This window comes from Lagenorhynchus albirostris, chromosome 5 (genome assembly GCF_949774975.1).
Source record: "Lagenorhynchus albirostris chromosome 5, mLagAlb1.1, whole genome shotgun sequence".
NCBI lineage: Eukaryota > Metazoa > Chordata > Mammalia > Artiodactyla > Delphinidae > Lagenorhynchus > Lagenorhynchus albirostris.
In genome coordinates, this window is record NC_083099.1 from 36,281,116 (window position 1) to 36,425,294 (window position 144,179).

At 39.9% G+C, this 144,179-nt stretch overlaps 1 protein-coding gene across 1 annotated transcript; it reads right to left on the reverse strand.

The window, feature by feature from the left end:
- Positions 1–2,991: 2,991 nt before the first annotated feature.
- On the reverse strand, positions 2,992–110,713 carry COL6A5 (collagen type VI alpha 5 chain). The gene is given in 39 exon segments (XM_060149189.1): positions 2,992–3,116; positions 4,430–5,119; positions 29,657–29,865; positions 32,878–32,890; positions 35,630–35,707; positions 38,635–39,288; positions 39,834–39,927; positions 42,842–43,329; positions 46,414–46,425; positions 55,716–55,752; positions 55,872–55,907; positions 58,236–58,298; positions 59,859–59,921; positions 61,614–61,649; positions 61,737–61,787; positions 63,226–63,288; positions 64,593–64,655; positions 65,852–65,914; positions 67,547–67,609; positions 68,117–68,152; positions 71,340–71,393; positions 71,825–71,890; positions 72,533–72,595; positions 74,471–74,524; positions 74,615–74,659; positions 74,772–74,798; positions 75,132–75,203; positions 77,334–77,387; positions 79,990–80,082; positions 80,891–81,033; positions 83,534–83,615; positions 83,728–84,068; positions 85,779–86,354; positions 88,979–89,554; positions 91,627–92,181; positions 99,455–100,015; positions 105,063–105,695; positions 109,139–109,729; positions 110,647–110,713. Coding segments are annotated over 39 exon segments (7,590 nt in total).
- Positions 110,714–144,179: the final 33,466 nt, after the last annotated feature.

The following is a 144,179-nucleotide window of genomic DNA, read 5'->3' on the forward strand; positions in this document are numbered from 1 at the left end:
GAAAGTGGCAGGTACTGATGTAGTTCATCCAGGCACAGAGCTCCACGTTTACACGGCAATTTCATAAACATGACCTCATTGGTTCCCCTCCAAAAGTAGGAGACAGGAATTAATATTCTTCCTATGCCGATGGAGAAACTGAAGCTTAGAGAGGTTTAGTGCTGTACTTGGACATGTCCCTGGTCTAGCAACTCCTGATTCAGTGTGCTTTCCCGACTCTGGGAGGAAGGACTTGGGGTAAATCAGAGGCAGAGTGGGTGGATGTAAAAGAGGATGTCTTAGCTCAGATTGCCATAACATATACAATAGACTGGGTGGTTTGAACAGCAGTAATTTATTTTCTCACAGTTCCGGAGGCTGGGAAGTCTGAGATCAGGGAACCAGGCAATTTCGTTCATGGTGAGAGCTCTCCTCCTGGCTCGCAGACAGCCACCTGCTTTTTGTGTTCTCACATGCTGGAGAGTCCTGGTGTCTCTTTCTCTTATAATTACACCACTTCCATCAGACCAGGCCTCCACCCTTATGACTTCACTTAGCCTTAATCACCTCCTTAAAGGCCCTACCTCCAATACAGCCACATGGCGGCGGCGGGGGTGTGTGTGTTAGGGCTTCAACATATGAATTTGGGGCACACAATCTAGTCCATAGCAGGGGATATAATTAACAGTGTAAGCACAGGAAGGAACCTTATAAATCTGCATTTCTCAAACGTGTCTATACATTATAATCAGCTGGATATTTGCTGACAATTCCATAGTTCACCCAACACTCCACATCAATTAAATCACATTCTCTGGGGTTGAGACACAGGCATCCATATTTTTTAGAAGCTGCACAGGTGATTCTAATGTGCATACAAGTTTGGAAAACACTACTATAAATCCTGATTGAATCAGTTCTGTTAGATATTTCAAGGTAGTTTTTGGCTGAAAATGATAAGCTTAGTAGAATCAAAAGGATTATTATATTATATTATTAATATAATATTATTATATTATATTAATATAGTATATACCATATATAACATAAGATACATTGTATATATGTATATATATGAAGTATACATACATATATAGTATTTTACATACATACTGCATACATATATAGTGTTTTATTGCGTAATTATACCAACATTTATCATATGTGCAGTTGGGCATTTTTGTTCCCACTTTAAGGCCACTACAAATAGTTCTGTTATGAACATTCTAGTACCTGACCCTTAGCGAATATATATTTTTTTGTTATATACATTGGGATATATACATTGGGGTAACATTGTTGGGTCATAGGATATGCACATTTTCAGTGTTAGTAGGCACCCAGGAATGTTTATTTTAAAATAACTTCTCCCATGATTTTGATACATAGCAGAGACTGTGAATAGCTGCCCTCGAACTGACTATGCCTGCCTCTTCTCCATCTCCTATTTTCTCTTTAGCTATACGTCCACGGCCACTTCCCCACACAGCCTAATAAGCACACAGAGATCTCAGAACCATAGAAGCCTTGTCCTCTCTGGGTTCCACTGTGCTGGGGCTTGGTCAGGAGCTTAGATCTCAGACAAGGAAAGCCCTGGCCATCAAGGGAGAAAGCAGACCATGAGTCTTCAAATTCTGAAGGCCTGCCGCTCAGTTCCTCTCCTATCCCATCTCCACAAGAATGCAGGGTTCCTCCTGCTCCCCCAGAACCTGTGGTCCTTACTCTTCTCCCTCTTACATTTCTATTCCTTGACCCACCCCAGGCATTTATATCTAGTTCTGGTTTTGTCAAGGCCAGTGGCTCCTTTTTTTGCCCTCCTAGAGTTTTATCTTCTTGCCCCCTTGTTTTGGGGACCCTTGTAGCCCTAGTTAATAAGCCCCTCTATTCTACAATCTCTATTTGTCTCCATGAGTTCTCATCGCTCATCTTCTACCAGGGAAAATCCAAACAAACAAGGGTATTTCAGAGTTGTCAACTCGAATGCACTCAGGTTACATTTTTCATCTTGTCTGACATTTGCTGGAGCTGTAATTTCTTCTGAATGTGCCTCTTCCCTGTCTTTCATCATCAGAAAAGTTGAAAAGAGCATGTATAACCTCTGGATCAAATCAGTGGTGGTCCCAGAACTGTTACTCTGACCGTTCCCTAATTCAAAGAAATGCTGCTGCTGAGAATCTAATTCACCCAAAGGCTCACTTGGTGAGCCCTCTCTTTGGGCTCACCCCAATAGAGATGGAGATGTTCTCCATCTCTATTTCATATACCTCAGGAAGAAGGTTGAAGTGACAGAGAAAAATGATGAAAAATATGTTAACCAAGTCCCTTTCAGGATTCATTGTAGATACACAGATAATGTAACAGGAATCAATTTTATGCATGTTATTGGAATAGTCCAAATGCAGTTTGTGGATGAAATTTGACTGAGGGGCAACTTTTTAATTCCAAAGGGAAATTAGACATTTGTGCCCATGGTTTAGGGCTCCAAACCAGTATTATTTTCATCACTGAATTTTTACTGAGTACTTAGTGTTGGACTTTGCGAAATCAAACTTAAACGAATTCTTCCTGCTAGTCTCCATATGGGTTCTGTTTTTGAAACAGCAAACGTTTTTGTTGCTGCTTTGTGAGTTTTTCTTTTTCATCTTTTTCTTCTGCTCTAAAGCTATTACATCTAACCTTTGATATTATATGCTTTCTGTTTTAACAGTACCCAATATTTGAATGATATTATATAGTTACTAATAAGGCATTAATAGGGGTCTCTTTTTTCATAAAAGCTAAAAAATTGGAAACATGGTTCTTTCGAATATGGATCATATTCTATGTACTATTAACACCAGATCTGTGGTGTTGTTACAAATCAGGAACATTTAAAACACCCCCCCCAACACACACACCCATACACCCCACAACCAAACTTGCATCCTGAAAACTAAAATGCCATTTCTTTCAAATTATTTTCTTAAGGACTGTTTCCAGTGGTAGTATTACCCAAATTGTGAATTTGTCAACTCACAATACAGTGTTTTCTGTGCCACCATTCTCTGGGTTGGGAGAGGTGATGTTAACACATTTGGGTCTCATATCTGCAGGGGGATATTTGTTGATGGCACGTGGAGAGAGAGTGGGTGGTTAGTCTAAATTTTACCCTTCCACATTCTATCACCCAAAGTCAGTTCATCTTTTCCTGTGGTTGGAGGTGTTTCCAAGAGCAAGTTAATTTTATAATGGACTCAGCAAAATATGAACCTTCTGACTTTGCAATACCTTGTTGGCAAAGTCAGTGAGATATTGAGTCAAAAATTTTCATGCTCTGTGTGTCACAGGCTTGCAATATAATTCAAAGATATCTCTTAATCCCTTATGACATCTGGTTCTCTCACTCTAAAAGGAAGATATTTCTAGAAGACAGCATTAACTATTGAAATTGGCTGCCCTATTTATCTTGAGGTTGGAAGAAGGCATCATTTTTTTGCAAGTGACAAGCTTGCCACTAAATATAAATCCTGAGTGCCAAGATGCTGACGGTTCCATGAGCCCTGGGCTTTATGAGTGCCAGAAAATCTGCATCTCTCTGATTCCCCATTAAACTTGCAGGAGCTACAGACAACCATTCAGGGTGGCCTCTGTCACACTCCTAATTCCCGGCACAGGCCCGGACTTGCTTGATGCTACAAGATCTTAGGTTTGCTACTATAATCATGTCTGGAATTACAGCACATGGACAGAGGCTGGGAAGCCTCTCTCAAATGCCTACTGTGAAAAAATTCCCTTAAACCCCTTGCCTGGCTGTCCCTGAGCCAGCTGTCTGAGACAGAGGCTCTAGAAGAGATTTGTCCCCATGGCTCTTAAGAATTCAAGTCAGAAGCAAAGTTGATTTACAGTGACAAGATGAAACAGAAGTCCTTGGAGTGGGTGGAGGGTGGTGGCAGTGGGGTATTATTTATTACAGTGATACCACTGTAATACTTTATTAAAGCTTTAGTAATTGATGTATCATTTAATGGATAAGAGCACAGCTCTGGGGTCAGAATGCATAGGATTGAGTCTAGAATTTGCCAACTATTAACTGTCAGATTTTGAGCAGTTGATTTAATGTCTGTGAACCTCAGTTTTCTCACTTGTAAAATGGGGATAGTACTACTTTCCTTAGAGGGCTGTCCTGAGGATTAAATGATACAATCCTTTAAAAAACTTGGCACATAGTAAACACAGATTAGGGTTAAAAGACACTTTTCACTTTCTGGCAAAGACCCTGACAGTGGGACAGCAGAGCTCAAGGTCACTAGGACCTGGGATTTTCTCTGTGGTTTTCTCATTGCCTCCTACTGACACCTAGACTCCACCACTCTTGACTGAAGTGAGAATCATGTTACTAAGTCAACTGGTGTATTGTGCAAAGAGGTATCTATTGGAAAAGCAACAGAAGAGAAAAACTTTAATGACTTACGTCTGATTGAATGAACAAATGGCTTGACAAATTTGACGATATAGTTCAAATCTGGCTTGTGGGTTCGGCCAAGCTGGACTAAGTGATGATCCAGTGGGTGGCTGGCTAATTCTTCTAATTCCTTGTCATTGTGTAGAGGACCAAAGGAAAACACAAATATGGAGTAGCCCTGACACTTGGCTCTCAGAGATACATTTCTTAAGACTCCCCTGTCTAAAGGGTTGGTTTCACCAGCAGATATAACAAAGATAACTTTGTTTTTCCTCAGGTTGGGGGTTCCTACAAAGACATTGTCAATTGTCCACTGTAGGGCATGGCCAATAAAAACATCTCCATTGAGCTGTTGAAGGGAGTCTTGGAGATGATGTTTCATTTGGTGTATATTGTTATAAGTAACCAAATCAAATTCTAGGTAGATGGGGCTTTCTTCTGTGTTGGGCATATAGCCTGGAGGAGAGTAGGTCAGGACTGCCACTCTGTCTCCCAAGGTGGAGATCAGTGGATCTGGGGCCAAGTGAAAGTAATCAAGCACTGAGGTTATAAAAGCTTTCACTTCCTGAAACTCATCATTTCCTATTCTTTGGGAAGCATCTATGAGAAAAGCCACATCCATGTAATATTCTTGAAGAGAGACATCTCTGAGTTCATAAGTAAGACCTGGTTCTTCTTTTCTGCCATGGCTTTCCTGTCCTGCAATAGAATAACTCAAGTCACTACTTTTAGTAGAAGGGAAACCTTGAAACTCCTAGCCAAGAATGGCAATACACAGCATGAGGTGTTGTCATACTTCATTCTCACACCCATGGCATACGTTACTAATCAATATCAGTACTTGTTCCCAGATGCATTCTCTAAGTACATCTCTACACAGTATGTGGAGAGCCATTACCACTTGACAGGTATTCTCACATGTGAAGAAACCTATTTGCTACCCCATCTTTGATCTTTGTCAAAGGATTGATGGATCCTCCAGCTATTTTCGTATGCAAGGTGAAAAACATACAGCGATTTTTAGTGCACCCCACATGGTTACAAAATTTGGAGTGCATACTGCATGAGATTTCATTATATGTAATGACCCTAAGAGAGAAGTAAATATGTCAAAGTCACATTTATTGATGACATCTTTATATACATGCTTAAAATATGCACCATAGTATGATGTCATGAGAAGTAGTATAAATGCTGACTTTAGAATCCAAATTCTGTGTAAGACATGACATACTTTAAGACCTTGGTACTCAAAGTACCAGTCCTCAAACAGCTTATTGGCCCATGACAAGATAAGAAACTTGCACCATGATATAAGTCAACTACATCACTAAGCACACAAATTATTTCATCTGATTTTATTTTATTTATTTATTTTTTGTATCAAGACCTTCTCAAGGAAGGAAACAATGCCCCAGTTACACTCTGATGCTACCTTCTTATCTTGTTGGAGGCCAGCACTTCAAGTGGCTCTGCTCCAAAGGGTCATGAAGCCATGTCTACAATCATAGGGACGATGGCTGGTTGGTAAGGTCACAACAGGAAATGGCAGCTCAGAAAGACAGGAGGACATGGTCAATGTTCATTTTTTTCTATGAAAGAAGTATGTTTGTGGTCCTAATCAAGCAAGAAGTAGATTCCTAATTGGCAAAAACTTATTACTGTCCAATTGTGCTTGGCCCATTATTCATGCTTTGCATCTATTACTTTATTTAATCCTCACAGCAACCACACTCACAAATGAATTGATTAACCTGTATAAATGCCACAAAAGTTTAATATTGAAATAGAATGCAGAAAAACAACACCACGGATAACATTATTAACAAGGCAAATACTATCAGATGACTTCTGAATGCTCAATGATCTCTGCATTCCTGGGGTCAACTCCACATTATGTTTTCTTACCTATTGTAGGATTTTCTTCTGACAAATACAATTTTTATATATTTAAAGTGTACAACGTTCTTCAAAAAGTATACAAATAAGAAATGCTAGAGAGGGTGTGGAGAAAAAGGAACCCTCCTACATTGTCAGTGGGAATGTAAATGGGTGCAGCCATTATGGAGAACAGTATGGAAGTTCTTTAAAAAACTAAACATAGAAATACCATATGATCCAGTGATCCTACTCCTGGGCATATATCTGGAGAAAACTATAATTTAAAAGGATACATGCACCCCAATGTTCATAGCGGCACTATTTACAGTAACCAAGACATGGAAGCAACCTAAGTGTCCATTGACGGATGGATAAAGAAGATATGTTATATATACACAATAGAACAGTAATCAGCCATGAAAAAAGAATAAAATAATGCCACTTGCAGCAACATGGATGGATCTAGAGATGATCATACTTAGTGAAGTAAGTCAGACAGAGAAAGACAAACATCATATGATATTGCTTATATGTGGAATCTAAAAAAATGATACAAATGAACTTATTTACAAAAGCAGAAATAGACTCACAGACACAGAAAAGAAACTTATGGTTACCAAAGGGGAAAGGGAGGGGGAAGGGATAAATTAGGAGTTTGGGATTAACATATACACACTACTATATGTAAAATAGATAACCAACAAGGCCTACTGTATAGCACAGGGAACTATACTCAATATCTTGTAATAACCTATACTAGAAAAGGATTTTTAAAAGAATATATAGATATACATATATATGTATGTATAACTGAATTACTTTGATGTACACCTGAAGCTAACACAACATTGTGAATCAACTATATTCCAATAAAAAATTTTAAAAATTGAATAAAATAATAACAAAGTGTACAATGTTTTGATATAAGTATACCTTGTATAATGATTGCCACATCAAGCTAATATTGTTGGATTTGATTTGCTAACATTTTGTTTAGAATTTTTGCATTTATGTTCTCGAGGAATGTTGGTCTGTAGGTTCCTTTTCTTGTAATGTATTTGTCTGGTTTTGGCCTCAAAGAATGAGTTTGGAAGCATTCCTTCCTATTTAATATTCTAGAAGAGTTTATGCAGAATTGGTATTATTTCTTCCTTAAATGTTTTGTTGAAGCCACCAGTGAAGTCATCTGGGCTTGGAGTTTTCTTTATGGAAAGTTTTGAACTACAAATTCAATTTCTTTAATAGGTTTAGGAATATTTAGGTTACTTCTCCTTGAGTGAGGCTTGGTAATTCATGCATTGCAACTAATTTTCCTATTTCACCTAAAATGTCTAACTTATAGGCAAAAACTGTTTATAATATTCCCTGATTATCCTTTTAATATCTGTAGAATATTTCTCCTCTCTCATTCCTGATATTGGTAATTTGTGTTTTCTCTTTTTTACTGGTGAGTTTGACTATGGGTTTATCAATTTAATTGATCTTATCAAAAAAACACTTCTGGTTTTATTGATTTTCTCTTTTCTATTTCATTGAGTTCTGCTTTAATTTTATTACTTCCTTTCTTCTCCTTACCTTAGGTTTAACTTGTTCTTCTTTTTCTAATTTCTTAAGATGAAAGTTGAGGTCATTGATTTGAAACCTTTCTTCTTTATCAGTATAGGCATTTAATGCTATGAATGACATCCTAAGTACTGCTTTAGAGGAATCTTACAAATTCTAGTATATTGTGATTTTATTTTCATTCATTTCAAAATACTTGCTAATTTCCCCTTTGGTTTTTTCTTTGACCATGGATTATTTAGAAGTGCTTTATTTAGTTTCCAAATACTTGGGGATTTTTCAAAGATCTTCTTACTATTGATTTCAACTTAATTCTGTTTTGGTCAGAGGATATATTTGGAATGATTTGAAACCTTACAAATTTTGAGAATTGTTTTATGGTCTACAGTATGGTCTGTCTTGGTAAATGTTTCACATGTACTTGAAAAGAATGTGTATTTGCTATTTTGTGTGCAGTGTTCTATTAATATCAATTAGGTCAAATTAACTGATACCGTTGTTCAGGCCTATGATATTCCTGCTGATTTTCTGTCTATTCTTTTGTCAGTTATTGAGAGAGGTATTGAAACCCACTGAGGGTCTTTTTTTTTTTAAGTCTTTATTCTCCTTGAGTTTTATTTTGGATAATTTCTATGGCTATATCTTCAAGGTCACTAGTCTTTTCTTTTACCAAATCTAATTTCCCATTAATCCCATCCAGTGTATTGTTCATCCTAGGCACTGCAGCTTTCATCTCTACAAATTCTATTTAATTTTTTTTTTTTTTACATTTTCCATGTCTCAACTTTTTAACATATGGAGTATAGTTACAATAACTGTTTTAATTTCTTTGTTAATTCTAACATCTTTGTCAGTTCTGATTTGGTTTTCAGTGATTGTGCTTTTTTGATGATGTGTTCTTTCTGCTTTTTATGCCAGACATTATGAAATTTGCCTTGTTGGATATGGGATAGTTTTATATTCTTATAAATATCCATATGATTTGTTTTGGGAGGCAGTCAAGTTACATGAAAATGGTTTGATCTTTTTGGGACTTGCTGTTATGATTTGTTAGGTATGTCCAGAGTGTTACTTAATTTAAGGCTACTTATTCCCCACTACTGAAGCAAGATCTTCCTGAATTTTCTTCCCAGTACTCTATGAATTATGAGTTTTTCCAGTCTCTCTGGCGGTAACAGGCACTATCCCTGGCCCTGTGAGCAATGGGCATTATCCTCTAATCCTTTCAGAAGAATGTTCCCCCATGCTCGGGTCATTTCCTCAATGCTCATGCTATCAGCACTCTGATGAATGATGAAGAGGCATCCTCTTCAGAGCTCTGGGTGTCTCTCTCTGCACAGCTCTTTCCTCTCTGGTGTTCTGTCCTGTGAATTCTTACCACCTTGGTCTTCCTAGACTCTCAGCTCTGTTTCCTCATCTCAAGGAGTGCACTGGGTTCCACCTGAATTCCCCTTCCTGAACCATGGTCTGGAAACTCTCTTTTGGCAGTAAGCAGGAGAAATCACAGGGTTCATCTCATTGGTTTCTCATCTCTCAGGGATCATTTTATTTCCTGAAGTCCAGTGTCCTGACAATTGTTGTTCCATTTCATATATATATATATATATTTTTTTTCTTTCGGTTATTTCAATTGGTAGGTAAATCCAGTTCCTCTTACTTCACCTTGGGCATTTCTAATACATGAGAACTAACCATCTTGTTTGAGATATTCCTATGTTCTCTCCCTTCTTACAAAAGACTAAGAACTGGTCATTAATGTACCAGACTATTCCTTTATTAATACATTCATAGTTATTGAACAGGATGTTACATTTCATGAGCTGTTTGAAATCTATGCACCTCCAATCCTCCATCAAGAACCTAGTTTCAAATTCTTAGAATTTTTGATAAATATCAAGATTCTTAATTGCTAAATATAAAACTGGAAGTGCAGACAAAAGCATAAATATATTTGTCTATGCAATGGGTGTTATATAATATACTTTAGCCCTAAAATACTGCCCAAACCTCTTCTAGAGTTCTTGGCAATAGTGTATCAGGATGTGTGAAGATTAGTTAAATGGACATTTCTTTCCTTTTGAGTTTACAATCCTGGAATTTATTAATCATTACCTGCTCTGCCACCAGGATCTCCATTTTTGTTTTTTAAAAAAGGCCAATCAACACACTTTGTTAAAACATAAGGAAAAGCATTTCATAAATGTTCTGGTAGAAGAGGAAGGGGTAGAAATGAAAACAGAGAAATTACAACTGATATCACAGAGACACAAAACATCATAAGATTCTACAATCAATAGTTACATGTCATACATACTACTATATATAAAATAGATAACTAATAAAGACCTACTATATCACACAGGGAACTCTACTCAATACTCTGAAATGACCTATATGGAAAAAGAATCTAAAAAAAGAGTGGATATATGTATATGTATAACTGATTCACTTTGCTGTACAGAAGAAAGTAACACAACATTGTAAATCAACTATACTCCTATAAAAATTAAAGAAAAAACCCAGTTACATGTCAACAAATTAGACAACATAGAAGAAATGGATAAATTTCTAGAAACATACAATCTTCCAAGACAGAATCAGAAAAAAATACACAGTCTGAACAGAGTGGTCACTAGTAGTAAAATTGAATTAGTAATCAAAAAGCTCCCAGCAAACAAATGTCAGAATTGATTAGGTTCATGGGGGAATTCTACCAAACATACAACAAAGTGCTAATACCTATCCTTCTCAAACTATTCCAAAAAATTGAAGAGGAGGGAACACTCCCAAATTCATTCCAGGAGGCCAAAATTACCCTGATACCAAAGCCAGAAAAAGACACTACAAAAAAAAAGAGAATTACAGGTCAATATCTCTGATGAATATACATGCAAAAATCCTCAACAAAATAGTAGCAAACCTAATTCAACAATATATAAAAAGGATCATACACCATGATCAAGTGGAATTTATGCCAGGAATGCAACAATGGTTCAATATTCACAAATCAATCAGTGTGATACACCACATTAACAAAAGGAAGGACAAAAATCACATGATCACCTCAATAGATGCAGAGAAAGCATTTGACAAAATTCAACATACACTCATGATAAAAACTTTATAGCACAGGGAACTATAAATATTTTGTAATAACCTATATGGGAAAAGAATCTGAAAAAATCTATATATATGTATACAACACACACACACACACACACACATAAGTGAATCAGTTTGATCTACACCTGAAAATAACACATTGTAAATCAACTATACTTCAATTAAAAAAAATAAATTAAAAGCAAACAAAACAAAACAAAGCAAAAAATGTGGATATGCAGGAAACATATCTTAACATAATAAAGGTCATTTATGACAAACCCACAGCTAACATCATATGCAACGATGAAAAGCTGAAAGGTTTTACTCTAAATTCAGGAACAAGACAAGGATACCCACTCTTGCCACTTCTATTTAACATAGTATTGGAAATCCTAGTGACAGTAATCAGACAAGAAAAAGAAAAAAAAGGCATCCAAATTGGAAGGGAAGAAGTAAAATTATCTCAGTTTGTAGATGACAATATACTATATATGGAAAACTCTAAAGTCTCCACCAAAAAACCATTAGAACTAATAAATGAATTCAGTAAAGTTGCATGATAAAAGATTAATACACAGAAATCTGTTGCTTTTCTATACACTAATAATGAACTATCAGAAAGAGAAAGCAAGAAACAATCGTGTTTAAAATCACATCAAAAAGAATAAAATACCTATAAATAAACTTAACCATGGAGGTGAAAGACCTATACATTGAAAACTATAAAACATTGTTGAATAAAGGAAATTAAAGATGATACAAATAAATGCAAAGATAGCCCATGTTCGTGGATTAGAAGAATTAATATTGTTAAAATGTCCACACTATCCAAAGCAATCTATGGATTTAAAGCGATCTCTACCAAAATATCTATGACATTTTTCACAAAACTAGAACAAATAATCCTAAAATTCATGTGAAACCACAAAAGAGCCTGAAGAGCCAAAGCAATATTGAGAAAAAAAGGACAAAGCTGGAGATACCACTATCCCAGACTTCAGACTATACTACAAAGCTACAATAATCAAAACAGCAAGCTACTGGCACAAAAACAGACACATAGATCAATGGAACAGAATAGAAAGCCCAGAAATAAACCCACATACTTATGGTTAATTAATCTACAACAGAGGAGGCAAGAATATACAATGGAGAAAAGAGCCTCTTCAATAAGTGGTACTGGGAAAACTGGACAGCTACATGTAAAGCAATGAAATTAGAAAATTTCCTCATACCATATACTAAAATAAACTCAAAATGGATTAAACACTTCAATGTAAGACAGAAACCACAAAATTCCTACAAGAGAACATAGGCAAAACACTCTTTGACATAAATTGTAGCAATAATTTTTTGGATCTGGCTCCTAAGGCAAAGAAAAAAGAAAGTAAAAATAAAGAAATGGGACCTAATGAAACTTAAAAGCTTTTGCACAGCAAAGGAAACCATTGACAAAACAAAAATACAACTTACTGAATGGGAGAAGATATTTGCAAATGATATGACTGATAAGAGGTTAATATTCAACATATATAAAGGGCTTGTAGAACTTGTTATCAAAAAAACAACCCAATCGAAAAAAGAGCAGAAGACCTGAAGAGACCTTTTTACAAAGAAGACATACAGATGGCCAACAGGCACATGAAAAGATGATCAACTTTGCTAATCATCAGAGAAATACAGATCAAAACCACAGTGAGATATCACTTCACACCTCTCATAATAGCCATCATCAAAAAGTCAAAAATAACAAATGCTGGTGAGGATGTGAAGAAAAGAGAACCCTCCTACATTGTTGGTGGGAATGTAAATTGGTGCAGCCACTATGGAAAACGGTATGGAGGTTCCACACACAAAAGAACTAGAAACTGAACTACCATATTATCCAGCAATCCCACTCCTGGGTATGTATCTGAGGAAAGTGAAGACACTAATTTGAAAAGATACATTAGATTTTGTATGATACATGAGATTTTGTACACACCTCTCCATTTCACACTGCCAACCCAGGCCTGTCTGGTGAGGCCACTGGCCCAATGTTCATAGCAGCATTATTTACAATAGCCAAGATATGAAAGTAACTTAAGTGTCCACCATCTGATGAATGGATAAAGAAGATATTACACACACATACACACACACACACACACACACACACAATGAAATATTACTCAGCCATAAAAAATGAATGAAATTTTGCCATTTGCAACAACATAAATGAACATGGAGGATACCATGCTTAGTGAAATAAGTCATACAAAGACAAATATTGTATGTTTTTACTTTTATGTGGAATCTAAAAAATAAAACAAATAAATGAATGTAATGAAACAAACTCACAGATACAGAGAACAAACCAGTGGTTACCAGTGAAGAGAGGAAAGGGGGGGCAAGATAGAGGTAGGGGATTAAGAGGTACAAACTACTATGTATAAAGTAAATAAGCTACAAGGATAGATTGTACAGCACAGGGAATATAGCAAATATTTTATAATAACTTTAAATGAAATATAGTCTATAAAAATATTGAACCACTCTGTTGTACAACTGAAACTAATATAATATTGTAAATAAACTATACTTCATTAAAATAAGAGGAAGGGTTGACTTACCATGTTAGTAGAATATTTTTTCATACATTTCCCACACCAGAAATAGTACACTTTTTTTTCCAGTTTTCTCTTTATAAATGAGCAAAATCTCAATCCTTTTCCAAAGTACCCAGCAGAACTATTTACTAAAGAGGTATATTTTACCTCTAAAATCTCTAAAAATAGGTTCTCTACCTATTACAGGATTAGCATGAGAATCAAAGAAGTTAAATGCTAAACTTTAAAATTCAGTCAAACACTAAATAATCACCTATGATTATTCTTCTTTGAGTCTAAATTATCTTATTAGGAAAGATTGGGCCTTTAAAAACATTTTCCTTCAAGAAAATCTGGCAGAAGTGTGGATAAATGTTACCCACAGCTCAGAGCAATGCTGTGTATTTTCTGGAAATGTCACCATGCCAAATTCTTATCTCCAACTCTGTGGGAGAATTTTCTCAGAATGGCAGAGGAGGAAGGGCTTGCTCACTTGTTATGACTTGAAGGGAATGAGGGATGCAGCTGGATTTCCAGGAAAGTGCCCCAGGGATTAGCCTAATTTCAGCTGAGATTTAAGCCACAGGGCCAGGTGTGCTCCAGTAACTTTTGGGAGAAGCGGAGGTGGAGAGGGAATTGAGGGAGATTGAGCCATCTGGACTGGGATTGCATATGCTGTGGAGCTATGGTATTTGTGAGAAATCTCAAGATATGCATGAGTTATCTTGTGGTCTGCCTTGGAATTTGTACAGGGGCCAAAATTAGCCATGTGTTCTCTATAGACAAGCTACATGGACAAATGTGGCTACTTTATATGTACATTTCTGTCCACAAGGACTGCAGCAGATATTTTTCAAGTTAACCTCTTTTATAAGACTTCCTATGAGTCTCGCAATGCTTTCTTTTTCAACTTTTCCATTTTCTCAGTATTGAATTGAGCGTCCAGGATGTTTCAGGTCATGTGCTCAGCTCCATGCCTATCTCCTCTCATTTAATATTCCACACAGCACTATAAGGATAAAATTATCATTGTGCCCATTTTACAGATGAGCAAGCTGAGGCTTGGAGGGGGCAAATGACTTGGTCAAGAAAAGACAGCCTGTAAGTGGTAGAGGCAGGATTTGTACCCAGCTCTGTGTAACACCTTCAGAAGAACTGCTCATCAGATTTGAGGGTGGAACAGACACATTAAGGGACACATTAGCCCCCTTGCCAAAGGCCCAGGACCTGGTTTGAAGAACAAGGTTCTCAGTCAATGCTATTCTTAGTGATTGAAGCTACTAAGAAAGTTTTCTTCCAAAAGTAGACAGTTAAATAAAATTTGCAGTATTTTCTTCTCTAGGCATTATGGAACAGTGGTTATGAGCAGAACCTTAGGAGTTTGAGGTGAGTCTATACCATTTGTTAGCTCTGTGATTCTGAGTCTCTCCCATGCCTCTGTTACATTATCTAAAAAATTATAAAATTGTTATAATAAACTATAACCTTATAAGTTTTCTGAGAGAATTAAATAAAAATTTCACAGTGCCTAGCATATCCTAAGCACTCTAAAATTATATTTTTTAAAAGGAAAAAAACTGAGAAAAGTCTCAGATATCTGAAAATCCTACCCATGATACTATATTCTGTAAACCAGAATTTCCAAAAAATGCAAAGTCAGCTGATATTAGTGGAACACAATGGACATGCGTACAAGCTCATTCTGTTGCATTTACACATACTTTAACTGCAGAGGAGTTGGAATGACTTACACACCTCTCCATTTCACACTGCCAACCCAGGCCTGTCTGGTGAGGTCACTGGTCAAGCTCTAGGCTGGGGCACAAGTCTCTTATGGTCTCTTATGTGTCTCTGACTGTGTGTCATTGATTTTATGCCAAAGGGAAATAGAGACATATTTTTCAATCTCTTGTTTTGTTAGATGCGTTCCTCTCTCCACCGCTTGCCTGAACAAGTAGGAGTCACTGTTTAAAATCGACTTCATCATTTTCCCCAAAAACAGAATAAATATCTTTCTTGGCCTAGGCTTTTCTAGGTGGCACTTGGTCCAAACGACTCACTCTTGCCACCTATGTCACACTCTGAAACAACAATCTACAGAAAGGTACCAGCAAAAGTGATGCATGCCTTAGGAGTTATTTATACCCAGACCACATGGATCTTTGTTTTCTTAAAATTTTTATTGAAATGTAGATGATTTACAGTGTTGTGTTAATTTCAGGTGTACAGCAAAGTGATTCAGTTATACATATATATATTCTTTTTTAGATTCTTTTCCATTGTAGGCTATTACAAGATATTGAGTGTAGTTTCTTGTACTATACAGAAAGCCCTTGGTGTATATCTATTTTATATATAGCAGTGTGTATATTTTAATCACAAACTACTAATTTATCCCTCCCACTTTGGTAACCATAAGTTTGTTATCTATGTGTGTGAGTCTGTTTCTGTTTCATAAATATCATTTGTGTTGTATTTTAGAGTCTATATATGTGATATCATATAATATTTGTCTTTCTCAGACTTATTTCACTTAGTATGATAATCTCTAGGTCCATCCATGTTGTTGCACATGGCATTATTTCATTATTTTTTATGGCTGAGCAATATTCCATTGTATATATACATCACATCTTCTTTATCCATTTATCTGTTGATCGACATTTAGGTTGTTTCCATGTCTTGCCTATTGTAAATAGTGGTATTTTGGTTTTGATGGTGTTAGTTTTTGCTCTGGCCTCTGGATGAGTTTATAAGCAATTTATAAGGCCAATCTATTCTGGTCTTATGTCTTCTAAATGAGTTATAAGCAGGAATTTCTAAAAATTAAATTAAAGAGACCTTCAATATGGCAGAGGAGTAAGATGTGGAGATCACCTTTCTCCCCACAAATACATCAAAAATACATCTACATGTGGAACAACTCCTACAAAACACCTACTGAATGCTGGCAGAAGACCTCAGACCTCACAAAAGGCAAGAAACTCCCCACGTACCTGGGTAGGGCAAAAGAAAAAAGAATAAACAGAGACAAAAGAATAGGGATGGGACCTGCACCTTTGGGAGGGAGCTGTGAAGGAGGAAAAGTTGCCACACACTAGGAAGACCCTTCACTGGCAGAGATGGGGGGTGGGCATGGGGGAAGCTTCAGAGCCATGGAGGAGAGCGCAGCAACAGGGGTGCAGGGGGCAAAGCGGAGAGATTCCTGCACAGAGGATTGGTGCCGACCAGCACTCACCAGCCTGAGAGGCTTGTCTGCTCACCCGCCAGGGAAGGTGGGGGCTGGGAGCTGAGGCTCAGGCTTCGGAGGTCCGACCCCAGGAAGAGGATTGGGGTTGGCTGCATGAACACAGCCTGAAGGGGGCTAGTGTGCCACAGCTATCCAGGAGGGAGTCCGGGAAAAAGTCTGGAGCTGCTGGATAGGCAAGAGACCAATGTTTTGGGGTGCGTGAGGAAAGGGACTTCCTGTTCTGTGTGCCCATAGATGGCAGAGCACGACCTAAGTGGGCTCCAGAGCCGGACATGAGCTGCGGCTATCATCTCGAACCCCAGAGATGGGCATGGACTGCTAATGCTGCTGCTGCTGTCACCAAAAATCCTGTATGCAAGCACAGGTCACGCTACCACACACCCTCGGGAGCCTGTGCAGCACACCACTGCCAGGGACCTGTGAGCCAGGGACAATTTCCACAGAAGAACACATGGTGTGCCTCAGGCTGTTGCAATATCATGCCAGCCTCTGCCACTACAGGCTCGCCCCACATTCCAATTATGGCTATGGTGCCCCTCCCTCTCCCTGGCCTGAGTGAGCAAAAGAGACCTAATCAGCCACTGCTTTGACCCCCTCCTGACTAGGTGGGGAACAGACACTTGAGGGTGGCCTACATGCTGAGGTGGGGCCAAAACCAAAGCTGAACCCCAGGAGCTGTGCAAACAAAGAAGAAAAAGGGAAATTTCTCTGTGCAGCCTCAGGAGGAGCAGATTAAATCCCCGCAATCAACTTAATAAACTCTACATCTGTGGAATAACTGAATAGATAACGAATGTTCCCAAAATTGAGACAGTGGACTTAGGGAGCAACTATAGACTTGGGATTTGCTTTCTGTGTCTGATTTGTTTTTGGTTTCATGTTTATCTTAGTTTAGTTTTTAGTGCTTATTATCACTGGTGTGTTTATTTATTGGTTTGGTTGTTCTTTTCCTTTTTTCTTTTCTTCTCTTTTTGTGAGTGTGTGTGTGCATGTTTCTTTGTGAGTTTGTCTGTTTAGATTTGTTTTACCATCAGTTTGGAGGTTCTATCTGGTCGTTGTTTTTTTTTTTCTTTTCTCCCAAGCCGTGTGGCTGGTAGACTCTTGGTGCTCCAGCCGGGTGTCAGGCCTGGGCCTCTGAGGTGGGAGAGTCGAATCCAGGATATTGGTCCACCAGAGCCCTCCTGGCCCCACGTAATATTAATCAGTGAGAGCTCTCCCAGACATCTGTCTCAACACTAAGACCCAGCTCCACCCAACCTCCAGCAAGCTCCAGTGCTAGACACTTCATGAGAAACAACTAGCAAGATAGGAACACAAACCCACCCATTAGCAGAGAGGCTGCCTAAAGTCATACTAAGTTCACCGGATTCGGCCCTGCGGATTCGGCCGATTCGGCCCTGTGCACAAGAAGGACAAGATCCAGCCCCACCCACCAGAGCACAGGTACCAGTCCCCCCCCCCACAACACGGAAGCCTACAAAAGCCACTGAACCAACCTCAATCACTGGGGGCAGACACCAAAAATAACATGAACTATGAACTTGCAGCCTGTGAAAAGGCAACCCCAAACACATTAACTTAAACAAAATGAGAACACATAGAAATATGCAGCAGATGAAGAAGAAGGTAAAAACCTACCAGACCAAACAAATGAAGAGGAAATAGGCAGTCTACCTGAAAAACAATTCAGAATAATGATAGTAAACATGATCCAAAATCTCGGAAATATAATGGAGAAAATACAAGAAACTTTTAACAAGGACTTAGAAGAACTAAAGAGCAAACAAACAATGATGAACAACACAATAAATGAAATTAAACATACTCTAGAAGGAATCAGTAACAGAATAACTGAGGCAAAAGAATGGATAAGTGACCTGGAAGATAGAAGAGTCGAAACAACTGCCGCAGAGCAGAATAAAGAAAGAGAATGAAAAGAATTGAGGACAGTCTCAGAGACCTCTGGGACAACATTAAATGTACCAACATTCGAATTATAGGAATCCCTAGAGAAGAAGAGAAAAAGAAAAGGACCGAGAAAATATTTGAAGAGATTATAGTTGAAAACTTCTCTAATATGAGAAATAGTAATATTAATCAAACTATCAAAAATTAAACTCAAAGAAAAAATACTAAAAGCAGCAAGGGAAAAGCAACAAATAACACACAAAGGAATCCCCATAAGGTTAACAGCTGATCTTTCAGCAGAAATTCTGCAAGACAGAAGGGAGTAGCAGGAAATATTAAAAGTGATGAAAGGGAAGAACCTACAACAAAGATTACTCTACCCAGCAAGGATCTCATTCAGATTTGACAGAGAAATTAAAATCTTTACAGACAAGCAAAAGCCAAAAGAATTCAGCGTCACCAAACCAGCTCTACAACAAATGCTAAAGGAAGTTCTCTAGGTGGGAAACACAAGAGAAGGAAAACACCTACAAAATCAAAAACAAAACAATTAAGAAAATGGTAATAGGAACATACATATCGATAATTACCTTAAATGTAAATGGATTAAATGCCCCAAACAAAAGACATAGACTGGCTGAATGGATACAAAAACAAGGGCTGTATATATGCTGTCTACAAGAGACCCACTTCAGACCCAGAGACACATGCAGATTGAAAGAGAGGGGATGTAAAAAGATATTCCGTGAAAATGGAAATCAAAAGAAAGCTGGAGTAGCAATTCTCATATAACACAAAATAGACTTTAAAATAAAGACTATTACAAGAGACAAAGAAGGACAAAACATAAGGATCAAGGGATCAATACCAGAAGAAGATATAACAATTGTAAATATTTACGCACCCAACATAAGGCAAATGCTAAGAGCCATAAAAAGGGAAATCAACAGTAATGCAAGAATAGCAGGGGACTTTAACACCCCGCTTTCACCAATGGACAGATCATCCAAAATTAAAATAAATAAGGAAACACAAGCTTTAAATGACACAGTAGACCAGGTGGACTTAATTGATACTTAAAGGACATTCCATCCCAAAACAACAGAATACACTTTCCTCTCAAGTGCACATGAAACATTCTCCAGGATAGATCACATCTTGGGTCATAAATAAAGCCTCAGTAAATTTAAGAAAACTGAAATCATATAAAATATCTTTTCTGACAACAACATTATGAGACTAGATATCAAGTATGGGTAAAAAAACTGTAAAAAATACAAACACTTGGTGACTAAACAATATGCTACTAAATAACCAGGTGATCACTGAAGAAATCAAAGAGGGAATAAACAAATACCTAGAGACAAATGACAATGAACACATGATGATCCAAAACCTATGGAATGCAGCAAAAGCAGTTCTAATAGGGAAGTTTCTAGCAATACAATCCTACCTCAAGAAACAAGAAACATCTCAAATAAACAACCTAACTTTATACCTAAGGCAATTAGAGAAAGAAGAAGAAGAAGAACAACAACAACAAAAAAACAAAGTTGGCAGAAGAAAAGATATCATAAAGATCAGATCAGATATAAATGAAAAAGAAATGAAGGAAACAATAGCAAAGGTTAATAAAACTAAAAGCTGGTTCTTTGAGAAGATAAAATTGATAAGCCATTAGCCAGACTCATCAAGAAATAAATGGAGAGGACTCAAATCAACAGAATTAGAAATGAAAATGGAGATGTAACAACTGACACTGCAGAAATACAAAGGATCAGAGAGACTACCACAAGCAACTCTATGCCAATAAAATGGACAACCTGGAAGAAATGGACAAATTCATAGAAAGTACAACCTACAAAAACTGAACCAGGAAGGAATAGAAAATATGAACAGACCAACCACAAGAAATGAAATTGAAACTGTGATTAAGAATCTTCCAACAAACAAAAGCCTAGGACCAGATGGCTTCACAGGTGAATTTTATGAAATATTTAGAGAAGAACTAAGACCTATCCTTCTCAAACTCTTCCAAAATATAGCAGAGGGAGTAACACTCCCAAACTCATTCTACGAGGCCACCATCACCCTAATAACAAACCAGACAAAAATGTCACAAAGAAAGAAAACTACACTGACGAACATAGATGCAAACATCCTCAACAAAATACTACCAAACAGAATCCAAAAGCACACTAAAAGGATCATACACCATGATCAAGTGAGGTTTATTCGAGGAATGCAAGGATTCTTCAATGTATGCAAATCAATCAATGTGATAAACCATATTAACAAATTGAAGGATAAGAACCATATGATAACCTCAGTAGATACAGAAAAGGCTTTTGACAAAATTCAACACCCATTTATGATAAAAACCCTCCAGAAAGTAGGCATAGCGGGAACTTACCTCAACATAATAAAGGCCATATATGACAAACCCACAGCCAACATCATTCTCAATGGTGAACAACTGAAACCATTTCCTCTAAGATCAGGAAGAAGACAAGGGTGCCCACCCTCACCACTATTATTCAAGACAGCTTTGGAAGTTTTAGCCATGGTAATTAGAGAAGAAAAAGAAATAAATGGAATCCAAATTAGAAAAAGAAGTAAAATTGTCAGTGTTTGCAGATGACATGATACTTTACATAGAGAATCCTAAAGATGCTACCAGAAATCTCCTAGAGCTAATCAATGAATTTGGTAAAATAGCAGGATACAAAATTAATACACAGAAATATCTTGTATTTCTATACATTAATGATGAAAAGTCAGAAAGAGAAATTAAGGAAACACTCCCATTTACCATTTCAACAAAAAGAATAAAATGCCTAGGAATAAATCTACCTAAGGAAACAAAAGACCTGTATGCAAAAAATTATGACACTGATGAAAGAAATTAAAGATGATACAAATAGATGGAGAGATATACCATGTTCTTGGATTGGAAGAATCAACATTGTGAAAATGACTCTACTACCCAAAGCAATCTACAGATTCAGTGCAATCCCTATCAAACTACCAATGGCATTTTTCACAGAACTGGAGCAAAAATTTTCACAATTTCTACAGAAACACAAAAGACCCCAAATAGACAAAGCAATCTTGAGAAAGAAAAATGGAGCTGGAGGAATCAGGCTCCCTGACTTCCTATACTACAAAGCTACAGTAATCAAGACTGGCACAAAGACAGAAATATAGATCAATGGAACAGGATAGAAAGCCCAGAGATAAACCCACGCACATATGGTCACCTTATTTTTGATAAAGGAGGCAAGAATATACAATGGAGAAAAGACAGTCTCTTCCATAAGCGGTGCTGGGAAAACTGGATAGCTACATGTCAAAGAAAGAAATTAGAACACTCCATAACACTACACACAAAAATAAACTCAAAATGGATTAAAGACCTAAATATAAGGCCAGACAATATAAAACTCTTAGAGGAAAACGTAGGCAGAACACTCTGTGGCATAATTCACTGCAAGATGCTTTTTGACCCACCTCCCAGAGAAATGGAAATAAAAAAAAAAAAAAACAAATGGGACCTAATGAAACTTAAAAGCTTTTGCAGAGCAAAGGAAACCATAAACAAGATGAAAATACAACCATCAGAAGGGGAGAAAATATTTGCAAATGAAGCAACTGACAAAGGATTAATCTCCAAAATCTATAAGCAGCTCATGCAGCTCAATATCAGAAAAACAAACAACCCAATTCAAAAATGGGTGGAAAACCTAAATGGACATTTCTCCAAAGAAGACATACAGATGGCTAACAGGCACATGAAAAGATGCTTAATATCACTAACCACAAGAGAAATGCAAATCAAAACCACAATGAGGTATCACCTCACACCGGACAGAATGGCCATCATCAAAAAATCTAGAAAGAATAAGTGCTGGAGAGGGTGTGGAGAAAAGGGAACCCTCTTGCACTGTTGGTGGGAATGTAAACTGAGACAGCCAGTATGGAGGTTCCTCAAGAAACTAAAAATAGAGCTATCATATGACCCAGCAATCCCCCTACTGGGCATATACCCTGAGAAAACCATAATTCAAAAAGACGTGTACCACAATGTTCATTGCAGCACTAGTTACAACAAGCAGGACATGGAAGCAACCTAAGTGTCCATCAACAGATGAATGGATAAAGAAGATATGGCACATATATACAATGGAATATTACTCAGCCATAAAAAGAAACGAAATTGAGTTATTTGTAGCGAGGTGGATGGACCTAGAGTCTTTCATACAGAGTGAAGTAGGTCAGAAAGAGAAAAATAAATACCATATGCTAACACATATGTATGGAATCTAAAAAAAAAAAAAAGAAAGAAAAATTGGTCATGAAGAACCTAGGGGCATGACAGGAATAAAGACGCAGACCTACTAGAGAATGGACTTGAAGACACGGGGAGGGGGAAGGGTAAGCTGTGACAAAGTGAGAGAGTGGCATGGATGTATATACACTACCAAATGTAAAATAGATAGCTAGTGGGAAGCAGTCACATAGCACAGGGAGATCAGCTCGGTGCTTTGTGACTAGCTAGAAGGGTGGGATAGGGAGGGTGGGAGGGAGGGAGATGCAAGAGGGAAGAGATATGGGGATATATGTATATGTATAACTGATTCACTTTGTTATAAAGCAGAAAATAACACTCCATTGTAAAGCAATTATACTCCAGTAAAAACGTTAAAAGAAAAAAAAAGATGTGGCACATATATACAGTGGAATATCAGTCATGAAAAGAAATGAAATTGCATTAATTTGTAATGAGGTGGATGGACCTTGAGTCTGTCATAGACAGTGAAGTACGTCAGAAGGAGAAAAACAAATACCATATGCTAACATATGTATATGGAATCTAAAAAAAATAAATGGTTCTGATGAACCGGTGGGCAGGGCAGGAATAAAGACGCAGATGCAGAGAATAGACTTGAGGACACAGGGAGGGTGAAGGGTAACCTGGGACGAAGTGAGAGAGTGGCATGGACATATACACACTACCAAATATAAAATAGCTAGTGGGAAGTAGTTGCATAGCACAGGGAGATCAGCTCGGTGCTTTGTGACCACCTAGAGGGGTGGGATGGGGGGGGTGAGATAGGGAGGGTGGGAGGGAGATGAAAGAGGGGGGGGATATGGGTTTATAAGTATCCGTATAGCTGATTCACTTTGTTATACAGCAGAAACTAACACAACATTTTAAGGCAATTATACTCCAATAAAGATGTGAAAAAAAGAATTAATAAATATTTATGGCTTTATTCATGTATGGTTTATAAAAAAGCATGAGAGAAAAATAATTAAATTAAAATTTAAAAATTGAATTGTGCCACCAAAATTGTTTTTAAAATAGGGTTTCCCTGGTGGCACAGTGGTTGGGCGTCCGCCTGCCGATGCAGGGGACACGGGTTCGTGCCCCGGTCCGGGAGGATCCCACATGCCGCGGAGCGGCTGGGCCCATGAGCCGTGGCAGCTGCTCCTGCACGTCCGGAGCCTGTGCTCCGCAACGGGAGAGGCCACAACAGTGAGAGGCCCACGTACCGCAAACAAACAAACAAAAAAACAACTCCCCCACTGATGACATGATGATCGTCAAATTTGGTGCTGGATATATTTCGTCATTTGAAAATGCAGACAATGCCCTTGCCAGACAACACAGCCTACATTGTTAAGTTAACGTTTTTGTGGAAATGGGCATGGATTTGAATCCTGGCTCTGCCGCTTACAAGCTGTGTGATGTTGCTTGAGGATCTTAACCTTTGCATCAGTGTCCTCATCTGTAATATGTAATAGTCATTATAATAATAATAATAGATTTTCATGGTAAGGATTAAGTTAAATCATGTATATAAAGTGCCTGGTGCATAGTTGCATTAAATAAGTGGTAGCTTCTGTGATTACTATTATTTCTCATGCATTGTTTGATCATCAAGTGAGACAGTGAATACAATGCTGAGATGAATACTGGTCCCCAAAGCATTCCACCTGCACTTTTTTTTTTAACATCTTTATTGAGTATAATTGCTTTACAACGGTCTGTTAGTTTCTGCTTTATAACACAGTGAATCAGTTATACATATACATATGTTCCCATATCTCTTCCCTCTTGAGTCTCCCTCCCTCCAAACCTCCCTATCCCACCCCTCTAGGTGGTCAGAAACCACCGAGCTGATCTCCCTGCACTTTTTATTAAACTGAATACTTTCTTACTTGTATTAAGCTTTCTTTTTTTTACTCAGAGTATACTCTGATTATCAGATTACAAGCTCCTTGAAGACAGGGCCTCTGTCTGAATGTTTTTTTTTTAATCTCTCTAACCCCCCAAAAGACTAGCATGGGGCTTAATTCAGAACAGGAGTTAATTACATATTTGCTGCATGGATATTCATGGGAAAATCCATGTAAATGCTTGGCAGAGTCCTTTCCTATAGGAAGCCCTCAACGAGGGCTGCCACTGTTTTGTCGATTGCCACCACCACCATCACCCAATTATCACTTCAACTATCTATGTTTTATTCCATTAGCAAAAGGTCCCCATGAAAAAAAGTGTTGCTAACACTATAGAACATTGCTTTAGTAATTCCAACAAATGATTGCATGAGACCTACAGAAGCAGCCTCCATGAAGTCAAATCATCCACATCCCCTGAACTCACCAGTTCACATTAGCTCTGCCTCATGCAAAATCTTCAAGGAAGACACCCAAAGTATAATAACTATACAATAAATTCTCAAGCAAAAGTGAATGTCACAACCTCAGTCCACAGCTTAAAATGAACAGGAGACTCAGTTTATCCCCCAAAGAGCATCCAGATGGTTGGGATTTCCTAAAGTATTCATGAAACATGTCATTACAATTCAGACATGATCCCAATTCTATCACTGACTTCTTTAGCATGTGTACAGATATGAAAGTAGGACATTCAGCTGGGGGACTGCTCTATTGGGTGACTGAGAAGCCAGTTCTGCTGCATTTAATTCCAGTACAGATTTAAATGTAGCAGAAGATATATGTCTTCAAGTTCAACACGTGACAGCAAAAATTAGAAGCAAGCTAAGTGTTCAACAACAGATAAATAGTTAAATACATTCATTCATTGAAAGTAACATTATGAGAACACAAAAAAATCAGTATGAAGCTTGCAGCAATATGTAAAATGTATAACATATGTGAAAAGCAGGATATGAAATTGAATAAAACTATGTAAACCTATATGCCTCTGGAAAAACCAAAGACTGTACTCCACACAAATAGCTCAGTCTGCTAAATTGTGTGATTTGTGACTCTGTATTAAAATGTTATATGGTATGATAGTACTTTTACAATTTTTTAAAAATTAGCAGAATCCTAAGGGTGTACTGGGAAATAGTGGACAGGGTGTAGAAATCTTGAGTCCTTATACTGAATTTTTTAGTTCCCTGATCTTGGGGGCTTGAAGTTTCTTCTAAAACAGGGTTTCTTTCACTATTGACAGTCTGATTGGATAATTCTTTGTTGTGAGAGGATGTCCTGTGTGCATTGTAGGATGTTTAGCAGCATCTGTGGCCTCTAGATGCCAGTAGTACCCTCCAGTTATGACAACTAAAAATGTCTCCAGACATTGCAATATTTCTCCTAGGGTAGAGTAGGGTGGAATCATCCCCAGGAGAATTTGCAAAAGCTAATCACTAAATACCTTTCCAGCTCTACTACCTTATGATTGATTCAAAATCAAAATATACACTGGCTTAAAAAAACAAAACTGATTGTAGATCACAATCAAAGTTATCAAAATAAAAATGTAAAACAAAATCCATGCAAATTCCCTTGAGCACAACTCCAGCCTAGTTTGAAGAGAGAAGTGTTGCCTCTTAGTTCTTAATAAAATTCATTGAAAAGAACATCAGCTGAAATTATCCTAAGGCCAGGGAGTGCTTAAAGCTATGAGTGTGCCCTAGGCTGAGTTTGGGTTGGCATTTAACATTCATTAAAAATTATCCTGTCCCTCTTTAATCTTGACAATAGACTAACTGTATCTTAAGTATTAGTTAACATAGCAACTTTGATGAAAGTGCTAGGCTCACCATTGGGTCAACAGTTGCAATTTAATTAGAATTAAACCACCCATTTTTTATTACATAATTCCAAAGAACTATGTGTATTCCATTGGTGAGTAATCAAGAGCAACTGAATTTTCCAAGGAATTTTTATATTGTGGATGTGTGGTCAAAATGCATAATAGTATCTCTGGATAACCCGTACATATTTGGATCTTAAAATGTCTTGTTAGATAGATCTTGGATGAATAGATGGGTGGATGAATGTTCAGTGTTCTTGGATGAGTAAAATAAAATTATAATCCAGTTTACCTGGATCCCTTTGACAATAGGAATTCTTCTGTGATACTAGTTACTCAATTGCTTTTAGCTGAGAACACAGAGCAAATCAGGAAGCACACCAAAGTGGTAGCATGCACAGTAGTTCTTAAACTTCAGCCTGGATCAGATTTTTTGCTTGTTAAAAATCAGATGGTTGAGCCCCACCTCCAGTTTCTGCTTCAGTAGGTTCAGGATCAGTGCATTTCTAACAAGTTCTCAGGTGATGCTGATGCTGCTGGTTTAGGGACACACTTTTTGAGAATCACTGGGATAGTGGATCTGAAAAATGAGGACCTACGAAAATCACCTATGGTGGTTTTAAAGCTTGTGGCTTTTTCCTGGCCACTCACACCCCTAAATATGAAGCAGTAGTACTGAGAAGGGCTTAGGAATCTATGCTTGTGAAGGGCTTCCAGGTGATCCTGATATAAATTGTCTTTGAGCTGCTGTAAGGAGTGGAGAGGGCCAGGAAAGGTGATGCAATTAAGGATGAACTTGGAAACTGGAGTAGGGAGGAAGAAGCAAGGGAGAGGCCTAGGTAGAAAGATAGTGGTTGTGTTTCTTGTGAAAGAGAGTGATACACAACTCATTGCCAGCCCACAGTACTCTGGGAACTCTAAAAATTTCTTAAATGGTTAAGATTCTTGAGTTCTCCAGGACTCTCCATTTAAGGGCACAAAAATCAGTCCTTGGCCATAAGAATCACATTATAAATGAGTAATAAGCATAGCATGTGGAAGCTCTTATGGAAGTTATCAATCTCTTTATTTGTGCTATACATCTGGAACGTGTATCAAAGCTCATCTCTTAGCGACTGGATAAAATATCTGAACTACAATTTACTCTCCTTGAGGATGGCACATTATACAGAAAGTTCTCAGCGGCTTTTGACAACTAGCTAGCAATGATTTTAAAAAGAAAAAAAAAGAAAGAAAGGAATAGTATGAAGTCCCTAGACAACACTGATGATCTGAGACTCAGATTTATTGTAAAGGATAAAAATATACATATATTATCCTTAGATCTGAGACTCTGTTTCCAGGCAATCACAACTCAACATAATCCTCCACAGAACTCCCAACACTTCAATCCACTGCAAGAGAAATTGGGTGTGGTGGGTGTAACAGCAAATTGACATTTTTTTCCTATAGAGCCATGCAACAATTATTTCTGCAGCCAAATTGACCCTTAAACTGGTTATGAGTATCTTGATATCCAGACATCTGAAAAACCAAATGAAAAGTATTTCTATTGCTATTGAACAACGGTCATTAAAGATGGCTGCAAAGATGAGTTTCTCCTTTGTTCCCTTAAATATCCAATTAATTCAGTCTTTCTTGAAAAGTTTCACACTTCTAAATTATTAGAATTTAAAATGCTTACTACTAACAATACTGTCACAAATGACAATTTCGTATTCCAACTCTGCCAAAATAACTTCTCTTTTTCTTTTATTTTTCTTCCAAAACCAAACCATAATAAATTCCTATGCCTTGAGGGCTGTTGTAATTCCCATATCGTTAAAATGAATACCCCAAATTAATTGCATCCATTAAGAAGAACAAATTTTGTATTTTCTTCTTTAAGCTATGTCTATATAATGATGAAAACCTGTTTTAAATAAGAAATCACACACTTGAATGCCTTAATGCCAAGGAACTACATACATCCAGGTTTACTTCATTACTTTTTTTTTACTAAAAAAAGTCTTATTTTTCAACTAATGATTGACTCTTTAATTCTCAAGTCTAGCTTCTATAAAGGAAAGTTTAGCTGCTTTAAAGACAAAATTCAAACATGTATATTTCAGAAATGGGGGGAAATATGGGGACATCAGTGTTGAACCCAAGGAAAAGAACATTTATTTATCCAAGGAAATTACTAAGAATGAATATTATGAGATTGGCCGCCTTTTCTTTCAAACTTGCATATTCTAACATCACACATGATACTTACGACATAATGCTTTAAATGCTGGCATTCTGGCCAAATGAGCATTTTGGGAGACTCTAGATACATAGATGGAATAGCTGAATAGTGTGTTTAGAATGCCCACCCTTTCAAATGAAAATACAGCCAAAATTCTATGATCTGATTTGTTTGAAACTATTAAATCCTGACAAAAAGCATTACTGCTTTGCCATTAAAATGTATAGAGTATAGAGTGGGGTAGTTTATTTTATTTCCAGTTAAAAAACCTTACACCTTCTCATGCAATCACAAATTCTGGGGCACTGGTCAGGCCAACTTTTAAAAGTTCCTCCTTTGCTATGTTATTCTCTGTAGTACCTCCTTCTACATCACACTAACCTAAATTGTGGTTTCTAGAGAAACCTTAAGTTTGGTGAGCATATCAGTGACATTTCTTAGAGCTTATCAGTGATTTCCAGAGTGGTGCCTGTGACCATTTAAATCTTCAGATCAAATAAAAGCTGCAGTTGTAGCCACCATCTTGAACTTGAAGAAAGTTGCTTTTTATACCCACCTTATTTATTTGATTCTCTATTAGTGTTAAAAGATGAGGATCCAGTTATTTCTAAATTACCGCTATAACTTTTCATTTCCTTACCAGCAGTGAGACTTGCAATTTCTTCAGAATTCTGATCTTTTTCATATTTAGTTGTTAATTTCTGTGGTATAAACATTTGGCTTGGAATGTAAGCCAGATGGTCACTTCCACTGTCTTCCAACACAAAAGATGAATCTCTGCCCACACTAAATTCCTGGCCAATGAAGCTGTTCTCTCCTGAAGAAATATCTTGTTGCTCAGGGGTAAATCTAGAAGATAAAAGGGAAAGTTTTAGGTGAACCTATATAACTTTGGGAAATACAACTAAAATATCACAAAAATTTAATATAGTTAATTATTTCTTAGAAGAAAGACAATTGGGTGATAAAAATTTATTTCAATCAAATAATTTATTATACTACAGGGGAATTCTACTAAACATGTAAAGAAGAACTAATACCTATCCTTCTCAAACTATTCCAAAAAATTCAAGAGGATGGAACACTCCCAAATTCATTCTACAAGGCCACCAGTACCCTGAAACCAAAACCAGACAAAGACACTACAAAGAAAGAAAATTACATGTCAATATCTTAGATGAGTACAGATGCAAAAATCCTCAACAAAATATTAGCAGAATGAATCCAAATCCGAATGTATTAGAGGATCATACACTGTGTCAAGTTGGATTTATTCCAGGGACACAAGAATGGTTCAACATACATAAATCAATTAGTGTGATATGCCACATTAAAAAAAGGAAGGACAAAAATTACATGATCATCTCAATATATGCAGAAAAAGCATTTGACAAAATTCAACCTCCATTCATGATAAAAACTCTCATCAAAGTGGGTACAGAAGGAACATATCTCAACATAATTAAAGACCATTTATGGCAAATCCACAGCTAACATATGCAGTGGTGGAAAGCTGAAAGGTTTTCCTCTAAATTTAGGGACAAGATAAGGCTATTTAACCACTTCTATTTAACAGTTTTGGAAGTCCTAGCCACAGCAATCAGATAAGAAAAAGAAATAAAAGGCATTCAAATTGGAAGGGAAGAAATAAAACTGTCCCTCTTTGCAGATGGCATGATACTTTATATAGATACCCTAAAGTCTCTACCCAAAAACTATTAGAACCAATAAATGAATTAAGCAAAGTCACAGGACACAAGATTAATATACAGAAATCTGTTGCTTTCCTCTACACTAATAATGAACTATCAGAAAGAGAGAGTGAAAAACCAATCCCATTTAAAATCTCTTCGTGGGCTTCCCTGGTGGTGCAGTGGTTGAGAATCTGCCTGCCAATGCAGGGGATATGGGTTCGAGCCCTGGTCTGGGAAGATCCCACATGCCATGGAGCAACAGTGTCCATGAGCCACAACTACTGAGCCTGTGCATCTGGAGCCTGTGCTCCGCAACAAGAGAGGCCACAACAGTGAGAGGCCCGCCCACCGCGATAAAGAGTGGCCCCCGCTTGCCACAACTAGAGAAAGCCCTCACACAGAAACGGAGACCCAACACAGCCAAAAATAATAAATAAATAAATTTATTAAAAAACAAATCACTTCGAAAAGAATAAAATACCAAGGAGGTAAAAGACCCATACTCTGAAAACAATAAAACATTGATAAAGGAAATTAAAGATGATACAAAGAAATAGAAAGATATCCTGTGCCCTTAGATTGAAAGAATTAATATTGCTAAAATGACCATACTACCCAAAGGAGATTTAATGCAATTCCTAACAAAATATCCATGAAATTTTTCACAGAACTAGAACAAATAATCCTAAGATTCATATGAAACCACAAAAGACGCTGAATTTCCAAAGCAAGGTTGAAAAAAAGAACAAAGCTGGAGATACCATCCTCCCAGACTTCAGACTATACTACAGAGCTACAGTAATCAAAACAGCAAGGTACTGGCACAAAAACAGATACAGAGATCAATGGAACAGAATAGAGAGCCCAGAAATAAGCCCACACACTTATGGTCACTTAACCTAGCTATGACAAAAGAGGCAAGAATATGCAATGGAGAAAAGACAGTCTCTTCAATAAGTGGTGCTGGGAAAACTGGACAGCTACATGTAAAACAACGAAATTAGAACACTTTCTTACACCATATACACAAATAAACTCAAAATAGATTAAAGACCTAAATGTAAGACCAGAAGCCACAAAATTCCTACAAGAGAATATAGGCAAAACATTCTCTGACATAAATCGCAAGCAATATTTTTTTTTGTCTCTGCCTCCTAAAGCAAAAGAAATAAAAGCAAAAATAAAGAAATGGGACCTATTAAACTTAAAAGCTTTTGCACAGCAAAGGAAACAACTGAAAAAACTAAAAGACAACCTATGGTGTGGGAGAAAATATTTGCAAATGATATGACTGATAAGGGGTTAATATTCAAAAGAGATAAATAGCTCATACAACTCAATATAAAAAAAAACAATTAAAAAATGGGCAAAAGAGCTAAATAGAAATTTCTCCAAAGAAGACATACAAATGGCCAGTAGGCACATGGAAAGATGCTCAGCATTGCTAATTATCAGAGAAATACAAACCAAAACCACAATGAGATAGCTCCTCACACCTGTCAGAATGGCTATCATCAAAAAGTCTACAAATAACAAATGTTGGTGAGGATGAGGATGTGGAGAAAATGGAACCCTGTACACTGTTGGCAGGAATGTAAATTGGTGCAGCAATTATGGAAAACAGTATGGATGTTCCTTAAAAAACTAAAAATAGAGCTACCATATGATCCAGCAATTCGCATCCTGGGCATACATCCGAAGAAACACAAACACTAATTTGAAAAAATATATGAACCCCAATGTTCATAGCAGCACTATTTACAATAGCCAATACATGGAAGCAACCCAAGTGTCCATCAACAGATGATTGGCTTAAGAAGATGTGGTATATATATTAAATAGAATATTACTCAGCCATAAAAAAGAATGAATTATTGCCATTTGAAGCAACAGGGATGGACCTAGAGAATATTACACTTAGTTAAGTAAGTCAGAGAGAGAAAGACAAATACTGTATGATATCACTTATATGTGGAATTAAAAAATAATACAAATGAATGTATATAGCAAAACAGAAACAGACTCACAGATACAGAGAACAGACTAGTGGTTACCAGAGGGGAGAGAGAGCGGGGGGAGGAGCAGGTTAGGGGTAAGGGATTAAGAAATATAAACTACTGTGTATAAAATAGATAAGCAACAAGGATATTTTGTATAGCACAGGGACTTATAGCCATTATCTTGTAATAACTTTTAATTGAGTATAATCTATAAAAGTACTGAATCATTCTGCTGTACTCCTGAAACTCATATAATATTGTAAATCAACTATACTTCATTTTTTTAAAAAAGCATATACTGATACATTTGTGTAAATTCCCATTTATCCTTCCCTTTCTTGCCATCTGCTTATAGCCTATGAAACACTACTTTGGACTAAATCAAGTCTGATTTGTCACAGAGTTTTAGATAAATGACAAGAAACTCATAGGTTACTTGGGACAAGCAAATAATGTGTCTCAGTTTGATATCAATCTCCACAGAAAATGTAGAAAATAGTCATTTAATCTACCATCAACTTCTCTGAGAAGAATAAAACTATATAAAATATATCTCATTGACACCATGCTTCCTGAAATGGTGTCTACGTTTGTATTCTTTGGAGTAAGAATGATAGTTTGAAAATATTGTGTTTTTATATAGGTGACAGTAAAAAACATATTCAATATAAGTTTATTCTTATTCTATTAATGCACCTCTATGCAATTTCAAGTCCATGTTTATGTTTGCATTGATACTGTTGTTTGGCACCTGGTGGTACTACTTTAACTGTTGAGAGTTAATGAGGAAAGGAAATAAAGTCAGACATAATATTATCAACAATACATTCACACCAAGTAAAAGCCAAATGATACAATGACTAGAGTGGGAATGATCGTTTTGCAGTAGTGCAGGTGAAGACAAGTGCTGGGGAATCAAGCACTCACAGAACTGAGTGGGCAAGCTGAGAGCAGAGGTGACTCTGCAGCATGCATCATGTTTTACACATTTTACCAATATGCACCATATTATTAAAAAAATTTTATTGAAACATAGTTAATTTACAATGTTCTGTTAGCTTCAGGTATACAGTAAAGCGATTCATTTATACATACATATATATGTGTATATATACACATATATATGTATATTTTTCAGATTCTTTTCCATTATAGGTTATTACAAGATATTGAGTATAGTTCTCTGTGTAGTCCTTGTAGTTTACCTATTTTATATATAGTAGTATGTATATGTTAATCCCAAACTCCTAATTTATCCCCCTCCCCTGAACCTTTCCCCTTTGGTAACTGTAAGTTTATTTTCTAAGTCTGTGAGTCTATTTCTTTTTTGTAAATAAGTTCATTTGTATCATTTTTTTAGATTACACATATAAGCAATATCATATGATATTTGTCTTTCTCTGTCTGACTTACTTCACTTAGTATGATAATCTCTAGGTCCATCCATGTTGCTGCAAATGGCATTATTTCATTTTTTATGACTGAGTAATATTCCAGTGTGTGTGTGTGTGTGTGTGTGTGTGTGTGTGTGTATTATATCTTCTTTATCCATTCATCTGTTGATGGACATTTAGGCTCTTTATATGCTTGTTTATAAAATTTCTTTTTTTAGTTTTTAGGAATTCTCTTTTGGCTAAGCAGAATCATCTAATACATTAAATTACTGTTTTAAATTTGTGCCTTACTGAGTTTCCTTGGGTTTGATGTACGAATTTATTTTTGATAGTTGCATAGGAACAATACACGTATGGTATTTGCAGCTAGATTTGTGTTTGTACATGTTAAAATATTATATTAAAATGTAGTCCTGTAAGAATCAATTTTCCTTTAAATAAGAGTATTGTTTATTCCATGTTGGGAAACACTGCTTCACAGGACATCAGTGCCATATTGTCCTTCAGAAGGTGTGAGCTGCTGGACGCTTCCTTGTTAAACTACTAAGTATAAATGAAACCTGATATGAGAGGAACATGTATTTGCATGAATTCTGAGGAACATTTCATCTTGCCATTTTGGATATATGGGATTTATGGGAAAGACTGCATCTATTTTGAGAAGCTCTTTGCTTAATTGCAATCTGATGGGACAGGGCCATTATGGGCTAACTCTGGGCTTTCACAGGCTGTAGTCAGGGATCCAAGCTTGGTGAAATATAGAGAAAAGCACAGAGCAACCAAATGGGCCATTCTCGTTCTGTTTGAGGTTCAAGTCCATTCAGATTAATTATTTATATTTTCACTCAAGATAAAATTTTAAAGAAAATTATTTACATGTGCAATGATATTGTAGGGTCTTTCATGCTGTTTTGGGAATGAAACAATGAATCACATGGAATCCCATACTTCAGTAAGACAAGACATTGGGATAAACTGTAATAAGTGCCTCAGCAGAGGTGTAAAAAGTTATTAAAAAAGGAAAAAATGTGGATTTTGACTGAGTGTAAAGATGGGCTTTGAAGAGGAGACAGGTTTAATCAGGGCCATGAACAATGGGTAGGGTTTCACTGGAAGAAACAGGATCCCAGGCAGTGTGACCAGAGCTCCAGGAGGGTGAACTCCTGGACCTCTGATCACACAAGGCAGACAAGAGTCCAGTGTAGCCGGAACTCAGAGCTTATGATGGGGAGAGATGAGAAGTAAAGTTGAGGTGGGTTGAGACTGAATTCTGGGGTAAATTTCAATATGGAAATTTCTGAGGAAACCATGAATTTTAAAGCAAAATTGTAATAAGCTCATGAGGATGTTATAAAAACATCAATCCTGAAAGCATGCTTGTGTGCAACTTCTGCTACAGAAAATGGAATACATGAAGAGCCTTTCCTTCAGGGACCTTATCTGCCATCAGGCAGTTACACACTCCTCAGTCAATCCATAGTCACTTGTAAATATCAGAGCTTTCTAACTCACAGGAGATTGATACTTTGATTATCCTCTTCCTTTGAATTGATGAGTCTGCAGATGTTCTCAAGCATCAGTGGTGGGTACTGATTGAATCCTCCTATTGAGAGAGGAAAATTATAGTTAGATTTTTAAACTAGAAATTGTATTTGCTAGGGAAAGAGAACTCCAATAGGAATCTTCTTGAAGCAATAAATGTCACTAAAGTATTTCAGCACAATTTGGCTTGGGTGAGAACAGAAAATAGTAGCAACTAGAAATAGCATTCAGAATTTGATTTTAACATTTTGCAGCCAAAAAATTACTGGGATCATGGAAACAGACCTCCTCAAATTGTTCATTTAAGGGTTAATTGTGATGCAGAGACACGATTTCCATATGTTCAGGCTAACATAATTTTATTCTGATCCTATAATACTTTTTCACTCAGACTTATGCTAATAGAAAAAGTAATATTTTAATACATGATGCTATTTCTGTGCTTCTGCACCAATTAACACTGATTTCCTAGGAGGAAAATAATCACAGGAAAGATTTTAGCTAACTGACCTAAATAATATGTTCCTTTACCTCTTTCTATTGTTGTTCTATAAACTGTGGAATACTGAGAAATATATAATTTTCCCCTTATTCAGGAAAATAAATAGGTTTTAGTGAAAGGAAATCTTTGACCATTGAATGATCGAAGACTCTGTGAAAATATCTCACAGAATGTTTATGGTTTTATAATAATCATATTTCTCTTGTTCTAAGATGAGCATTTTTTTCTATTTCTCTGAAATGAGACTATGTCTTCTAATCAATTGCAGTTGACAGTTGCTATTGGTGAGGAAGGAATCGTGATGCCATTGTTATCGCCTGTACGTGTGGGAACAACAAACGTGCCAGCACCAAAACTTGTAGAATTGGGGTCAGCAGTTTAGAAAAAATTTCCGGAAGTATTAGTAAAGGAGACTTTTAACCTCTACAAACCAAGTGGTTATGGGAAGACAGTGAATTGGATGTGTTTAACAACATTGCTCAGATGGAAATCAAAAGTAAGCTAGCTCTAATAATTGCAAAGCCTAATTTAAGAGCCTAGCAAGACCAGTTTTGTGTTATTTCATAGAGTCTTTTTAAAGTACTGCTCTATTGGAGTTCATTGACATATACACACTACTATACATAAAATGGATAACTAATAAGGACCTACGGTATAGCACAGGGAACCCTTCTCAATACTCTGTGATGACCTGTATGGGAAAAGAATCTTAAAAAGAGTGGATTTATTATATGTATGGCTGATTCACTTTGCTGTGCAGCAGGAGCTGGCACAGCATTTTAAATCAACTATACTCCAACAATTAAATTAAAAAAAGATTTTCTAAAAAAATCCATCATCGATCTTGATGGTATAAAGAAAAATATTGCATGGGAAAAGATGGATATCAATGACTCTGAGTCAAGAAAGAACTCACAAAAGTCAAATTTTGACTAGAAGAAGTTTTAGGAATGCCTTAACCAAGTGTATTTCACATATATTCCCTTTTTATGTACGCACAAGAGTGACATATCATAGTCTGTCTAAAAGAACTCTTTTGAAGGCTATAAAATAAAAAAACTCTAACAGGAATGTCAGTATCAACATTTAACTGGAAGCACTTTTTCTTTCATTTTTCATAATACAATGGTGCATTATACAATGGAAGGCATTTAGAGTTAAAGAAATAACATGATATTCCCAAAGGGGTAATTACTGGATTCTTCAGTTGAATATGAGTCACAGGAGAAAGGGGAAACTCCTTCTGCAATGAAGAGTGAACTTCCAAGTGAACTTGGAAGAGTGAACTTCCAAGACGTTGTCACTATGGTGGTATTGAAGATTCCTTGGTGGAATCTTCCTGGGGTGGAAGACTCCTACGGTGGTGGGATTGGTTCCAACAGAACCTAACTCTACACTTGTCAGATTCCCAGAAAGAAAAGGTTCAGCTCTGATTCCATGGGATCCTCTAGAGCAGGATTTCTCAACCTCAATGCTATTGACATTTTGGGCTGGATTGTTCTTTGCTGTGGGGGGCGCCCTGTGCATTGTAGGATATTTAGCAGCATCCTTGGTCTCTACCCACTAAATACCAGTAGTATCCTCTCTCTTAGTTCTGACAACCAAAATTGTCTCCAGACATTTCCAAATGTCATCTGGGGGGCAAAATCATCCCCAGTTGAGAACCACCTCTATAGAAAGAGCATTTCTCACACCACTTGCGGTGAAGGACAAGGTATTTTTATTTCTAGCCTTTTGCAGACTGATACTTTTGGTTTATATCTTGTTCAATGAGACAATGTCCACTGTTTATACACTTGTATAATGTGGCAATGTCACATTGCTTTAAAAGTTTCTAGATGCTTATTCTCAGTTTCTGTATTTCTTTCTACTCATCAGTTTATGAACTAACATGGTCCAATGGGTAACACTTTGTAGTGCATTGGCCTAGAACCTTTCTACTCAAAGTGTGATCTGTGGACCAGAAGCATTGACATCACTGAAGAACCTGTTAGAAATGCAGAATATTAGGCTCCATCCTACAGATACTGAATCAGAACCTCCATTTTAACAAGATTCCTGTGTGGTCTGTATGCTCAGACTCTTTGGGAGTAGCACTCTCACACAGGTCTCCAGGGTACTCCAAGGTTGGAAATAAACCAGATGTAGCAGGGAAAACTTTTATTTAAATGCTCAACCTGGAGACCACCTAAGAGCTGCTAGAACTTCTTTACGTTGAGCAAGTGAAGTTCAGGAGATCTCCAGTCACTCTGTTCCTTCTAGTGCTGAGATTTTGGCTAAGAGACATTATATCATGAAAATGGTCTCACTGCATTATGACCAAAGCATAAACAGGGTATAACCAAGATGTGTCCTATTCCTGTCCCCTTTTCACCATCTAATTCACATATTTTGGTTAGCTATAGATACAGAGGTATGTTAGGTTATCAATACTACTAACAAACACTAATTTATTAAAACAAAGAGAAAACAAAATAGTGACTTACGTCTAACTGAGTACACAAATGGCTTTAAAAACTTCACAGCGTAATCCAGGTTTGGTTTATGAATTCTCCCAAGCTGTATCAGATGGTGATCAAGTGGGTGGCTGGCTAGCTCCTCCATGTCCTCCTTATGTGTAGAGCCCAGAGAAATCACAAATATGACATAGCCTTGACACTTGGCCCTCAGAGCCATCTTCTTTAAGAATTCCTTTCTCTCATGATTTCCTCCAGCAGAGACTACAAAGATGACTCTATGTTTTCTCAGTTTGGGTGTTCCTGGGAAGAGATACTCCACAGCCCACAGTAGGGCACGGCCAATGGTGGATTCTCCATTTAGCTGTTGGAGGTAAGTCTGGATGTGCCTCTTCATTAGAGCTTGATTGTCATAAGTTGTAAACTCAAACTCTGTTTTTACCACATCTTTCTTCCTCCCATCCCAAGGAGAGTAGCTCAACAAGGCAATCCTATCACCAGAGTCTGAGGTTACAGGGTCTGAGGCAATATCAAAGTTGTCAAGCATTGAGCTTACCAAGGCTTTGACATCCTTAAACTCATCACTTGCTATATTCCTAGAATTGTCTAAGAGGAAGGCGACATCCATGTATGAATTTTCAGGTAAGAAAATCTCTTTCTTGCAAGTATTTGGAAAGCATTTATCTGAAAACACATAGAGACTTATCATTGGTTCAATGTTGGCACAAGAAGACACTGTTGTTTGAGATCTTCAAGTGAAAAGGGACTGATTACCAAAAATTAATCATCTGATCAATACCTCTTCAATCTCACATCATTTAAATTAATAAGGAATTTTCAACATCCCCATAATTTCTGTGGCCACTAGCAGACGATTTGGGAATGTCTTTGTTGAAAGCAGATGTAAGTAAGATGTATACTTAAAGTGTATAAGACATGTCCAAACTCTTTTAGAAAATATTTTAAGTATTTTAGAAGCTTTTGATACAAACTATCAAATTGTCCCCAGGAAAAGCCGAATCAATTGGGATAATCTTCTAAACCAATTTTCACATTCTATGGAAACTTCAAACATTACAGAGATTGAAACTCTGACATATGGTGTTGAAAGATCGGAAAACTTAGAATCTACAATCAAAAATATAATTTTTTGATAAAGGTAGATTTAATAACTCACCCAGAAGGCATTTAAGTGTTTCAGCACAATAAATTCTTCTCATTAGTCTTACCATAGCAAAGAGTACAGTGCCGAAGTCTTTCTAATGGTTCATATTCCCCATTTGGAGGAACAGGAAGCACCTGAAATGTTCCCGTGTTGTCAAACTGCATCGAAAAAGAAGTATATGCTTACTTGCTCATTTTCTTTAGTCATCATCAGCAATACACTGTGCACACACTTTAAGAGTTTGAAAAACACCTAACTAATCACCATCACCTTGCATTGTAGCCCATTGCTCTATTCAGTGCAACTTTATGCATACACACACACACATACACACACACACTATCCCCCCTTGATCCTAAACATAACCCAAGGAAGCATATAGAACAGGTATGAGCAACCCAATTTTATGATGAGGAAACTACCACAAGTTAACCACAAGATTCACCCACTGGGGTAGATATTAATATCTCATTCTTATCTCCAAACCTGTAATTCTGCACTGAATTTTCACACACCTCTGATTATGCACCAGCTGTTTATGTACTATACATCAGTTTCTGGGGTTGGGTCTTGCAGAAATTTTACATTCACAAGTTTCCTTTAGCCTCTTTAAGTAGTGATTCCAACTATTTCCAACCAATCACACTATCTAGAAGAAGGTATATCTTTCAGATGTCAAGTGGATTTCTCCAATCACAAATTCCAATCAAAAGTTTATTCCATATTACTCAGCCATAAAATAAGTGAAATAATGCCATTTGCAGCAACATGGATGGGCCTAGAGATTATCATACTAAGTGAAGTCAGAAAGAGAAAGACAGATACCATGTGACATCACTAGTGGAATCTAAAATATGACACAAATGAACATATCTACAAAACAGAAATAGACTCCCAGACATAGAGAACAGACTTGTGATTGCCAAGGGGGTGGGAGGGGAGGGACGGATTGGGAATTTGGGATTAGAAGGTGCAAACTATTATATATAGAATGGATAAACAACAAGGTCCTACTGTATAGCAAAGGGAACTATATTCAATATCCTGTGGTAAATCATAATGGAAAAGTATATAAAAGAGAATGTATATGTATGCCTATATATATATATATATGTGTGTGTGTGTATACATATATATATATATATATATAACTGAATCACGTTTTGTACAGCAGAAATTAACACAGCATGTAAATCAACTATACTTCAAATTTTAAAAGTTCTATTCCAAAAGGATGTAGACAGAGGACACTAAGTCTATTCAAAATTCTTGGTAGTACACTGCCTGATTTTGTCTGTTTCTTGATTATATTTTTGCTTTGATACTCACTGAGATGGGCAATATATAGCATTCATTCATTCAGACTCAATAACTATATATTGGGCATTTACTCTGTATGAGGCACCATGCAATACAGACAATTTAATTACAATAATAGAAATCTATAATTCCCAGGTGATGAGGGGATCTCTCAATCAACAGAGATGCTCATGCTTTTGTTCTTTCTCCCTTGTGAAATTAAAAGGTAGAAAAACCACCCCCTCTGGTTTTCTGTAAAGTGCTGACTGAGCATTTGGTAATATTTATTATCATCCCAGCCTTATAGTTAGAAAGTAGCTACTACATTCCTACTCTCTAGTTTTTATGAAACTGGATACTTTGGGTGTCATTTTGTGTTTGACCTTGTTGGTCCCCCATGTAAAGATTAACTGCAACCTTGGTAATCAAGGAAGTTTATTCACAGGGGTCAACCACATGCTCTTCATTCATCCATGCATTCATTCAACAAATATTTATTGAATGCCTACAATGTTAAATAGGTAATATTCTAGGTGCTGGGGATACAGAAATGAACAAAGCAGATAAAAACTCTATCCTACATTCTAGTGGGGAGACATATACCATAACAAAACCAATAAATAAATTATCTATGTTGGGAAGTAATTATTTTTATAGAAACTACTTCAAATTCCTACAATCCTTTCTGTCAGGATCTATTCTCCCTATGACTCCTATTTCCAAAATATTCATGGATATCTTACGATTATTGACTCTCTTCATGTTATAGAGGGCTTTTCTTTTTATAGTAGACATGTGTATTTGTGTAAATATAGACCTTTATAGGGCTTCCCTGGTGGCGCAGTGGTTGAGAGTCCGCCTGCCAATGCAGGAGACACGGGTTCGTGCCCCGGTCCAGGAAGATCCCACATGCCACGGAGCGGCTGGGCCCATAAGCCATGGCCGCTGAACCTGTGCGTCCAGAGCCTGTGTTCCGCAACGGGAGAAGCCACAACAGTGAGAGGCCGCGTACCACAAAAAAAAAAAAAAAAAAAAAAAAAAAAAAGACCTTTATAACCTCTTGGATGATATAATGATTCCACCCAGGTCCAGGAGCATGTATTTCATGGATAATGAGTAGATTTTAAAATAGTTGAACAGTAGATGGAGAAGTTCTTCAGTTTGCAGGGAGAAAGAGGGAAGCACAGATCCCATGAGAATCTGTGAATCCAAAAGTGATGGAACCTCTCTTGGGAAAAAGGTTCATACCCATCAAAGTTTTACACCTTAAGGGTTCAAATACCCCATAAACTTCACCCATTACAGGTTAAGTCCAGCTGTTCAATGAGATTCAGCTAGCAGATGACAGATTTGAGAAACACCAGGTTGGCAGAGGGCTGGTAAAGCATTATATTGATAGCCCTATTTCAAATCTTGATTTAGCCACTTAATAGCTGTACAAAATTGAAGAAGTCACTCAAACTCTCTGGGCCTCAGTTTCCTGATTTTTAAATGGAGATAACGTGCATTTACTTCAGAGGGTTGGCAAATGCCTGAGTGTTTATGTAAAGCTCTAGGGACAGTGCCTGGTGCCCAGCAGGACCTGAACAAAGGTGGCTGCTATCATTGGCTACTGTGCTTATTAAAAATTGGATTTCAGACCCTGGCAACAATACAGCTGTGAAAATTGCAAAGGAGGTCAAGAGGCCACATCTGTCCCCATACTCCCCAGTATTCCTGTCCTGCCAGTACTAATATCTTAAAAATAAATACGTTGACCAGGGAAGTACTTACCTCAAAAGCCTCCTCAAGGGAAACTCTTTCATTAAAAGCAAAGACTGCAGGGCTGATATCCAAGGCACTAAACTCCATAGTGGCCGTGATGATGGATGACCTACTGGCAGATTGTCCATTGCTAAAAAACACAGCGACTCTCTGCACATTGGCTCCTGCTAACATCCGCTTGAAGATGTTCCGAGCCACAAACTTCATTGAGTTACCAATGTCTCGGACTTCTCCGGAGTTTTGATATTTAATTTGGGAAAGAAGCTGGAGGAGTTGCTTCTTACTATGGTAGTCAGACCCACGGATGAGGTAGTTGGTGTCTAAGTCGAAGGAAACCACGACAACTCTTGCTCCCACAGGGCAATTATTTTCCCTGATGTGAAGGTCATTGACAATAGAAATGATGATGTCCCTCGTTTCATTAAATCTCTGCTCTGTGATATCATAGGACTGGTCCAGGGCAAATACTAGCTCTGTTGGATACACTGGACACTTTTCTACAAAGATGAGAAGCAAAAGTATTAAGTTATTTCACTGGGTCAAAAGCCTTTCCCATTCCCTTTACTCCAGTGAGATAGGTTGACACTGAGGTCTGGGAAAATGCAAGTGTCACCCTAGAACCAGAGGTACCCACATGTAAAGGGAGGAAAAGACTCTCCTTTGTTAGCCTGAAGGTGTTACCTAAATACAGAGCAGTGATATTTTGCTATATAATGCTCAGACTTCACTGCCCACCATCATTCTACTATTTAAAAAGAAATTGGAAGGAGTATTTGAGCTGATGGAACTTGCTGTATCTTGATTGTGGTGGTGATTACATGAATCTATGCATGTGTAAAAACCGAACAAAAGAGTGAATTTTACTGTATGGAAAATTTTTAAAGGAAACTATGGCTTATCAGAAAATCTGAAGGTAAGGTAACCCTCTTGCACTGTTGGTGGGAATGTAAATTGATACAGCCACTATGGAGAACTGTATGGAGGTTCCTTAAAAAACTAAAAATAGAATTACTATATGACCCAGCAATCCCACTACTGGGAATATATCCAGAGAAAACCATAATTCAAAAAGAATCATGTAACACAATGTTCACTGCAGCTCTATTTACAATAGCCAGGACATGCAAGCAACCTAAATGCCCATCGACAGATGAATGGATAAAGAAGATGTGGTACATATATACACTGGAATATTACTCAGCCATAAAAAGGAACGAAATTGGGTCGTTTGTAGAGACATGGATGGATCTGGAGACTGTGATACAGAGTGAAGTAAGTCAGAAAGAGAAAAACAAATATTGTATATTAACGCATATATGTGGAACCTAGAAAAATGGTAGAGATGACCAGTTTGAAGGGCAGAAATAGAGACACAGATGTAGAGAACAAACATATGGACACCAAGTGGGGAAAGTGGTGGTGGGGGGTGGTGGTGGTGTGATGAATTGGGGGATTGGGATTGACATGTATATACTAATATGTATAAAATGGATAACTAATAAGAACCTGCTGTATAAAAAATATAAAATTCAAAAAAAAATCTGAAAGTTTATTCTCTTCAAAAATCTTCAGAAATGGGGCTTCCCTGGTGGTGCAGTGGTTGAGAGTCCGCCTGCTGATGCAGGGGTCACAGGTTCATGCACCGGTCCAGGAAGATCCCACATGCCATGGAGCGGATGGGCCCGTGAGCCATGGCCGTTGAGCCTGCGCGTCCAGAGCCTGTGCTCTGCAACGGGAGAGGCCACAAGAGTGAGAGGCCCACGTACCGCAAAAAAAAAAAAATCTTCAGAAATGATCTACTAATAATGATAAGTCAGCTGGAAGATTTTCATCCACTTATGTGCAAACATTTATTGAGTATCCACCATGTGAAATGCAGGGTAACATGTGCTGTGAGATACATATGAAGATGAACAAATCCAAGTTTGCCCTCGAGGAACTTGTCTGGGGAAGATCACGATATTGAAAGGTAGAGAGTGATTATTATTCTTCACAGGGATTCAGAGGACAAAGAGGCTGTTTCCAGAGAGAGAGGATTTCAGGGGCTTTGGGATGACAGCGAGGGTGGCAGGAGGAAGGGGGCAGCACAGTGGACCATGGCAGGCTTTCAACAAGCTACTATAAAGATGGGACTGTCTGTAATCTCCAACTCAATCTTAATAGTTTTATGATGACTGCACTTTGGGAATTTCATAGGTAATCTGCCCTATGTATCAAACCAAACTTTTCAAAGTCCTTGTTAAAGTCTGAACACAGGAAGAGAAAATGAAATTATTTAAAAATTAAGCACCCCCTCATCTACATCTACTCTCCCCAACCTAGCTAACTATCAAAATGCATAAAACTCAAAATATAGCATCTCCCCACCATTGTTACCAGTAACAGAAATAGAAGAGGAAGTGTTGATTTTGAGATGTATTTTGAATCAAGACATTTTGCTGTGAAGAAATTTTTAAAATATGCAAGCCAATAATGAAAAAGAAAATGAGAAAAATGGACTATGCCTTATTTCTTAGCCCTATACTAAAAATGATTAATGAAGTGGTAGATAGCATCTTCAGACCTATCATCACAGATTTTCCTAGAAGGCAGCACCAGTTTCCATTTATTTTTAATCTCTCCCTTTCTTAGTGCCCAGTAGGGTACCTGATAAATTTAATTCAAACCCCTGAAGTTTTACTGAGTGCTTAGATTTACTAAGATTTTTTTTTTTTGGAATAAAGTGAATGGTGCCAAACTTTGGGATGAGCTCAAAGATCCGGTGGATCTATGTCAGCAGGCCTCTAGGAGACCAGGAGCTCTTGGAGTTGACTTAACCGGCTCAGGGGTGACATCATCCGAGGGGTCTAAGGCACCACAGAACACCGACTGTAGTCTAGGCCCCAAGAAGACCATCCTCCATGCTCTGGGTCAGGCTGATGAGTGGTGGGCACATGGAGGTGAAAGCTGTGAATGGAGGTCAGAGAGAGGAAAGGAAACATCACCCGTCCAAGGAGCCAGTGTCCACGGACTCAGCAGCAGATGGAACAACAGAATGGGTCAGGCAGCGAGCAGCCCTGCACTGAATTGCCCAGCAACACAGGACCTACCCTGTGAAGAAAATTAGTTGGAAACTGGCAGGACCTGGAAAGAACAGCAGTGTGAAAGATCTGGGAGCTGGCGGTCAGCATTTTATAGTTAAGTCCAAACATGACACTTAAAATTATAGTCATAATAAGTGTCTGCACAGAAGGAAGAGTCTCTTTTCCCATGGGGATGAGAGTTTCTTTTTTTTTCCTTTGTGAAGTGTTTATTCAAATATTTTGCCCATTTACTTTTATTTTTTTTTATTTATTGAAGTATAGTTGATTTACAGTGTTGTGTTAGTTACAACAAAGTGATTCAGTTAGACATACATATATATATCTATTTTTTCCCAATTCTTTTCCCTTATAGGTTGTTATAAACTATTGAGTATAGTTCCTTGTGCTATACAGTAGGTCCTTGTTGGTTATCTATTTTATATATAGTAGTGTGTATATGGTCTTGTCAGAATGCAAGAATTATTTCAGCAAGCTGCATAATATGGTAAGAATACTCACCTTTCCAACAAGCTATAAAGAGGAGAGAGAGAGAAAGAGTCTGTTACACTTTTGGAATGCTGACTGAAAATAATCCAAAAAATAAAATTTCAACAAAGTTTAATATTCTGTTTAACTCTAATCGCAAATGGGGCTAGTTTCTAGTAACAGGAAGCCAAGGTTAAAGGATGGAGGAGGGTGGACACAGAAGTTTATTATTTTGTGGATCTTCCTGACCTTTCCTCCTTGTGAGCTGTGGCCAGCAGACATTAGCAGAATTCTGGTTGAAATTTGAATCACTGATCACTTGTTTTAGAAACAGAACAGATGAGCCTCTGATTAAAAGGTAAGATAGCTAAAATTCAATTTGTTTTGTCTCTATTTTACAGCCTTCTGAGAGCCATTCAACAAGGCAGGACTAAAATACGGGGTCTTATTTTCTTCCCTGATGAGCACCTTGGGAACCTCTATTTTTCTGCAGAGCTGTGGAGATTTCCAAATGAACTTCGTCTCTGCTAAAAAAAATACAGCTCCTGTGTTTGTGTGATCTTGTATCCAGACTGAGGGAATCCCCTGCTTTCTCCCGAGCATCTGGTTTCTCCAAGTGATTTACCTGGTAAGCATGAGATGTAACAGGGGGAACTATTGGCAAATCTTGAAGAAAGCACAGGCCTGACAATTTCCATGTTCATTTTACTCAATTCCTAGGAAGCAAATGAATCACTCCGAGACAATAAAAGATTTTACTAGCCCTGTCAACAAACTGGTCATCCATCCTGCTGGCTCACAGTCCACAAACACCCTCACATCAACCCTAGGAACATTTTTGTTTGTCTTCATCCTACAGTTGCTGAGATGCTGACTGCCAACAGAGAGCACACAGAACTCAGCCTCCTCTGCATCTCAAGGCCTGAAATAGATCTCTCTTCCTGACTGAGAAGTCCCATTTGTTAACTTCCAGCCCAGCTGTGAGGCCAGAAGAACAAACTCTAGAATTAGGTGCATTTGTCTGAGTTTCAGTCTGGGGAAACTACTTGACCTCTTTTAGGGTGTTTCTTTTTTTTAATTTAGTTTTTCCTGAAAATTCTCTTTTTTATGTCTCTCCTTCTAAGACTCCAATTACTTGGGCCCTCCTGTTTTATTCCCAACCTCCCTTTCTCTCTCCTTTCTCCCCAGCTTCCTAGATCTCTTACTTTATTCTGGGGGAAGTTCCCACCCACCATCCCAGGGCCCTCATGCCAGTGCGGCTGGAGCTGCTGTAGGGCTGAAGAACAAACATGGTGCAGCAGGAGTCCAACCTTGCAGGGCATCTGAATTAGCTCCAAAGGCCTGTCACCCAAACCCCTATCTCAGTTCTGCATTCTAGAGTTCCATGCTCTCTGATCAGCAACCTGTCTGGTTATAGACTCTGCCCACTCCACAACAACCCCTTAATTTCTTGGCTAATTCCTTTCATGCAGTGTTGGAAAATGCCCTCACACCCCAAATCCTCCAACATAGGTATTCACCTCCCTGCCCCTTCCACCCCTTGGGTCTTCCCTGATTTAGATCACACACTCCTCTCCCTACAATAGCTCTCCTCTTGTCCTCTCCCTGTGCCCCAGGCTGGTTCTCACCTCCTCCCTGTGCTGGAGAGCCTTTCAGCTCTCAAGTGACATCTTTGACGTGGGTTCCCCCACTCAACATTGGAGTTTTCTCCACTGGCTGCTTCTTGCCTCTTTCCAAGTTGCCCACACTTGGTGGGACTTCCTCATCTCTGCAGTGCCATTTTTTCTGGTGTTGGGCCCACTCTTTTTGCTAATGCATCTCCCTGGGTTCATCTCTTGGAATTCCATTTCTGTCTCTCTAGTTTCACATCCTTTGGAAGCTCATTCATCCCTGCAGCTCTAAGGACGTTAGTAACTCCAGCTTCCATTCTGCCTGTAGATCATTTCACTTTAGGGTCTACACAGCATTCCTCTGCCTCTAAAATGTTTAAACTCATCACTTCTTCCTACCAATAGATTTTCTTCACAATTCTTCCTCTGCCTTCTCATCCTCAGTGGTACCAAACCTCTCCCGCTGTGGCCTTAGAGTTTTTATTTATTTATTTAATTTTAATTTAATTTTAATTTTTTTTTTATACAGCAGGTTGTTAGTTATCTATTTTATACATATTAGTGTATACATGTCAATCCCAATCTCCCAATTCATCCCACCACCACCTCCTCCCCCCGGCTTTCCTCCCTTTGTGTCCATATGTTTGTTCTCTACATCTGTGTCTCCATTTCTGCCTTGCAAACCGGTTCTTCTGTACCATTTTACCAGATTCCACATATATGCATTAATATACAATATTTGTTTTTCTCTTTCTGACTTACTTCACTCCATATGACAGCCTCTGGGTACAACCATGTCTCTACAAATGACCCAATTTCATTCCTGTTTATGGCTGAGTAATATTCCATTGTATATATGTACTATATCTTCTTTAGCCAATCATCTGTCAGTGGACATTTAGGTTGCTTCCATGACCTGGTTATTGTAAATAGTGCTGAAATGAACATTGGGGTGCATGCATCTTTTTGAATTATGGTTTTCTCAGGGTATATGCCCAGTTGTGGGATTGCTGGGTCATATGGTAATTCTATTTTTAGTATTTTAAGGAGCCTCCATACTGTTCTCCATAGTGGCTGTATCAATTTACATTCCCACCAAGAGTGCAAGACGGTCCCATTTATTCCACACCCTCTCCAGCATTTATAGTTTTTAGAGTTTGCCATGACGACCATTCTGACTGGTGTGAGGTGATAACTCATTGTGGTTTTGATTTGCATTTCTCTAATAATTAGTTATGTTGAGCATCTTTTCATGTGCTTCTCGGCCATCTGTATGTCTTCTTTGGAGAAATGTCCATTTAGGTCTTCTGCCCATTTTTGGATTGGGTTGTTTGTTTTTTTAATATTGAGCTACATGAGCTGTTTATATAATTTGGAGATTAACCTTTTGTCCATTGATTCATTTGCAAATATTTTCTCCCATTCTGAGGGTTTTCTTTTCATCTCATTTATAGTTTCCTTTATTGTGCAAGAGCTTTTAAATTTCATTAGGTCCCATTTGTTTATTTTTGTTTTCATTTCCATTACTCTAGGAGGTGGGTCAGAAAAGACCTTGCTGTGATTTATGTCAAAGAGTGTTCTTCCTGTGTTTTTCTCTAAGAGTTTTATAGTGTATGGCCTTACATTTAGTTCTTTAGTCCATTTTGAGTATATTTTTGTGTATCGTGTTAGGAAGAGTTCTAATTTCATTCTTTTACATGTAGCTGTTCAGTTTTCCCAGCAGCACTTATTGAAGAGACTGTTTTTTCTCCATTGTTTATCCTTGCCTCCTTTGTCACAGGTTAATTGACCACAGGTGCGTGGGTGTATCTCTGGGCTTTCTATCCTGTTCCATTGATCTATATGTCTGTCTTTGTGCCAGTATCATACTGTCTGATTACTGTAGCTTTGTAGTATAGTCTGAAGTCTGGGAGCCTGATTCCTCCAGCTCCATTTTTTCCCCTCAGGGACTGTGTTGGCTATTTGGGGTCTTTTGTGTCTCCATACAAATTTTAAGATTTTTTTGTTCTATCTCTGTAAAAAAATGTCACTGGTAACTTGAGAGGGATTGCATTGACTCTGTAGATGGCTTTGGGTAGTACAGTCGTTTTCACAATATTGATTCTTCCAATCCAAGAACATGGTATATCTCTCCATCTGTTTGTGTTATCTTTGATTTCTTTCGTCAGTGTCTTATGGTTTTCTGAGTACAGGTCTTTTACCTCCTTCAGGAGGTTTATTCCTAGGTATTTTATTCTTTTTGTTGTGATGGTGAATGGGATTGTTTCCTTAACTTCTTTTTCTGATATTTCATTGTTAGTGTATAGGAATGCAAGAGATTTCTGTGCATTAATTTTGTATCCTGCAACTTTATCAAATTCATTGATTAGCTCTAGTAGTTTTCTGGTGGCATCTTTAAGATTATCTATGTATAGCATCATGTCATCTGTAAACAGTGACAGTTTTACTTCTTCTTTTCCGATATGTATTCCTGTTTCTTCTCTGATGGCGGTGGCTAGGACTTCCAAAACTATGTTGAATAATAGTGGCGAGAGTGTACATCCTTGTCTTGTTCCTGGTCTTAGAGGAAATGCTTTCCGTGTTTCACCATTGAGAATGATGTTTGCTGTGGGTTTGTCGGATATGGCCTTTATCATGTTGAGGTAGGTTCCCTCTATACCCACTTTCTGGAGAGTTTTTATCATAAATCGGTGTTGAATTTTGTCAAAAGCTTTTTCTGCATCTACTGAGATTATCATATGGTTCTTATCCTTCAGTTTGTCAATATGGTATATCACATTGATTGATTTGTGTATATTGAAGAATCCTTGCATCCCTGGATAAATCCCACTTGATCATGGTGTATGATCCTTTTAATGTGTTGTTGGATTCTGTTTGCTAGCATTTTGCTGAGGACTTTTGCATCTATATTCATCAGTGACATTGGTCTGTAATTTTCTTTTTCTGTAGTATCTTTGTCTGGTTTTGGTATCAGGCTGATGGTGGCCTCATAGAATGAGTTTGGGAGTGTTTCTTCCTCTGCAATTATTTGGAAGAGTTCAAGACGGATGGGTGTTAGCTCTTCTCTAAATGTTTGATAGAATTCACTCGGGAAGCCATCTGGTACTGGACTTTTGTTTGTTGGAAGATTTTTAATCACAGTTTCAATTTCATTACTTGTGATTGGTCTGTTCATATTTTCTATTTCTTCCTAGCTCAGTCTTAGAAGGTTATACCTTTCTAAGAATTTGTCCGTTTCTTCCTGGTTGTCCATTTTATTGGCATAGATTTGCTTGTAGTAGTCTCTTAGGGTGCTGTGTATTTCTGTGGTGTCTGTTGTAACTTCTCCTTTTTCATTTCTATTTTTATTGATTTGAGTCCTCTCCCTCTTTTTCTCAATGAGTCTGGCTAATTGTTTAACAATTTAGTTTATCTTCTCAAAGAACCAGATTTCAGTTTTATTGATCATTGCTACTATTTTCTTTGTTTCTATTTCATTTATTTCTGCTCTGATCTTTATGATTTCTTTCCTTCTGCTAACTTTGGGTTTTGTTTGTTCTTCTTTCTCTTGTCCCTTTAGGTGTAAGGTTAGATTATTTATTTATGATTTTTCTTGTTTCTTGAGGTAGGCTTGTATTGCTATAAACTTTCCTCTTAGAACTGCTTTTGTTGCATCCCATAGGTTTTGGATCACTGTGTTTTGTTGTAATTTGTCTCTAGGTGTTTTTTGATTTCCTCTTTGATTTCTTCAATGATCTCTTGGCTATTTAGTAACTCATTGTTTAGCCTCCATGGGTTTCTGTTTTTTACGGTTTTTTCCCCTGTAATTCATTTCGAATCTCATAGCGTTGTGGTTGGAAAAGATGTTTGATATGATTTCAATTTTCTTAAATTTACCAAGGCTAATTTGTGACCAAAGATGTGATTTATCCTGGAGAATGTTCCATGTGCACTGGAGAAGAAAGTGTGATCTGCTGTTTTTGGATGGAATGTCCTATAAATATCAATTAAATACACCTGGTCTATTGTGTCATTTAAAGCTTGTGTTTCCTTATTAATTTTCTCTCTGTATGATATGTCCATTGGTATAAGTGAGGTGTTAAAGTCCTCCACTGTTATTGTGTTACTGTCGATTTCCTGTTTTATAGCTGTTAGCATTTGCCTTATGTATTGAGGTGCTCCTATGTTGGGTGCATATATATTTATAATTGTTATATCTTCTTCTTGGATTGAACCCTTGATCATTGTGTAGTGTCCTTCCTTGTCTCTTGTAACATTCTTTATTTTAAAGTCTATTTTATCTGATATGAGTATTGTTACTCCAGCTTTCTTTTGATTTCCATTTGCATGGAATATCTTTTTCCATCCCCTCACTTTCAGTCTGTATGTGTTCCTTGGACTGAAGTGGGTCTCTTGTAGACAACATATATATATATATATAAAATATATATATTATATATATATATACCTTGTTTTTGTATCCATTCACTAAGCCCGTGTCTTTTGGTTGGAGCATTTAATCCGTTAACATTTGAGGTAATTATTAATATGTATGTTCCTATTGCCATTTTCTTAATTGTTTTGGGTTTGCTTTTGTAGGTCCTTTACTTCTCTTGTGTTTCTCACTTAGAGAAGTTCCTTTAGCATTTGTTGTAGAGCTGGTTTGGTGGTGCTGAATTCTTTTAGCTTTTGCTTGTCTGTAAAGCTTTTGATTTCTCCATTGTATCTGAATGAGATCCTTGCTGGGTAGAGTAATCTTGGTTGTAGGTTTTTCCCTTTCATCACTCTAAATATATCATGCCACTCCTCCCTGGCTTGTAGAGTTTCTGCTGAGCAATCAGCTGTTAACCTTATGGGGGTTCCCTTGTATGTTACTTGTTGTTTTTCCCTTGTTGCTTTTGATAATTTTTCTTTGTCTTTAATTTTTGTAAATTTGATTACTATGTGTCTCGGTGTGTTTCTCCTTGGGTTTATCCTGTCTGGGACTCTCTGTGCTTCTTGGACTTGGGCAGCTATTTCCTTTCCCATGTTAGGGAAGTTTTCAACTATAATCTCTTCAAATATTTTCTGAGATCCTTTCTCTCTCTTCTTCTTCTTCTGGGACTGGTATAATGCAAATATTGGTCTGTTTAATGTTGTCCCAGAGGTCTCTTAGGGTGTCTTCATTTATTTCCATTCTTTTTTTCTTTATTCTGTTCCATGGCAGTGAATTCCACCATTCTGTCTTTTTCCAGGTCAGTTATCCGTTCTTCTGCCTCAGTTATTCTGCTATTGATTCCTTCTAGTGTATTTTTCATTTCAGTTATTGTATTGTTCATCTCTGTTTGTTTGTTCTTTAATTCTTCTAGGTCTTTGTTAAACATTTCTTGCATCTTCTCAATCTTTGCCTCCATTCTTTTTCCAAGGTCCTGGATCATCTTCACTATCAATATTCTGAATTCTTTTTCTGGAAGGTTTCCTATCTCCACTTCATTTAATTGTTTTTCTGGGGTTTTATCTTGTTCCTTCATCTGGTACATAGCCCTCTGCCTTTTCATTTTGTCTGTCTTTCTGTGAATGTGGTTTTTGTTCCACAGGCTTCAGGATTGTAGTTCTTGTTTCTATAGTCTTCCCTCTGGTAGATGAGGCTATCTAAGAGGCTTGTGCAAGCTTCCTGATGGGACAGACTGGTGGTGGGTAGAGCTGGGTGTTGCTCAGGTGGGCAGAGCTCAGTAAAACTTTAATCTACTTGTCTGGTGATAGGTGGGGGTGAGTGCCCTCCCTATTCGTTGTTTGGCCTGATGTGACCCAGCACTTGAGGCTACAGGCTCTTTAGTGGTGCTAATCATGGACTCCAGGAGCGCTCATGCCAAGGAGTACATCCCAGAACTTCTGCTGCCAGTGTCCATTTCCCTGCGGTGAGCTACAGCCACCCGCCACCTCTGCAGGAGACCCTCCAACACTAGCAGGTAGGTCTCATTCAGTCTCCTATGAGGTCACTGCTCCTTCTCCCTGGGTCCTGATACACACACTACTTTGTGTTTGCCCTCCAAGAGTGGAATCTCTGTTTCCTCCAGTCCTGTTTAAGTTCTGCAATCAAGTCCTGCTAGCCTTCAAAGTCTAATTCTCTGGGAATTCCTCCTCCTGTTGCCAGACCCCCAGGCTGGGAAGCCTGATATGGGTCTCAGAACCTTCAATCCAGTGGGTGGACTTCTGTGGTATAATTGTTCTCCATTTTGTGAGTCACCCACTCACCAGTTATGAGATTTGATTTTATTGTGATTGCACCCCCTCCTACCATCTCATTGTAGTTTCTCCTTTGTCTTTGGATGTGATGTATCTTTTTTAGTGAGTTCCAGTATCTTCCTATCAATGATTGTTCAGCAGTTACTTGTGATTCTGGTGCTCTTGCAAGAGGGAATCCTTACAGTTGTTTTAAACTTGTTTTTGTTGTTGGTCTTTCCTGGTCATACACTTGCAATGACTACATTTTTATCCAGTCTCTTTTAATAAGTCTTTCTGATTTTCCCATTTTCCATTCTTCTGATTGTGATTGTATAGGCATGATTATAAATTGAAACATGAAGAAAGACAAATCACCTAGAATTCTACCACCTAACACAATACATGGTTACATTTTCCCAATTCCTTTTCTAGTATTTGTTTCTATGTATATATATTTACCTATATGTAAAAATGAAGAGTCAATTTAATTTTCTAGTTTTTAATGACAATATTTTTCATATTTGTGTGAGTCTTCATAAAAATCATATCTGCTTAATATTTTATCAGAGCATGATAGACTATAACCCAATTATTCTATAAGTATAAACAGTCTACTTATATAGTCATTTTTCTCTAATGAATAATATTTCAGCAACCTCTGTACCTATAATTATTTTTCCTTTATTTCCTTAGCATAAATTTCCAGAAATGAGATCACTGGGTTTCTTTCTACCTCATATTCTCCTTGATCATAACGAAAGACAACCTCTCTCTTTGTTGACCCTGCTTTATTCCTTTGCTGAAACTACTATTTTTTTTAAAAAACATATTTTATTGAAGCATAGTTGATTTACATTGTTAATTTCTCCTGTACAGATAAGTGATTCAGTTATTCATATATATACATATACACATTATTTTCCATTATGGTTTATCTCAGGATAGTGAATATGCTTCCCTGTGCTACACAGTAGGACCTTGTTGTTTACCCTTTCTATATGTAATGGTTTGCACCTGCTAATCCCAAACTCCCAATCAATCCCTCCCCACCCCCCACCTCCTTGGCAACCACAAGTCTGTTCTCTATGTCTCTGAGTCTGTGAAACTATTCTCTTGCTGCTTCCCATCACTTCCTATAACCAGATTCAATGACTTCCATTCAAGCAGCCTTCATTAATTAAGTAGCCAACCAACCCCAGATCCCCATGTCCATCCCTTTAACACCATGCCCTCCAGGCCTTTGTACATAATTGTTATACTAGTGTGAGCTGAGTCACACACCTTTTGAGTTGGTCACTGATTGTTTCCCACAGGCATGTTTTCTCTCCCTCTAGGAAGCACACCTCTGAGCTAAGGCATGTGCCTTTTCCTTCCTCCTTTGTTGTGAGCTGTTCCCACAGCAGGCACTCACAGCAAGCCTGCTGCCAAGGACATATGGTTTCTCCACCAGTGAGTTCAGCCTACTGATTCCACATCCCCACACTGCCTTCATCCTAAGTGCCCTCACTAATCAATGATGCTCTACAACACACAGATACTCACGACTATGGTCCTGCATGAACTGGATTAGATCACATTGCTGTACATGAAAAAGGAGAGAGAAAATAAGAAACATGAACACAATGAATTCCAAGTGGCCATATTCATTTCCCAGTGAACAAGTTGCATTTTTGTGTGTGTGAATAAGGTGATACATACAGAATATACCCGCTGCCCTGCCATGCCTTTAGGGCCCTAGGAAAACAAAAACAGAGCAAGTTATTGGTATGTGAATTGGAGTCTTCAGTGCTCTTCCCCCACACACTGAGAGTATAAACCTTTCTGTTTCAGTGTTTGATCAATTAAGCTAATGTCTACCTAGAATGAACTGAATGACTTTTCTAGGACGACAAGAAGGAAAGAAACAAAAGTACTTTTTAAAGATACTTGCACTGCAGATAGAATATTTAGAAGGCATTTCTCATAATAATACTTAAAATTATAAACAGCAGGCTTCCCAAAGAGTAGCATGAAGGAGAGACATTTACTGAAGTATATTTAAAACACTGGCAGCAGCACACAGCCTCAACATATGTGAAAAAAAAAAAGACAATTACATAGCCAAATGGACATTACACAGAAGGAGAGCATACACACTAAGCTCATAAATGCTGAAGGTGATGGAGGAAAGGAATACAGATAATTGGGTGAGATGAGTCAGGGAAGGCGCTAAACACAGTCAGCTGCCTTTCTTGACAGTGTGAGCTTTTCTCATTTTCCTTTTAATTCCTTTTTATCAGGATCAGCCTTCTTCTTGGCAGTTGGTTCTTAATGTGTTTGCACATATGAATCCCTTTGGGCAGCTTTTAAGTATTATTATGAGAAATGCCTTCTAAATGTTCTATCTGCAGTACAAGTATCTTTAAAAAGTACTTTGTTTCTTTCCTTCTTGTCGTCCTAGAAAAACCATTCAGTTCAGTCTAGGTAGACATTAGCTTAATTGATCAAACACTGAAAGCTAGGATGTTTGCTGGCTTCAGAAAATGCTGTCACATGCTCATGATTGCTGTATGATTTCACTGACCCCTCAGAAGCTCATCCATGAATGTCAGTGTAAGAACCTCTGTTCTAAATGACAACTGGGCATCTGTCCATCCATCCATCTATCCATCTATCCATCCATCCATTCATCCATCCATTGAATAGTTAAGTGTCTGCTGAATGCTGATGTGGCCCACTGTGTGCTGCTGGTATTAACCAGAACTGTCATGGCATCCATGATTCTACCCACTGGGGACATATTTTCTTCCTGACCCAAATCAAGAAATATGCATCTCACTAAAAGATTCAGAGTCCTATTTTTCCATTTACAAGAGACAGCAGAAAACAGAAAAAAATGCACAGCCATTTAAACAGAGAGAGGAAGAGTTTCCAGCTAATGAATAGAGTAGGCAGCCCACATCCTACAGAAGATCAGAACTGTGGAGAGTAGGTTCCAAAAGACTGAGTTTAAGAATAACTTAGAGCAACTCCTTAAGGAGAGACTGAGGACCACAGGCATGAGACAGAGAAACCATGGTATACCAGACCAGCATGGCCAAACACAAGAGCAGGAGGATATGGGACCTCCAGGGAGAGCTCCAGAATCTGGAAAGGAGGCAAATCCAGACCAGTCCAGATTGACTCAGAGACCAGATTCTCACCCACATGACTAAGAATAGTCACCAGTTCCTTAATTCAAAAGAAAGAAAAGATTGTACCAGAGTATCCTTTACAGTGAGTTGATTATCATTCTACTACAGATTCAGTTTTCTGCAAAACATCCACGTTTTTGTTTTCTTTATAAAGTTGCAAGTTAAAGAACCCCTCCAGGTAGTCAGAAAACAATCACAATACACAAAACAAGAGAAGCAGTTTCTCCTGTCCTTACACAATGCTTCCTGCACCTCACACACAAAACACAGATGCTGGCAACATTTAGTTCTTATTTGACTGTTCTCTTTAGGGGAGAGAGACATGTTAATGTCATCACAATAACACATAAGGCACTAAAATAGAGATATGGATATCTTGTCAGTGGGAGATGTGCCTGGCTCTGTCCAGGAATGCTTCTAGAGGTGCCATTTCTTTTGTAATTGAATCACAGTGGAAAGTTGCAATTTTATTTCCAAATCTCCCCAGCGTCTATATCGTGAGGTCAGGAAGGCAAAAATAGTGGTTTGGGAAATCCTATCAACCTGTCAGGACACCTTAATGAAGCTTATGCATTCTCATCCCTATTTTTTTCCTTCAGTAAAAATTAACAGTCACAGCTCATATTTGCATTGAACTTTATAGTTTATGAAGAGCATTCACATTTGATTATCTGATCCTCACAGCTACCTTTTGAGGTGTTTCCAACAGGACATGTCATTCCCATTTTAGAAGGAAATTGAGAGACCCAGGGACTAGTCCAAGTGCACCCAGGTAGCAAGAAGCAGAGTCTGGACTTGAACCAGTGATTCTGACTTTCAATTCTGTGCTCATTCCAGTGGGCACCCTAGGAAGCAGCACATGACCCTTAGTTCTCATGAGTGTACTTACTCTCCGTCCAGGAGGGCCTTGAGGTCCTTGAGAGCCTTCCTCACCTTTCAAACCTACAGTGAGCTGCAGGTAGAAATATACATGAGTTTCCACATCCTCTATCCATGGAGACTACCTCAGCCTTAATGTGACTTTATAATTTAAAAAAAATTTTTAGCAAAAGCAACTATTAATTCAAGTTAAGCAAATTCCTTATGTGTAATATAAATAGCCATTCTTTTTTCCCACAGAACTCACAGAAAAATTAATTTTTCCAATAGTTCATTGTTAGTGTATAGGAACACAACTGACTTTTATAAATTGATTTTGTATCTTAAAACTTTACTGAATTTGTTTATTACTTCTAACAGTTTTTAATGAAGTCTTTAAGATTTTCTATCTATAAGATCATATCATCTGCAAACAGACACTTTTACTTCTTCCTTTCCAATTTGGATGACCTTTATTTCTTTTTCTTGCCTAATTGCTCTAGCTAGGACTTCCAGTATTATGTTGAAAAGGAGTAGTGAGAGTGGACACCTATGTCTTGTTCCTGGTCTTCGCAGGAAAGCTTTCAGCCTTTCATTGTTGAGTGTGATGTTAGTTGTGGATTTTTCAAATATGGCCTTTATTATGTTGAGGTAATTTCCTTCTATACCCAATTTGTTAAGAGTTTTTATATTGAAAGGATGTTGAATTTTGTCAAATGTTTTTTCAGCATTTATTGAGATGATCATATGATTTTTATCTTTCATCCTAAATAGTAATTCTTAATTATTGGTAAACATCCATTTCCCTCTTAGCCTCTTCATTTAGTGATATCCTTTGCTCTGGCACTGGCTCTGCATTTAAATCTAAATTAGTCATAAGCTAGAACTGGCACTTTAAACAATTGAATACACTAGAGCACACGGAGATCTAATAAAAAGCTGCCATCTGCAAAGAATCAAATAAGAAAAATAATTCCCCACATATATAAGGACATGGGTTGGCTGTATCATTCCCATAACTCAAGGTGATGGATATAGATACTAATGAAATTTGTCCAGTCAGATGTAAAATATCTGTTGAATTGCATCTCTTTCATGCTGGTAATGACCTTCGATATTACACTGAAACTTTAAAATGAAAGGATGCTTGTCTTGGCATTTTGGTTTTTTAATAAGTATAACACTGCACTTTGCTATTTAGAACATCTCAACAGCCTTCCTTAAAATGAATACACCAGGTGACCTTGGCTCTGGGGACTGGAACTGTCAGAAAACGCTCCAGGACACAGTAGGAAGATGTCAGCTTCATTTCCACTCACAGGGTTAATATTCTGGGCTTTAATATGTGCCCTAGAAAAGACTGGAAGACACTGACACTTTTTAGAATAGCCTGTTATCAATCTGTAAATACTTAAAATAGTTCAGATTCATGGAAACATAGAATTTTAGAGCTGAAAGTAGCTTTTGTGTCATTAAGTTTAACTCCCATGTTATAGAAATAGAGACCTTGAAAAGATGTGTTGAAGATCACACAGCTAGGAAGTGGCATTTCAGATGACCCTGGGTTGGACTGACAATCCACATTAATAATTACAACATAAAAGCCAGAATCTTCCAAAGAAACATTTTATTTCTGGAATTATAGGTCACTTACTGTTAGTCCCCTAAATCCTTTGGGTCCAGGCCCCCCAGGAATTCCAGGATCACCAACAACACCCTAAAGATTCAGATATAAGAAATCAAGATATTAAAATACTTGCTATGAAAGAATAAAAATAATTCTCTCCAAACCAAAATCTAATTGATCTTATAACTATATCATATATTAAATATTAAATGTCATTTCTTCTTGTCATTTAGAACTAAGCCATTGATACACCTAGATATTCTCCAAATTATTTTAATTTTTTGAGAATACAAATATTTATGCATCAATATCAATACAATGGCTATCCAATCAGTTACTAAAAATACCTAAAGAAAAATGCTTGAAAATCAAGGAAAACATATGGGGTATTGACTACATAAAGTACTAACTAATGAATTACTTCCTAAATTCATGAATCATTCCTCAAAAAGTTGAAGGTAAAAAGAAATTTATTCTGACTTTGGTGGAAAACTAATTTAACACTTATCAATATGCTAATTTACCATTTATCTGTAAATTGAAATATGCTAATTTTCTCTCTTTATCAGCAAATTAGAAAATTGGTCCTTTACAATGAGAACTCCTATCCTAACAGTTATTTATATAATCCCTTCTTGAACCCTTCTCCACCTAAGGAAAGAATCTCTTTTGGTAATTCATCAATTAAAAGCACTCTTAAGGGAATCAAAAATTGGCTATTTTCCTATACTGTAGTTGATTCAATTTACTTACATTCTATTTTTTAATCCATATTTTCTATTTTAATTTGAGCATCAATGATTGGAAGATATACAAGATACTTTTATGTAATTAATTTTTATTGATGTATAATTGATTTACAGTGTTGTGTTAGTTTCAAGTGCACAGCAAAATGACTCAGTTATACACATACACATATATAATATATATATATTATTTTTCAGATTCTTTTCTTTTATAGTTTTTTACAAAATATTGAGTGTAGTTCCCTGTGCTATATATACAGTAGGTCCTTGTTGTTTATCTATTTTATACATAGTAGTGTATGTATGTTAATCTCGAACTCCTAATTTATCCCTCCCCCCTTCCCCTTTGGTAATCATAAGTTTGTTTTCTATGTCTGTGGGTCTATTTCTATTTTGTAAATAAGTTCATTTTTAAGGATTTTTTTTTTAGATAAATCTTATTACAGAATTCCAGTGTATAAAACAGATATAACCTGAGCTACTCTGGTTGAAATGGAAGGAATGTCTTGTCATAGAGCTTGGAGGTGAATTTCAGGCTGGTAGGCAATGAGGAATTCTAGAAGATGTTTGACCAAGAGAGTAACATAACTAAGTTATACTTTGGGAAAAATCAAGAGAGTAGTGTTTGGGATTAACTGAAGCAGGTTAAAGTTGCAAGTAGGAGACTAATGAGAATATGGTAATCTTTCAGGTAAGAGGAAGTGAAAGCCACAATAATGAAGGGCAAAGTACAATAGCAGAAGGCAAGAGTTTTGCATGAGATCACCAGGGTAGAGAAATCAAGAAAAGGACTAAGGACTAAACTTGAGAGGGTACCTAGAGGTAGGGTTTCAAGACAAGGGACATCAGGCAGTGAAGGACAAATTTTCCAATTTAAAGGGTCATAGGAGTTAAGTATGGTCCTTTCTTCATGAAGCTCAGGCAAACCGATTGTCTTGCTTTTTTTTTCCTGTTTCATTCAGATCCACAGACTTATCTTAATTCTCAAGTAGAAGGTCAAGATCATGGTAAATTTGACAAGTTATATGCACAGTACCTTTTGACCCATATCTCCAAGGAATCCTCTTTGGCCCTACGATTTTCAGCAGAGAACATAAATAAATCAACACACCATTTAATTGATTCACCAATTAAAGAAATAATTGTTTTCCATATTTACCTTTACTCCTTTTCGTCCCATAGGACCATAGCCCGGAATGCCATAATTACCCTGTGAATATATCAGTTCATTTCAATTTCTCAAGAGTGGAAATTAATTGTAACCTATACTGGGGAGATTATGGTGTCAGGATAAAAGCATCGGGGACTTCCAGGTGGAGGGGGCCTGATGAACTTGAACTCTGGGAATATTCATGCCGTTTAGTTTTCCACACTTCCTGGTATATGCCCTGGTATTTCTTTGCTCAGCTCCACTGTGCAGACATGACAGGAGGCAGAGGGATGGTCATTTAAGACTAGTGGAGCCAGTGGCAGTTACTTGCCTGGAAAATTAGGAGCTGGTCCAAAGAACACTGGGTGAGGAATTTCCCAAAAAGGAATTGTAAATGGACAATAAACATAATGAAAGATGTTATCCTCACTAGTAACCAAAGAAATGCAATTTGAAACAGTAATGAGACATCATTTTTGGTCAGTAAAATTGGTAAAGATGAAATAAAAGAAAGTGACAATACCCATTGTTGGTGTATATGCCCTGAAGTGAGCACTCTTCCTGCACAACACAAGGGTACATACGTCCTTGGAATTTTCCTAAGGACACTTTGCAATAGAGTTCAAAGCCTTAATTAAACATGTACATATTCCTTGAACCAGCTATGCTACTTCTAGAAATTTCTATGTAGAAATTAATTATGGTTTTATCCAAAAACTTAGTTACATACAAGAATATTCATTGCTGTGCTATTTTAAGACAGTGAAAAACTGAAAGCAAACTAAATATCCAGTAATAAGAAGTTGGTCAAGTGAACTAAGGTATATACATTCAGTAGAATATTTTGAAGCTATTGAAAGTAACTTTGAGGGAAAAATGTAATGACATGGAAGTATGCCCATGATACATTGTTAATAGGGAAAAATAATTTTTTTTCTATCTCCAGGATATTAATAATAAATATTTCAAAATGGTGGGATTATGGGTAATTTTTCTTTCCCATTTCCCATGTTTTATGCTTAGTCAATTTTCTACAATATCTATGCCTAATATTTGTAATAAACATTATTTTTGAAAAGAAATTAATTTTTTTCCTATTTTTTTCTTATATTGACTGTTTTATGAACTGAGACTCTGGTACAGCCAGAGCAACTAGAACAGATACCCTGTTTCTTGATCCTACTACCCTCTTGTCACTCTGGAGTTTTACAAGAAGTCACCTGAGTTTCAACTGACATGGCCATATAAGTTGTTAAAATACTGAGCTCATCCATTATTCTCTCTGCATTCTCCTTTCCCTCTTGCTGTTCTCCCTTTGTTTTAGCAGACAGACTAGCTATAGAATGAGTGCTTCAGGGAGCAGGAGGAATGTCCCTACATCTTCCTAGGAGGTCCCAAAATACCTTCAGGACCCCAGGTGCTTAAGCTAATGGTGTCAGCCCCCTTCTCTTTACTGAGCCCTTGGAGCTGCTAAAGGGTAAGTCCTAAAACCTCATACTTGCTTTCCTTGCCGTCCAGCTTGCCCCAGTGGCCCTGGATCTCCAGGAATTCCAGGTTCTCCCTAGTGAGACAAGGACAGCTTCAGATCAGTAAAAATCAAACCTGGCTCCCACCATAGGATGTTCTGTCCACTAGTTGGGGACACTCAGGGTTCTCAGTGCGGGTTCAATGCTCAGCAAGCTAGGGAGTGTAGGAAACAAATAACGATCTTCCCAAAGGCAAGCAGGAAATACCAGCACAGCCCAAAGCTGGGCTCAGCACTGCTTTCCCAGTGCTATAGAAGGACTAAAGGAGAAGAGAAAGAGTGGAAAATTTACTCCAGGGAAAGTGGATTCATTTGCTGATTTATTCACCCATCCAACAGTTATTTATTGTCCTGGAAAAGGAACAGTTGAACATGACCGATGTGGTCCTGCCCTCACCAAGAATACTCTGGTTAGAATGAGAGAAAATCAGGCAATTCTACACTGTGTGATAAAGTTCAGGGTGCTGTGGCAGTGGAGAGAAGGGGACTCTTAAGTCAGATTTGGTGGGGCAGGCAGGCTGGCTGCCTGAAGGAAGGGAGCAGGGATGCTGAGGCTTAAAGGATAAGTTGTGTGAGCTGGAAGAAGGACCGAGGGAGGAGTGAGAATGGAGGAGGAAGGCACAGTGAGAAGCCTGGGCAGGCACACAGGAGGGAGATGAGCTAGGAAGCCTTAGAATTAAACAGGGTCAAAGGGTCTTCTAAGCTACTGGAAAATTTGGAGATTTTCTTAAGGGTCATCCGAAGGTAAGACCAGTGATATAATCTGTGGGACTCAAATGAAATCATGGGCCCTTAACTCAAAAGCAAACTTTCCAGACTGTGATAGCAGAGCTTGAGGCCAAGTAGGGGAGCCTTCTAAGCGAGGGCCCCTGTGTGACTGAACGGGTCCCAGGCCCACGAAGCTGGCCCTGGGGGAGGGAGCTGCTGAAAGGTTTTGAGCAGGGCAGTGAGATTCTGAACAGGCCAACAGTCTGTCTCTAACGATCTCCAATAAGGACATTTCTGAGAAGGTAGTCTGAGTTAGACCTAGAACTGCATGCATGAACAGATCTGAGTTCTGACATTCCCCATGCCCCTGGCCAACTCTACCACCAAGTGCCTTGACGCATTCACGAAACCAGCGAGTTGAGTTTATCAGAGTTGTTTCATGATAGGTGAATAAACCTTGTCTCTCCCAGTGAAATGGGGCAGTTTCAGAGAGTAAGGAAAAGAATATTGGCAGAAAGCTGGTGAGTGGTTGATTGTGCCTGGATCATGTGAAGAATTAACATGAAAATCAAGGGAAAAAAATGGAGCTACTCTTTCCTCAGTATCTGAAATCTGTAAGAGATAACACTTACCTTTTTCCCCAAAAGTCCAGGCCTTCCAACACTCCCTTTATCTCCCACTGGCCCAGGAGCACCCTGAAAGAATATAGGAAACACAGATGTTGGTGCTACAGCAATTTGTACAAAACCTGTTAGATTAGTTTTGCTTTTCTTCGTGTCATTTGTAGCAACTTCTTGATGCCTCCTTAACAGGAAACCCAGCCTGAAACCAGGTGACTCAGGCTACAGTCCTGGTTAGAGGACCCCAAGTCTTCATTGGCAGGGACATCGCTAGTCCAAATGGGGACTTAGTGAGAAATAAAAAAGGCACTCTTGACACAACACGTTATTTCGTTAGAACAAGACATTGTGCGGTCATTGTCACTTTTGTGCTCTGTGTCATCCACACATATAAAATGGGATGTCAAATGTGTTTCAGTTTCCCGATCTGCAAAGGGGCAAAACGGTCTTTCACAAATATGCTGGGAAGATAACTGAGCAAACATGGGTATCGCTTGCCTTCTAAACTCTCACTATCTGAGCTGAAAAACTGAATAGATTCAGAACATTTTTTTTTTTTTTTTTTTTTTTGTGGTACGCAGGCCTCTCACTGTTGTGGTCTCTCCCGTTGCGGAGCACAGGCTCTGGACGTGCAGGCTCAGAGGCCATGGCTCACGGGCCCAGCCGCTCCATGGCATGTGGAATCTTCCTGGACCGGGGCACAAACCTGTGTCCCCTGCATCGGCAGGCGGACTCTCAACCACTGCACCACCAGGGAAACCCAAGATTCAGAACATTTTTAATATGAATCTCTCACCATCCAAACTCTCATTACTTACTGTCAGAAACTTGGGAATCAAGTAGTTTCAGAGGGTGAATTCAAAGCTGAACTTAAGAATCAAATAAATTTGGGTAGCGAGGGATCTTTTCAGAGTCCATTTCAAATATCTATAGTCAATGGAGATAGGCATGGCACCGATAATTTTTAAAAGTTAGAAAAAGCAGAATAATGTATCAGGTTTTGAAATATTCATGAGTCAGCAAGATGTGCATTCTTCTAAAGGCTTCCTTCAGGCGGATAAAGTGGGTTTGTGCTTTCCAAGTCAAACTCCCGGGAAGGAGAAAGGCGAATGTACAAGGAATCTGAGCTGTGCTAAAGATATGTCCCAAGTTAATCCCCAAATGAAATACTCCATACTAGATAATGTAAAAAAAACTCTATGTGAAGACGTCTTTGAAGCAAGAGGAAAATGAAGGTTGGAGACCATTGAGGTACCATCTGAGTCACGCACCTGAGGTCCTTTGTGCCCCTCGTTTCCCTTCTCTCCTTTCCTGCCGTGAAGTCCATTTGACCCCTTTGATGGTAACAATACAATGAAGTAAATGAAAACTGACTTTCTTTTTGGGCCTCTCACTGTTGTGGCCTCTCCTGTTGCGGAGCACAGGCTCCAGGCGCACAGGCTCAGTGGCCATGGCTCACAGGCCCAGCCGCTCCACAGCATGTGGGATCTTCCCAGACCAGGGCATGAACCCATGTCCCCTGCATCGGCAGGTGGACTCTCAACCACTGCGCCACCAGGGAAGCCCAAAAACTGACTTTCTTCATTAGTGCTTTTGAAACACCTGCACGGAAAAGCATCTATCCAGCCCTTCAAGCAGCTTTAACACTGAGATTAAGCATGTCGCAGAAGAGGAGTTGAAAGGAGACCCAGACTCAGTGGAGCAGCTCTTATGAAGGAATATCCTGCCTGAGTGTAAGACCTCATCCCTCTGTGGCAGGGAGAAATGGAAAAGAGACTAAAAGGAGAAATAAAGCCCATAGAAGAAGGAAGTGAGACATAAACAATAGGCAGATGGATTCCTTTGATGGGGCAGGTTGCCTGGGCCAAAGTGCATCAATGTGTAAAAGAGAAAGCAAGTTAGCACAGAAGGACATTTTAGCAGCAGATCCCTATCAGAGGAATTAAAGCATATATTTTTTTTGTCATATTTCCCATCAAATGCATGGTTCTCATATGGTTCTCTCACACAGAAAGAAAAGCTGGAGGTGCTGGTATTGTTTCTCATCACCAAAGCAGCAGCTGTAAGATGTCCTGGTTGCCCAGTGCAAATGGTGGTTACAGCCCCTGGGCTGGCCTTGTTTCACAGCCTGAGCATCAAAGGGACCCTGGAGGGGCTGAGGTAATGTCACCCCTCTCTCGACAAAGTCTGGGGATGAATTTAGGTTGGTCCCATGGTTACTCATTCTAGAGGACACCAGAACCACTCAAGAGAATTCCAAATTCAGACTTAGTATGAAGAATCTAGAACTTTCTAGAAGAAAAATGAACTCCTGGAAAGGTCTTAGGATGGACACCTCTATGTAGGCAGATCCTTCTAGACAAGTTCAGGCTTAAAGTAGACTCCATCAGGTGACTATGTACCCATGTGTTGCAAACCATTCTCTAGGATGACCCTGGCGTATTTCTGACATGGAAAAGAAACAGAGATGTCCTAATTCCAGTGCCCATCTCACTAATGATATGACCAAGAAAAAATGCAGATGACTCACATAGAGCCCTATCGGTGATATTCCAGAGCACTGTCACCCCCTATAGAGTCAGCTTTGGAAGAGGTGAGTAATAGTTGCCAATTCCTAACTTTCCTTCATTGGAGTCTGCGTGCAGAACCTCACTTAAGAAAAATCAATTTGTTGATCTGGATACTGATTACTAACATAGTATTAAGGTCTCAATAATTCACTATGACTAAAAGGCAGACATGATGCCAGGTATACACAAGAGCAAGCCTTTCTTCTATCAGTGAGCTGCAAATTTTGACAGAGCAAAATCACCCACCCTCAATGGGAAATGTAGAATCCCAGAGAAATGTACCATGGAGGAGGGCGGGGGCAGCTTCAAATTGTCTCAGTTTATTTATTTTTATACAGAACTACATCTTCCCATCAGAATAACAACATTATCAGTATTACAAATATTCCAACATACCTGTGAGCCTTGTAATCCTTCGGCTCCTGATGCACCTTTAAGTCCAGGGTTCCCTGGTTCCCCCTGATGGATGAGTTTTCAGTGTTAAGATTCTCTTCACATGGTTTCCATATACGTTTTCTCTTCATAGTACCTAGTGCTTCAGGGCTTCAGGGCATGGTACCCAGGAACTATAGTGAGAACTAACTTGTCTCACTCTTGGCTCATGCCCTACTTGGCCTAGGATTGTACTCTTCCAAACTGTCTGAGAATTGAACTCCAGGTAATTTCTTACTCTAAGACAGAATTTCACTGTCTTGCAGTCAATGCCCAGGGTATATGAATAGCACAGCCTTCAGGGCTGCACAGGTCCCCTGTCTCTGAAGTGTCTGTGAAGGAGGCTTGCCTTAGGTCAGGCCTGTCCTGTGTCTGGCAGTCTAACTGATCCCCTAGTCAGTGGGGCTCATGTCCAGTGCTCAGCCCTTCCTACAGCAGCCGCATCAAACGCTAACTCATTGGCAGTACCATCTGCCTGTGGGACATCTCCTTGGCCTCACCTCCCACAGAGGACGTGGGGGAAAGGATACTCACCGAGGCACCCTGGACCCCCCTCTGGCCTTCTCTTTCCTGTATCAGAAAAGACAAACTGTTAGTGTGTGAGTGTCTGGATGGAGACTCCTTAGAGGCAACCCGACCTGTCTTGTCCCTGACAGACAGAGTAACGAGCAGCTCGCAGAAATGGTTTCCCCGAATCGCTCTCCAAAGACAAGTTTACACACTGGGCATTTAATTACCAACTAACATTTGGAGGATGGATCGCAAACCAATCCAAAAGTCATTACAGACCTAGCTCCAGTCTGACAACCCTGACAATTATCCGGGAGGCTGTTTGGAGAATGAAATCATCCTGAAGCACCTGTCTGATACCTCCCCTCTCCAGCAAATCCTACAACGTACTGTCTGCTGATCAGAGGTTTCCTGCGTGAGAACAAGCTGTGCCATATCCGTCTCTCTCTGTCCTGGGTCCCTGATCGTATCTTAGGGGGGAATACAAACTCGTTATACACAGTGCTTCCCATGAGCCCGCTGGGGTTAGACTCCATGGAATTCTCCAAGGAGGAAATGGCTGATGGGGTCAGGTCAGCTCTGTGCTGGTCCAAATGCCACCAGAAAAGCTGGTCTGAAGCTAAAATCTGGCAGCACCTCTCCAGAAGCTACCTCAAATTGCCAGTGCAGGCTCTCCACCTAGTGGCTGTCTCTGCTTTCCAGAGGGTAGCCAAGCGGGAAGAAAATCCAAGCCCCAGATCCTAACTTTCTCCCTAAATAGCAATGATGAGTCTACTCTCACCCCTTACCTCCCACCTCTGCCTCATTGAGAGAGCCGCAGAACATCTCATCCATTGATCTACTTTGTGTGGTGATAAACAACTATGATTATTTTATGTACAAAACAAATACTTAAAACGTTTTCCTACGTTCACTTGGAAAGGTAGCCATGGAAATGATTTCAGAGCAGCTGTTTTCTTTCAACTGCCCAGCTTCTGAACCTCCTTAGAATAAAACACCTGACCAAATATCACCTCCACCAGTTTGGCTGATGATTAGAATTCTTCCACGGAGGTTCTACCCCTCGATTCAGGTACTCTTTGCTTTTAAAATGCAAATACCCTTTGGGAGAAGTTACCCATTGTAACTTGTCAGCCGTTTGTACATTGATGTGACTCACAGAACTCTTGACAGATGAAAGAAGAGCAGAAACAGTACAGTTTGAAGCCACTGTTTCCATGATGTCATAATTCTGTCTACATTAAAAAGCAAGGACAAAATAGCATTCCTATTTTAGTAGCACAATGGTTAGGGACGTGTCGTCAGAAGTCAGACAGTCTTGAGCTCACCCCTGCCCTGTAAAGCCTGGGTGGCACAGAGCAATTGCACAATAGGTCTGAGCCTGGCTGATTAGGAGTGAGACTCCCTGGGTTCAAACCCCAGCTCTACCATTTACCTATCCTGATCCTGGGCAACTTGTCCAAGGTTTCTTGCTTTTTCTCATCTGTAAAATGGATATAATAATAGTATCTACCTGATATATTTGTTATGAGGATTAAACAAAGTAGTATTTGAAAGTGATTTGATTGGGACCTGGCACAAAATACGTGCTCTAGAAGTATAAATACTATTATTTATATGTATTCCTTGTGCCTGACAGGCCAAAGGCAATGGGCCTGGAACATGGTTTCAAATGCTCTGGTTCTTAGAACATGGATCCGTTGCTTTGTCAATAGCTGGGGCAACAATTAATTTACACAGGTTGAAATTCTGTCATGTGGGAGGAGATGTCTTAGGTTTGCTTCTGTTTTTAGAATTTGTCATCCATTTAAGATCCTCTGACCATCATAGAGAATTCTAGCCTTCACTGGAAAGGTGAAGGAGGGGGTAGAAAAGCCATTGTTTTATATCCATCCATATTGATTTGTTTAATTACAAAGGAGGAGATGGGCAGGAAAGTGGGTGAGGATGGGGGAGGGAGGCTGAGAGCCTCCTGTGCATGGGGTGACTTAAAGTCATTGGCTGGTTTGTCCAAGTAATAATCCCCTACCCCACCCCACTCTTTTTTAAAAAGTGCCTGATGGATGATGACAGCTATAAAGCTATTTCAAACTAAAAGTATTTTCTCTTAAACCAACAAAACTACATATTTATCTTTAAAATTTATAGCATTTAGTTCATCTTGCTGCTCTCCTGCTTCCTCTGATTAATTTTAATTCTCTTGTATGGAGAGGTGGGCAAAGTCCCAAAGAATTTCACCAGAAGCACTGGGAGGCCTAAGCCATCCAACTGCAGACCTTTCCCTTAAGAACTATGAGTCAAGATAAACAAAGGCAAGAGGAACTAAAACATTCATCCACTATCTCTCCCAGAGGGGGAGGCAATCAGCCACAGCTTTCAAAGTGGTGAGAAGATTCCAAGTTTGTGACAGAAAAGAAAGCCATGTATTTTCAGTGTCCTCGTGAACAAAACTCAGGGCCAAATCTACATTTGGACATTATTCTCTTTTGATGATCTCGGTGCTGAGTGCATGATGAAAGGGTTTCTAACCATCGTAAATATCCTCTCTAACTTTGGTAGTCCACAAAGGGAAAAGTGATTTCTTTGTTGTTCCTTAAAAAGAAGCAGAAATCCAACATTTCTGTTTCAGGCTTGATATCACATGGGATGCTGTAAAATTACCACAGCATCTTCAGGTTGCCACTGGTTTGACCCTAATCGCCAATGTTTTGGTTTATTCAGGAAGAATTTGTCTGTAATTCTTCTTTCCCTTTGGCGACATATGAGGAGGAAGAGAGCACATTTACCTATTTCTTAATATTCTACAGAAGCTCAAATATGCTAAGCTACTGGAGGAAGGTTTTTATGTGAAAACCACTGGCTCTCTTCAAAGATATTTAAAAGTCTCTGGAAGGTGGAAAGGGAAAGGCAGACTGTCACAGCGGTTCTCAACCAGGGGCAATTTGCCTCACCACCGCATCCCCATTACCCCCGACTGACATTTGGCAAGATCTGCAGGCATTTTTGGACCTCACAACTGGGGAGGAGTGGGTGCTACTGACATCTAGTGGGTAGAGACCAGGGATGCTGCAAAACATCCTATAATGCACAGGCTAGCCCGTCACAACAAAGAATTACCTGGCCCCAAAAGACAACACTGTCAGTGTATCTGCCCTGGATCAGCTAACTGCAGCGACACGTATTCTGAATGCCTCTTGGCATCTCCAGGTGCTAAGGAGGGGAAATAAACGTCCACGGAAATACTTACACTGCTCCCTCTGGAACCAGGACTGCCTTGTGTCCCCTTCGGGCCAGTTCTACCCTAGAAACACAATTGTTCCCCCAAGATCATAAGGCAAAAGATTCTGAGTAAATGACAAAGACATCAGCATAAAAATCTCAAGCACTATTAAAACAGAACAAATGTGTCATGCCAGAATGTTTCTGCATATTAACCCTATTGGGTATATATCCATTAAAGAGGAAAATGGTATAGCAACACGCACTGCTAATGACCAATTTTCCCATATAATAATATCACCTGCTAGAAACTTAATAACTTTGCCCATTGAGGTGTAACCTACTACAGGCATACCTTATTTTAAGAAAATAAGGCTCTCTTAAATGGGAAATTAGGGGTGATTGTTCAGTTAGAAAAACTGTTATGTATTTTACTAAATAATTAGACTTTAGGAAAGCCTCAGCTCGATAACAGAATTAATCAACTCATATATGTAAAATAGATCCAATTACTTGTCTTCCTTGGTTTCCTTTGGAGCCCTTTTGTCCTTTGATGTTATTGCTTTGTCCTGGATTACCCTAGGGGAAGATTTAAATAAAAAGTACTTTAGAATCAAGAAATATCAGCTTTTTTTTTCTCTCAAAATGGTACAATATTAAGAACTAAACTAATTTGGGTTAAGTAACGAGAGGTGTGAGAAAATTCTCCATATTTGAAACTCACGAATTAAAAAAAGAAAAAAGAAACAATATTTCTCCAAGTCTGAAGGAGGCTTAGTGATAAATGAAGAATTAAAAGAGTGCTTGCTGAAGCTATGGCAATTTTCCTTTCTCTGTACTGGCAGCTTCACTGATGCACTCATCCAAACATGCTTATGCCAGTCTCTCAAAGGTGTAGTAAGATTCCCCTATAATCGAATCTTCAAATAGGGAATCAATAATGTTAGAAACCCAATAAGCAAAATTATGGAAATTTCATTCCCAAAGGAACTTGAAAGTCTCAAGATACATAAGGATGAATTAGATGGAATTTTAGTTCCCATCTCTGAATTTTTGACATAATCAGCCCAAATCAGATGCAGGTTTTCCCCAAACCAATAAGCCTCAGTCAACACCTACCACCCCCTCCCAAGACATGCCTTTGCCTACAGGTTAGCAGGAGACACAAGAAGTGTGGAGTAAACTACACAATTAAGAGCCACTTGGGCCCCAGTAACTTACAGGATCCCCTGGGAAGCCCTTCTCCCCATATCCCCCAGGAGGGCCTCTGGAACCTGGGCTGCCCTGAAAAAAATAAAATGAGCTTCTGAGTTAGCTTGTAGGAGAGTGTTAAAATGTCAAGCATAGTGGTGTTTGGAGGGGAGAAAATCAATCAGACAAAATGATCCACGTTCCTCTATCCCAGCCAGAGTCCCTTTGACCTCTCAAGCAGCACAAGGTCCAGTTTTAAGCCTATAGTCAGGATTATTTATAAAAAGGCTGGGAAAAGGGAAAACTTCTCATGGTCTAGCAGAGTACTGCCCAGCAGAACTTTCTGCAGAGATGGAAATGTTCTCCATCTGCACTGTCCAATATGGTAACCACTGGCCATAGTTGGCTGTTGAGCACACGAAATGTGGCTAATACAACTGAGAGCAGAATTTTTCATTTTAGTTAATTTGAATTTAAGTAGTCACATATTGCTAGTGGGTATCGTATTGGACATCTCAGCCAGTCTAGCAACTTCTGACATCTGTAATTAAATTGTCCACTGGAAACCACCACTGGGATGTTCCATTGTCATCTCAAACTCAACTGTTCCCAACTAAACTTGCCCAAGCTGGGATCCTTGCAGGCATTTTGACTGGCTTCTCATTCCCTGCTTCTTTGGTTACCTGGAGATCTGATATCCCGGAGTCAGAACTAGGGTGAGACAAACAAGGTACCTAGGGTGCAAAATTTAGGCAGGTACTCACACTTTGCTTCACTCTGAGAATGAGTGCTTCCTTAAATTTTGCACACTAGGTCCTCACTCCAGCCTGGACCCTGTTACAACCTTCATGGGTCTTGTGTCTCTTGCTTTACTTGAAGGCTTCATCACTTCTCACCTTGATTATTACAGATCTGCCTCTCATATTTGCCTTGCATCTATGTCATCCCCAATGCATCCTCCACACTACTGTCACGGAATATTTCTAAAATGCAAATTCGATTGTGACCCCCCTACTTACAATTTTTCTAAGGCTCCCCATTCCTTAATGGCTAAAATCCAGACTCCTCCTCCATGGCTCACCAGTACCTTCACCAGCTCTTCCCACCCACTCTTGAACCTCACCTCCCTCCACCTGTACCCTAAAGCTCACACCAAGCAGAACAACTTGCAGGGCCCCCAAGCCTCCAGGTCTTTGCTTATGCTGTTCCCTCTGTCTGGACTGCCGTTTCTCCACGTCTTACTAATTCCTATTCATCTTCAGCTCAGGGATCATTTTCTCTGGGAAGGTTTCCTGTACTCACTCCCCACCCTGCAGAGTTAGGTGCCCTTCTCTGGGCTCCCACCTAGTTACCTATAACATGACCCCCAACCACATACTGTGTCATCATTAGCTATTGATATGTCTGTCTCTCCAACTACACTAGGGGATCCTTGAAGACAAGGACAGTGTGGTTCATCTCTGAGTCGTTAGCACATAACTCAGTGCCTGACACATGCCAGGTATCCAGAAGTATTTGATAAATAAGTGAATCAGAACATAAAAGGAGAGCCGCTTGGAACCAAGGAGGCACACATTAATGAGTGTCAAAATGAATTGAAAATAAAAAAATTTTTCTCTGTGATTTGCTACACAAAGGCCACCAAAATAATTTTGTCTCTTTCTCTTGCTTTTTATTTTTTTCTGATACAATAAAGAGAAGAAGTAAGCTGCTAACAGGCAAATGCATTCATTTGCAGACTTCTGAAAAACATGCTCATAGAACATCCTTGCAAGTCTTGAATCTTTCTAGCTGGAAATTCTTGAAAACTGCATAGTTACCCACTTGCCCCAAATGGGGATGTAGCATCTATTCGGTGGTAATAGGCTTCATTACTGTCAACTTTATTCCTCATAACCTGTGACACACAACAATGAAGACTATCTCTAACACCAAATTCTCCTTCTTTGATGTACTGAAAAGTGTTACCTGGGACCCTGGATCACCCTTTTCTCCCTTTTTCCCAGGAAGTCCATGAAAGCCCTAAAAGAAGACAAGGCAAACAAAATTCCCATTAAAGAAATACATCAACCTCATGACGATTTTATGGTACTTAAGGAAAAATGGCTTTACCTCTTCCCCATAGAGTCCGTCAATCCCATCGTCTCCATGTTCTCCCTGAAAGACAAAGATGGGCAGCAATCAGGTCAAGGGAGATCTCTGCCACGTGCTTATCAGTAAACTAAGCCCATTAGGAAGTGAAATTTGACTGAAGAAGTAACTACAGTACCTTATATCCAGCAAATCCTTTGGCTCCCTGTAAAAGATTAAATATCTCTCACTGGCATGTCAAGGAGAATGTGGATTCACAGTCTATTGGGGCAGGAAGGGGCTGCCTCCGTTAAGAGAGTGATTTTGTATTTCTTTAGTAGCTTCTGGGTTTCCAACCACAAAGAGGTTACAGGTGGAATTTAATAATGCTCAAAATTTCTTGGGATGACTAAATAGACTTACTCTGCAGAAGAGGAAACTAACATGCAATTGGAGAAAGGGAAAGTGGGAGGGGGGATGGAAGAGAGATCACAGAAGAGGGAGGGGATGGAGGAGAGACGGAGAGGATGCCATAGAGAATTTAAAATACAATATTTACCTTTTGACCCCGCTCCCCTGGACATCCTTCAATCCCTCTATTTCCTTGGGGTCCAGTGTCTCCTTGTCTTCCCTAAGAAAAGGTACCCAAACAGGTATCCAAAGTGACTCTTTTGCCAGAAGCTGCCAGCAGTTTACTTTTCAAGAGTGAAGCCAGAGCAGCTGGACACTCTGAGCTCTAGACAAAGCAAACTCTCCTGCAAATTCATTAATTAACTCTGGTTTTCCCTTCTATTCAAGCATTTTCCCTTCAGGGCTTTCTTACAGATCCAAGATCACACAAAGGTGTGGGATGGGCTCGGTTGTTTCCCTGCCCTTATCAGAAAGCACAGCCAAAGGTTTAAAGTCACTTCACTTTGCAGCCCCATTCCCAATGCTCCACTGATACATCTTGGCCCTAACATCTTGCCCAGGCCCTAACACTGGCCTGAAAAACTCAAAATTGCTCATGGCAGAGAAGCAAGTTTGTGTCAGGGGACCAGAATTGAGCAGAAGCAGTTGATAGGAAATGACATTGCCCCAAGCCAGCGCTCACGGGAAGGACCACAAGGTTAAAGATCCCCAAAGTTAGAGCATCCACACAGGGAAGAGCACTCAAGGTCAATGACATGTGCCTCTCCCGTTAGTCTGCCTTCTCCCAGGAAATATTTAAATACAGGTAAGGGCTAGAATAAAATGAGTCTCAAGAGAAGAACAATATTGTGTTTCCTGAGAGCAGGAACCCCCAACTGTCTCTTCTCCCGTTGTGTCCCTGGTGCCTGGCTCAGATCTGGGTGCATAGAAGGTGCTAATGGTTGGCTGTGTGGATAAATACTCATCTAGCAATTAACTTAGTTCTTGCTTTCCTGGTAGGTGAGGGGAGAGGTGATTTTCCTTTTGCTGCTTTGCTTTCTTTATTCTGAGGATTGTTCCCAGTAAAAGCAGGAGGCCTCACCAATGGCCACAATTGCTGAGAGACAGCTGTGGGCTCACAGTCAGGCATTGGGTGACACTTCCCCTCACTCAAACCCTAGCTGGCTCAGTAGGCTCCATGACCCCTCTGCAGGTACAGGGTGGGTAAATTACAGTCTTAGAGGAATTTATAAGTGTTTACAGATGAGGAAACCGAGGGTCAAGAAGTTACATATCTTGTTAAGGTTTCACGTCTAGATCAGCCCTTGACTGTCTGATTTGGGACAGTCAATAAATAAAATACATTTATTTACATTTATTTATTTATTTATTTTCAGATCTCAAAAATGATTTTATTATTCTTTTTCTTGAATTTTAGAATTTTATTTATTTTTTTATACAGCAGGTTCTTTTTAGTTATCCATTTTATACATATTAGTGTATATATGTCAATCCTAATCTGGGAGCCTATATATATATATATATATATATATATTTTTTTTTTTTTTTGGTACGTGGGCCTCTCACTGTTGTGGCCTCTCCCATTGCGGAGCACAGGCTCCGGACGCTCAGGCTCAGGGGCCATGGCTCATAGGCCCAGCCTCTCGGCGGCGGCATGTGGGATCCTCCTGCTCCGGGGCACGAACCCGTGTCCCCTGCATTGGCAGGCGGACTCTCAACCACTGTGCAACCAGGGAAGCCCTGGGAGCCTATACTTTTAATCACAACTTGCTGTGCAGATAAGGATTCTAAGGGGATGGAGATGCAGGCTGGATGTCTCCTAAGCTTTTCTTATCCCAATGGAGCCACCTAAGTGGTTTCAGTTCCTCCAAATCCATTTTTATAATTTGGTGAACCAAGTGACAGTTCTGGTTTGGGGGTCAAAGATTGAGATTCGAAAACCACATGTGGCTTGGGACCACAACACCATGTTTAGGGGGTGCTTTGCCGGCTTCTATTTCCATGTCCGAAGCACTGGACTGCAGGTCCAGAGAGAGCCCCTCGCAAATAATCCAGCTTCACCCTGCGCAGGGGCAGGAAAGAGGATGCCTAGCTCCCTGCCACCCACAAAACTGTGCAAGGCAAAATGTAGGTGAGCCTGCTCCCTCCTTCTCCCAAAAAGTAGGTTTAGCAAGTGCCTCATGATTAAGACAAGGAAAAGGAAAAAAAAAGAAAAGCAACACATTCCCCCTCCCCCCAAACTACAAAAAATATATAAACAAAACCCCATTATCCCTTCTGGAAAATAAAGCTTCTTTTATGAAAAAAGGAAGTCAGTAAGTATGGTGGGCAGTGGGTCACAAAAACTTACAGGGTCTCCCTCCTCTCCCCTGTGTCCTCTGCTGCCTTTCAGACCTGGAAGACCCTGGGAGGAAAGAGAGAAAATTCAATCTTAGTCATCTTCCATCAACTCAAACTTGTTACATTAGGCATTTTAGGCAAGACCCTCCCTCCAACCTGGTTGTGGTTTTTGCAGGTGTGGCTGTGAGTGTGAAGAGAGTCAGACAAGTTCTAGGGCTGGCTTTTGTCCTTGTTATTGGCTCTGAAGCCCTCTGCAAAGGTGGCCTCCTGATGCCTACAGGAGGCTGAGTTTGGAACCCAGTGTAGCTCAGGGCTTCAGGGTCAGCCCTGTGCCAGGGGGGGTTGCATGGAGGACAGTGGTGGCCACCAGGACCCTTTCAGCAGGCAAATTGATAACATTTCCAAAGAGATCATTTTACTTTCTTCTGCTTTTTTGAGAGCTTAAAAAAGAATAAGCCCTTCAACAACAAGGTTATGCATATTTAAGTTGCTATCATCTCTCCCTCTGCGTTTAACTGCCTCGTGGTTTATTTTTGGCAAGGATTTCCTTTAAGGTTTGCTTTCCTCACCCTCTAAACAGGTCCGCACTGTCTGCTCAGTATACTGGGGAGTTTTGCTCTTGGAATAGAATTCTAGTACCAAGCAACATAATAAGAGACGAAACTGTGCTAAACAAAACACTGTAACTTAGTAAAAAATCAAGGGGAGGGATAAATTAGGAGTTTGGGATTAACATATACACACTACTGTGTATAAAACAGGTAAACAACAAGGACCTAAAGGGAGGTCCTTGATCAATTATCCTTTCACAAGGATGGACAATGCAGCACTGAGGAGCAAGAACTGTGTTTGAGTTCTTAAAATAAAATAGCCCAGACTCCTTTTCATTGTGATATCTAAAATGCATTTGAAAAGTGCATAAAAGTAAATAAAATATAAAGGTACAGCTTAATTATTATGAAGTGAACATCTGTGTCATCACCGCCCAGGCCAAGAAATAGGACATGGCTGGTACCCAGACACAGCAGCTACCCCAATCACAAAGAACTCCTCACTCCTCCCCCGGGAACACACTCCTGCTTTTATGATAATATTTCCTGGACTTAAAAAAAAATACTTCACTACTTAATCATTCATCCCTAGACACTATGGGTTAGTTTTGCCTCTTTTCAAACTTTTTATAAATGAAATCATACCATACGTACTTTTCTGTGTTTTGCTTTTTTTGGCCATTATTGTGTTTGTAAAATTTATCCCTGTTGTTATGTGTAGCTGTAGTTCATTCATTTTCACTACCTTAGAGCATTCTACTGAATTAAAATACCACGATATATTTATCTATGCTATTGCTGTGTAATTGATCTTTCATAATCTTTTTTTAATTGCTGATGAAGCACAACTTTCCCCACCATTTCTAACACCTCTTGACACCTTTCAAACTGTCTAATGTGCAAAAGTGTAAACTGCAAAGCCAAGGAGCAACAACACCAAGGATACATAAGAGAAAAGGGAGTCATTCTTTTTTTTTTTTTTTTTTTTTTTTTTGCGGTACGCGGGCCTCTCACTGCTGTGGCCTCTCCCGCCGCGGAGCACAGGCTCCGGACGCGCAGGCTCAGCAGCGATGGCTCATGGGCCCAGCCACTCCGCGGCATGTGGGATCTTCCCGGACCGGGGCACGAACCCGCGTCCCCTGCATCTGCAGGCGGACCCTCAACCACTGCGCCACCAGGGAAGCCCAAGGGAGTCATTCTTAATAGTAGCATCAAAAGTGAGCCTTCTGAACCCTCCTACACTGTTGATGGGAATGTAAATTGGTGCAGCCACTATGGAAAACTGCATGGAGGTTCCTCAAAAAACTAAAAATAGAATTGCCATATGATTCTGCAATCCCACTCCTGGGCATATATTTGAAAATATTCTAATTCAAAAAGACACATGCACCCCAATGTTCACAGCAGTACTATTCACAATAACCAAGACATGGAAGCAACCTAAAAGCCCATCAACAGAGGAGTGGATAAAGAATATGTGGTATATTTATACAATGGAGTATTACTCAGCCATAAAAAAATGAAATAATGCCATTTGCAGCAACATGGACGGACCCAGAGATTATCAGACCAAGTGAAGTAACTCAAAGACAACTATCATATGATATCACTTATACATGGAATCTAAGAAATGATACATATGAACTTATTTACAAAACAGAAATAGACTCAGACATAGAAAACAAACTTATACTACCAAAGGGGAAGGAGGGAAGGGATAAATTAAGAGTTTGGGATTAGCTTATACACACTACTATGTATAACATAGAGAAACAACAAGGTCCTACTATATAGTACAGGGAACTATATTCAATATCCCATGAAAAACCATAATAGAAAAGAATATGAAAAAGAATGTGTATATATGTATAACTGAATCGCTTTGCTGTATTGTAGAAATTAACACAACATTGTAAATTAATACTTCAATAAAATATATATTTTTAAAAATGTGAGCCCTTCTGATCTGGCTCCTACACCATAGAAGTCATGCAAATGGCCCAAAGTAATTACATCAGTATCAAGCAAAGGTTGCAAACCCAACTACTCAATCTCAGCTCCACCTACACCAAATCAAAGCCCATTAGGTAAAAGCATGTCACAACTCAATGGCACCTTTAAGGCTTGTGGTCCTCGGATCCCTTGAGGTCCTGGAGTCTGTGAACATTTGCAAAACGTACAGCAGCAAGTCCTCTCTGCAATGTTTCCCTGGGAAAAAGAAAAAATGAGTGAGCAACTATGGTGAGGAACTTCATCACATAAGAACTGAATTGACATAAATCATAATTCACCACCTACAGCCTGTCCTCTCTCATTGGGTGAGGGGCTGCGGAGAGTAAGAGGTGCTTTTTGACTTAACCCTGAAGAAAGAGCACCAGATCAGCAACTGCACTGGCGACATACCTTTTCCAAGGAAATGACCTCTATTTATAGAAGAGGCACTCACTACACAGATGGCCACAGGCCAAGTGTGCACAGACTGGTTGGTTCCTAGTTAACAGCTTTTGTTTCCTTGGATTTCTGCAGCATAAACTGTTGGGGGCTTTTGATTTGATTAGGGGTTGGTTGGATTTTAGCTTCCTCTGCATTCATTTGGCAAGATGACAAGGGATGAAAGGGCATGGCGAAGCAAAGAACAATGCTCTGGGCTTTCACAATTTTTCATATGCTAAAGACCATGTAACTGAATTTAGGGCAAACAAGGGAATCTTTGGGAATACTCATCAGGATTCCAATTCCAATTCCAATGTTCCCAGGGCATTTTTTTTTTTTTTTTTGCGGTACGCGGGCTTCTCACTGTTGTGGCCTCTCCCATTGTGGAGCACAGGCTCCGGACGCGCAGGCTCAGCGGCCATGGCTCACGGGCCCAGCCGCTCCGCGGCATGTGGGATCTTCCCGGATCGGGGCACGAACCCGTGTCCCCTGCATCAGCAGGCAGACTCTCAACCACTGCGCCACCAGGGAAGCCCCCCAGGGCATTTTGAATAATGTTTTTTTTTTTTCTTCAGCAACTCACCAGATACTGTGATAACATATTGCCCAATTCTTTCATTCCAATGGTCAGGTGAGTCCTGTAATCAAATCCTTTTCCAAATTCAAAGCTGGAAAACTCATCATGAGAGGTTGAGTTTAGGGAAACCACCAGCAAAGCGTCAAGTCCTAGGCAGTAAATACAACAGATATAAAACCCCAGGAATTGTACACAAAAAAGAAGGAAAGCCCATCTTATTTCCATTCAGTGAACATGAATGAAAGAATCAAAAAGGGGTGAAAAATAAGAGAAAGGAGTGTTCTTGATACTGAAGAACCCAACAGCGCTTTGCCTGCATCTTCAGTACACACATGAGGCAATGGTTCCTGACCTCAGCATGAAATCTAAGAAATCTTACAGAAAAACATTAGCAGAAAACTGTGTTTGATTCCTCACCACCAATCTTAATGCAGTTCTGGGGCATTTGAAAGCAATTTTTTAAGAAAGGATATTGTTCATCTTCACAATTCTTCTGAATTTTTTTTTAACATGGTAGTTAGTAACTTTTTTAAATTTATTTTTTGCACCATTTTTAAAAATTGAAGTATAGTTAGTTTACAATGTTGTGTTAGTTTCAGGGGCACAGCAGAATCATTCAGTCATATATATATATATATATATAACAGAATATATATATTTTTTCCATTATAGGTTATTATAAGATATTGAATATAGTTCAATATCTGTGCTATACAGTAAGTCCTTGTTGTTCATCTATTTTATACATAGTTGTATGTATGTGTTAATATCAAACTCCTAATTTATCTCCCCCACCACTATCCCCTTTGATAACTATAAGTTTGTTTTCTATGTCTGTGAGTCTATTTGTGTTTTGTAAATAAGTACATTTGTACCATTTTTTTAGATTCCGCATAAAAGTGATATCATATGATATTTGTATTTCTCTGTCTGATCTCCTTCACTTAGTATGATAATCTCTAGGTCCATCCATGTTGCTGCAAATGGCATTATTTCATTCTTTTTTGTGGCTGAGTACTATTCCACTGCATATATATACCACATCTTCTTTATCCATTCATCTGTTGATGGACATTTAGGTTGTTTCCATGTCTTGGCTATTGTAAATAGTGCTGCTATGAACTATGAATTTTTCTGAATATAAATTAATTACATTAATTTGTAAATTAATTACAAAATTTGTAAATAGAATGTAAATAGCTCTCAAATCATCTCCACTGCCAAACACCCTGGCAGCTGGGTGGCCCTGGAAGCTTGAGGAACGCCCAGGTGATTCCAGTCTCAACTGAACTCCTGGCCATACCCAGGAATTCATTTATTCATTTATTCACCCATTCACTCACTCATTAATTCATTCGCTGGTCCATTTACTCTTTCTCTCCTTTCATTAAACAAATATTTGCTTATTAGAAGCCTATTATGTATTAATCATTGTACCAGGGAGAGGGTCAGGATGCTACAAAAGTCTGAAGAAGAAGCTCCTAACTCGGTTTTGGAAGGTCACACAAGGTTTCTGTGAAGAACTGATGTCTAGACTGATCCTAAAGGATGAATGGAAGTTGGTCAAGGGAAAGAACCAGAGAAGGGAGGTAGTGAGAAGAACTTGGGGGAAGCTGAGAGTGGGAAGAGTCCCAGGCAGAAGGAAAGAGGACATGCAAGGGTGGGGAGGGTGAGGTTGAAAAGGACATTGGAGGGAGAATGGAAAAAGTTCTGATGATGGAACAGAGTGTGAGCAGCCAGGTAAAGCTGAGTGGGAAGTGGGGCCAGATCCTGTAAGGCCTCACAGGCCATATGAAGGAATTTGATATTCTAAGAACAGTGGGAATGTATAGTAGGGATTCAAGAAGGGAAGGTGACACAACCAGGACATTTATGGCCCCTGGGAGTTTCCATGGAAGCTGAACACTGGAAGCCACGAGGGCTACACCAAGGAAGCCTCCAATAACATGCCCCACCTGCCGGTCACCTGCCTGCCTCCTGTCTCTGTATGTGACTCTCCACTTCTGCACTTAGCTCCCAGCTGTTCTGAAACTATGACATGGACAGCGGAGGTATAGTGAGAAGTGCTTTTCAAAATCCATGTTGCAATCTTTCCCATGGAAAATCAGACACAGTAGGAAGTGTCTTAGGTTCCCTAGAAGCAGAATCTGAGACAGGAATCTGTATGTAAGTGGCTTACAGAGGGAGAGAGAGAAGCAGGAAAGGGAAGGGGAGGTTGTGAGCAAGGATGTGTCTCAGTAAAGTCCTCACCTGGGTCTGATTCCTGAGGGTCCCTGGAGTGTAGGCTATACCAGAGTTGACCCACTTCAGGCAAGAGTGTTGGGTTTCTGTATCCCTCTGCAATAATTACCCCTGCTCTCATCCCTCAGGTGGGATGTGTAACCCCAACCCCCATTCCAAGCATCAGGTCACTGTTGGGTTCAGTCAAGGGCACACATCTATAGAAGGTCACAGGTATAAGAACTTGGCTGTAGTGTTTGCAGCATTTGGGGGATAAGTGGGCAGCTGGTCAAGGGGGTCTGGGCAGGACACCAGCAGCAGTTGCTTCAGGTGGCCAGGCAAATCCCAAGTTCCAGAGCTCCCTAGTAGGTACAGACTTGTTCAGCAGATTCCATGCTTCATCATTTACTTTTTCAATTTCAACTTTACCTGCTTCTCTGAGCCTGTCCGATGTATCTTCAAGCATTATTTTGCTTTCACTCCCAAGACCATCTGAAAAGATGAGTAATACCTAGAGAAAGAGGAAAGCATAGAATGGGATGACATGAGAACAAAACATATAACTGGGAGGGAGAAACCAATACAAGAGCATGGAGATGGGAGCTAGAATGTGACACGGATACCTGTCCTCGGGATGCAGACGTATCGTTAAACGTGTCCCACATGGACTGCACGAACTGTGCATTCAGGTGAGTTGGCCCGTTGACGGTGACTTGCAGTAGGCTGTCAAATATTGTTTCCTGGTAGATTTGGAACTTGGTGGGGAAATTCTGGTCACTGTTCACCTTAAAGGCCATGCTCACCTGTACCTCTGTGCCTGCCCCGCAGCTCACACCCCTGAGGGAGGTAATGTCCTCTAAGATGCCTGGGAGGTATGATTCCAGCTGGGGGTGGCCATGGAATAATGGCTGCCCCATCAGGTGAGTGGAAATGTCGAAGCTGACCACTATGTCCAGAAAGCAGTCTGGAGACCAAGGGAAATAAGGCCAAATTAATGAGCAGACAGGAGCAAGGAAGGGCAGATGGGGCAGGAAAAGGGGAAGCAGTCATGGTCTAGGGCTGGAGGGTCTCTAGGACCCAAAAGTGTCCAAAAAGGAAAATACTGGCTGCTCAGTCAACATGTAGCACAGGTTCACCCTCACCCTCCCCGCCCTTGCATGTCCCATTCAAATGTTACATGTTTCAGTAACTGTTTGAAGTCTAATCATGGTTTAGTCTTATTCTCAGTGGCTGGCCTCGTGTGTGTGCGCACATGTGCATGCATATTTTCTTCTTTTAATGATGACATATTATGACTTATATAATTATAACATATTAAATATATGAATTGTCCTTAGAGTTTATTTAATCCAGAGGCCACCAACTCAGATGGTGGCAAAGGCCAGGAGGGTAATATCAACGAGTCAAGTGGGCAGGGAATGAGAAAATGAACGCAGAGCAATGACACATCTGTCCACCATTCAGTTCCAGCTGAGAGTAGCCATGTGGGAAATGGGGCTTAATGTGGTTACGTTGTCTGATTTTTCAAAAAGAAACCTGAAATCTGCATTTTAATGCAATATCTCCAGTTTATAAAAGTTATCAATTAATTAAGAAGCTATCAACACCAAATAGGACAACCCCAATTCAGCTACAAGTTGTCACTTGGTCACCCCTGACCCTGTCCAGTTGCTCATTTTACACACGAGGAGATGGTCATGCATGGCGGTTGCTGCTGCTGAACCAGAGTGGGAACCCTGGCGTTCTGATTCCAGTCCCGGGCTCCTCCACCACTGTCATCTGCCCCCAGTGAGCACCCCAATAGAGAGCTTGGAAAAACCAATGTGTTTTGTAAAAGAAGTCACTTCCATCATAACGAGTCTAGAAACAGAAGCTCTCTGCGGAATTTCTGCCTGTTGTGCAAATTCCGCAAAATATTATCCTTCAATGTTGCTCTGTCCTCCCAACTCCCAGCCCCAAGTGTACAGAACCTGAGTCCCACACAGCAACTCGCACCTGGAGCTGAAGAATGACATCCTCATCAGGTGAGCCGTGGCTCTGCGTTCATTTTCTTCACTCCCTGCCCACTTGACTCACTTCCATGACCCACCTGGCCTTTGTAGCCATCAGCATTGGTGAACTCTGGAAATTAAATGATCCCCAAGGACAATTCAAATCTTTACTATGTTATGATTATATGAATGCCATCATTAAAAGAAGAAAATGTACAGATGTGTGCTGACACATCTGACACAGATGGACAACACACACACACACACACACGCACACTGAATCCCTTACAAGATGGTTTAACAAAGCTAGAATAGGAAAATGTCCAGTCAGCAAATGTTTATTTTACTTACTTCCTATGGGATGCAGGGCATTGCTCTAGGACTTCCAGAAGCAGAGAGGGTAGAAATAGGAGGCTGAGTTCCAGGTGTTAGAGGAGCATAACCACTGGATTACATTGGGGGGCAGGGCTGACCAGGGGACACAACCCAGGGCCTCCTCCAGCCTCTGCACCCTTTCCCCTGTCTCTGAGGGAGGCTGACTGATCTCAATTTCTGGAAAAAGAGGAGATGTCTATTCTCACTGCACACGTGTTCTGCTGGACTCACCCACAGACACCTTGGGAAATGGACAACTGGGAAGCTGCAATCAAATAATAACAAAGAAAGAGCAAGGGTGCACTCACTGGTTTTCCCGCAACTCTGGCAGATTTCACGGACCATTCTTTTTTTCACATCCACATTCTTTAGTTTATCAAAGTCTTTAAAAGTGATGATTTTTTCAGAATTGCCCGTTATCGACAAGAGCTCTTCCTTATAAACATTTCCTATGCCCAAAGCCAGAATGCAAATGCCATCTTCTCTCAGGGTCTTCACTGCCTCTGTCACATCATAGCGGGGACCCCCAGAAGTGATAACCACCAAAGTCTGAGGGACACCAGCCTTCCTTCTCCCACCAGAGGATTGCTCAAACATAACGTTCACTTGTTTCAGCGCCAAGTCCATTCGCGGAAGCCCGTTGCTCTTCTTCATAGTTTGAATTCGAGACTTCCACTGTGTTTTAGTCAGAGAGTTTTGCAACTCAATAATTTATTGGTAGCGGCTCCCAAATTGTGCTATCCCAATTTTCATCCTTTGAGACTGAATGTCAAAATTATCAATTAAGTCTGACAAGAAAGTTGTCATGGTAACAAAGTCTGAATCAGATACCATGTCAGAGCCATCACAAAAGAAAATCACATCGGCTTCTTGAATGTTACAGACTGCAGTTGAAAAAATAAATCAGTTACTGTCCTTGTGAGTCATTCTAAATTTTCCCTTTGCTAAAATATTTAAATTGCTTTACTAAATCCTCACATTCATGGCAAATTGAGATAAGGTAACAGATGAGAGAACCACGATTGGCCCTCAAAGAGAAGAAAAAGTAGTGGGGAGGAGAAAGCTAATAGATTTTGTTTCAAATTTTAATTATTTACATGATTCATTTGAAAGGACACTGAACACTACTCTGAGAAAGAAAGTAAGACATTTGACTAGGTTGAATATATTCATTAAAAGGTCATTACGAAGGCTTGAAATCTCTTCAACATACCCATACTGGAATGTTCACCCAAGCCAAGTACCACTGTACTATTATTAGTAATCCTGTTACTATTAATGTTACCATTTTACATCTGTGTTGAAAGTTATCATTTAAAAAACCTGTTTAGCATACAATAATGGTTAATATTCATGACCACCTTGTGAGTAATTATTCTGTTTGTTAGGTAGAGAAATGGAATTCAGAGGTTAAGTAAGTTGCCTCAGAATACGCAATTACTATGCAGAGGAGCTGGTACCTAGGTCCCTTTTATCCTTAAATCCAGCACTTTTTTATATTACAAATTGTTTTAATAATATCATAACCCAAATATTAAAATTTCATGGACAAGTGTTAATAAACAGGGTACAGGGTCATTTCCCTGAAGTCCAGTGTGAAATGGTCCATAACCAAGGGATGATGCTCGGTTCCCTTCAAATGCAAAGGCTGGGATGGGGCAGCACTAAAGTGATCACTGAAGGTAACTGAGACGACAGAGCATGCATCACTGACTTCTACTGCCTGTTCTTCTTTCCCCCCTTTCTTTCACAGCTGTGCCTCCCTAATAAACTTCTTGCATCCCAAACTCCATCTCAGCATCTACCTCCAAAAAGACAGGTGTGGGAGATGAGAAGAAAGCAGGCCCCATATTCCTAGGAAAAGACTGTAGTCCTAGTAATGTACTAGATTTGGTGAGGACCCAGTGATAAACAAAAGCCCAAGCCTGCCCAAGGAGTTCGTAGTCTTGTGATGGGTACAGATAATGAAACAGCAAGTATGAGTTAAGTGCTACCACCAGGAGAAATAGAAGGTGCAGGAGTTGAGGGACACGGTGGGGACACTGCTGGGTGCTGGGTCAGGAAACTGGCAAACAAAGGCTGGATGTGACAGACAAGCTAGGTGCAGCCAAGGGAAGTGGCAGGCTTGTGGTGGGTGGAATGATGCGTGCAAAGAGGGAGGAATTTCAGGATGATGGGAAAGACTATGAAATGGGGGGCAAGAGATGAGGTGGGAGATGTCAGCAGAGGCTAAGTGGATCTCAGAAGTTTAGAAACTGTAACCTGTGAGCAGATCAGTGATACAGCCCAGTGTGTATCAGAAAGATCACTTCGTGTTAAGGATGGTCTGGAAGGCAGCAGGACAGATGGCAAGGGTGGGAGTCTAGGGAAGGACCAGACAGGTGCAAGAATTGAGCTGGCCCCACTCCCTTGGGAAAAGTCATGTTTTCTTAAATACCATTATTCAGTATCTGAAACCAAGAAGCTGAATTTATTGCTTACTTAAGTAAAGTAGAGCTGTGGAGGTCAGAAGTAGTTTCACCCAGCCTAGCAAATGCTGGTCCGACACAGGATATGGGGGGAGGTTTTGTTTGGGGTTGGACTATTTCATAGAGATGAGAGTGAGTTAACGTCAGTCATAGAAACATGATTTGTGTTGGATACAAAAGTAGGTTTCAAACTGGTAGAGAGGAAGGAAGGGAGGAGGAAAGGAAAAAGAGAAGGAAGTCAGAAGAAGGGAGGGAAGAGGAAAGAAGAAAGGAAGTTAGCTGGTTGACTGATGCATCTGCCATGTCGGGCGGCCTGGGCTAATATCTGGCCAGGATTCCAGCCTTCCAAGGAGGCACAGAGATCTCCTAGATGACTTGTCAATATCTGCTGCTTTGAGGTCAGGTGGCAAACCCTTTCCTCCCTCAGATGTGATGCCTCCAGCCCCTCCTGCCCTGGGGTATCTCATGGATAAGCTTTGACCCCTTCCCTCCTGGTTCCTAGCAGCCAGTCTCTATTACCCCATTCCTGGCCTTTATCCAGAAAAGTTCACTATACCACTTGGACTTCCAATGGCCCTACAGGATGTTGACAATCCCATTTAGAGGCCCATGGAACTTTGAAGACAAAAGTCTATCTGTTTAAACCATGAAACTCTCCACTTGAGTTTGACCTGAAACTGATACCGAGTAGTTGCACTTGGGGCCATTAAGCAAACAGGCAGCACAGGCAGCCGTGAAATGAGGAAAGGTGAATATTACCCTAAGAAGAGTCCTTTCTGCCAAGAAAAAGGAAACAGGGAGGCCAGATAGCAAGGACTGCTTCTGAAACCTTCTTGTATAATGTCTTCAATATGGTGACAAAGGACCTTTAGACTCTTGCTTAATCAATAATGCATTTCTTTCAGAGATGAGAAAACTGGTAGCCTGAGCAGAGAAATGTTCATCCTGTGACACCCAGGTAATGGGAAGCCAAGTTATCATATATTTTTTGTGTAAACTTGTATTGCTATCCCTGTAGAAACTTTAACAGCCCAACTTACCCTCTTGTGCATTGGTACACATACTATCTTGCAGAGGCAGGTAAATATCTTTCAGTTTGTTGAAATTACTGATGTGGATAGTATAGTTTTTATTCCCCGCCATAGTCTCCAGTTCTTCTTTGTCGGCCTTTCCTACACCCACTGCATAGATGATGATGCCTTTGGCTCTTAATTTTGAAGCCGCGTCACTGAGCTGATCTCGGTCATGGGATACCCCATCTGTGATGATGATCAGCATCTGCTTCACGTTTTGCTTGAGACGGCTGCCATGTTCCTCCATGAACAGGTTGTTTGCATGCTGCAGAGCCCTGGCAGTGAAGGTATTCCCTTTCGTGTCCCTGGGCCTCCTCAGATGCTCGATGATGGCTGCTCTGTTTGAGTACGTATTGAGGTAGAAGAGAACCTCAGGATGATCTGAGTATCTGAGCGCTCCAAACTGAACTCTGTCCGGGCCAACATCCGATTTCTTCACCAAATGGATAGTGACATTGATCATGCTTTCTTGGTCTTGGGGCAGGATGCTGCCTGAATGGTCCAGCACAAACACAACGTCTAACTGTCTAATCCTTTTACAATCTGAAAGGAGAAGAGAGTAGGCATCACAAACTTCCTGCAGTGTGCTCTGCACAGACAGACTAGAAGGGAAGCAAACTACGTTTGCCATGTCCCTCCCACCTGCCAGATACTGCAGTTCACTTAGTTACTGTTGCCATTTTAAAGAGAAAGAAGCTGAGGGCTTAGAGATGTAGAACTTGCCCACATCATGATTCCAAGGACACTGGCACCCTTATCTATGTAACTCTGTGATCAGATTGGTGCTCCTCACGCCTCCCGACTCTATTCTGCTAAATTTCATCAGGTCGTGCAACACCTTTTGCTAAGCAGGCTTTCAACTGGAAGGGAATGTCAGAAGGTAATTCAATGTAGTTCAGTGGTGAGACACGACCAATGTTTGCCAGACTGGCCTGTAGTTTTGAGAGGGTCAGGGGCTCAGTGGATAAACTGGGAGTTTCATCCTACTCCTTCAGACTCCAGCTGTCTCCTCATCTTCTAGTAGATAAACTTTCCTGTGTGCACCATGCCTCTTTGAATTTACATGTATTCCTTCCCCTGACTTCTCAAATTGGAACCCAGAAAAGCCCATGTAGGGGGAGAGCTAAGTCTCCTGTCACCTCACCCCAGCCCCAAGCCCTCTTCCACATTAGAAGCCAAGCAACCACTCTGGCTCAGTCTCCAAAGTGTGAGCTTGTTTCCACTCTTTTCCTTCCCTAAGTAACTTAAGCACATGTTTCCTAAAGGTTCACCCTCCACCTGCCTATCTTACCTCCAATCCTTATTTCTGGCAATGAGCCCTCAAAATTTCAAGTCTCATCCACTGTGGATGAGCCCAGGCTACATCAGAAAAACAACCCAGTGTGATTTGGTGACTAGTCATAACTTGATAAATATTTATGAATTGATCTAATGTATAAATCAGCTAAAAGTTCACCTCATGCTATAGAGAAGGTCTCCACAAACATTACATTTCTCAAAATGAAGAAAGGCCGGAAAGAGCCCTTTGGATTTCAAAGGTGGGGCTGTGGCCTTAAGGTAAGCCTTTCTTAGAATGTGTCTACAATCCCAAGGGTTTGGGAATCACTGCCATTCTTGGAGGAAGAAAAAAAATTCCAGTTAAGCTGTTCCAAGAGAAATCTTAGAGCTACTGCCTAAAGCTCAGAGTTTACACTAGGACACCTTATTTGTTAACTTTCTGAAATTTTGAAACACATAATCCTGAAGAACGAAGTCCAGAGGAGGCCTCTGTTGCCAGAGGAACAATATACAATTACTAATGCTTTGGTTTGTTCCCTTAGTTGTATCCAAAACACAGATAACAACAGCACATGGTAGATTTAAAAGCACAGGTGCTGTTAACCTTACATGTGGATTTATAGCAAGTTCTTACTCGAGTCATTAAAATTGATGGGCTCAAACGGAAGGTTGTTCAATTCAATTTGAAAAGGATTACAGTTTGTCAGATAAAAGTGATGACCCCAAGCAATTGTTTTAAAAAGAAGTAGCAAATTAAAATTTTACAAAGGGATAGACACACAAACAGCTGATGCATGATACTTAGCTGATAGAGGGTAAGAGAATAATGTGAAGTAATGAAAATATACACTATAACTTTAAAATACAGAGGGTTTTTGTTAGGGGGATACTGTGCTTAGGATATTGGTTTTAATTTAACTAAGAGGAAGATGAATTTGTATCTCTATTTACTGCTTAACAATGGTTATAGGTAGCCAAGAAACAATTTGGGGAATCATTTGGGATTAAAAATTGGCTCTGGAAAATCTAGTATGCAGGTATTAAAGAGTTGGGAATTTAATGTAAAATTCTGAGACCTTCTTAGAATATATTTAAAGTCATCAAAATCAGAGTACATTTTGCCAAATTAGCTGACAAAACTGTTATTCTAGAATATATCTTGGTATTTTGTATATATGTTCCTGAGGTCATGGGTATATTAACATAGCATAGATAAGATCAAAATTTAATATCAAAGTCCAGTTGGAGGCCAAGCCCAGTGTCCAAGTCACTGTTCACCCCACTATAAAGTCAACAGCTCACACCCTTGAGTCCTGAAGGATAACAGGGTCACTTACCATGAAGAGCACACACGCAGAAGATGAGTTTACTCTCTATTGCCTTTAGATCATCGAAGTTCTCAACTTGGAAGACCAGGCTGCCGTCCCCACTGATCTCCTCCAGCTGAGATCTATTGGCCCCATACACCCCCACAGAGAAGATGACCACACCTTTGTCCCGAAGAGCTTTTGCAGGGTCTATCACATCATCTTGGGCTTCTCCATCAGTGATGAGGATGAGAAACTTTTTGACCATTGAACGGCCCCCCTTGGGCTCAGTGAAGTATGGATCCACAAAGGTTAGTGCACTTCCAGTCAAAGTGTTTTTGTTGATGGGAGACATTCTGTTTATTGCATCAGAAATTTCTTTTTGTGTATAGTATTTATCAAGATGGAATTCTTCCCTATTACGATCACTGAATTGAATGACACCAACTCGGGTTTTGTCTGGGCCAATCTGAACCTTAGCTAACAGGTTTTTCATGAAGGTTTTCATTTTCCCAAAATTTTCATATCCTATACTGCCAGAACCATCCACCAGAAACATGATATCGACCTTCATGTATTCACATCCTGCATGTAATCAAAAAGACCAGAAATAAACCAGGTTGGAATTGTCCTCAGAATGTATAAAAGACAGTAAAGCAGAAATAAATCCTTTAATCAGAAAATATCTAAAATTAACTCAAGCAACTTCCATTGCATTTGAAAATTTTATCTGCTTCTTTTGTAGAAGCCTGCTGACTAGAACCCTAAATCAGAAATTCATTGAAGATTACCTAAGAAGTTTTAGAGAAGAAATACAACTTCAAAAGTATATATTTATTCACTCACTTATGCATATATACATTATGCATTTATTCATTCATAATTCTTGAAGTTTATGAAACAGAAAGCATCAGGCCATACATTAAGGATGCAATGGTGATCAAAAAAGGACAGAGAAAAGTAAGCAATTTTTGTCACTAATATGACTAATATTCCAGGGTTTTATGTATATTCTTGAAACACAAATTTCCAGGTAATCCTTATATAGCATTATTTTCTGGGATAATTTAAAGTGATTTGAGGGGGGACCTTCAAGATGGCAGAGGAGTAAGATGTGGAGATCACCTTCCTCCCCACAAATACATCAAAAATATATCTACATGTGGAACAACTCCTATTGAATGCTGACAAAAGAAAAAAACAGAGACAAAAGAATAGGGACGGGACCTGCACCTCTGGGAGGGAGCTGTGAAGGAGGAAAAGTTCCCACACACTAGGAAGCCCCTTCACTGGCAGAGACGGGGGGTGGAAGGGGGAAGCTTTGGAGCCATGGAGGAGAGCGCAGCAACAGGGGTGCAGAGGACAAAGAGGAGAGATCCCCTCAAAGAGGATCAGTGCTGACCAGCACTCACCAGCCTGAGAGGGCTGTCTGCTGACCCACCGGGATGGGTGGGGGCTGAGAGCTGAGGTTTCAGCTTCGGAGGTCAGATCCCAGGGAGAGGACTGGGGTTAGCTGCCTGAACACAGCCTGAAGGGGGCTAGTGTGCCACAGTTAGCTGGGAGGGAGTCTGGGAAAATGTCTGGACCTGCCTAACAGGCAAGAGATAATTGTTTTGGGGTGCACGAGGAGAGGGGATTCCTTCCCTGTCTGCCCACAGAAGGCAGAGCACCACCTAAATGAGCTCCAGAGATGGGTGCGAGCTGTAGATATCAACTCGGACCACAGAGATGGGCATGAAATGCTAATGCTGCTGCTGCAGCCACCAAGAAGCCTGTGTGCGACCACAGGTCACTATCCACACCCCCCCAGGAGCCTGTGCAGCCTGCCACTGCCAGGGTCCCGTGACCCAGGGACAACTTCCCTGGGAGAACACATGGTGCACCTCAGGCTGTTTCAATATCATGGCAGCCTCTGCCACTGCAGCCTCGCCCTGCGTTCCAATTATAACTACCGTACCGCCCCCTACCCCCAGCCTGAATCAGCCAGAGACATATAATCAGCTGCTGCTTTAACCCTGTCCTGTCTGGGTGGGAACAGATTCCTGAGGGTGACCTACATGTAGAGGTGGGGCCAAAACCAAAGCTGAACCCCAGGAGCTGTGCAAACAAAGAAGACAAAGGGAAATCTGTCCATTCAGCATCAGGAGCAGTGGATTAAATCCCCACAATCAACTTAATGTACGCTGCATCTGTGGAATATCTGAATAGACAATGAATCATCCCAAAAATGAGGCGGTGGACTTTGGGAGCAAATGTAGACTTGGGTTTGCTGTCTGCAACTGACTGGTTTCAGATTTTTATGTTTATCTTATTATAGTCTTCAGCACTTGTTATCATCGGTAGATTGGTTTATTGGTTTTATTTCTCTCTTCTTTTTATTATTTTTTTTATTTGAATAATTTTTAAAATTATTTAAAAAATTTTTTTCTTTTACTTTTTCTCCCTTTTCTTCTGAGCCACGTGGCTTACAAGATCTTGGTGCTCCTGCCTGGTGTCAGGCATGGACCACTGTGGCGGGAGAGTTGAGTGCAGGACATTGGACGACCAGAGGCCTCCAGGCCCCACATAATATCAATATGCGAGAGCTCTCCCAGATATCGCCATCTCAATGGTAAGACCCAGTTCCACCCAATGGTCAGCAAGCTCCAGTGCTCGATGCCCTGTGCCAAACAACTAGCAAGACAGGAAAACAACTCCACCCATTAGCAGAGAGTCTGCCTAAAATCATACTAAGTTCACAGACACCTAAAAACACACCACTGCATGCAGCCATGACCACCAGAAAGACGGGATCCAGCCCCACCCACCAGAAGACTGGCACCAGTCCCCTCCACCAGGGAGCCTACACAAGCCACTGAACCAACCTCACCCACTGGGGACAGACACCAAAAACAATGGGAACTATGAACCTGCAGCTTGTGAAAAGGAGACCCCAAACACAGTAAGTTAGACAAAATGAGAAGACAGACAAATATGCAGCAGATGAAGGAGCAAGGTAAAAACCCACCAGACCTAACAAATGAAGAGGAAATAGGCAGTCTACCTGAAAAAGAATTCAGAGTGATGATGGTAAAGACGATCCAACATCTTAGAATTACAAGGGAGAAAATACAAGAAACATTTAAGAAGGACCTAGAAGAACTAAAGAGCAAACAAACAATGATGAATAATATAATAAATGAAAGTAAAAATTCTCTACAAGGAACCAAGAGCAGAATAACTGAGGCAGAAGAATGGATAAGTGACCTGGAAGATAAAATAGTGGAAATAACTACTGCAGAGCAGAATAAAGTAAAAAGAATGAAAAGAATTGAGGACAGTCTCAGAGATCTCTGGGACAACATTAAATGTACTAACATTTGAATTACAGTGGTCTCAGAAGAAGAGGAGGAAAAGAAAGGGTCTGAGAAGATAACTTGAAGAGATTATACTTGAAAACTTCACTAATATGGGAGGCTTCCCTGGTGGTGCAGTGGTTGAGAGTCCACCTGCTGATGCAGGGGGCATGGGTTCGTGCCCCGGTCTGGGAAGATCCCACATGCCATGAACCGACTAGGCCCGTGAGCCATGGCCACTGAGCCTGCGTGTCTGGAGCCTGTGCTGCACAACGGGACAGGCCACAACAGTGAGAGGCCCGCGTACCGCAAAAAAAAAAAAAAAAAAAAAAAACTTCACTAATATGGAAAAGGAAATAATCAAGTTCAGGAAGCACAAAGAGTTCCATACAGGATAAATCCAAGGAGAAACATGCCAAGACACATGTTAAGCAAGTTATCAAAAATTAAATACAAAGAAAAAATATTAAAAGCAGCAAGGGAAAAGCAACAAATAACATACAAGGGAATCCCCATAAGGTTAACAGCTAATCTTTCAGCAGAAACTCTGCAAGCCAGAAGGGAGTAGCAGGACATATTTTAAGTGATGAGAACAAAAACTACAACCAAGATTGCTCTACCCAGCAAGGATCTCATTCAGATTCGAATGGAGAAAATAAAACCTTTAGAGACAAGCAAAAGTTAAGAGAATTCAGTACCACCAAACCCTCTTGCACTGTTGGTGGGAATGTAAATTGATACAGCCACTATGGAGAACAGTATGGAGGTTCCTTCAAAAACTAAAAATAGAACTACCATACGACCCAGCAATCCCACTACAGGGCATATACCCTGAGCAAACCATAATCCAAAAACAGTCATATACCACAGTGTTCATTGAAGCTCTATTTACAATAGTCAGGACATGGAAGCAACCTAAGTGTCCATCAACAGATGAATGGATAAAGAAGATATGGCACATATATACAATGGAATATTACTCAGCCATAAAAAGAAACAAAATTGAGTTATTTGTAGTGTGGTGGATGGACCTAGAGTCTGTCATACAGAGTGAAGTAAGTCAGAAAGAGAAAGACAAATATCGTATGCTAACACATATATATGGAATTTAAGAAAAAAAAAGTTTCTGACTAACCTAGGGGCAGGACAGGAATAAACATGCAGACGTTTAGAATGGACTTGAGGATGCTGGGAGGGGGAAGGGTAAGCTGGGAAGAAGTGAAAGAGTAGCATTGACATATATATATTACCAAATGTAAAATAGATAGTTAATGGGAATTAGCTGCCTAGCACAGGGAGATCAGCTCAGTGCTTTTTGACCAGTTGAAGGGGTGGGATAAGGAGTGTGGGAGGGAGATGCAAGAGGGAGGGGATATGGGGATATGTATATATATAGCTGATTCACTTTGTTATACAGCAGAAACTAACCCAACATTGTAAAGCAATTATACTCCAATAAAGATGTTAAAAAAATAAAGTGATTTGATAAACTCTACAAATCAATATTAGAAATTTAGGTGAAAAGTTTTTACTAGAGATAATAAGTACATTAGTAAGCACATATCCATTCAACATGGACTGTTCCTTTATTTATACATAAAATTTGTAGATACCCTACTGACTGAAAGTGGACATTTATATGCATATATATGTATCTGTACATATATACACGCATAGAAGACCAATTTCTATAAGCCATAAAAAAGTGTTATTAATTCATGGTGCAGGAGTTGTGTGTGTATATATATACATATATATGTACCATAGTATATATTTATATTACATATTCTATATATGGTGTAAATATATTTTCTTTAGCATGTATCTCCTTAGTCTTAACGCTTTTGTCTATCTGTTATCACTGCCATTCTTTTACCAGCCCCTCCCTCAATACTCACAGAATCTATCCCATAGTATTTGAAAATGTATCATCATTTTCAAATGATGATCCATTTGAAAATGATGATACAGTATCAGCCATAGAAGAATTAAAAGATGCTATCTGTTTTCTAATAACTTGTATAAGGCTCACCAGAGGGTATTAAAACCATCATTTGAGATCCATGCTGCCCTGGAGCCATTTTGAAAGTTGTAAATAGGGAAGTTCCTGAAGACGTTTGTGGCCTTGGCAAAGCCCCAGCTCTGCGAAGTGTGGAAGGTTCTCTTCCATGAACACATGTCAAAAGAGGAGACTTTTACCTGTGGTTCAGTATTCACAAGATCTACCTCCTCATCTCAATTTGTCATGGAAGCCACTCTGGCCCTCTACCATCTCCCACTCTTCCACGTCAATAAAAGAGTTTCAACTAGGCAGATGGTTGCCCAGGTAAAGACTATATTTCCCAGGCTTCCTTGAAGCTAGATGTGGCCCTGTGACTAGGTTCTTGCTAGTAGATATTAGCAGGACTGATTTGGCCACTTCTGGGACTTAACAATAAAACAATTGAGCATGGTGGGTTCCCCTGGCCCTATCTCCCTTTCCACAAATGCAGGGTAATGAACCAGCCTCTTTGCTAGACCTGGACTGCTTACCCTGGACTATTACACAAAAGAGAAACAATATTCTATGTTGTGTAGTTTAGGGTCTTTTTGCTAGAACCACTTAACCTGCTCCTGAACAAATACACAGTGTCATTCCATCCACATGTGCTCTGAGACCAGTCAGTGGTTTCCAGGCCCTCCAGCATAGGGTCCTTAGTTTTCCTGCCTCTCTATTCACCATATTATGGCTCATTTCCTTGTCCACAGTTTGCCTCCTCCCTCAGGTGCGCCAGGGTTTTGGCACCTGAACTGCAACTACCTGATCAACAAAAAAAAGTACTGTCTTTCTTCAGATTGGTCCATGACTTTCTCCCTTGAGAAGACCTGAAGTACAATCTATTTTAGGTTTCCTGAAACCCTTTTACTTTCCTTGGCCTCAACTCCAGGAAACGTCAGGGAATCTGTACTCTTACACTCATTCTAAGACATCCTGAAAACCCTACTCTACTACTGTCCATAACAGGAAGAAAAAAATCAATAAAGCTGTGATTTAGGATTTTGCTGTTAATGCTACTTATTTGCTAGTTTATTTTTATTTGGATTTTAGTGACTCAGAAAAAATTCTAACACATTTTCACTTTTGTAAGTTCAAGTAAGTTAGAATTCTTTTCCTTTCCACATCAGTGAACACCTTGACCAACTTTTAAAATAGCCACGTTTTATGTAGTGCTTACCATGGGCTAAGCCCTCTTTTAAGTGCCCTGCATGTATTAGTACCTTTAGGCTTCACAATATGCCTACACATATGGGACAAAGGCAGGTAGACAGTAAGTAACCCATTCAAGGTCCACAGCCAATAATTGATAAATCTGGGTTGTGAACTTTGATGCTTTGACTCCATCATCCTTTATCTTTATCAGTAAGTAACATGACTCTTGGCAGACGATATTTTCAGGTGCTAATACTCGCAGTCAACACACAACATCTTCAATTAGTAAGTGGCTATTATTAGTTTTTAAAATTTTATTGAAGTATAGTTGATTAAAAATGTCATGTTAGTTTCAGGTGTACAGCACAGTGATTCAGATATATATATATATATATATATATATATATATATATATATATATATATATATACTTTTTCAGATTCTTTTCCCTTATAGGTTATTACAAAATATTGAGTAAAAGTCCCCTGTGCTATACAGTAGTAGGTTCTTGTTGTTTATTTTATATATAGTAGTGTGTATGTGTTAAAACTAACCTCCTAAATTATCCCTCCTCCCCTTTTCCCCTTGGTAACCATAAGTTTGTTTTCTATGTCTGTGGGTCTATTTCTGTTTTGTAAATAAGTTCATTTGTATCTTTTTTTTAGATAAGTGGCTATTACTAATAAGAGAAATAACAATCAGGTGCAGGAATTTGCACATTGTTCTTCCTTACTTCTGTTACTTAATTTTTGGTCAGAACAAAAATGCAAATACGTGTTTCTGTTATAAATAAAAATAAGTAAGGGTTACATATGTCCTAGGTGTGCATTCATAATAGAGAAATAATGGTTGGTGTTTATTATGCTAAACCTATACAGATACTCTGATGTAGGTATTATCCTCATTTTCCAGACGAGGAAGTGCAAGGTTCAAGCAGTGAAGTGAGTTGAACCCTAATCTACTTAAAGCCAGTGCCCATTTTCTTTCCACTGTCCTCATCTGCCTGAATTAGTGTGTACACACACACAAACACACACATACACAAATATAAAGTTTCTTATCCTCCATAGCAGTGGGCTTTGTCAAAGCAACGACATTCTTAGCAACCTTCACACTTATGGCTTTCGAGATGGCCTTAGGGCAGCTGTCCATATAGGGATTCTCCAACCTTGGAAATTGGCTTAAAATGAGGGGCTGAATCCCTCCACAGTTATAAAGGAAGTTAGCAAAATGTGAGCCAGACAACTGGTCACGTCATTCCTTGTTTCGGCCTATTAGTCTGCCTGAATCAACCAACGAAGTACAGAGAATAAAGCCTTTTACTTTTGCTTACCTTTCTCAGTGCAGATGCTGCGAACAACTTCATTTTTGATTCTTTTTAAAGAATCAAAGTTCTGCCCAAAGTGAACCCTTTCCTCTGCCCCAGCAATTTGTTGCAGTTGTGTTCTGTTAGCCTCACCAATGCCGACCATGTGGATGGTGATGTGTTCAGCCCTTAGTCTCTCAGCAGGTTCCAGGACACCATCCATGAACTTCCCATCAGTCAACACAATGAGATAACAGGGTACCTCATTCATCCTCTGCTTCCTTCCCTTCCTTATTAGTGGCAGAATGAAATCCAGGGCTGCCCCAGTAAGAGTTCTGCCTCCAAGTTGCTTGATGTTAGAAACAGCCTTTCTTAATGCCACAGCATTAGGATAGTCATTGATATCAAATTCCACTTCCTTCTTGTGGGAATACTGCACAGCTCCAACTCGGACTTTGTCTGGGCCGATGCTAAACATCTCTATCACTGCCAACATAAATTCCTTGATTTGCTCAAAGTGTTTATTCTGAATGCTGCTTGAGCCATCAATGAGGAAATAGAGATCTGCTTCTTTTGTATCTACACAGCCTGAAGAAAAATGGAAAGCAGAAATTGCATTCTCTGTTAACTATAGAGAAACTGGAGAGAACATTGCAGGAGGGTTTGGAGAGGAGGATGAGGCTGCGAAGGTTCTAAAGAATGAGAGCACTTCAGGTTTGCACGGAGCCTGGACACTTCGCTGCGCACATTCATACCCATTTTCTCCTTTGAAATTTACCACAACCTTCTGAGGAAATTGAAACTGAATGAGGCCTAGTGGTTTTTCTGAGGTCACACAGCCAGTGAATTAAAGAGTAAGGACAAGATTCCCAAGTCTCCAGGCTTTTAGTTAAAATTGTTTTTCTTGTATTGACACCTAGCTTTTTAGTTTATGCCTTATCATTTCCTGAGAAATGACCTTCTGTTCTTACTTCCCCAATAACCTCTTCTGTCCAGGACAACTAGAATAATGTATTTAAAACTAGAACCAGATCATATTACTCTTCTGCTTAAATGATTTATCATTGTATTTAGAATTTAAAAATGAAAAATCAGCCGATCTTTCCCCCTTCTTTTCTCTCTGACCCTATTTCCAGCAATTCTTCATCTTCCTCACTGTGTTCCAGTGACACTGGGCTTCTACTGTACTCTAAATGTGCCCCAGGGCTTTTGCACCTACCTCTTTCCTGGAATATTTTTCCCCCGAAATCTTGATGGCTGGTTCCTTCCCACCTCCTGGTCATGCCAATTCAAATGTCGGCTCTTTAGAAGGGCTTCCCTTCCAGCTAAAGCACATCGATCATTGTCTATTCTATTAACCTATTTTCCTTATGATGCCCATTACTTTCTGAAATTACCTATTCATTTGTTCATGAGCACAGCCTGTCTCCTGTCACAGAATGTCAGCTCCATGAGGGTGAGACTTTGCCTAGTTTTCTGCTTCTGCCCGGTAGGCCTGGTATATCACAGGATTTCAACAGAAAATTGTAAATAAAGGAGCTCTAAATGTTCCTTCCTTTGTTGAGCAGCTTCTCTGAAAAACTGCTTTAACTTTCCTAATAGTCTATTTACAACACTATTTAACCATTTTTGAAATTGGGTAGAAGGAAAAGCATACCTTTAAAATTTATTTATGTGTACAATTACCTGGTTGAGTATGTGAAAAGGTATTTAAAATACAACACAATTTAGTCATTTCAGAAATATTTTCTTTCTTGATAGCTTGTTGGCAATATATGGCTATTGACACTACTTCAGGCTATGAGGAGTTGGTCCTTAAGAAATCAGAAATACTGGAAATAAGCTTGACCCTGAGAATTAAACTATAAAATCTACATATAAAGTATTAGGGCAGGGACTACCCTGGTGGCACAGTGGTTAAGAATCTGCCTGTCAATGCAGGGGACACAGGTTCGAGCCCTGGTCCGGGAAGATCCCACATGCCACTAAGCAGCTAAGCCCGTGTGCCACAACTACTGAGCCTGCACTCTAGAGCTCACGAGCCACAATTACTGAAGCCTGTGCACCTAGAGCCTGTGCTCTGCAGCAAGAGAAGCCACTGCAATGAGAAGCCCATGCACCACAACGAAGAGTAGCCCCCGCTTCCTGCAACTAGAGAAACCCCGAAGAGCCAACACAGCCAAAAATAAATAAATAAATTTATTTTTTAAAAAAGTATTAGGGCAAAGGTAAGCAGTTATCTGTAAAAGACAGGGGTGATGCCAGGCCACAAAAACTTGACAGCAACCAGAATGAATTGACTTATATATGTAATAAAGAAGAATTGTGGTCAGTAATGTGGAAGAGAAAAATTCGAGTCCGGGGGTAACAATGGCAATACCCATCCAACTCTGTCTGGGGCTGTGAGTCACATATTGCTATTAAAATGTGAACTTAAACTGATTAAAATTAAATAAAATTTAGAAGTCAGCTTCTCAGTTGCAAAAGCCACATTTCAGGTGCTTAAAAGTCCCATGTGGCTAGTGGCTATTATACTGGACAGTGTAATTACAGAATATATCCATCTAAAAAGTTCAAGTGGACAGGGTTGAAGAGAAATGTGTCTCCTGGCACAAGGTCTCACCTGCAGTTATACAGAGAGATAGACAGAGATGTAGATCCATATATTTGATTTTAAAATAGTCGTTCTAAATACCACTAGACATTTCAGTCATAAAACTAACTCCCTTGCTCTGATTCCACATCATCCAGCAGTATTTTAATTACATTTTAGCTTCTAACTTGTCTATATATCTACAGGGAGAGACTATGTTGCTCAGAGGACATGAATGTCTAGGTCGCTGGGCACTAATAGTTCCATTGCAGAGATAATCGTCAATCTTTTTTTATACATAGCCTCTTGGTTTGGTTAACGTGAGTCTTTCCTTGCTTTAATGAAGTTCTATTTAATAAATTGAATACCTAGTGGTGCCGAAGGTGGTGGATACAGCAGGGACTAAGTCAGTAGAGACTGGTTCTCTGTGTCTGACTGTTCTGAAACTACAAAGCTGGCCACCCCACTGTAGACCATGGCAAATTCACTGAGGCAGTGGTTCTCAGATATTGCTAGAGTGAGTTTGCTGGGGAGCTTTCTAAAATCCAGGTGGCCTAGGCCCTACTCGCAGAGACGGAGTCATTGGGTTGGGCCACTGTATTATTAGCAAGCTCCTCAGGAAGTCCTGATAAATTTACAGCAGACACTTTTGGTGCTCCGCCTGTATCCCCTCAAATACTTTACCATTTTTGTGTAACCAGTTCCCAGCACTTTCATTCCAATAGCTAGCACCTGTGTCTGTGGGTGGGTGGGCTGCTCTCGGGTTGTTGAAACCCTTTTTGCTTGGTATTAAACCAGAGGTGTCTGGAAATGTACATTCCCTTCTGTGTGCTGGAATATAAATTCTCCAGTTACATTGACCCCTGTCTAGGACAAATCTAAGGTTTAACCCACACTGTCTCTCAAATGGTCCTGTGGAATTGACCCTCCATGGGACTTACCATGGGGCTTATCATCCTGTCCTTCCTGGCCCCATATCCTCCCTTCTCTACCAATCTCCAGTTTTTTCTGGGTATATTTTTAATATTTTAATATATCAGTTTCACATGAATCCTTATCTGACACCTATATCTGAGGAACTCAATCTAAGTCAGGTACCAGTATTAGAGAGCCACTGAATTAATAAGAAGGCACTTACTGAGGCCTTATGGAAGATAAGGATGGCCCTTGTCCTAGCCTTGGTCCCATATCTTCCCATTTAGAAATTCTATAATGACAATAATAGTTTTTTGTCACATAATTTCAAACTCTCTGAGACAGACCGTGCTACACATCCCTCCTATGCCCTAAAATTTGCTACTAGACCAAGGCAGCTGCCACTCTGAGAGACTCCTCTCTGTATCACTCAGGAGGTAATAGGGGACTGGTTTCTTGCTGCTGCCTTGTAATGTATATATGCAAGAGGAAATCAAGGGCTGGCCCAGGATTGCATCCTTAAACTTTCAATTGACTAATCTGAATTTAAAATTAGCCTTTAACATCATTGGAGGATTCTTTTCCATGTGAGTGCTGTCAAATTTGAGTTCCTATTGTTTGGAAGCATTTTATCTGCAGGGAAATGTCAGCAGATATCTCAGAATTAGATAAACTCGAAGTCACATCAAGTATCTTCTGGCAGTATGTCCTGGTATCTTTGAAAAGAACTTGGTAAAACTATAGCAGATTCGGTTGTGTATAAAGATATAAGTACAATGATGATCCCTGCAAAACTTTTATAAGAGCAAAACATTGCCAATGACCTCTATATCCAACAATTTAGGATATGTTAAACAAATTATGTTATATCCATAGGACGGAATATTATTCCCAACCTAAAAAGAATATTGCCAAAAATATTTAAGGAGATGGACAAAAGTTCATGTTATAAGGTTGATAGAAAAGTGAATAAGGCATATCATACAGGTTATCCCCAATATCCATTCTCTTTTCTACACTAATTTTCTACCCCAATATTTGCCTAGGTACTTGGCTGCCCCAAGTAAAGACTACATTTTCTAGTTCTCATTTTTACAATGAAGAGTGACATGTGACTAAGTTCTGGCCAATAGGATGTAAGCAAAGATGGTGAGTGTAATTCCTGGGAATATCCTTGAAGAAAAAGAGGGGGAAATCTGCCTTTTCCTTCTCTTTTATAATTCTTGTTGCTGGATGTGAATGTAATGCCAGCAGCAGTTATCTTGGATTATAATGCTGGGAACAGAGACCACAAAGAGCAGAAAAATAACTTAGAAAGAGACAGGGTCCCTGACACGGTGTTGTACTACCCAGCTCCTTATACCTACCTTAGGACTTATTTGTTAAACAGAAAAAAAAAATAGTTTTATCCTATTGAAATCATTGTTATTTTTTCTTTTTTTAGCCACACTCAGAAGTAATTGTAACTGATACAAGTTACCCAACAGTGTGCTCCTGCATGGTCTAATATGACAGCCATCAGCATGTAGCTATTAAAATAAAAATTAAATTAAATTAAAATTAAAACACAGTTCTTCAGTTCCATTAGCCTCATTCCAAGTGCTCAATAGCCAAGATTGGCTAGTGGTCGCCTTATCAAACAGTGAAGATAAAGAACATTTCTATCATTACAGAAAATTCTGTTTGACAGCACTGATACACATAATGTTACATCGTTTTTTAAGACATGTGTATGCATGTGTTTGTGTGTACATGAGTGTAGAGACAGAGAATAGACTAAAAGATAAGAGAAATAAATGATAAGAATGGCTTTATCTGAAAGATAAGATCACAGGTGATTTTATTTTCTTTATGTTCATCAACACTATCAAATTATTTTATAATTAACATTTTGTATATTTTATTCAGGTATGATTTACATGCTTAAAACATTCATCCACTGCAATCATTCAATGATTTTTAGGAAATTCATAAAGTTGTGCAACCATCACCAAAATCTAGTTTTAGAACATTTTCATAACTCCTAAAGTTCCCTTACCCAATTACAACAAGTCCTCACTCCTGCCCCAGCCCTAGACAACTGCTCATATTATTTTTATACTATGAAAAGGATTTTTAAAGACATACCAGTTTTATCAAGTTCCATTTGTTCAGCATGAGTTGAAATTTGGGACCATATTTCATTCTGGAGCTTTTTCAAGAACTTCTTACTGTAGATTTCCAAGTCTGCATAGGACTTCATCATGGAGATGGTCTGTCCCGGAGGGTAAGATGCTATTTCTTCTAACTGGGTCTTGTTGGCCCCTTGGATGCCCATGGCAAACACAGTTACATCCTCCAGGCGGAGATTCAGTGCAGCCTCACGCACCTTGTCATCTGATGGTCTGTCAGTGACCAGGACTGCAATCTGGGGCACTCCCTGTGCCCTTCTGCTGCCACTTGATGCTGAGAAGCCTTCTCTCCTCATCTTCTCAATGGCAGCACCAGCACTGGATTTCCCAGCCCGCAGAGAAAGCTTCTGGATTTGCTTCTGAAATTCAGATTGGGTTGTGCTTGAGCTCAGAGGAGAAAAAGTCTGAACTCTGTCACTGTAACTCATAAGACCAAGCCGCAGGCATTTGTCTTTCACATCCATGGAGGAGGTGATATTCTTCAGGAAGTTCTGCAGGTTCCTTAGATTCTGTTTTGTCCCAACAGACTCATCCACCAGGAACATGAGGTCGGCAAGCGAATCTTTCTGACAGGCCCTGGGGAAGGGGACTATGGAGGGAGAAAAAGTAGGAATGTTAGTACACACCTCTGGCCCAGAATGAGAAAGGCACTCTACAGATTGTCAGAAGGCATTAGTGAAAATAGAGGCAGTCATGATGGATGCAGTTACCATTTTTTTTAGTGAACAAAGGATAAAAATTCTCAGCAAAATTTACATTGGCCATTGACTTCAGAGGATTTGCAATGCTCTTCCCTCTGTCTGAAGAATGTTTATTATGATTTTCCCACCACATCTCATCAGCATGTTCTTCATGAGCACCATCACCACCAGTATGACTACCACCACCACTACTACCACCAACAGCAACCACCTCCACCACCACCACTATCACCACCACTACCACCTCTACCTCCACCTCCACTACTACTTCTACCTGTACCACCTCTACCACCACCTCTGCCACCACCATGGTCTTCATGACCACCATCACCACCAGTATGACTACCACCATCACCTCCACCACCACCACCACCTCTACCACCACTATCCCTCATCTTCAGCAACTCCACCACCTGAACTTCCAACACTATCACCACCACCACCTCCAAGTCCACCACTACCAGTATGAACCACCACCACAATCACCACCACCACTTTCAAATGCTGAAATATAGGCATAAATTAGTCGAAATATACCTGACTTCAGGGAGCTCACATTCTATGGGGAGGACAGATAAATAAATTATGCTATTTCAGACCATAATAAATGCTAACAAGGAAATAAAATAGGTGACTCAATTGAGTTACCCTATGTTGGGGATGTGGGATGAGAACTAATTGATCTGAGACATAAAAAGTCAGGGAAGACCTCTCTGAAAGGATTACATTTGGGTTGAGAAAGATGAAGAGAAAGATTGAACTACACATTGTGTGAAAGGAAGAAGAATTCTGGCAGAGAGAAAAGCGAGAAATAGAAACAAGCAAAAGCCCAGAGTAGCCGGAGCCAATGAGTGAGGGGAACAATGATGGATGAGGTCAGAGGGAAGTAGGGCCCAATCATATGGGGCTCAGATGATCTTATTTAAATCTTTTAAATATCACCCTAGCTCCTGAGGGGAGATAATGAATTCATTAAAAAACAATTGCCCTAGTCCAGGAAAGAGATAATGGTTCTTGGACAAGAATAAAGCAGGTAAGACAGAAGAACAAGAGTAGTTTTGATACATGAATCATGAATCAGAGACAGAACAGAGAGGACTTGATGATAAATTAGATATGAGTATTGGGAGACAAAAAGGAAGTGGTGAAAACTCCTGGGTTTTTGGCCTGAACAACTGAGTGGATACTAGTGGTATCTTTTTCCAAGATAGGGGAGATAGTGGGAAGAACAGGTTGGAGGGAGAAGTCAAGAGCTCCATTTCAGACACGCTAAGTTTGGGATACTATTGAAGATGCCAGGTAAGCAGTTGGTTGTATAAATCTGGAATCTACAGGAGAGTATACCACATGCACAGAATGCCCACTCCAGGAACAGGTGGAGGAGCCAAAACTGTGCGGGGTGTAGCCAAGAGATAAGCTCAATCTTGCCAAGAACTATCCACAGGATTGTGAGCTCTAGAAGCCAGAAGGCATGTCTTACTTATTTCTATCTCTCCAGTACCTGGTACCTGGTGGGAGCTCAGAAATATTTGTGGAATTATAATAATTCTCATAAATCTACCAATGTACTCTGAACCTCACATAGTTGGCTAAAACAAACTTACAGCATGGCCCACTCAGCTCAGTATTTATTTGCAAAGAGCTATTACTATTAATGACAGTAAACTGCCAAAATCCATACAAGTCATCTCACCCATATTGTAAGGTAGATATTAATATCCTCACTTTATAGGTAAGGAAACTGAAGCTCAGAGGTTAAGTAATTTACTCAAGGTCTTTAGCAGCCAAGCCAGGGTTTGAACCCAGACTCCAAAGCCCTTACTCTTAACCTCTAAAGGCAAGGACAGGGTCTTGACAAACAAAACCTTGTTGTACTGTATACTACTGTGAAATAAATTAGGAGGAGTGAGAGAAACACAGATCAGTACACAAAGCCTTCTAAGAAGGTGGTAAAGTCCTATAGTCTTGGAGAGCTCAGGCTACCTACAGGGTTGTAAGATTTCCAAGGTCCCCAGAGTGAAGGGTCACAGGAAAGTTTTTTTCTCTGGGAAGAGAAGCACATGTGCTGTAAGAACTTGCTATTTCCCCCAAGGCAGGAAGAGTGAGGGATGGGAAGAGTGGAGGTAAAAGTACTCCCTGATGCTTCAGGGGCAGCACTAACTGTGACAGAGCCTTCTAGATACTTACCCAAACCCATTTCCTCTTCTTGCTCATAGGCCTAGACCTGATTTCTCAGCCTCACCTGCCATTAGGTGTGGCCATGGGACTAAGATCTGGCTAATGAAATGTGAGCAGAAGTAGTGTGTGTCTCTTCCAAGCTTAGCCCATAAAACCACATCTTGAGTGATGTTCCATCTTTTTTCCCTTCCACCAGCTCTATACCAATTCCCAAGGTACCTTGAAAGTAATATTTGAAGATGAAAGAGCCACCACCAACTTAATTATCTAAATAGAAGGAAGACAACTTGAACACTGGCCCTATAGCATTACAAGGGAAATAAATAAACTTCTTATGATTCAGGAAGTCTATTTGTTATTAAGGCCTAGGCTGGTCTGACTGCAAAATCAACCCATAGTGATAGCCAAGGAATTGGTGAATGATAGAGCAGGAAAAAATTTCAAGATCATTCCAACTCTCATATCTTACAAAGGAGGATGCTGATGCCAGGCTCAGAGAGATGAAATCACTTCCTCAAGTTCACAGTCAGCTAGTGGTATTGTCTGGACCTCTTGACCTGTGGTCAGGGCACTTTGTACCAAATGAGGTGGCTTCCTCAAGTCTTAGAACAAGATAGCACCCACTCAGAATAGCCCCTCATCAACAATAGAGCACAGAGGCAGCCAGGAAGATCTGTTTTGCTGGGGGCTCTTTCTACATCACTCTGGAGACAATGGCTGGGGCCCCTCATCTGTGCAGCACACTTACTGGGCACCTCCCATGACTGTGTACTGGCCTGTTTCGTCTGTTCATCAACAGTGCATGTGTAGCTTCCTGTTTCACTTTACCCTTTCTTTACTAATGCTTTCTAGGATTACCTCCCACATAAACTACTTGTACTCTAGGGTCTTCTGTTTCAGGTCTTCATGGAGAACCTGCTTAAGACATAAATAAAGCATTTTTCAAATGAGAAGCTGTAAGTCATGGGGGTAAAAGTAGCCCTCCTTTCAGTCTAGGGGATCAAGACTGAAAGTTGATGAGAAGGAGGTCTTCTGCATTTCCACATGAAATACTGAGATTTCTGGTGAGTGGCACCATAGAGATAGTAGGAGATGGCTCTTTGGACCAGATTACATGGGGATGGGACACCTCTTCAACCAAGGGATTCCTTACCTACTGTATGAGAGTGGGCTGCTACCTCCTTGTACTGAGCCGCATCCTTGAGAATCTGTGTCATGTTTTGGGAGAAAATGCTGAGATCTTGGACCGTCTGGAGGCTGTAGTGGAACTGGCCTGTGGCCATGGCCTTCAGAGTCTCCTCAGGTGTCCCCTGCAACCCCACTGAGATGATCCTCACCCCGTCACTGCGCAGCGCCTTGGAGGCCTCTTCCACGGCATCCTCGGACTCAGCTGAAGCCAAGACCACCAGGATCGGAGGAAACTGTCTCCTGTCCCTCCCGTTTGAGAAGTAGGTCGTGTGCACCTCCCGGAGAGCATTCCCAATCCGCAGGGAACCGCCCAGGAACCTGAAGTTCTTCTTGATGTGGTTCAACATGGGGGCTCTGCTCTTGAAGGTGCTGAGCTGGAATTCTCTGTGGAGCACGTTGCTGTACTGGGCCAGGCCCACACGGTACTTGTGGGCCTCTATGGGGAGGCTGCTGATCATCTTGTTGATGAACGTCTTCACAGATGGGAAGGATTTAATTCCCAGGTAGTTGGAGCTATCCACCAGAAACACCACATCGGCATACTCAGGGCCTGGCCCTATCAAAATAAAATGGCAACAAAAGCTTTGGGTCAAGAGGGACAGTTTTTGTACCTGCCTATCAGTCAGTCATCAGCTGCAGACTTCTCCCAAGAACTGGAGAGAAGGAGTGGAGGGTTACGGGTAAGGTGGCTCTGGGAAAGCCAAGGGAAAATGTCCTGAGAAAGTGGGGTACAGCCATGAGCTATTACCATTGCAGGCAATATTCACAGCAGCTGGGAGTGGGGGAGTGTGTACCTGCCTCATAAACAGAGTCTGGACAAGGGGAGGCACCAGGAGCATTGACTTTAGCAGTCATGGTCAGCCACCTCCATCCACCCAGTTAGTGATCTACTGGTAAATGTTTAACTAAGCAGGACATTTCTTTCAAAATGACCCTGAAATTCACTAGGAAGTCCTAGGGTAGCACAGTGCAGGGTTAAAAATACTTTTTGAATGATGTTTTCAGTAATTACAGAAAAACCTAGCTTTCATATTCCATATATGCATGTATGGAATATGAAAGCTTTTATATTATTTATTTTATATATATATATGTATATAAAATTTCCTCTGTGGTGTTCCTTTTATCGTTTTCTTTCATTTATTAAAGCCAAGGTGCAAACTGACCCACAAAACATATGGGTTGACTCTATTCATACAGACATGGAACATCAGGACTTCAGCAAATCAATGAATAATTAAAGTTTTTCTAGCCAGTTGTAGCATAATTCATGCATTTTGCCCATGGCTTTCCATCATCTTTGAGAGCTTACATTTACTTGATAGAATATATTGCCAACTACAAATAAATGCTGTCTGCTTTGATTTTTTAATAAAGAAATAAATTCCTTGTTTCTATTTATTAAAATAAAGATTTGTTGAGACATAAAATATTTATTTTCCTAATAATAATAAGCATAAAATGTACTGGTACCTGGGCTCTGATATGTCAGTGTTTCAGTCCAAAGGATGAGAACAAATACAATTAACAGGATCTTCATTTTGTTAGTGACGTTTTCTTGCTTTTACTCTGTAAAAAATGTTATTTACAATATAAAAAATCTCATTGTCTAACAAGAAATAACTACTGGGAAAGTTGGTTTAGAGCACAATACACTGTAAACACTGTATTTGTCAATAATGCCAGTAGTGTTTAAAACATTCATCAAGAGTTTGAGTATTTGTTGACAACAGATAGTGCTAATGTTTGCTGAGTCCTTGCCATGGCTCAGATACTTTTCTCAGTGCTTTTTAAGCATTATCTTATTTAACCCTCACAACCATCTTACTGGGAGGTACAACTACTATACCCACGTGACAGATAAGGAAACAGGCACAGGTGACTTGGTAAGTGATGGATCCATCATCCTAACCCAGACAAGATGATCACAGAGCCCAAGCTCTTAACCACTGTGCCATGAGGTTTATACAAAATATTTGGACTCAGAACCTATGTAGTCACTACTTTTAACCATCTATTTTCATGTCAACAATGACTATTTGATATGTTCACAACTTGGCTCAAAAATCCAACAGCTACCCATGTTTCTTTCTTCATTAAACCCTTGTAAGAACTGCTCCCTCATTTCTGGTTATACTCAGTTTTATAAATTACTTTAACTTCAGTATTTCTCTCCATGAGCACACAATCAGAAATCTTCATGGGAATTTACAATCTTACAGAAATTCCACCAAGTCAAAGTTGTTCTCTATTAATAGGGAAATAGATAAAATAACCAATACTCAAAAATAGAGATACCTTCAATGAGATACCAAAGGTATAAGGACTGGATTTTATTCTAGAGGTGACCTTTCCAGCGGTTACTTTGAAATTTCTAATCATGTGGGAAGACTGAGGGAATCACTGGAAACTAGATTTGGAAGTCATCCTATAGATCATTTAGACTAAACCCTACTTTGCTAAGGAAGAAATCGAGGATCCTCAGTAGTTATTGGCTGAATCATGTTAGCGATGACTTTCAGATCTATACTCATCATATTCTAATATATCATATATTTTACTTATTTATTAATTTTATTATTGAGATATAATTCACATTCTACAAAATTTACCCTTTAAAGTGGACAATTCAATGTGTTTTAGTATATTAATAGTATTTGCATCCCAGCAGCAGTGATTTTAGGAAGTTCATTCTACCACAAGGACACTGGTACTAGTTACTGCCATTTTAGATTCCTCCCTCTAACCTATTAGTGCCAGGGGACTTACCCATTCACCAGACAGTCAACACCCGGCCCAGGCACAGAGGCCCTGCAGCCAGCCACCTGTGACCGGCCTCTATCCACCAGCAGGCCGGCACCAGCCTCTGGACACCATAGGCTCCACAAGTAGCCACTGGGGACCCAGCCCTGCCCAAAAGCATGAGGCAGAGCCTGGCAACCAACTGGCATGGAGTCCAGCTCTTCTTACCAGTGTGGCCAGTAGTAAGCCCCACCACAACAGAAGGACACATGCAGCCCACATAGGGGGCACACATAGAACACATAGCTCTGGTGACCAGAAGGAAGTGTGCTGCTGGGCCCCATAAGACATCTCCTACATAAGACCACTCCTCCAATAACAAAAATGTAACTTACCTACCTAATATATAGAAATAAAGACACAGAATTAAACAAAATAAATGACAGAAAAATATGTTCCAAATGAAGGAACAAGATAAAACCCCAGAAGAAGAACTAAGTGAAGAGACATAAGCAGTCTACTTGATAGAGTTCAAGGTAATGATCATAAAGATGCTCAATGAACTCACAGAAAGAATGAATGAACACAGCAAGAATTTTAACAAAGAATTAGAAAATGTACAGAAGAACCAAAGAGAAGAATAAAATAACTGAAATAAAAAATACACTAAAAGGAATCAACAGTAGATATGATCTTCCAGAGAAACAGATCAGCAAATTGGAAGACAGTGGTGGAAATCACACAAGCTGAAAAGAAAGAAGAAAAAAGAATTTTTAAAAAATGAGGCTAGTTTTAGGGATCTCTGTGACAACATCACACATACTAATATTTGTATCATAAAAGTTCCAAAGGAAAAGAGAGGGAGAAAGGAACAGATAAATTATTTGAATAAATAATAGCTGAAAACTTCCCTAACCTAGGAAAGGAAACAGACAAACAGATCTTGGAAGCACAGAGAGTGTAAAACTAGATGAACCCAAAGAGATCCACACAAAGACAAATTGTAATTGAAATTGCAAAAATTAAAGATAAAGAGAGAATATTAAAAGAAGCAAGGAAAAACCAGTTAGTTACATACAAGGGAACTCCCATAGACTCTCAGCTGACTTTTCAGCAGAAACTATGCAAACCACAAGGGAGTGGCACAATATATTTAAAGTGATGAAAGAAAAAACCTACAACCAAGAACACTCTACCTGGCAAGGCTATAATTAAGATTTGAATGACAGATCAAGAGTTTTGCAGATAAGTGAAAGCTAAAACAGTTCAGCACCTCTAAAACTGCTTTACAAGAAGTGTTAAAGAGACACCTCGAAGTATCAATAGAAAAGAAAACACCACAACTAGAAACATAAAAATTACAAAAGGAAAAAAAATCTCATTGTAAAGGCAAATATACAGTAAAGGTAATAGATCAACCAATTATGAAGCTAGTAGGAAGGTTAAAAGACAAAAGTAATACATTTATCTATATCCACAATAAGTAGGTAAGGGATACACACAAAAAAAGATGTAAAATATGATGTCAAAACATTTAATGTGGGGGTTTCTGGGAAGATGGCGGAAGAGTAAGATGCGGAGATCACCTTCCTCCCCACAGATACACCAGAAACACATCTACACATGGAACAACTACAGAACACCTACTGAATGCTGGCAGAAGCCCTCAGACCTCCCAAAAGGCAAGAACCCCCCCCACCACCACCACGTACCTGGGTACAGCAAAAGAAAAAAGAATAAACACAGACAAAAGGATAGGGACGGGACCTGCACCAGTGGGAGGGAGCTGTGAAGGAGGAAAGGTTTCCACACACTAGGAAACCCCTTCGCGGGCGGCGACTGCGGGTGGCGGAGGGGGAAGCTTCGGAGCTGTGGAGGAGAGCACAGCAACAGGGGTGCGGAGGGCAAAGCAGAGAGATTCCCACACAGAGGATCAGGGCCGACCGGCACTCACCAGTCGGAGAGGCTTGTCTGCTCACCCGCCGGGGCGGGTGGGGCTGCGAGCTGAGGCTCGGGTTTCGGTCGGAGCGCAGGGAGACGACTGGGGTTGGCAGCGTGAACACAGCCTGCAGGGGGTTAGTGTGCCACGGCTAGCCGGGAGGGAGTCCAGGGAAAAGTCTGGAGCTGCAGAAGAGGCAAGCGACTTTTTCTTCCCTCTTTGTTTCCTGGTGCGTGAGGAGAGGGGATTAAGAGCACTGCTTAAAGGAGCTCCAGAGACGGGCGCGAGCCGCGGCTAAAAGCGCAAACCCCAGAGATGGGCATGAGACGCTAAGGCTGCTGCTGCCGCCACCAAGAAGCCTGAGTGTGAGCACAGGTCACTATCCACACCCCCTTCTGGGGAGCCTGTGCAGCCCGCCACTGCCAGGTTCCCAGGATCCAGGGACAACTCTCCCGGGAGAACGCACGGCGCACCTCAGGCTGGTACAACGTCATGCCGGCCTCTGCCGCTGCAGGCTCGCCCCGCACTCCGTGCCCCTCCCTCCCCCCGTCCTGAGTGAGCCAGAGCCCCCGAATCAGCGGCTCCTTTAACCCCGTCCTGTCTGAGCGAAGAACAGACGCCCTTCTGCGACCTACACACAGAGGTGGGGCCAAATCCAAAGCTGAGCCCCTGTGAGCTGTGAGAACAAAGAAGAGAAAGGGAAATTTCTCCCAGCAGCCTCAAAAGCAGTGGATTAAATCTCCACAATCAACTAGATGTGCCCTGCATCTGTGGAATACATGAATAGACAACGAATCATCCCAAATTAAGGAGGTGGACGTTGAGAGCAAGATTTATGATTTTTTTCCCCTTTTCTTCTTTTTGTGAGTGTGTATGTGTATGCTTCTGTGTGAGATTTTGTCTGTAGAGCTTTGCTTCTACCATTTGTCCGAGGGTTCTATCAGTCCGTTTTTTTCCCTTAATAATTACTTTTTATTTTAATAACTTTATTTTATTTTACTTTATCTTCGTTCTTTATTTCCTTCCTTCTCTCCTTTAGACAACAAATCATCCCAAATTGAGGAGGTGGACTTTGAGAGCAAGATTTATGATTTTTTCTCCTTTTCCTCTTTTTGTGAGTGTGTATGTGTATGCTTCTGTGTGAGATTTTGTCTGTATAGCTTTGCTTCCACCATTTGTCCTAGGGTTCTACCCGTCCATTTTTTTTTCTCTTAATAATTATTTTTTTTAATTTTAATAACTTTATTATATTTTTCTTACTTTATTTTATTTTACTTTATCTACTTTCTTTCCTTTTTTCCTTCCTTCCCTCCTTCCTTCCTCCCTCCCTCCCTCCCTTCTTTCTTTCTTTCTTTCTTTTTACTTCTACTAATACTTTCTTTCTACTTTTTCTCCCTTTTCACTGAGCCGTGTGGATGAAACGCTCTTTGTGCTGCAGCCAGGAGTCAGTGCTGTGCCTCTGATGTGGGAGAGCCAACGTCAGGACACTGGTCCACAAGAGACCTCCCAGCTCCACATAATATCAAATGTCGAAAATCTCCCAGAGATCTCCATCTCAACACCAACACCCAGCTTCACTCAATGACCAGCAAGCTACAGTGCTGGACACCTTATGCCAAACAACTAGCAAGACAGGAAAACAACACCACCCCCTAGCAGAGAGGCTGCCTAAAATCATAAAAAGGCCACAGACACCCCAAAAAACACCACCAGACGTGGAACTGCCCAACAAAAAGACAAGATCCAGCCTCATCCACCAGAACACAGGCACTAGTCCCCTCTACCAGGAAGCCTACACAACACACTGAACCAACTTTAGCCACTGGGGACAGACACCTAAAACAACAGGAACTACGAACCTGCAGCCTACAAAAAGGAGACCCCAAACATAGTAAGATAAGCAAAATGAGAAGACAGAAAAACACACAGCAGATGAAGGAGCAAGATAAAAACCCACCAGACCTAACAAATGAAGAGGAAATAGGCATTCAACCTGAAAAAGAATTTAGAATAATGATAGTAAAGATGATCCAAAATCTTGGAAATAGAATAGAGAAAATGAAAGAAACATTTAACAAGGGCCTAGAAGAACTAAAGATGAAACAAGCAATGAAGAACAACACAATAAATGAAATTAAAAATACTCTAGATGGGATCAATAGCAGAATAACTGAGGCAGAAGAACGGATAAGTGACCTGGAAGATAAAATAGTGGAAATAACTACTGCAGAGCAGAATAAAGAAAAAAGAATGAAAAGAACAGAGGACAGTCTCAGTGACCTCTGGGACAACACTAAATGCACCAACGTTCAAATTATAGGGGTCCCAGAAGAAGAATAGAAAAAGAAATAGACTGAGAAAATATTTGAAGAGACTATAGTTGAAAACGTCCCTAATATGGGAAAGGAAATAGTTAATCAAGTGCAGGAAGCACAGGGAGTCCCATACAGGATAAATCCAAGGAGAAACATGCCTAGACACATATTAATCAAACTATCAAAAATTAAATACAAAGGAAGCATATTAAAAGCAGCAAGGGAAAAACAACAAATAACACACAAGGGAATCCCCATAAGGTTAACAGCTGATCTTTCAGCAGAAACTCTGCAAGCCAGAAGGGACTGGCAGGACATATTTAAAGTGATGAAGGAGAAAAACCTGCAACCAAGACTACTCTACCCAGCAAGGATCTCATTCAGATTTGATGGAGAAATTAAAAACTTTACAGACAAGCAAAAGCTGAGAGAGTTCACACCAACAAACCAGCTTTACAACATATGCTAAAGGATCTTCTCTAGGCAAGAAACACAAGAGAAGGAAAAGACCTACAATAACAAACCCAAAACAATTAAGAAAATGGCTATAGGAACATACATATCGATAATTACCTAAAATGTAAATGGATTAAATGCTCCCACCAAAAGACACAGACTGGCTGAATGGATACAAAAACAAGACCCATATATATGCTGTCTACAAGAGACCCACTTCAGACCTAGAGACACATACAGACTGAAAGTAAGTGGATGGAAAAAGATACTCCACGCAAATGCAAAACAAAAGAAAGCTGGAGTAGCAATTCTCATATCAGAAAAAGTAGACTTTAAAATAAAGACTATTAGAAGAGACAAAGAAGGACACTACATAATGATCAAGGGATCAATCCAAGAAGAAGATATAACAATTGTAAATATTTACGCACCCAACATACGAGCACCTCAATAAGTAAGGCAAATACTAACAGCCATAAAAGGGGAAATCGACAGTAGCACATTCATAGTAGGGGAATTTAACACCCCACTTTCACCAATGGACAGTTCACCCAAAATGAAAATACATAAGGAAACACAAGATTTAATTGATACATTAAACAAGATGGACTTAATTGATATTTATAGGACACTCCATCCAAAAACAACAGAATACACATTTTTCTCAAGTGCTCATGGAACATTCTCCAGGATAGATCATATCTTGGATCACAAATCAAGCCTTGGTAAATTTAGAAAATTGAAATTGTATCAAGTATCTTTTCCGACCACAATGCCATAAGACTAGATATCAATTACAGGAAGAGACCTGTAAAAATTACAAACACATGGAGGCTAAACAATACACTACTTAATAACGAAGTGATCACTGAAGAAATCAAAGATGGAATAAAAAAATACCTAGAAACAAATGACAATGGAGACACGCCGACCCAAAACCTATGGGATTCAGCAAAAGCAGTTCTGAGAGGGAAGTTTATAGCAATACAATCCTACCTTAGGAAACAGGAAATATCTCGAATAAACAACCTAACTTTGCACCTCAAGTAATTAGAGAAAGAAGAACCAAAAAACCCCAAAGTTAGCAGAAGGAAAGACATCATAAAGATCAGATCAGAAATAAATGAAAAAGAAATGAAGGAAACGATAGCAAAGATCAATAAAACTAAAAGCTGGTTCTTTGAGAAGATAAACAAAATTGATAAACCATTAGGCAGACTCATCAAGAAAAAAAGGGAGAAGACTCAAATCAATAGAATTAGAAATGAAAAAGGAGAAGTAACACTTGACACTGAAGAAACACAAAAGATCATGAGAAATTACTACAAGCAACTCTATGCCAAGAAAATGGACAACCTGGAAGAAATGGACAAATTCTTAGAAATGCACAACCTGCCAAGACTGAATCAGGAAGAAATAGAAAATATGAACAGACCAATCACAAGCACTGAAATTTAAACTGTGATTAAAAATCTTCCAACAAAAAAAAGCCCAGGACCAGATGGCTTCACAGGCGAATTCTGTCAAACATTGAGAGAAGAGCTAACACCTATCCTTCTCAAACGCTTCAAAATATAGAAGAGGGAGGAACACTCACAAACTAATTCTACGAGGCCACCATCACCCTGAATCCGAAACCAGACAAAGATGTCAAAAAGAAAGAAATCTACAGACCAATATCAATGATGAACATAGATGCAAAATTCCTCAACAAAATACTAGCAAACAGGATCCAACAGCACATTAAGAGGATCATACACCATGATCAAGTAGGGTTTATTCCAGGAATGCAAGGATTCTTCAATAAACGCAAATCAATCAATGTGATACACCATATTAACAAATTGAAGGAGAAAAACCATATAATCATCTCAATAGATGCAGAGAAAGCTTTCAACAAAATTCAACACCCATTTATGATAAAAACCCTGCAGAAAGTAGGCATAGAGGAAAACTTCCTCAACATAATAAAGGCCATATATGACAAACCCACAGCCAACTTCGTTCTCAATGGTGAAAACCTGAAATCATTTACACTAGAATTAGGAACAGGACAAGTTTGCCCATTTTCACCACTCTTATTCAACATAGCTTTGGAAGTTTTAGCCACAGTAATCAGAGAAGAAAAGGAAATAAAAGGAATGCAAATCAGAAAAGAAGAAGTAAAGCTGTCACTGTTTGCAGATGACATGATACTATACATAGAGAATCCTAAAGATGCTACCAGAAAACTACCAGAGCTAATCAATGAATTCAGGAAAGTAGTGGGATACAAAATTAATGCACAGAAATCTCATGCATTCCTATACGCTAATGATGAAAAATCTGAAAGTGAAATCAAGAAAACACTCCCATTTATCATTGCAACAAAAAGAATAAAATATCTAGGAATAAATTTTCCTAAAGAGACAAAAGACCTGTATGCAGAAAATTATAAGACACTGATGAAAGAAACTAAAGATGATACAAACAGATGGAGAGATATACCATGTTGTTAGGTTGGAAGATTCAGCATTGTGAAAATGACTCTACTACCCAAAGCAATCTACAGATTCAATGCAAGCCCTATCAAACTACCACTGGCATTTTTCACTGAACTAGAACAAAAAATTTCACAATTTGTGTGGAAACACAAAAGACCCCGCATAGCCAAAGCAATCTTGAGAATGAGAAATGGAGCTGGAGGAATCAGGCTCCCTAGACTTCAGACTCTACAAAGCTATAGTAATCAAGACAGTATGGTACAGGCACAAAAACAGAAATATAGATCAATGGAACAGGATAGAAAGTCTAGAGATAAACCCACACACATATGGTCACCTTTTCTTTGATAAAGGAGTCAGGAATGTACAGTGGATAAAGGACAGCCTCTTGAATAAGTGGTGCTGGGGAAACTGGACAGGTACATGTAAAAGTATGAGATTAGATCACTCCCTAACACCATACACAAAAATAAGCTCAAAATGGATTAAAGACCTAAATGTAAGGCTAGAAACTATCAAACTCTTAGGGGAAAACATAGGCAGAACACTCTATGACATAAATCACAGCAAGATCCTTTTTGACCCACCTCCTAGAGAAATGGAAATAAAAACAAAAATAAATAAATGGGACCTAATGAAACTGCAACACTTTTGAACTGCAAAGGAAACCATAATCAAGACCAAAAGACAACACTCAGAATGGGAGAAAATATTTGCAAATGAAGCAACTGACAGAGGATTAATCTCCAAAATTTACAAGCAGTTCATGCAGCTCAATAACAAAAAAACAAACAACCCAATCCAAAAATGGGCAGAAGACCTAAATAGACATTTCTCCAAAGAAGATATACAGACTGCCAACAAACACATGAAAGAATGCTCAACATCATTAATCATTAGAGAAATGCATATCAAAACTACAATGAGATATCATGTCACACCAGTCAGAATGGCCATCATCAAAAAATCTAGAAACAATAAATGCTGGAGAGGGTGTGGAGAAAAGGGAACCCTCTTGCACTGCTGGTGGGAATGTGAATTGGTACAGCCACTATGGAGAACAGTATGGATGTTCCTTAAGAAACTACAAATAGCACTACCATATGACCCAGCAATCCCACTACTGGGCATATACTCTGAGAAAACCAAAATTCAAAAAGATTCATGTACCAAAATGTTCATTGCAGCTCTATTTACAATAGCCCAGAGATGGAAACAACCTAAGTGTCCATCATCTGATGAATGGATAAAGAAGATGTGGCACATATATACAATGGGATATTACTCAGCCATAAAAAGAAACAAAATTGAGCTATTTGTAATGAGGTGGATAGACCTAAAGTCTGTCATACAGAGTGAAGTAAGTCAGAAAGAGAAAGACAAATACCGTATGCTAACACATATATATGGAATTTAAGGAAAAAAATGTCATGAAGAACCTAGGGGTAAGACAGGAATAAAGACACAGACCTACTAGAGAATGGACTTGAGGATATGGGGAGGGGGAAGGGTAAGCTGTGACAAAACGAGAGAGAGGCATGGACATATATACACTGCCAAACGTAAGGTAGATAGCTAGTGGGAAGCAGCCGCATAGCACAGGGAGATCAGCTCAGTGATTTGTGACCACCTAGAGGGGTGGGATAGGGAGTGTGGGAGGGCTGGAGACAAAAGAGGGAAGAGCTATGGGGACATATGTATATGTATAACTGATTCACTTTGTTATAAAGCAGAAACTAACACACCCTTGTAAAGCAATTATACTCCAATAAAGATGTTTAAAAAAAAAAGAAAGAACTGTTGAATTAATTACTTAGAAGCGCCATCATTCCAACCATTTCCATTCAACTGCCTAACAAACCTCACACAGAAGCAAATCCAGGCACTTCTAAGAGCAAAAGCCACATTTTGAGTGTACTGAAATGGATAAATAATGCTGTATGCAAGAGAATCAAACTCTACCAGTTTGAGCAGCTATGTGGCAAAGCTACATTGTCAGATTGGACCATTCCAGACAAATACCCTGGAGCCTGCTCTGGCAGCAGAGGCCATGCAGTGTGGACAGTCCTGGTTCCACCTTTATAATAAGCAGAGGCTTTCCAAATTCCCTGGGCTTAGCCCAGGGAGGAAGTAGATGGTGCGGGGGGCAGGAGATCAGGCATCAGTACTCGGATCAGTATATATTTTAATACAGGCCAGGCAAATCAGGTGAGCAGTGAGGGGCCAGAGCTTCAGTTCAGTGCCACAAACATTTACTGAGTTACCATGCTGTGTAAAGCTCACTGCAGGCAACATGGGGAAATAAAAATTAAGGTGTAACCCTTGCCTAAAACAGAAGTAGAATCTTTGTCAGGCAAAATGCAACTCATGATTTAGAACCTAACTCAGCAAAGTCTTCCTTCCTCTGCAATCTTATTGGACTTTGTTTATATCATTTGTCTATATTTATCTATACATGTCTATGCATATGTATACACATAGGTGTATGTACATCCATGCACATTTCTGATAGATTATTTATTTATATATTCATTCAACAAACATCTCTTGAGTGCCAACTATGTTCTTGGCACTGTTGCAGGCAATCTGGCTTCAGTAGTGGACAAAACAGACAAAAGTCTTCACTCTTGTGAAACTTCCATTCTTGTTACTGACATGTCTGCCTCCCTCTCTAAGTAAACTTCTTTAAGCCGGGACTGTAGTGTGTTGGATACATCTTTACATGCCTAGTGGTTGGTACAGAGTGAGGACTCAGTAAGACCTAGAGATGATCATACTAAGTGAATTAAGCCAGACAGGGAAAGAGAAGTATCATATGATATCGCTTATATGTGGAGTCTAAAAACAATTGTACAATGAATTCATTTATAAAATAGAAATAGAGTTACAGATGTAGAAATCAAACTTATGGTTACCAAGGGGCAAAAGGGGGGAGGGATAAATTGGGAGATTGAGATTGACATATACACACTACTATACATAAAATAGATAACTAATAATAACCTAGTGTATAGCACAGGGAACTCTGCTCAATACTCTGTAATGACCTATATGGGAAAAGAATCTAAAACAGAGTGGATATATGTATATGTATAACTGATTCACCTTGTTGTACAGTGGAAACTAATACACGATTGTAAATCAAATATACTCCAATAAAAATTAATTTAAAAAATTATACAAATGAAATTATATGCAAAACAGAAATAGACCCACAGACATAAAAAGTAAACTCCTAGGGATAAACTAGGAGTTTTGTATTAACATATACACACTACTATATATAAAATAAATAACCAGCAAGGACCTACCATATAGCACAGTGAACTATACTCAATATTTTGTAATAACCTATAAAGGAAAAAAATCTGAAATATATATATAACTTTGTATAACTGAATCACTTTGCTGTACACCTGAAACTAACAGAACATTGTAAATCAACTATACTTCAATAAATAAATAAATAAACAAAACCAAAAAAAGGAGAGAAGGAAGTGAAGGAAGGTCTGCAAATACTTATCAAATGAAGTAAAATGAGGTATCATCTCCAATTAGGGATACACAAAGTACTTGGAAATAGAGCAGAATTTAGGAAAAGCTGCAAGAAAAAGGTGACATTTGGATTAGACTTGAAGGATGCTTGTAACAGCAAAAGGCAAAGGTGATATGAGGAGGCAGTTCTGGTGTGTATGGTGCAGTGACTGCAAAGGATCTGGACAGCAGCAAGCAGCAGTGTGTCCTGGAGGCTGCAGCTTCTGCTCTGGCTGTGGCACAGGATAGGAATGAGGTGTGGAAAACAAGAGATGTCAAGATGGTCGAGGGCTTTACATGCTCTGAGGAGCATTTGGGAATGAGACTGTTCCACTGGCAGTTGTGAGCTAATGATGGTTTTTGGCTGAAGGAATAGGGGCAATGAGAAGCCCTAGTGATGCTGAGGAAGGGCTGGTTCTTTGTGTCAAGTGAAGCTTTACTAGAGAGCCCCTTCATGTACTTTGCAACACCAAGAGGTCACATTATACACAAAGAGGAGAGATCAAGGACCCAACACAGTGAGGAGCCCATGGCTAGGGGACACAGTGCATCAGCACAAGGAAACAGATTCTCAAGTTTTCTTATTTGGGGAATGTCTGATATTCCATTATAAGGACACCTTCATCAGAACAAATCAGATTAAGACTGAAGGCAGGAATTCTTATGCCACCATCTCCTAAAACCAAGATAAATAAGGTGTATCAGAAACATGGACAGCAACTTAATTAGCAAATCTACCAGCTATCACTCGCCCAGTCAGTACCCAGCACTGCCATGTACAGATCATGGAACTGTTACAGATTCATAGGCACAAAGAGTAAAATGCATAAAGCTTTCCCTCCAAGAGCATACAGTCTGCTTGGGGAGCCAGGGTAGTCGTGTGAAAAGATAAAATACAGTGAATATTTCTTGAAAAAATAAATAAGCATGGTACTTCGGAATAAATTATGAAGAATTCAGTTAGAATGAAGTTTAAAGAATAAGATATAACACTTTATGAAGAAATAGCAAAAGGAAACATACAAAAACACTTGATATACTCTAAGGGGATCTACAACTTTGATCAGGGGTGGTGAAAAGAATATTGAGGAATCGGAACTTATAATCCAAATCGTGAGTTCCTTCCTGAGACTTGATTCCTAATTTATAAAACAAGAGGTCTGGACTTCACTATAAAATGTCCTTATTTTGTGAATTAGAACCTAGTTCTTCTGGGATTGATTGCAGGCTCTACTGAAGATCTGAAATGGGGTCCACCCATCCCCACAAAGTCTGCACCTTTCAGTCATGGCAGTCATCCTCCTTTCCAGAAAACACTGGTACATCCAGAAGACTCCTCTAAGAGACCCCCAAACATCTGAGATTTATATTTTTCAGGTATTCTTACCCATCCATCATCCAATCCATAAGATTCTCACACACCAGATTTTTTTGAATAAACATCTCCAGAGTGAAAATTGTCTTGCTTATCTTTCTAATACTTCCATTTGCCAAAACTTCCCATGGGAATAAATGACATTGGACTATAGATGCCCTCCAAATCATGAAGCCCAAAAGTTAGTATCATCTACATCTACATTCTCAATGCTTGATTTTCACTGGGTTTCAGTTTGCTTTAGTGTGGTTGTTTGATCTCCTTGGGGTCTGAGAGTGTGCCTCATCACTGGTGGTGCTGCTGAGAAAACAGAACTTGGCTCTGTTCTTTCTTCTCTTTACAACTTCCTAAAAAGAGAACAGCTCTGGGCTCATGGTATTCAACCTCGACTGTACACTGGAGAGCTACTAAAAAACACTGATGCTTGGTCCCACTCCCAGAGTCTCTGACTCAATTGGTCAGAAGTGTGGTCTGAACACTGGGATTGTTTTAAAGCACCCCAGGTGATTCTGATCTGGGGCCAAGGTTGAGAACCACCGGGTGAGGCCATCTTGAAGCAAGCCCTCTGGGGAACTCACAGAGCTATAGTCCCAAAGAGAAGAAAGTCTGGACCTCAAAGGCCTTATCTGTAAGTTGTGGTCAATAATGGCTCTATCATTGTGTTGTTGAGAAGTTTACATGAAATCATGTATATAAAGCATCTCGTAAGAGACATCTGTTGATTTTGTTTGACCAATGTTCATTACTTTTCCTGTGGAACCCCTTTCCCCATTTTCAATCCCCATAGTTGCTGGAATCATGATCTCACCCCTAATTCAGGGAAGCACACCTGACCTAAGCAAGCATTGATATGGTCATCATGATTGACCCAAGGATGAGCACCTGACCTAGACCATCAGAGCCAATAAGCATCAGCCAATATATAGGTTTTTGCTAGACCTATTGAAAAAAGAAGTTCTTTTGCTGCTGAGGTTGCAAAACTGGTGGGATATAAGCCTGCAGCTTCTAGGGTTATCTTGCCACCATGAAGGAGAACCCCAAGATCAAGAGAGACATGTTTGTGATGACATCAACATCTTGATCAGCCTGACCAATCCCTGGACTTTTATAGGTATCTTAGCCAATAAATCCCATTTTGTGATTGGGCTAGTTTGAAAATTCACAAGTGAAAGAATGCTGTCCAACATGCACTTGGTAAATTTTGATGATGCTTTGATACCAGACCTGCTGGGAAATCCAAGACTGAGACATTTCTGATGGTTCCTTCGTGCTGCAACTCTGCAGAACCAGACTCACTGGAGAGCTCTCAAATTCCCAGTCCCTCTATAGCTGACTAAACACCATAGCATCCACACTGTTTTTCTCTCTGCCCCAAGACTGAACAGTCCTTGTCTTAAGTACACATTTAAATTTCAACTACACTTCAAGACCTGCCTAGCCTAGTCTGCTCTTTGACTACTGCAGCCTCATCCACCTTCCACATTCCCATCTGCCTCCAAAACAGTCAGGTCTATAACATTATTTTTAACAGCCAATGTGCATATTTCATTCAGCCTTACTGTTTATTTCTGTACACATGATTTGTTGTCCATCTTTAGTGTAAGTTTTAAAAGAAGGGACCATATTTTCCTTTACTTTGGGGTTCTCCTGATACAATGCAAAGCAAGTAAATGTTTGCTAAATTTAATTAAATGGATACAGTAATTTAGGAGGTAAAGGTCCAGTTAAGTAGGTAGAATATAATCCCAATTTTTTAAAATGTTGAATGCTTTTATTCCTTGGATATGGTGTTGAGGATATAATATTTAGTTCATTCTTAAATTAAAAATTATTTTTTCCCAAGTAAAGCAACATAAATTTGAGGGGGAAAATATCAAACATATGATGCGGTTCCCCAGGACAGTGCCAATTTATGCCACTTGTCCAAGTGTAGTGAGTTAGCAGTACTTTCTTTCTTTCTTTCAACCCCCTAGGGCTGCCTGTTTCCTGTCTGGCATGTAGGAGCTTGGAAGGCAACACTCCATCCTAACAACAAGTAAGAAGCTGAAGAAACTGAAAGTCATTACCTCTTAGATCCATCAGAGAAGTGAGGTCTCAGGGCAAGCCACTGCCCCAAATTGGTGAGACAGACAGGTGGATAGAGAGAATCATGACTTACCAGTGCAGAAACCCACATGCAAGAACCTCTGTGGAAACTTCTGTGGGAACCAGTGCCCGGGTTGAGGAACTTGAACTATGATTGACAAATTACTGGAGGCTCAGTGAGGACAAATCTGAGAGTTAAAAATTCCAGGGTATGGCCCACAGTTAGAGTGGCAGCCACACTTGTAAGTTTTACCTCCTATAGCTCTACCAGGTTCTCACAGTGAAGATCTGAGAAAAATTCCCTTGTGCTTCCAGCAGGGAGAGGTGAAAAATAGCCATTTTGAAATATTCGAAACAGTTCTAGTCTTCTTAACAAAACCTACCCTCAGCAGAAACTGTTTTACCAGAGTCTAACCACATGGGATTTTACTAGAATTTAACCAACAACTTCAAGCCCCTAGTAGCCATCCTCTCCCACCTAAGGGGGTGAAAAACTCCTGAGAATCACCTGTGAAGTTCACAGTTCAAGAAGACAGGCTCACTGAAAGACTGAGACCTAATTACAGGACTATAGCATGCTTCCCGTCCCTCCATGGCTCACCACCACATCACTAAATACTTACTGCAGTTCCTTTTATCCACTAGGTCTTATTCAGCTTTCAGCAAAAAATAATAAGGCATGATAAGAAGCAAAAAACACAGTTGGAAGGGACAGACCAAGCATCAGAACCAGACTCATATATGGCAAGGATGCTGGAATTATCAGAGCAAGAATTTAAAATAACAATGATTTTTTAAAATTTGAAGATCTATGGCTTTATTCAACAATTCATGAATTGTGAAGCATCCCATCTAGTAAATAGGAGGACTCTCTGAAAATAAAAATGGTTAATATGCTAAAGACTGTAATGGAAAAAGTAGACAGTTTGCAAGAGCAGATGGGTAATGTAAGCAACAAATGCAAGAGGTCAGAAACACTGTAACAGAAATGAAGAATGTCTTTGATGGGCTCATTAGTAGACTGGACACAGCTAAGGAAAGAATCTCTGAGCTTGAGGATATATTGATTGAAACTTTCAAAAATGAAAAGCAAAGAAAAAATGAAACATTACATGTAAGAACTGGGGGACAACTATGAAACGTGTAATATATGTGTAGTGGAAATACCAGCAGGAGAAGAAAGAAAGGAACAGAAGTATTTGAAACAATAATGACTGAGAATTTCCCCCAAGTTAATGTCAGACACCAAACCACAGATGCAGGAATCTCAAAGAACACCAAGCAGGAAAATCGCCAAAAACAAACAAACAAACAAGCAAACACATTATAGAGGAACAAAGATAAGCATTACATGTGACTTCTCAGTAATCACATGAGCAAGATGAGATTGGAGTGCACTATTTTAAACGTAGACAGAAAAAGATCCACCAACCTGGAATTTTGCACCCTGTGAAACTATCTTCAAGAGTGAAGGAAAAATAAAGACTCTCAAACAAACAAAAAAATAATTAAGAGAATTTGTCACTAGTGTACCTGCTTTTCAAGAAATGTTCAAAGAAGCTCTTCAGTGATAAGAAAAATAATATAGGTCAGAAACTTGGATCTACATAAAAATGCAAATTTTGTTTTAATCAGATACAGTAAGATGTACAGACACAAAAATTATTGTTATGAAGGAAGAAGTTTTTATTTTACTCACAGCCCCCTAGAAGCAGGAGGCATAGCACACCATGCAGGGCCACACAGGGAAGCACTGGGCAGACATGAGCAGGCAGAGAGAGGAGGGTGAGAACCTTATTGTGGTTTTCCTGGGGGGGCAATGGGCAGGGAAAGGCAAGCAAGGTAAACAGACTTAGAAGTGGGTAGTTTGAGGATTCTCAGTGAGATCAAGGTGGTAGGAGTGGTCCCTAGTTGCCTAGCACATGGTCCTGGGGGGTTAGGAGAGAGGGAAGTGTCCCAGAGTTCAAGAGACCAATAAGAGGAGGCAGGAGGGGGTGTGGACTCAGGATTCATTGGTTTGTACATCTAAGGAGTGCTTGCAGGCAAGTCCTTACTATTTCTAGGAATTAGTTAATCCTGGAGAAGGGCAGTCCCTCCTTGGATCAGCAAGGTCTCAGATGCCAGAGCATCAGGAATACAGAACTCACTACTATATATAAAATAGATAACAAATAAGGACCTACTGTATGGCAGAGGGAACTATACTCAATATTTTTAATAACCTATAAGGGAAAAGAATCTATCTACATATATAGATATAGATATAGATAGATCTATCTATCTATCATCTATCTAACTATCTGAATCACTTTGCTGTACACCTGACACTAAAACAACAGTGTAAATCAACTATACTTCAATTAAAAAAAGAAAGGAGGGGGGACCTTGAAGATGGCGGAAGAGTAAGACGCGGAGATCACCTGCCTCCCCACAGATACACCAGAAATACATCTACACGTGGAACAACTCCTACAGAACACCTACTGAAGGCTGGCAGAAGACCTCAGACCTCCCAAAAGGCAAGAAACTCCCCACGTACCTGGGTAGGGCAAAAGAAAAAAAGAAAAAAACAGAGACAAAAGAATAGGGATGGCACCTGCACCAGTGGGAGGGAGCTGTGAAGGAGGAAAAGTTTCCACACACTAGGAAGCCCCTTCACGGGCGGAGACTGCGGGAGGCGGAGGCAGGAGCTTTGGAGCCACGGAGGAGAGCACAGCAACAGGGGTGCGGAGGGCAAAATGGGGAGATTCCCGCACAGAGGATCGGCGCCGACCGGCACTCACCAGCCCGAGAGGCTTGCTGCTCACCCACCGGGGCGGGCGGGGCTGCGAGCTGAGGCTCGGGTTTCGGTTGGAGCGCAGGGAGACGACTGGGGCTGGCGGCTTGAACATAGCCTGAAAGGGTTAGTGCACCACGGCTAGCCAGGAGGGAGTCCGGGGAAAAGTCTGCACCTGCCGAAGAGGCAAGAGACTTTTTCTTCCCTCTTTGTTTCCTGGCGCGCGAGGAGAGGGGTTTAAGAGCGCTGCTTAAAGGAACTCCTGAGACGGGCGCGAGCCGTGGCTAAAAGAGCGAACCCCAGAGACGGGCGCGAGCCGCGGCTAAAAGCACGGACCCCAGGGACGGGCGGGAGACGCTAAGGCTGCTGCTGCCACCACCAAGGGGCCTGTGTGCGAGCACAGGTCACTATCCCCACCCCTCTTCCGCGGAGCCTGTGCAGCCCGCCACTGCCAGGTTCCCGGGATCCAGGGACAACTTCCCCGGGAGAACGCACGGCGGGCCTCAGGCTGGTGCAATGTCACGCTGGCCTCTGCTGCCGCAGGCCCGCCCCGCATGCAGTGCCCTTCCCTCCCCTCCCCCCGGCCTGAGTGCGCCAGAGCCCCCGAATCAGCGGCTCCTTTAACCCCGTCCTGTCTCAGCAAAAAACAGATACCCTCCAGCGACCTACACGCAGAGGCAAGGCCAAATCCAAAGCTGAGCCTCTGTGAGCTGTGAGAACAAAGAAGAGAAAGGGAAATTTCTCCCAGCAGCCTCAGAAACAGCGGATTAAAGCTCCACAATCAACTTGATATACCCTGCATCTGTGGAATACATGAATAGACAACGAATCATCCCAAATTGAGGAGGTGGGCTTCGAGAGCAAGATCTATGAATTTTTCCCCTTTTCCTCTTTTTGTGAATGTGTATGTGTATGCTTCTGTGTGAGATTTTGTCTGTATAGTTTTGCTTCCACCATTTGTCCTAGGGTTCTATCCGTCCATGTTTTTTTTAAATTTCTTTTCTTAATAATTAATTTTAATAACTTTATTATACTTTTCTTTCTTTCTTTCTTTCTTTCTTTCTTTCTTTCTTTCTTTCTTTCTTTCTTTCTTTCTTTCCTTCCTTCCTTCCTTCCTTCCTTCCTTCCCTCCTTTAGACAATGAATCATCCCAAATTGAGGAGGTGGTCTCTGAGAGCAAGATTTATGATTTTCCCCCCTTTACCTCTCCTTGTGAGGGTGTATGTGTATGCTTCTGTGTAAGATTTTGTCTGTATAGCTTTGTTTCCAACATTTGTCCTAAGGTTCTATCCGTCCCCTTCTTTTTTTCTAAATAATTATTTTTTAATTCAATAACCTTATTATACTTTATTTTATTTTACTGTATCTTCTTTCTTTCTGTCTTTTTTCCTTCCTTCCCTCCTTCCTTCCTCCCTCCCTCCCTCCCTCCCTCCTTCTTTCCTTCTTTGCTTCTTTCTTTCTTTCTTTCTTTCTTCCTTCCTTCCTTCCTTCCTTCCCTCCCTTCTTTCTTTCTTTCTTCATACTTCTACTAATTCTCTCTACTTTTTCTCCCTTTTATTCTCAGCTGTGTGGATGAAAGGCTCTTGGTGCTCCAGCCAGGAGTCAGGGCTCTGCCTCTGAGGTGGGAGAGCCAACTTCAGGACACTGGTCAACAAAGGACCTCCCAGCTCCACATAATATCAAATGGTGAAAATCTCCCAGAGACCTCCATCTTAACACCAGCACCCAGCTTCACTCAACGACCAGCAAGCTACAGTGCTGGACAACCTATGCCAAACAACTAGCAAAACAGGAACACAACCCCACCCATTAGCAGAGAGGCTGCCAAAGATCATAATAAGGCCACAGACACCCTAAAATACGCCACCAGACGTGAACCTGCCCACTAGAGAGACAAGATCCAGCCTCATCCACCAAAACACAGGCACTAGTCCCCTCCACCAGGAAGCCTACACAACCCACTGAACCAACTTTAGCCACTGGAGACAGACATCAAAAACAGCGGGAACTACGAACCTGCAGCCTGCAAAAAGGAGACCCCAAACACAGTAAGATAAGCAAAATGAGAAGACAGAAAAACATGCAGCAGATGAAGGAGCCAGATAAAAACCCACCAGACCTAACAAATGAAGAGGAAATAGGCAGTCTACCTGAAAAAGTATTCAGAATAATGATAATAAGGATGATCCAAAAACTTGGAAATAGAATGGACAAAATGCAAGAAACATTTAACAAGGACCTAGAAGAAATAAAGATGAAACAAGCAGCGATGAACAACACAATAAATGAAATTAAAAGTACTCTAGATGGGATCAATAGCAGAATAACTGAGGCAGAAGAACGGATAAGTGACCTGGAAGATAAAATAGTGGAAATAACTACTGCAGAGCAGAATAAAGAAAAAAAGAATGAAAAGAACTGAGGACAGTCTCAGAGACCTCTGGGACAACATTAAATGCACCAAGATTCAAATTATAGGGGTTCCATAAGAAGAAGAGAAAAAGAAAGGGACTGAGAAAATATTTGAAGAGATTATAGTTGAAAACTTCCCTAATATGGGAAAGGAAATAGTTAATCAAGTCCAGGAAGCACAGAGAGTCTCATACAGGATAAATACAAGGAGAAATACGCCAAGACATATATTAATCAAACTGTCAAAAATTAAATACAAAGGAAGCATATTAAAAGCAGCAAGGGAAAAACAACAAATAACACACAAGGGAATCCCCATAAGGTTAACAGCTGATCTTTCAGCAGAAACCCTACAAGCCAGAAGGGAGTGGCAGGAAATACTGAAAGTGATGAAGGAGAAAAACCTGCAACCAAGACTACTCTACCCAGCAAGGATCTCTTTCAGATTTGATGGAGAAATTAAAAACTTTACAGACAAGCAAAAGCTGAGAGAGTTCACACCAACAAACCAGCTTTACAACAAATGCTAAAGGATCTTCTCTAGGCAAGAAACACAAGAGAAGGAAAACACCTACAATAACAAACCCAAAACAATTAAGAAAATGGGAATAGGAACATACATATCGATAATTACCTTAAATGTAAATGGATTAAATGCTCCCACCAAAAGACACAGATTGGCTGAATGGATACAAAAACAAGACCCATATATATGCTGTCTACAAGAGACCCACTTCAGACCTAGAGACACATACAGACTGAAAGTGAGGGGATGGAAAAAGATATTCCATGCAAATGGAAATCAAAAGAAAGTTGGAGTAGCAATTCTCATATCAGACAAAATAGACTTTAAAATAAGGACTATTAGAAGAGACAAAGAAGGGCACTACATAATGATCAAGGGATCGATCCAAGAAGAAGATATAACAATTGTAAATATTTATGCACCCAACATAGGAGCACCTCAATACATAAGGCAAACACTAACAGCCATAAAAGGGGAAATCGACAGTAACACATACATAGTAGGGGACTTTAACACCCCACTTTCACCCATGGACAGATCATCCAAAATGAAAATAAATAAGGAAACACAAGCTTTAAATGATACATTAAAAAAGATGGACTTAATTGATATTTATAGGACACTCCATCCAAAAACAACAGAATACAAATTTTTTCTCAAGTGCTCATGGAACATTCTCCAGGATAGATCATATCTTGGGTCACAAATCAAGCCTTGGTAAATTTAGAAAATTGAAATTGTATCAAGTATCTTTTCCGACCACAACGCCATAAGACTAGATATCAATTACAGGAAAAGATCTGTAAAAAACACAAACACATGGAGGCTAAACAATACACTACTTAATAACGAAGTGATCACTGAAGAAATCAAATAGGAAATTTAAAAAATACCTAGAAACAAATGACAATGGTGACACAATGACCCAAAACATATGGGATGCAGCTAAAGCAGTTCAAAGGGGGAAGTTTATAGCAATACAAGCCCACCTTAAGAAGAAGGAAATATCTCAAATAAACAACCTAACCTTGCACCTAAAGCAATTAGAGAAAGAAGAACAAAAAAACCCCAAACCTAGCAGAAGGAAAGAAATCATAAAGATCAGATCAGAAATAAATGAAAAAGAAATGAAGGAAACAATAGCAAAGATCAATAAAACTAAAAGCTGGTTCTTTGAGAAGATAAACAAAATAGATAAACCACTAGCCAGACTCATCAAGAAAAAAAGGGAGAAGACTCAAATCAATAGAATTAGAAATGAAAAAGGAGAAGTAACAACTGACACTGCAGAAATAAAAAAGATCATGAGAGATTACAAGCAACTCTATGCCAAGAAAATGGACAATCTGGAAGAAATGGACAAATTCTTAGAAATGCACAACCTGCCAAGACTGAATCAGGAAGAAATAGAAAATATGAACAGACCAATCACAAGCACTGAAATTGAAACTGTGGCTTAAAATCTTCCAATTAAAAAAAGCCCAGGACCAGATGGCTTCACAGGCGAATTCTGTCAAACATTTAGAGAAGAGCTAACACCTATCCTTCTGAAACTCTTCCAAAATATAGCAGACGGAGGAACACACCCAAACTCCTTCTACAAGGCCACCATCACCTTGATACCAAAACCAGACAAGGATGTCACAAAGAAAGAAAACTACAGGCCAATATCACTGATGAACATAGATGCAAAAATCCTCAACAAATACTAGCAAACAGAATCCAACAGCACATTAAAAGGATCATACACCATGGTCAAGTGGGGTTTATTCCAGGAATGCAAGGATTCTTCAATATATGCAAATCTATCAATGTGATACACCATATTAACAAATTGAAGGAGAAAAACCATATGATCATCTCAATAGATGCAGAGAAAGCTTTTGACAAAATTCAACACCCATTTATGATAAAAACCCTGCAGAAAGTAGGCATAGAAGGAACTTTCCTCAACATAATAAAGGCCATATATGACAAGCCCACAGCCAACATCATCCTCAATGGTGAAAAACTGAAAGCATTTCCACTAAGATCAGGAACAAGACAAGGTTGCCCACTTTCACCACTCTTATTTAACATAGTTTCAGAAGTTTTAGCCACAGCAGTCAGAGAAGAAAAGGAAATAGGAATCCAAATCAGAAAAGAAGAAGTAAAGCTGTCACTGTTTGCAGATGACATGATACTATACATAGAGAATCCTAAAGATGCTACCAGAAAACTACTAGAGCTAATCAGTGAATTTGGTAAGGTAGCAGGATACAAAATTAATGCACAGAAATCTCTGGCATTCCTATGTACTAATGATGAAAAATCTGAAAGTGAAATCAAGAAAACACTCCCATTTACCATTGCAACAAAAAGAATAAAATATCTAGGAATAAACCTACCTAACGAGACAAAAGACCTGTATGCAGAAAATTATAAGACACTGATGAAAGAAATTAAAGATGATACAAATAGATGGAGAGATATACCATGTTCTTGGATTGGAAGAATCAACATTGTGAAAATGACTCTACTGCCCAAAGCAATCTATAGATTCAATGCAATCCCTATCAAACTACCACTGGCATTTTTCACAGAACTAGAACAAAAAATTTCACAATTTGTATGGAAACACAAAAGACCCCGAATAGCCAAAGCAATCCTGAGAACGAAAAACAGAGCTGGAGGAATCAGGCTCCCTGACTTCAGACTATACTACAAAGCTACAGTAATCAAGACAGTATGGTACAGGCACAAAAACAGAAAGATAGATCAATGGAACAGGATAGAAAGCCCAGAGATAAACCCACGCACATATGGACACCTTATCTTTGATAAAGGTGGCAGGAATGCACAGTGGAGAAAGGACAGCCTGTTCAATAAGTGGTGCTGGGAAAACTGGACAGATACATGTAAAATTATGAGAGTAGATCACTCCCTAACACCATACACAAAAATAAGCTCAAAATGGATTAAGGCCTAAATGTAAGCCTAGAAACTATCAAACTCTTAGAGGAAAACATAGGCAGAACACTCTATGACATAAATCACAGCAAGATCCTCTGACCTACCTTCTAGAGTAATGGAAATAAAAACAAAAATAAACAAATGGGACCTAATGAAACTTCAAAGCTTTTGCACAGCAAAGGAAACCATAAACAAGACTAAAAGACAACCCTCAGAATTGGAGAAAATATTTGCAAATGAAGCAACTGACAGAGGATTAATCTCCAAAATTTACAAGCAGTTCATGCAGCTCAATAACAAAAAAACAAACAACCCAATCCAAAAATGGGCAGAAAACCTAAATAGACATTTCTCCAAACAATATATACAGACTGCCAACAAACACATGAAAGAATGCTCAACATCATTAATCATTAGAGAAATGCTAATCAAAACTACCATGAGATATCATCTCACACCAGTCAGAATGGCCATCATCAAAAAATCTAGAAACAATAAATGCTGGAGAGGGTGTGGAGAAAAGGGAACCCTCTTGCACTGCTGGTGGGAATGTGAATTGGTTCAGCCACTATGGAGAACAGTATGGAGGTTCCTTAAAAAACTACAAATAGAACTACCATATGACCCAGCAATCCCACTACTGGGCATATGCCCTGAGAAAACCATAATTCAAAAAGATTCATGTACCAAAATGTGCATTGCAGCTCTATTTACAATAGCCTGGAGATGGAAACAACCTAAGTGCCCATCATCGGATGAATGGATAAAGAAGATGTGGCACATATATATGATGGGATATTACTCAGCCATAAAAAGAAACGAAATTGAGCTATTTGTAATGAGGTGGATAGACCTAGAGTCTGTCATACACAGTGAAGTAAGTCAGAAAGAAAAAGACAAATACCGTATGCTAACACATATATATGGAATTTAAGAAAAAAAATGTCATGAAGAACCTAGGGGTAAGACAGGAATAAAGACACAGACCTACTGGAGAACTAACTTGAGGATATGGGGAGGGGGAAGGGTGAGCTGTGACAGGGCGAGAGAGAGGCATGGACATATACACACTAACAAACGTAAGGTAGATAGCTAGTGGGAAGCAGCCACATGGCACAGGGATATGGGCTCGGTGCTTTGTGACCGCCTGGAGGGGTGGGATAGGGAGGGTGGGAGGGAGGGAGATGCAAGAGGGAAGAGATATGGGAACATATGTATATGTATAACTGATTCACTTTGTTATAAAGCAGAAATTAACACACCATTGTAAAGCAATTATACCCCAATAAATATGTTTAAAAAAGTATAACTATGAATCATAGAATTTAAATTTAGTATGAATAGAGAAGAATGGCAAACTATATTGAAGCTACGTGGAATTATGTTTATAGACAGCAGGAAGAGAAAATAAAAATGTAAACATTGTTTGATAGAAAAAAAAGAAAGGAATACAGAACATAAGAAAATACAATTAATACAAGAGCAATGGAGAAGGAACAAGTGAAGTTAAAATAAGAACTTATTTTTCTTATTCTTTAATTAATCTAACAGACAAGAGCTTGTTCAAAGTAGTAAATACAACAATGTATTTGATTATTATACCTTGTATATATTTGAAGTGAATGACACAATGATACAAGGGACAGGATGGAGGAGTTAGGGATACTTGGTTATTATTAGGTACTTGCAATTCCCATGAAATGATATAGTGTCATTTGAAAGAGGACTTGAATTAGTTGTAAACACACATGGCAAATTTTAGGACAACCACTAAAAAAGTTTTAAAAAAAAGGATAATTGATACACTAAGAAAGGAGAAAAAAATGGAATCATATAAAATTCTCAATTAATTAAAACATCAAAAGGCAGAAAAGTAGAAGACACAAATACACACAAAGAACAAGAGCAACAATAGAAAATTAACAAATATAGGTAGGTATAATAACCCAATTATATCAATAATCACTTTAAATGCCACTGGTCTAATTACTTCCATTAAAAGACAGAGATTATTAGAATGTATCAACAAAGACCCTATTATATGTAGTTGAAGCCCACTTTAAATATAAAGACACATATAGATTAAATGAAAATGATGGAAAAAGATATACCATGCTAAAAGATATAACCATGCTAATAAAAGAAAGCTTTGGTAGCTATATTAATTTCGAAGAGCTGACCTCTGGGCAAGGAAGATTATCAGTGATAAAGAGGGATGTTACATAATGATAAAGGGGTCAATTCTCCAAGAAGACATAGCATACATAACGATAAAGGGGTCAATTCTCCAAGAAGGCATAGCAATCCTTAAAGTATATGCACCTAACAACAAGGCACCAAAATAAGTGAGGTGAAAACCAAAAGAACTGTAAGGGTAAATAGATGAATCCACTATTTAATAGGAAACTTCAACATCCCTCTCTCAGAATTGGGCAGATCTAGCAGACAGAAAATCAGTAAGGAAATAGTTGAACTCAATATCACCATCAGTCAGCTGGATAATTGACATCTATAAAATATTTCATTCAACAATTGCAAAATACACATTCTTCTCAAGCTCACATGGAACATTCACTGAGATAGACCACATTCTGGGCCATAAAACACACTTTAACAAATTTAAAGAAATACAGCTTGTACAATGTTTGCTCTTAGGCCACAATGGAATTAAACTAGAAATCAATAATGATAGTTAGAAAATCCCAAAATACTTGGAGATTAAACAATACACTTTTAAATAACACATGGGTCAAAGAAGAAATTTTTAAAAATTCAAAAATATTTTGAACTAAATAAAAATGGAAAAACAACTTATCAGAATTTGTGGGATGCAGCAAAAGTAGTATCTTAAAGGGAAATCCAAAGCACTGAATGCATATGTCAGAAAAGAAGAGAGATCTAAAATCAATCATATAAGCATCATATAAACATCCACCCTAAGAAAAGTTTTAAAAAGAAGAGATAATTAAATCTAAATTAAGGAGAAGAAAAGAAAAAAAATTTTTTGATGCAACAGAAATCAATGACATTGAAAACAGGAAATCAAGAGAGGAAAAAAAACTCAACAAAACTGAAACCTGATTCTTTGAAAAGATCAATAAAATCTATAAGCCTCTAGCCAGGCTAACTAAGAAAAAAGGACACAAATTACTAATATCAGAAGTTAAAGAGGGGACATCACTTAGATGACATGGACATTGAAAGGACATTAAATTCCATGATTGCAAGGAAGACCATGAACAACTCTATGTTCACAAATTTATAACCTAGATGAAACGGATCAATTTTTGAAAGACACAATCTGCCAAAACACACAAGAAGAAACAGACAATCAGAATAGGTCTATATCTATTAAAGAAATTGAATCAACAATTAATAACCTTCCAAAACAGAATGAACCGGACCCAGACAGCTTCACTGGTAAATTCCACCAAATACTTATATCAATTCTTTACAATTTCTTCCAGAATATAGAAGCAGAAAGAATATTTCCTAAATCATTCTATGAAGCCAGAATTACCCTAATACCAAAGCCAGATAGAGACATTACAAAACACAACAACAACAACAAAACAAAACTACAAACCAGTATCTTTTATGAATATAGATGCAAAAATCTTCAAAAAAATGTTAGCAAGTCAAAGCCAACAATGTATAAAAAGAATTATACACCATGACAAAGTGGGATTTATTCCAGGAATGCAAGGATGGTTCGACATTCAAAAATCATTTATATGAAGTGGAGTTGGGGAAGATGGCGGAAGAGTAAGACGCGGAGATCACCTTCCTCTCCACAGATACACCAGAAGTACATCTACGCGTGGAACAACTCCTACGGAGCACCTACTGAATGCTGGCAGAAGACCTCAGACCTCCCAAAAGGCAAGGAACCCCCCACGTACCTGGTTAGGGCAAAAGAAAAAACTAAACAGAGACAAAAGGATAGGGACGGGTCCTGCACCAGCGGGAGAGAGCTGTGAAGGAGGAAAAGTGTCCACACACTAGGAAGCCCCTTCGCGGGTGGAGACTTCGGGAGGCGGAGTGGGGGAGCTTGGGAGCCGCGGAGGAGAACACAGCAACAGGGGTGCGGAGGGCAAAGCGGACAGATTCCAGCGCAGAGGATCGGGCCGACCGGCACTCACCAGCCGAGAGGCTTGTCTGCTCGCCCGCCGGGGCGGGCGGGACTGGGAGCTGAGGCTCCGGCTTTTGTCAGAGCACCGGGAGAGGACTGAGGTTGGCGGCGTGAACACAGCCTGCAGGGCGTTGGTGCGCCGCGACTGGCCGGGAGAGAGTCCGGGGAGGGGTCTGGACCTGCCGAAGAGGCAAGAGACTTTTACGTCCCTCTTTGTTTCCTGGTGCACAAGGAGAGGGGATTAAGAGTGATGCTTGAGAGGGCTCCAGGGACGGGCGCGAGCCGCGGCTAAGATTGCGGAGCCCAGAGACGGACATGGGACGCTGAGGCCGCTGCTGCCGCCGTCAGGAGGCCTGTGTGCGAGCACAGGTCACTAGCCACACGCCCTTCCGGGGAGCCTGTGCAGCCCGCCACTGCCAGGGTCCCGGGATCCAGGGACGGCTCCCCCGGGAGAGCGCACGGTGCCCTCAGGCTGCAGCGTCACGCCGGCCTCTGCCGCTGCAGGCCCGCCCCGCACTCCGTGACCCTCCCTACCCCCCGGCCTGGGTGAGCCAGAGCCTCCGAATCAGCGGCTCCTTTAACCCCGTCCTGTCTCAGCAAAGAACAGACGCCCTCCGGTGACCTACACGCACAGGCGGGGCCAAATCCAAAGCTGAGCCCCTGGGAACTGTCAGAACAAAGAAGAGAAAGGGAAATCTCTCCCAGCAGCCTCAGAAGCAGCGGATTAAAGCTCCACAATCAACTTGATATACCCTGCATCTGTGGAATACATGAATAGACAACGAATCATCCCAAATTAAGGAGCCCTGTGGATGAAAGGCTCTTGGTGCTGCAGCCAGGAGTCAGTGCTGTGCCTCTGAGGTGGGAGAGCCAACTTCAGGACACTGGTCCACAAGAGGCCTCCCAGCTGCACATAATATCAAACAGCAAAAATCTCCGAGAGATCTCCATCTCAACGCCAGCACCCAGCTTCACTCAACGACCAGCAAGCTACAGTGCTAGACATCCTATGCCAAACAACTAGCAAGACAGGAACACAACCCCACCCATTAGCAGAGAGGCTGCCCAAAATCATAGTAAGTCTACAGACACCCCAAAACACACCACCAGACGTGGACCTGCCCACCAGAAAGACAAGATCCAGCCTCATCCACCAGAACACAGGCACTAGTACCCTCCACCAGGAAGCCTACACAACCCACTGAACCAACCTTAGCCACTGGGGACAGACACAAAAAACAACAGGAACTACGAACCTTCAGCCTGCAAAAAAGGAGACCCCAAACACAGTAAGATAAGCAAAATGAAAAGACAGAAAAACACATTGACAGATGAATGGATAAAGAATATCTGGCACATATATAAATGGAATATTACTCAGCCATAAAAAGAAACAAAACTGAGTTATTTGTAGTGAGGGGGATGGACTTAGAGTCTGTCCTACACAGTGAAGTAAGTCAGAAAGAGAAAAATAAATACCGTGTGTTAACAGAGATATATGGAATCTAAAGAAAAAGTTTATGAAGAACCTAGGGGCAGGACAGGATTAAGGACACAGACGTAGAGAAAGGACTTGAGGACATGGGGAGGGGGAAGGGTAAGCTGGGACGAAGTGAGAGAGTGCCATGGACATATATACATTACCAAATGTAACATCGATAGCTAGTGGGAAGCAGCCACATAGCACAGGGAGATCAGCTCGGTGCTTTGCGACCACCTAAAGGGGTGGGATGTGGAGGGTGGGAGGGAGATGCAAGAGGGAGGGGATATGGTGATATATGTATATGTATAATTGATTCACTTTGTTATACAGCAGAAACTAACACTCCATTGTAAAGCAATTATACTCCAATAAAGGCGTAAAAGGAAAATAAAAAAGAAAGAAGCCCAGAGATAAACCTACACACCTATGGTCAACTAATCTATGACAAAGTAGGCAAGACTATACAATGGAGAAAAGACAGTGTCTTCAATCAGTGGTGCTGGGAAAAATGGACAGCTACATGTAAAAGAATGAAATTAGAACACCCCCTAACACCATACACAAAAATAAATTCAAAATGGATTAGAGACCTTAATGTAAGACTGGACAGTATAAAACTCTTAGAGGAAAACATAGGAAGAATACTCTAACATAAATCACAGCAAGATCTTTTTTGATCCACCTCCTAGAGTAATGCCATAAAAAAGAAAACTAAACAAATGGGACCTAATGAAACGTAAAAGCTTTTGCAAAGCAATGGAAACTACAAACACAAAAAGACAACCCTCAGAATGGGAGAATATATTTGCAACTGAATCAATGGACAAAGGATTAATCTCCAATATATATAAACAGCTCATGCAGCTCAATATTAAAAAAACAAACAGCCCAATACAAAAATGGGCAGAAGATCTAAATAGACATTTCTTCCAAGAAGACGTAGAGATGGCCAAGGAGCACATGAAAAGCTGCTCTACATCACTAATTATTAGAGAAATGCAAATCAAAACTACAATGAGGTATCACCTCACACCTGTTAGAATGGGCATCATCAGAAAATCTACAAACAACAAATGCTGGAGAGGGTGTGGAGAAAAGGAACCCTCTTCCACGATTGGTGGGAATGTAAATTGATAGTCACTATGGACAACAGTATGGAGGTTCCTTAAAAAACTAAAAATAGAATTACCATATGATCCAGCAACCCACTACTGGGCATATACCCAGAGAAAACCATAAATCAAAAAGACACATTCACCACAATGTTCATTGCAGCACTATTTACAATAGCCAGGTAATGGAAGCAACCTAAATGCCCACAGACAGACGAATGGATAAAGATGTAGTACATATATAAAATGGACTATTAGCCATAAAAAGGAATGAAATTGGGTCATTTGTAGAGACGTCGATGGATCTAGAGACTGTCATACAGAGTGAAGTAAGTCAGAAAGAGAAAAACAAATATTGTATATTAACGCATATATGTGGAACCTAGAAAAATGGTACAGATGAACCAGTTTGAAGGGCAGAAATAGAGACACAGATGTAGAGAACAAATGTATGGACACCAAGAGGGGAAAGCCGTGGGGGGGGGTGGCGGTAGGAGGAGTTGGGAGATTGGGATTGACGTGTACATTTATATGTATAAAATAGATAACCAATAAGAACCTGCTGTATAAAAAATAAATAAAATAAAATGAAAAATAAAATTTTTTAAAAAACGGAAGTTATTCCCTTCACATACATGTATTTATATGAATGAATTATTTCCATGCTTACATCTATAAGTACAAAAAAGAGGAATAAAACCTACCTTGAACCAAAAAAGAAAAAAACAAAACAGAACCCACCAGTTATACAGATGAAAACCCTATCAGGGCACTTGCTCCAGTGGTAGACAATTCTGAAGTTGGTCAGAGGTGGGGAATCGTCTCGCATGCAGCCAGCAGCCCCCCCGCAAGGAGTGTCCTCATTACAAGCCTGGGGCACCGTGCCGAGGCGTCTGTGAGTAAACGTGAGATGAGCCCCAGGCCAGCTTCTGCTGAACTGTTCCCACCCTTCCCAGGTAAAACACCTGAATATGTACAAGGACTTGAAAGCCTAGAGGAAGGGCCATGGAGCCACACGAGTGACAGCATGCCAGCCGACTTGGTGCCTGCAGACCAGCCAGGATGGTCCTGGCCCTGGGTGCTCTTCTGGAAGATTTCCATTTCCCTACCTGAGATACCAGTCCTGTCCCTGCCCCCACTGCTTTTTTCCTTCCTCACCTCTGCACAGGGAGAAATTCCAGCAGCAGGTATGGCTGACACATCCTCTTCTTTAGCAGGTGGCAGCCTGGCAACTGCTGCAGAAAGTCCAGCAGAGCCACACTCACACTGGGCCACCCACAAAGCTGTGGCCTCTCACTCCCTCCCACTAGCCCAGCCCGCAGACTGCTGACAGGGCAGACAAAATGCCGTCAGGCACAGCTGCAGGGGCTCTTGCTGCCTGGAGTCGTATTTATATTAATCTCAACCCAGGCACACCTGGGGATGGCTGGCCGGCACGGTCAGGCTGCCCAGGTCAGCCAATCATCACCCCTCAGGGGCTCACAGTTGCAGAAAATGGAACTTGCTGAACTGGCTGGGTCCAAGGAACAGGTGTGGGCTCCTGAGAGTCAGGATAGACAAGGGGCTGCAGCTCTGGCTTGTTTTCTAATCATTTTATCTGGCCCATAAGTGGGAGACAACTTCAAGAAAACCCTCTCCTAATGAGAGGAACCCAGGAGTCAGGGAGAGGAGGGGTGGGTGGTGGTTGGAGACAGAGGCCTGGTGCCCCGGGTGCAGTGGAAGTCTCTGGAAGACCAGGTGGAGGGAGGCCGCACAGAGTGATGCCCAGGGTCACAGACCTGTCGCAGCTGCTGTTTGTTAGTTCAAGTCCTGCTCTGAGGTGCTCTGTGTCAGCTCTGAGTGACAGGTGAGCTGGGGGTGCTCTGCAATGAGGGCTATGTGCATGGTTCCTGTGTGCCCAGCCCTGCCACGGTACCTGCAAGGGTAGCTCTGTATCCTGGGAGGGGCCTGATCATGAGAGCCCTGTGGGCTGGGGTGGGGGTGGGGTACCTGCCCAGGTGAGCTCCATATCCTCGGATTGGTCTGACCACGAGAGCACCATGGGCTGCTGGGAACCTGGTAAAGGATGTCAGGACAGTCAGTGAAGCCACCGAGGATATACCTCCAGTTGCTCCTAATTCCTACACCCTGCTGGTCATTCTACCAACCACCAGGACATGGTATTCTGTATTAGTCTTCAATGATGCCTTCTTTTGTATTCCATTAGTCCTAGAGTCACAAGAAATTTTGGCTGGTGAGTGGCAGGACTCAACATACAACTAAAACAATACTTCCGGGGCGTCTTGCCCCAAGGGTTCAAAACTTCCCACACCATCTTTGGGGAAAGCTTAGCTAAAGACCTAAAAGTTCTACCTCTGGAAAAGGAAACCCTCCTTCAATACGCAGACGACATTCTGATCGCCAGCCCTACTAAGGAGGCCTCTGAACTACCAAGCCAATAAAGGATAGAAGTTGTCCAAGAAAAAGCTCAGATATCACGGACTGCGGTGACCTGCCTGGGCTTCATTCTCACAGAAGGTCGGAGAAGCCCATCCCAGGAAAGGGAAGAAACCATTTGCAGCCTTACCCCTTTCTAAAACTAGAAGACAGCTTAGGGGTTCCTGGGGAGGCCAGGGTTTGCTGCTTCTGGATCCCTAACTACAGTCTACTAGCTGGGCCTCTATATGAAACACTGAAAGGAAAAG